The 139,587-nt window shown below is 40.8% G+C and overlaps 1 protein-coding gene and 1 pseudogene across 3 annotated transcripts; one reads left to right on the forward strand and one right to left on the reverse strand.

The window, feature by feature from the left end:
* Positions 1 to 8,024: 8,024 nt before the first annotated feature.
* On the reverse strand, positions 8,025 to 120,728 carry ILRUN (inflammation and lipid regulator with UBA-like and NBR1-like domains). 3 transcript variants are annotated; one of them, XM_059076450.2, is made up of 5 exons: positions 120,297 to 120,728; positions 83,132 to 83,286; positions 76,743 to 76,940; positions 32,301 to 32,629; positions 8,025 to 11,343 (listed from the first exon to the last, which is right to left on the reverse strand). In XM_059076450.2, the coding sequence occupies exons 1-5, from the start codon at positions 120,452 to 120,454 to the stop codon at positions 11,308 to 11,310; spliced, it is 876 nt and encodes a 291-aa protein (XP_058932433.1). In that variant the 5' UTR covers positions 120,455 to 120,728; the 3' UTR covers positions 8,025 to 11,307. The 3 variants fall into 3 exon arrangements, with proteins under 3 accessions (XP_058932433.1, XP_058932434.1, XP_066862154.1); XM_059076451.2 differs by having other exon boundaries at positions 32,526 to 32,629; positions 120,297 to 120,708; XM_067006053.1 differs by lacking the exon at positions 32,301 to 32,629 and having other exon boundaries at positions 120,297 to 120,646.
* LOC131763828 (small ribosomal subunit protein uS14-like) lies at positions 44,890 to 45,060 on the forward strand (annotated as a pseudogene).
* Positions 120,729 to 139,587: the final 18,859 nt, after the last annotated feature.

Raw genomic sequence — 139,587 nt, forward strand, 5'->3', positions numbered from 1 at the left:
CCCTGGGAGGAGGTCAGGGGGTCCCCAGGAGAGAGGTCCTTCAGAGATAAGCCAGGCCTGGAGTGTCCAGGGAAGGTGGAATCTGAAGGGACCTTAGACTCATCCACTGTTCCCCTCAACAGTAAATATGCAGATAAACACATGACACCCAAAGCACCTACAAATCCCCAGTAATGCCATCCCATTTTCCCAAATACACATAGTCAATACTGGAAAATGCTCTAATATCCAGGAACTATCCCAGGGCCTCCCCTACTGCCACCCCTGGCCACTGCATCTAGAGGAGTCAGTGCCCTGGACTGAATCTATGGCCAGCCCTGGAGTGAGGGTGGCCAGGCCAGAGGCACTGCTGTGGAACTCTGCCAGGCTCCATGACCATAATGTGGGTGACCACAGATGCTCCTCCACTGGTTAGTGCAGGTCCTTGAGGACAAGAGTGCTCAGGTGGACAGGAAAGCTCATTATCTTCCTCTCTTCCCAGAGGGGAAGAGTGAATCCACCGAAGTCACACAGCACGAGTCGGGGAGAGGAGCAGATGCCAGAGTCTGCAATTCAGATAACCCACAATTGCATCTAAACACAATGGGTGCTGTCTTTTTGCTTTGTTTGTCCATTCTCTTTGCCTGGAATGCTCTTTCAGATATCCACAATGATCACTCCCTCAGCTGCTTTACATCCTTCTTCAAACATCACCTTCTCAGTGGGGACTGCCCTGACCTATTTGAAGTTGCACTCCCCCTTCTCTGCCCTATCTTCTTGTGTTTCTCCCTTTTCGTTACCCAAAATACCATGTATTTCACTGTACGTCAGCTCCATGATGCAGGGATATTTTGTGTCTGTTTCACTGCTGCATCCTCAGCACCTAGGACAGGGCTGGGCACAACAAGGTAGGTAAGTGCTCACTATGTATCTATTAACAGAATGAATGAATGAATGAATGCCAAGTTTTGCCAAGAGTGCTTCTGCTGATGGAGGGCATGAAGAAAATGACTTGAATAGCTTCTTCTAGTGCAGAAGTGTCCTCAAATGCATCCCCTGCCCCATGGATACACTGTGCCCCAGGGTAGAAGCTGCAGCCCTTGAGCTCACCAAATTCACGGATCCTTCGATCCTTCATGAGCCAAGTCATGCCCTTTTAAGGGCAGATCGAAAACAAAGCTTAAATTTTCTCTGCTGCTTTCCACATGGAAAAAACAAGACAGGCCCTTCCACCCCTTTTGTGATCATGGCCTTCTATTAGTGGAGGGTGTGTACGTGGATAAGAACGGCTATCTAAGTGGTGTGGTAGTCTAGAGTCAGAGAGCCTGCCGTCTGGCCACTGCTTAGTATGTGACTGTGGGTCTGAGCCTCAGTTTTCTCATCTCTTAAATGGGAATAACAATGGTGCTTGCCTTAACAGGGCATCGGCTCCTCTTGTGTGGGCTGTTGATGGACAAGGCCTGCTGGGGCAGTGGACATGTTCTAGATCTTGACCTGGATGATGGTTATGCATCATGTGCTTAAGAAAGAGTTCATCGGGCTTCCCTGGTGGTGCACTGGTTAAGAACCCGCCTGCCAATGCAGGGGACATGGGTAAGAGCCCTGGTCCAGTAAGATCCCACATGCCGCGGAGCAACTAAGCCCGTGCACCACAACTACCGAGCCTGCACTCTAGGGCTCGTGAGTCACAACCACTGAGCCTGCGTGCCACAACTACTGAAGCCTGTGTGCCTAGAGCCCATGCTCCGCAATGAGAAGCCACTGCAATGAGAAGCCCGCACACCGCAATGAAGTGCAGCCCCTGCTCGACACAACTAAAGAAAGCCCGCGTGCAGCAACGAAGACCCAACGCAGCCAAAAATAAACAAATAAACAAAAAATACATAAATTTATTTTTAAAAAGAGTTCATCAAGTGAACCTGTAAGTTTTGTGTTCCTCACTGTGTGTAAAGTATACATTAGTAACAAAGAAAAAATAGTACTTACTTCAGAAAGTTGTTGTGAGGACGGAATAGAATTTCAAATATGCCTGACTTACAGGGAAAACTAGTAAAAAAAATACCAACTATTATTGAGTATGAACGTGGGAAATGGGTGTGAACTTTTGTGTGGGCACATGCTGGTATGAGATTACGTGACTCCCAGGGTGTGCTGGTGCGTCTGTGTATGAACTAGGGTCATGAGTGGGCACCTGTGTAGTATGTGGATGCACGTGTGTTTTGTGAACATGTTCCTGCGTGTGAGTAGTGCACAGCACTGCACATGTATGTTGGATCACATGCTGTGTGTGCATGCATATGCAGCTATGGAGACGCCTCTGTTTCTCTGAAGCTGTGTGTTCTACACGGGACAGAGCCTGAAGGCTGAGCCAAGGGCACTGAGACAGCTGTGCTCCTCACACCAGGTAAGTGGGGGCTGGCTGGCACAGGGCCTGATGCTGACCCCCTCCAGAGGGAGGCAGGAGATGGAAGGCAGCCTAATAGCTCCCACCACCCAGTCCCTTCCCACAGCTGTAACTTCTCAAAGATGCAAATTCAACTTCACTCCATTCAAACAAGTCCCCAGAGCCAAGCTGCCTCCCCTAGGGCCCAACCACCACCACTATGATTGGACCCTACTGGACCCCCGCAAGCCTGGCTGCCTGGCTTGGGGATCAGAGCCAGCTGGAGTTGTTTCTTGTTTCTCAACCACTGATTCTTTCTCTTCTCTGGGGGACCTTGGATCTCCATGCTGTTGGCTCTGGCATCCTGGAAAGAGCCTGGGATGGGTGCGGCCCACACTGGCTGTGGGACTCTGGGGAAGGCAGTGTCCTTTCTGGCTGGGCTCTAAGGCCCTTTCTGGTCTCGTGTTTGGGGATTCACTGAATGGTCACTGTCCCCAACCCAAGGCACTGGAGGGAAGCCCGGCTTTCTCAGACCCTCCTGCATGGGCCCCACTCACAGGACGCTCAGCCTACCCAGTTCCCCACCAGTGCTCACTTTTCCTGTCTCCTAGGTCCTATCTCCAGCACAGGGACGTGTGTTTTCATCAGCCCTGGATGACCCACATCAGGGGGCTTGGCAGGGGCTCAACACACACACAGATAGCCTTTCTGACCCATCTTGGTAACAACTGCCCTAAACCCACCAGCTCTCTGTGGGACCCCCAGCCCACACCCTCTTGGCTCCTGGTTAAAGTATGCTCAACTACCAGGAAGCCAGGATGTGGGGGAAGAGAGAGGTAAGTGAAGACAATAGCATGAAGGCAAGAGCTGGAGATGCTCAGAGGATCCGGGTGCCGTTGACGTCAGTAAATGCCGTGAGGATGGGATGCAAATGCCACCTTGGTGCCCACCTGTGGCCTGGCCTGCGTCCCTGGCTCTGGTACTGATACGGGTCCCTGCAGGCACCTGGAAGCAAATGTATCAGCCCCAGTGCTCCGCCCTCGGAAGTGGTAAACCACAGCGGCCAAACCAGTTCCTAGGAATAGGTTTCTGGGCTGTCATTCTCAACCTCCAGCACACCTGTGACTCACCAACCCCTCTCCAGGAGCCCCTGCACTGTCTGGGGTCTGGGCTGGGTGGTGTCCGTCTCCAGAAACAAGGCAGTTTCTCCTACACATTTTCATTTCTTCCCTCAACAAATGTGTATTGAGAGCCTACTGCACAGTCACGGAGGACAGCCTCCTCCCCCTAGAGCCTCTTCTTAGAGGAAACTAGACTCTCTTCCAGAATGGTCCTTTCCTGCACCCCAACTCCTATACCAGACCAAGAAATACCCTCAGGGCAAGGATTTGCTGGAAATAAGGGCTGTGGTCCAGGGACAGACTCCTGAGCAGGCTATGGATTTCCTGGACTCTGCCTCACAAATGCCCAGTGCCCCAGTTCCCTCTCCTCAGGAGCGCAGACTTCCCACATCTGGAGGGTCACAAAAATATAACAATGGTCACCACATACTGGACACTTACCTGTGACGGGTATACGATGCTAAACTTTTTTTTTTTTTTTTGTGGTAGGCGGGCCTCTCAGTGTTGTGGCCTCTCCCTTTGCGGAGCACAGGCTCTGGACTAGCAGGCTCAGCGGCCATGGCCCACGGGCCCAGCCGCTCCGCGGCATGTGGGATCTTCCCGGACCGGGGCACGAACCCGTGTCCCCTGCATCGGCAGGCGGACTCTCAACCACCGCGCCACCAGGGAAGCCCCGATGCTAAACTTTTATGAAGGGTTTTAATTCTCATGACCATCTCCGGAAAAAAGAACTGTCCTCATTTACAGATTGGGACACTGAGGTTCTGAGGGTTGACAGAAATTGAACAGTCACAAACAGTCAGCAAACATCAAGGCCTAGGTTCAAACCCAAGCTCACCTACCTGGAGCAGAGAGGAGAGGCAACACTCGCCCTGGAGCCATGGGGATTTGGAAAACATACTGGCAGGGGAGCCGGCCAGGGCAGTGTCCATCCTTTCCAGACAAGGCCTGGGCCACATGGTGCCCTCTGCTGGCCACGGGCCCATCTGCACCAGCTCTCAGGTGGCCACACTCCCAGCACCCCTAAGGGACTGCTCCTGCCCTCCACACTTCCCCCTTCCCACCTACAGCGCAGGTCAGGGCAGCCATACCCTGAGAAGACATCCTTCACAGCTTGGCCACAGTCCCCCCTTGGCCCTTGCTGTCCCACTGCCCTCTATGTGTGGGGGTCCTGGTTGCTCAGAGGCCTCAAGCAATGACAGCCCAGCCTGTCAGGGATCTGGGGTGTCTTGGTTGCTGACCAGCGCTGGGGGATAGGTGCAGGTAAGCATGGCACCACAGGGCCTTGCTCCTTGGGCCCCCAACCAGATACAGCACCCCCTCTTCCTTCAGACTTTTCCCTTTCCCACAGCCCAGCAGGAGGAACTCCTAGAACTTGGCTCCAGGGGTGTGGACTGTCCTTGGGAGGACAGGGCCACAGGAACTAAGCTACAAGCTACCGGGGCTCTGGCCTCACTCCTCCAGGACCCCGCCACCTGGTTTCCAGGTGGGGGCCATCCCTGGGTGCATCTAGTCCCTCGTCTACTCTATAACCATCTGCAGGAGTGCCCTGCAGAGAGACAGTTGGGACACAAGGGTACAGGGACAGGATGGCGATTGGACAGGATGAGAGGTGCACTGCAGCCATGAGAACGCTGAGTCTGAGGCGGGGGTCTTCTTGATCACAGATCATCGCAGAGGGAGCTGGGGCAACCAGCAGAATTTGAGGGAGCGTGTGACACGTGGGGTCAAGCCCGCTGTCCCTCCTTTGATGATCTCATCTAGTTCTGAGGCTTTAAATTCCATCTGATCTCTGATGACTCACACCGTGTCTCCTGCCCCAAGCTCCCCACTGAACTGTAGACTGTGTATCCACCAGCCACCTCTCCATCCTTCAGGAGAGAAGCTTGCTCAGAGAAGCCCCCCATACAGCCCTGGACTAAGTCAAGGTTGCTTACTACATATTCCCGGCCTGCACTTCCATTTCCATGGGAGTCCTGACACTTCAGAGTTACTTGTTCACAAACTGAACACCAGGTCAGCCTGCTCTCAACTTTGGATGGTTGTGAGGATTAAATAAAGTCATTCATATAAACAGTTTAATAGAAGTTGGTCAGCCAATATTACCATAAGTATAGTGGACACTCAGACATTTGTTGTTTGTGATGGAAAAGCAGCACACTAGAAATAATATTTAAGCCAGAAATCACAGGCTTGGATAAACCCTGGGAAATGCTGGGGAACCATAGCCCAGTTGGAACATTATTGTTCTAAATGACTTTAGTTCCCTCAAATTCTAGTGGGCCTGGCCAACACAGCCCTGGATAGATATGGCTCAGTCTCATAGACCGGGTGGCTGGGGGGGCAGTGAACCCCTTCAGACCAACCCCTACTATCCTCAGGCAAAGTGTGGTCTGAGGACCAGCAGCCGTCCACTCACTTGGGAGTTTGTTAGAAATGCAGAATCTTGCCCTCTTTCCCAGGATCTACTAAATCAGAATTTGCATTTTAACACATTCAAGTTTGAGAAGCACTGCCCCAGATCACAGACAGCATCTTAGAACAAAGGGTTAAAAAGGATACTTTAAAAAAATCTGAGTTCCACCCAAGTCCTGGTTTCTAAACCAGTGCATCTCCATTTTATAGAGGAGGCATCTGAGACCCATCAGGCAGTCATGCTAGCCTGTCAGAATCCATTCTGTGGACACCCTGACTCCCAAACTCACACACCCTCTCATGTCTCAAGCAGCCTCACCTGCTCCATTCCCATTTTTGAAATAAAGGGCTGCCACGAGTGCCCTTGGTGCCTGTTCTCTTGGCCGCCAGACAGTGCTGGACACCAGGTGGCATCTGGGAAAGTGGCCAGGTCACAGCAAGCAGGCGAGGGAGAGCCCTTCCCAAGAACAGGGTGGGAGGCACCCAGTACAACCTGAGCTGGGGCAGGGAGGTGGCCGAGATGCCCTGTTTGCTCTGCCTGGAGGGCTGGGCCCAGACCACTGCAACTGTCTCCCCACCCCCACACCCAGACAAAAGCTCAGCTGAGAGCCCCCTCCCTGTCACCAAGCCCCCGTGGGAATGGCTCAGGCCAGGAGCTACCATCAAACCTGCTCCTTTCTCCCAGGGCCTGGTGACTTCTTGACAGGTTACAGCCCCAAAGACAAACACATTATGCCAAGCAAATAACTGTCCAACAGTGGGAGCCTTGGGGAGGCCTGGGAGTGGGTCTGAGCTGCCAGAAGACCCAGGTGACAGGGTGGGGGCCCCTCTTCTGCAGAAAACAAATAGCCATGGGCATCTGGAAGGACGCAGGATGCAAGTGCACTGTCACAGCACTGGGGGCAGAGGCAAGGGTGCTCACCCCAGGGGTCTCTGGGCCAATCTCCCAGGCTCCCTTGTGCTGGGCTCTGTGTCAGGCTATATAGAGACCCTGGGGCCTTGAGGCAGAGACCAGTTCTTCTGCGGTGCTTCTGTCTTGTGCAATCTGTGGCCACAGGTTCCCTCACTGAGCTGCCTGCAGAGAGATGGCCGGGGAATCCCCTCTCTCCAGTTCCCGCACCTTAGACCCCCTGGTTCAGTGCCAGGGCCACTGTCATTTAGAACACACAGCTCTGCCAGTCAGGGTGAAGACCCAATTTGGGAGGCTGCAATTACGTGAAAACAATACCAGCATCTGGAAACCGATGCCATGGGTCCAAGCCTGTAAGACAAGCAACTCCCTTCTCCCTGTGATCTCACTCTCCCTTCAACACAGAAAGGGTGATGATGTGACTGAGGACACAGTTGAGTTCTGAGTTCCTACAGACATGAAGGGATGAATACAGTGAACCCACAATCTGATGTATTTGTCAATTAAGTTTCTTTCATGCTACGGACCACCGTGTAAGCCACCTCCCCATCTCCGGAGGCCAAGGTCATAGGCCTGTCTCACATAAGTATGTGGGGGTAGGATCCAAGTTAGCTTGTCAACTGTCTGGAGTGTGGTCCCTATCTGGCTCTCAGGCTCCCAGACCAATCTGCAAAAAGGTACCTAATCTGTAATCCACCAGAACCACTAAAGAAAGATGTATTTCCTCTTCTAAATCTAGTCCCAGCTGGCTCTGAGGACTCCCCAACTCGGCCTTGTCTGTTTCCCCAGTAGGAAGATGCCCATGGTGCTCTGCATTCTTCCTGTGCAATTCCTGCATTCACACCTGTGCGCCGTGCCTGACACACAGTAAGCGCCCATACAATGCCTGCTGGCTGATACACACTAACTTGGCCAGTACATCTTATGTGCTGGGGATAGAGTAGTGCTCAACAGACGCATGGTAGGTATCCTGGGGAGGCCACTGGAAAGAGTTTCACCTTTCTGGTCACTGGAAACCAGGAACGGCAGCAGATTTAATGATAATCCCAGGACTGATTTCACAAACATATAATGAACTGCAGGGTCTCAGTTTTCCCATATACAAGAAGGAGAGACACAGAGACCAAAAAGCGCATATCACAGAGCCACTGGGGGCCAAGCAGGTACACAGGGGCTTCAGGGAGCAATAAACTCACTGACACACATGAAAACAGGGTTTTTTTTGGTGTGTGTTAATTTAATCATACAAATATTCATTTATACAGTAAGGAAAAACCTCCTCATCTTCATCTCCTCCCAGGCACCATAAGGCCCCACCACCAACACCCACCCAGCTTGCTTGCTGCACACCACTGTCCAGGTGGAGGAGGCAGCTACTGCTTCTCCAGCATTCACACGAGGAAACAAAGAAAAGGCGAGGCAGGGTGGGGTGGGGAAATCAGCTTGCAGTTCTGGGCCCTGGCAACCCCACCACCCTCTCCCGCTGGGGCTCACATTGAATTTGGGGAGGTGTTTATTCTTATGCCCACTTCCCACCTTGGCCACCCTTGGGCCACACCAGCTGTCTTGGTGAGGTTCTCTCTTGGCTAGAAGTGCCTTTGATGGACTTTAGGTAACAGCCAGTCCTTGCTGGGGGAAGAGAAGGCTGTTTCTTGTAGAAAAATGCCCCAAATTCAACTGTCCCCATGGGAAAAAAAAAAAAAAAAGCATGCACGCGTGCACACACATCCACACACACCTCACTCCGTGCACACAGACAGGTTCCTCCCAAGCCTGAGCCCCTCTGCCTCCCCCACTGGGCTCAGGTCCTTAAGGATGGTGCCTGTCTCACCTCGCGGGTGCCAGACACTGATGGTCCTGCCCAGAGGCAGCCTGTCATTTGGTAGAGTCCAAGAGGAACTGAGCCTACTGGGGCTGAGAGGGTAGCCTTTGCCGCCCCACCAGGCAGTGGAAAAGAGGGGCTCTACGGTCTTGCTCAGAACCCAAACCAGCGAGAAGAGGCAGGATGAATGGTACGAACAGCCGCCAGGTCTTGGGGGAACCATGGACTCCTTCCGCCCCTACTCCATGGCTTGTGCTCGCTCTGTCCTCTGCAAGGAGCTCACCTCTTCAAAGATGTGTACAGAAATGGTCTGTTCTTGGGAGGGAAGCCAATGTGCTTGGAACAACTACCTTGCCAGGTGAGACTGCCTAAAAGCAAGAGGAGGAGCAGGATCCCTCTGGCAGGGCCAGACCCCCTGATGGTGATCTATGAAGCCACTGCTGAATAACGGCAGGCACCCCCTCCTGAGAAAAGGGGAAGGGGCACCTAGCGTGGGGTAGATGAGGAAGCCAGGAAACCAGAGGACGTAAAGCCTCCCGTGATCCTGCAGGGGCAGCTGGAGATGTGATGCTTTGAGGGCTATCAAGTGAGCAGAACGGCTGGGCATGTGTGGGCTCCAGGGTGGCGGTGTCCCAGGAGGTTGGCACCAACAGTGGCGGCAGTCTGGGCCCAATAGGACCCTCAAACAAAAAGCCATCGTGAGCCCCTGGCTTGGACCTGTGGTGGCCTGGGCACCTCTGCTCTGCTGGGAATGGGGTGCTCTTTGTGTGCATAGAAAGTAGGTGCTCCAGTGTGAGCTCTAGTCCAGCCCCAGACCCAGCTGCACTGCCCTTTCAGCAGGCAGTCTCCAACCTCCCCTGGGGCTTCTCCAGTGGACCAATATTTACTCCCCCCTTTATTTGGGGGGAGGTGGGGAGGCAAAGGCGGAATTTCATACAAGCTTTTCTCTCACAATCAAGCTTGGAAAACACAACAGTCTCAGAAGAGGATGAGGAGGAACAAAACACGTTTTCGGAACTCAGACACCCACACAGAGACAGACAGGCAGGCAGACCCTCATCCACACCCAGGCTATGTGACCCCTTGCAGCCAATCATCAACCTGGACACCCTGCTGTCTCACACCCCCGGGGTGGGTGGGGGTGTGGTAACAGGCAGGTGACCCAGCAACCGCACCCTAGATCCATATCCCTGGCTATCAAATGAACCAAGACTCGAGGGAAGGAGGGGGTGAGAAGAGAAGAGGGACTTTGCATATTCTTGTATCTTTGGCAGACAGCTGTTCTGGCCTGGTTTAAGCTTCCCATGGAGATATCCACATCTCAACCTGCTCGGAATCCACAGGATGCCAGTGGGGCCACCTGTCCCAGTGAGCAGCCAGCCAAGCAACCTGTGCTCCGGCTGGGCTGTCCCTTGCCCGCCACCTCCCAATAAATAAGCATCCTGCTCAGGGCGGGGGTCCTTTCATTCCCAGCAAAATGTGGTCTCCAAGATCACTCAATCAGTAAGTGTGGCCCTTTCCCATGGCAAATTCCCCATCTGGGGCTACATTTTCATACCTTAACAGCTCAGCCTCCACTAACAGGCTGCAAAAACACCACAAAGGACAACTGGAGAGAAACACAGGGAAGGGAGTTGTGTGACAACAGAGAAGCAGGGGACACCTTCACATTCGCCTGCTGCACACTCGCTGGTGAGCTGCACCAGCACCCGTGTGTGTGTGCGCACACAGCACACACATATACGCAGCACAGAGACAGCGTTCCCAGAGTGAATGGGGAGCTGCTGTGTACCAAGAATCCAAGAGAGCAGTAAGCGTGATGGCATTTCTCTCTGCCAAGAGAAACATGGAAGGAAAGCAATTCGAATTGTTACAAGTGTGTGCAGGAGGACACCTCTCAGCCTCACAAACTCCCACGTCACCCGAGATCTGTCCTCAAGGCTTCCTCTGCTGGCCACACAGGGAAGTTTGGTCTTCAGAGAGGTTCTGACGGTAACAAGCCACAGGGTCGACAAATACAAATGTCAAAGGTGTAAATCAACAGAAGATTAAAGAGAAAAGAAGAGGAAAAGCGTGATAACTCATGGGCTGATGCCATTAAAAACAAATGGGGTTGGACTCATGGAGTCAGGTGGCACGGCAGGTGTCCTCCTACAGCACTGACCCGCAGAGTCCCCAAGCAGGCCATGCCAGTTTTGAACCTGAATTGCTTCCAGAGCAAGCATTCTATAAACAGCATGTTATCCCTTATCTAAAAAAAAAAAAAAAAAAAAAAAGTGGGGAAAGGGGAAAAAATTAACATGTGCTCAAAACTACAACCTGTCTGTAGGCAAAATAATTTTTGTTTAAAAAGATGGCTTTTTTCCCCCATTTTAAACATTTTTTTCCTTCCCGAGCGACCTAATGACTTGTTAGACTGACGCCTAATAAACAAAACCCAAACTGGCTGCATGGATTTCTTCTCGGTAGCCTCAACACCACTCCTGCAATTCGGCATTCACACACGCACACTGAGTTTACTCAAAACTAGTCTTTCTGATTCTTCCTCTTCTTCCAGGATGGGGGTCAGAGCCAGGGGTCCGTGCGATGTGGTCTGCAATCCAGAGGAACCCCTTGCCCTCCCCCCCAGAGTCAAGCCTTCTGTCTTTTGTTAATTTTTCTTCTTGCTGACACCCGTTTAAGACTGGCCGAAGGGGTAAGGCCCGTGGAGCCCCTGGAAGAGAGTGAACACAGTCAGTGGTGGCAGACACAACAGGTACAATGTGACAACCAAACCAAGTAAAAGAATCTACGGTTCCCAGTGAGCCAGAAGGAAGCTCCAAGGCACAAACAAGGCTTGAGGGTTGTCCTTGCCATGCAAATCTTCAGGAGGCCACATATCAGCACATTTCAAGTTTTTGCTAAGTGTTCTCCTGCAAACACACCATCCAAGAGAGGGGAGGCTGGTGGAGAGATTCTTCATCTTTCAAATTCTAGATCAACTGGTGCCAACTTTCCTCCACCCAGGTCACAGAGCCTTCCCTCCTTCTTGACAACATCTTAACCTCTCTGTTAAAGATCCTTGGACACCACTTTTTGCACCTTAACCTCAGGTGCAGGCTACTGCTGGCTGATGGCACTTATATCAACAACACACACACTGGAGCAGAAAAAGCAATTGTCCATCGGGCACTTAGTGCACACATGGCAGCAGGGGGTTTGCATACACTGTCTTTAGATGTATTATTACACTCATTTGACTGATGCCCATCTGACTGCAGACATTAGGAGACTTGTTCAAAGTCACATGGGTAGTAAAAGGCAGAGCCAAGATTCAAACCCGAGTCTCATCTTTGCTCTCTTCACATTGCCTCTCCCTTGCCACATGATGATAAGGTTTACTCCAAATTCCCAAAGGCGTTTTCTATGCTGCTTGGCTGGTGGAAAAGGCATCATAGTCTCACTTTTCCTTTATGTTAAGAATGAGACACCAAGATGTGCCAACACCAAAAGTGGCCACACAAACTTGCTGGAGGATGTCTTGTGCCTCCCTCCACCTTCACACCTCTGTGGAGTGTGCTCCTTGAAAAGACCCAGTCAATGCCAAGACCTGGGAGGGCAAAGGTAACTGGTAACCAGCCTCACTAAAGGTCCTACACCCCAAACTGGCCCAGAAGCAGAGGGCCCTTGGACCAAGGGGACCAAATGGGTACGGAGAGCAGGTGGCACAGCCATAATCATGACAAATGACCAGAGGGGTTTCCCGATGCTTGACAACTACGTTAAGTAAGAATCCTGAATCTAGGCACAACTGGGGTGAGGAGGCACAAGAATGATTGAGATGACATTTTCCATTAGCTTGGTAAGATGTGGTCAGAATTTGATTATCTTTTAAAAATGACACTTTTAAAAGAAATGTAAGTGCTTGCTTGCAGGGTTGCCAATGATTAGAATCCCTTTCCAGTATGACTTTGTTTGCTGCCATCTCTCTAGCACTTAGCATGGCACCTGTCCCTCAGCAGGCACCCGGTAAGTATTGTTGAATTAATAATTGAAGGAGAACAGGTATTTCTCAGACTACTACCTGGAGTGCCAGACCCTTCGAAGTCACAAGAATATTGGCCCTTCCAAACCAAGTTTTTAAACAGCCACTTAGGCCTGGGAACACAAGTGTCTACGTCATGCCATCCATCTGGTCACAGCCTCCCAGGTCCCAGGAGAGGCTGGGCTCCCTGGGAGTGGTCAGCTAGAGATGCACAAACTTCACAGTTTTCACTGCAATGGGCTGAGGGTCACGTGGAAGTGGGAGAAGGAGATCTGAGTTCTGATCCCGGCTTTGCACTAGCACACCAAATGACCACGAATAAAGTCCCTTCCCCTCATAGGATCTCAGATTCCTCCTTAAAACTTCCAGATTTAAGGTTTTAGGAGCTGACATAAAGTACCTAGCTCAGGAGGTTGAAAAACAGTGTTCTAAGAAAAGAATGCCCTTTGGTCACGCTTATTTAGGCCAGAGGTCAAAGCTGCCAAAAACAGGGAACATGAGATTAAAGTTCTGTTTTTTTTCAGTGGAAAGCACTGAAATTGCTTTTGTCTTTTTTTTTCTCCCTCCATAAAAAGCCTCAAGAGACCAGAAATAGGTCTCAAGCTGCTTGGTGGTATCGCTGAAGAGGTGAATATGGGAGACAGGCAGGCCGACACTGAAACAGCATCAACTACATGCTGCCGGAGCACTTGAACATGTTCTCTTTAATTCTCACGAAGATAAACTGAGACAAGTATGCTCTCCAAGCTCAGAGAGGTGAGGTAACCTGATCAAGAGCACAGAGCTGGTAAGCAAAGCAGTGGTGGTTAAAATGTCACGTCTGCCAGCCCCGAGTCAACCATGCCTCCAGCAGGTGAGTTGAGACTGTAACCATGTCAATAGTCACAGACCCACCCACTCAAACAAGTGTGGGCCAGACCAGCTAAGGGCTCTCAGACTCCATTTTGTGGGGCCTGGTTGGAGGGTCACAGGCCCCAGAGATGGAAATTAAAGAAGCTTAAAACAAGCTGCTCTCAGTACTTCCCAACCAACATTCATTCATCCCAACAATCCAAGGAGAGCAACAAAGGCTCAGATTCCCATACGATTTAGAACCAATACAACGCTCAAAAGTCTCTGAGCAGGAAAACATGCACAGAGCTCAAAAGTCTCTGAGCAGGAAAACATGCACAGAGAAAAGAAAAGAGAAAAACAAACAGCATTTGTTTTCTACGAATTTTTTTCCCCTTTACCCTAAATTTAACTGCTTTTCAGACCAAAGCTCCACACACTTCACACAGGCCTTTATAAAGCAAGCACTAGCCTTGTGACTTGTCTGGAATGCTTGGAGAAGGGAGTTCATGACTTTGCCAAGGAGCTGTCGTGCATTCCCATTTTACAGATAAATGGATTCCATGCAATTGGCAGAGAGAGCAATACAGACATGGGCATTTTCAGATTTCCACCTGAATGCCCTGGCCCTTAGACCATTCAGTGTAGTATTTAACTAGCTTAGATTAAGAATTAATGTTGATCCTCTATTTATTGACTGAGGTGCTGTACCTTTTCGAAAGAAAAATGCTATCTAATTCCCTTTCATCCAGAGAATGGCATATTGGAGTTGTTGATGTTTAACTGGCGCAGAAACATGGCTTGAGGAACAAGCTCTATTTTCCTTTCCCCCCCAAATAAATTACTATCACTTCAAGGAAGAGAGAGGGAGCCAATTCTATCTCAGAATTACTTTATCATCTAGACTCCCCACATGCAGGATTACAGGTGTCACAAGTGGATCATACAACACAGGCAATGCAACACCAGTTACAGAGGAAAAGCCTGGCAGAGATTCCAAGAACAGCTTGTCCAGGGCATCCAATGGCAGGAGGCCAAGCAGGAAGTGCCTTTCCTAAGAGTGGGATGAAGGTATATTTGAAACGAGACGCCCATCCACATTTCAGGTTCCACTGGAGTTCCAAGACCCCGTGTAACAGGTTCTGGTGGCTAATGTCTCCAACCCCAGCCCAAAAGTAGGGTTTGGCAATACAGATGGTGTTCACTCTCTTCTGGGGCCTAACAACTCTTCAACTTTTACCCACAGGAAAAGCAAATGCCAAACATTTTCATTAACCTGGCATCCCTGATATCTCTCCCATAACAGGTGTGCCACTAATAAGGAAAACAGATCAAGGGATGGATGCATCAGATGGTACCACACAAAGGCCTGAATTAAACTCTGACAAGCAGAAATGGAGGCCATCGCAGCGTGATTACAAAACTTAGTTTGATGCAGAAGACCACCCTCTTCCCTATGAGGATTCACCTCTCACCACATAGGGACTAGCAGCAAGCCCGGATTTATGCATATTAATAGAGGATGTAAATGACCAAGCCAAGAAAAGAACTTCCCTGACTCCAGGTCTAAAGAGCAGCTCCCCAGGGTCAACTTGCACAGAAATGGCTTTTCAAAGGCTACATTTCTTGGGAGTGGCCCCACATCTGCTAGGGGACAAGAAAGTGTTCCTGGAGAAGGAGAGACAGCCTTTAGGTCCACAGGGGTTGAGGTGTTGCCTGTTTGCCTCAGTCTTCCCTAAGCTTTCACTGAACAGCTGTCATGGCTGTGAGCCCTGGGACCTAAATTCTACTTGGCTACAGGGCAGGCAAGCCCTCTTAAAGCATGGGAGCTCCATACCTGCAGCTAAGACAGAGGGGCCTCCCTACTCGTGGGTGTCTGGGAAGAGACCTTGGCCTCAAGCCAGCTGAATGATTACGGTAGTTGGGCCAGGCCCTAGCTGAACTTTCGCAATGGAATAACTACTGTGAGTCATAATTTGGCTAATTTTCTAAAATATTTTTAAAAGAGAACACTTATAGACATAAAAGATAAGCAAGCTCAGTTTCACTCATCACAATCTCCTGAAAGGACAATTTAAGATCCAGTACTTGTGGGCCTGTCCTCAAAGCAAAATGAAAAATAAGATTTGTTTTTCACAATAGTTTATAGTTGCCCCTGGGGAATAGCAGAGTCACTCCCAGCCGGTGATTTGGTTATCACTGATCTTATGTGAGTGGGTACCTACAATAACTTAAAAGTTCTTCCTAAAATTATACAAAAATCAAAATAACTTTTCCAAAAAGGAGTACTAAAAACAACAGGAAACTATTTTGTTTCAGATAGAATGTATTTTTTAAAAAAACTTAAAAAAAATTATTTAGGCTGTGCTGGGTCTTAATTGCAGCACACGGGATCTTCGCTGCAGCATGTTTAGCTGCAGCATGAGGATTTCTTAGTTTTGGCATGCAAACTCTTTAGTTGTGGCATGCATGTGGGATCTAGTTTCCTGACCAGGGATCGAACCCGGGCCCCCTGCACTGGGAGCGTGGAGTCTTACCCACTGGACCAGCAGGGAAGTCCCTCAGCTAGAATATTTTTAGACGTTTACTCATCAATGTTCAGCAGTAAGGAGTAGAGTGCTATCAGAAGAGAAAGCTGCCCTTTCACAACAGTGGAACCTGTTTCTTTTTTTCTTTTCTTTTCTTTTTTTGGCCGTACCACGCACGTGGCACATGGGATCCTAGTTCCTCGACCAGGGATCGAACCCGCACCCCCTGCACTGGAAGTGCAGAGTCTTAACCACTGGACTGACCGTCAGGAAAGTCCAGTGGAACTTGTTTCTGCCAGTTATTTGTACCTTGCACATAGTAAGACACAAGTGTCAGTAAAATGAATGAATGAACTGTGAAATACTTTGCACTGCTAAGCCATCTCTGTTTAACCTTCCAGGAGAAAAAAAGTCTAAAATTCCTAATGAAACAACAATACCTTATGAGGGCTTTTGAGGGTACTCTTTCTATATGAAAGCCTGTTTAGATAAAGCACCACAACACGAAAACTTTCACACACCTGTCTTATTTTGCTTTTATTTGTGATTTGATTTTAATAAATAAACAGGTTCACACTGGTTAATAAAAAGAGAGGAGAGTTTACTGCATGACTGTGAAATAATACGCTCTCAAGGTGTATACTGATGGCAGCATCAGATAACACCACCAGGGCCCTCCTCCTCCTTTCTCATTTCCTAGTAGGCCAGTCCCAGTTGGCGCTTCGCCCACCTAGCACTCCTTTTGTATCATTTATGTACACTGAATGCAAACACAGAAGAATACAGGGTTTAGTACTAAGTTCTGTCCTGATCCTGTACTGCAAACTTGGTGTGGTGAGGCCCTGGCTCATGGGGCTGGCTTCGCTGGCAAGGGCCAGAGACTAACCAAGCCCTGATCGAACCCATTCGTCTCTCATTAATTAGAAATCAAGTCTGTACTGGAGTAACGGGCAGGGCAATGAGGATTCTTCTCTCAGGAGCACTCAAAGCAGCACCCTTCCCTCTATGGATGCTGACCGCACAAGGAGGCTTGCTGGTAGAATATCAGGGCCAGATCATCATGATGGGAACTTCTGCAGATGCTTTAACACTAGTGTTCAAGCCACTTTCATGTGACAGTCCTCAAAATTTCAAAGATGCAGTGGCTGAAGACAAGTATGAGAACAAGCCAAAGAAAAGAAAATAAACGTACTTTTATGCATGAAGGCTGTTCATGGGGCAGGCTCAGTTCACAGCCTTCTGATTGTGCCAAAGTTGTGCTTAAAAGCTTAACTCAGTTATAAGTGTGGTGAACTGTTGTTTTAAAAGCCCTGTAAAAGCATTTTTAATACTTACCTCTGTAACACAGTTTTTCTGTTGCTCTTAACTAACTTCTACAGTCCTGCTGGGGACCTTCGCATCTATCCATCCATCCTCCCTCTAACCACCCATCCAATCCTTTGCCATGCATCCATCCTCTGTTCTTCCTCCCTCCATCATCCACCTTTCCATCCTCCCTCCAGACAGACATCCTCCATCCTCCTTCCATTCTTCCTCTGTCATTCATCCTCCCATCCCCGCCAAGCTCCCCATGGCCAAAGGCAACTCCCAGAGCCTTCACCTACCCCCTGACAAATCAAGAAAATCACCAGGAAGAATAAAACTCAAACATAATTGTGAATGAAAAAATATTTAAAGTCCTACAAGAAGATGAAGGATGTTGGTTGAGTTTGACTTCCCTTTCATTAAAGACTTCAGAAAAGGCTATTCGCTACTTCAAATTCTAGTCCCCAAGATCTCATGTAATAGCAAGTGCGTTCCAGGTGAGGTGCAGGCTCTCTCATGGCCATCTCCTAGGGCAGAGGAGATTACTAGAAAGGAAGAAAGAAGTGAGTCTCACTGGGGAGAACACCTAAAAGGAGAGAAAACTTATCCAAGTTCCCAGCCATGTGGCCATTGGTGCTGTACTATGGGAGTCCTGAGGCACAGGGAGAGGCTGCTGGTCCCAATTCCTCTCAGAATTTCCATTCAAGCTCCTGTACACTTGCCTTACATGCCACTTTCTCCCCCACCTCTCTTACAATTAATTCACAGCATCACCTCCCCACACCCCCACCCCAGCCAATGGCTGGCTGATTTAGAGAGAATAAATTGTCTTTCCTTCAGCCATATTTGGTTTCATCTTGCCACCCCCCTGCTCAAAAGCATTGTTAGCACTCTTACTCCTCTCACATTAAAGGTGAACTCTTTGCTTGGCTTTCAAAGGTCTTCCTCCAAAATTCACGCCACCCTCTTTAAGCATACCTCACTCACCACAATCAGGCTGGCCAGTGTCCCTGAACACACCCTGCCTGTGAATGCCTCTGGGCCTTCCTGCATGTGACTCCTTTTCCCTCCAATTCGGTTTGAATCTATCATTTCTTTCTTTTTTGCTTTTTCTTGGCTGCACTGCATGTCATGTGGGATTTTAGTTCACTGACCAGGGATTGAACCTGTGCCCCCTGCAGTGGAAGTGCAGAGTTCTAACCATTGGACTGCCAGCGAAGTCCCAGTTTGAATCTATCATTCACCAAGGTATCATTTTCCTGGCTACTCCAAACCTCACTGTTTTCTCCTTCCTCCAAACTCAAGAGCACTTAAAACTCAACTGGAACTCAATATACTCTATCTTTACTGGTCTCATTCTTTCCTAAGAGCTAGTTGCATCTAAGTAATCAGACAGTAAATTCTTTGAAGATAAGGAAGGATTAGCACAGGCTGGGGAACCTAGGAGGCCTCCCTTATTGACTAAACAATATCAAACCTTTCTCTGTTAAAGTAGTTTTGATGAATGTCCACAGCTTTGAAAAGAGTCTCGCTTTCAGTCGAGCTCTAAGGAAGCCCATACTTTCCCCCAATGTACAGCAGCCTTTAATCTTATATTGTGCACCTCCTGCTGGAAAACAATCAGAGCAGACTTAGCTAAGAACAAGTCACTGAAACCTGAGCATCTATACCAGACACAAATCCTCACACTTTAAAAAAAAATTAGTCATCAATTTTATACACATCAGTGTATACATGTCAATCCTAATTGCCCAACTCATCACACCCCCATCCCCACCCCCCGGCCACTTTCCCCCCTTGGTGTCCATACGTTTGTTCTCTACATCTGTGTCTCAATTTCTGCCCTGCAAACCAGTTCATCTGTACCATTTTTCTAGGTTCCATATATATGCGTTAATATACGATATTTGTTTTTCTCTTTCTGACTTACTTCACTCTGTATGACAGTCTAGATCCATCCACGTCTCAACAAATGACCCAATTTCGTTCCTTTTTATGGCTGAGTAATATTCCATCATATATATATGTGCCACATCTTCTTCATCCATTTGTCTGTTCATGGGCATTTAGGCTGCTTCTATAAATAGTGCTGCAATGAACATTGGGGTGCATGTGTCTTTTTAAATTGTGGATTTCTCTGGGTATATGCCCAGTAGTGGGATTGCTGGGTCATATGGTAATTCTATTTTTAGTTTAAGGAATGTCCATACTGTTCTCTATAGTGGTTTATTAGTTTACATTCCCACCAAAAGTGCAAGAGAGTTCCCTTCTTTCCACACCCTCTCCAGCATTTGTTGTTTGTAAATTTTCTGATGATGCCCATTCTAACTGGTGTGAGGTGATACCTCATTGTAGTTTTCATTTGCATTTCTCTAATAATTAGTGATGCTGAGCAGCTTTTCATGTGCTTCTTGCCATCTGTATGTCTTCTTTGGAGAAATGTCTAGTCTTCTGCCCATTTTTGGATTGGGTTTTTTTTTAATATTGAGCTGCATGAGCTGTTTATATATTTCAGAGATTAATCCTTTGTCTACTGATTTGTATGCAAATATTTTCTCCCATTCTGAGGGTTGTTTTTTTGTCTTGTTTATGGTTTCCTTTGCTGTGCAAAACCTGTTAAGTTTCATTAGGTCCCATTTGTTTTTTTTTTTGGTTTTATTTCCATTACTCTAGGAGGTGGATCAAAAAAGATCTTGCTGTGATTTATGTCAAAGAGTGTTCTTCCAATGTTTTCCTCTAAGAGTTTTATAGTGTCCGGTCTTACATTTAGATCTCTAATCCATTTTGAGTTTATTTTTGTGTATGGTGTTAGGGAGTGTTCTAATTGCATTCTTTTACATGGTGCTGTCCAGTGTTTCCAGCACCACTTATTGAAGAGACTGTCTTTTCTCCATTGTATATCCTTGCCTCCTTAGTCATAGATTAGTTGACCATAGGTGCGTGGGTTTACCTCTGGACTTTCTATCTTGTTCCATTGATCTATGTTTCTGTTTTTGTGCCAGTACAATATTGTCTTGATTACTGTAGCTTTGTAGTATAGTCTGAAGTCAGGGAGTCTGATTCCTCCAGCTCCGTTGATTTCCCTCAGGACGGCTTTGGTTACTCGGGGTCTTTTGTGTCTCCATACAAATTTTACGATTTTTTGTTCTAGTTCTGTAAAAAATGCCATTGGTAATTTGATAGGGATTGCATTGAATCTGTAGATTGCTTTGGGTAGTATAGTCATTTTCACAATATTGATTCTTCCAATCCAAGAACATGGTATCTCTCTCCATCTGTTTGGATCATCTTTCATCAGTGTCTTGTAGTTTTCTGCATACAGGTCTTCTGTCTCCTTAGGTAGGATTATTCCTAGGTATTTTATTCTCTTTGTTGCAGTGGTAAATGGGAGTGTTTCCTTAATTTCTCTTTCAGATTTTTCATCATTAGTGTATAGGAATGCAAGAGATTTCTGTGCATTAGTTTTGTATCCTGCAACTTTACAAAATTCATTGATTAGCTCTAGTAGCTTTCTGGTGGCATCTTTAGGATTCTCTATGTATAATATCACATCATCTGCAAACAGTGACAGTTTTACTTCTTCTTTTTCAATTTGTATTCCTTTTATTTCTTTTTCTTCTCTGACTGCCGAGGCTAGGACTTCCAAAAGTATGTTGAATAATAGAGGTAAGAGTGTACCTCCTTGTCTTGTTCCTGATCTTAGAGGAAATGCTTTCAGTTTTTCACCATTGAGAATGTTTGCTGTGGGTTTGTCATACATGGCCTTTACTATGTTGAGGTAGGTTCCCTCTATGCCCACTTTCTGGAGAGTTTTTATCATATATGGGTTTTGAATTTTGTCAAAAGCTTCTTCTTCATCTATTGAGATGATATGGTTTTTATTCTTCAATTTGTTAATATGGTGTATCACATTGATTGATTGGTGTATATTGAAGAATCCTTGTATCCCTGGGACAAATCCCACTTGATCATGGTGTATGATACTTTTAATGTGTTGTTGGATTCTGTTTGCTAGTATTTTGTTGAGGATTTTTGCATCTATATTCATCAGTGATATTGATCTGTAATTTTCTTTTTTTGCAGTATCTTTGTCTGGTTTTGGTATCAGGGTGATGGTGGCCTCATAGAATGAGTTTGGGAGTTTTCCTTTCTCTGCAATTTTTTGGAAGAGTTTGAGAAGCATGGGTGTTAGCTCTTCTCTAAATGTTTGATAGAATTCACCTGTGAAGCCATCTGCTCCTGGACTTTTGTTTGTTGGAAGATTTTTAATCACAGTTTCAATTTCATTACTTGTGATTGATCTGTTCATATTTTCTATTTCTTCCTGGTTCAGTCTTGGAAGGTTATACCTTTCTAAGAATTTGTCCATTTCTTCCAGGTGGTCCATTTTATTGCCATAGAGTTGCTTGTAGTAGTCTCTTAGGATGCTTTGTATTTCTGCGGTGTCTGTTGTAACTTCTCCTTTTTCATTTCTAATTTTATTGATTTGAGTCCTCTCCCTCTTTTTCTTGATGAGTCTGGCTAATGGTTTATCAATTTTGTTTATCTTCTCAAAGAACCAGCTTTTAGTTTTATTGATCTTTGCTACTGTTTTCGTTTCTATTTCAGTTATTTCTGCTCTGATCTTTATGATTTCTTTCCTTTGGCTAACTTTGGGTTTTGTTTGTTCTTTTTTCTCTATTTCTTTAGGTGTAAGGTTAGATTATTTATTTGAGATTTTTCTTGTTTCTTGAGGTAGGCCTGTATAACTATAAATTTCCCTCTTAGAACTGCTGTTGCTGCATCCCATAGGTTTTGGATTGTCGTGTTTTCATTGTCATTTGTCTCTAGGTATTTTTTGATTTCCTCTTTGATTTCTTCAGTGATCTCTTGGTTATTTAGTAACATGTTGTTTAGCCTCCATGTGTTTGTGTTTTTTACGTTTTTTTTCCCTGTAATTGATTTCTAATCTCATAGCGTTGTGGTCAGAAAAGAAGATGCTTGATATGATTTCAATTTTCTTAAATTTACTGAGGCTTGATTTGTGACCCAAGATGTGATCTATCCTGGAGCATGTTCCGTGCGCACTTGAGAAGAAAGTGTAATCTGCTGTTTTTGGATGGAATGTCCTATAAATATCAATTAAATGTATCTGGTCTATTGTGTCATTTAAAGCTTGTGTTTTCTTATTTATTTTCATTTTGGATGATCTGTCCATTAGTGTAAGTGAGGTGTTACAAGTCCCCCACTATTACTGTGTTACTGTTTTTTTTGTGTGTGTGTGGTATGCGGGCCTCTCACTGCTGTGGCCTCTCCCGTTGCGGAGCACAGGCTCCGGACGCGCAGACCTAGCGGCCATGGCTCACGGGCTTAGTTGCTCCGCGGCATGTGGGATCTTCCCGGACCAGGGCACGAACCCGTGACCCCTGCATCGGCAGGCGGATTCTCAACCACTGCGCCACCAGGGAAGCCCTGTGTTACTGTTGATTTCCTCTTTTACAGCTGTTAGCAGTTGCCTTATGTATTGAGTTGATCCTATGTTGGGTGCATATATATTTATAATTGTTATATCTTCTTCTTGGATTGATCCCTTTAGTGTCCTTCCTTGTCTCTTGTAACATTCTTTATTTTAAAGTCTATTTTACCTGATGTGAGTATTGCTACTCCAGCTTTCTTTTGATTTCCATTTGCATGGAATATCTTTTTCCATCCCCTCACTTTCAGTCTGTATGTGTCCCTACGTCTGAAGTGGGTCTCTTGCAGACAGCATATATATGGGTCTTGTTTTTGTATCCATTCAGCAAGCCTGTGTCTTTTGGTTGGAGCATTTAATCCATTCACATTTAAGGTAATTATCGATATGTATGTTCCTATGACCATTTTCTTAATCGTTTTGGTTTTGTTTTTGTAGGTCCTTTTCTTCTCTTGTATTTCCCACTTAGAGAAGTTCCTTTAGCATTTGTTGTAGAGCTGAATTCTCTTAGCTTTTGCTTCTCTGTAAAGCTTTTGATTTCTCCATCGAATCTGAATGAGATCCTTGCCGGGTAGAGTAATATTGGTTGTAGGTTCTTCCCTTTCATCACTTTAAATATGTCATGCCACTCCCTTCTGGCTTGTAGAGTTTCTGCTGAGAAATCAGCTGTTAACCTTATGGGAGGTTCCCTTGTATGTTATTTGTCATTTTTCCCTTACTGCTTTCAATAATTTTTGTTTGTCTTTAATTTTGCCAATTGATTACTATGTGTCTCGGCGTGTTTCTCCTTGGGTTTATCCTATATGGGAATAGCTGCGTTTCCTGGACTTGGGTGGCTCTTTCCTTTCCCATGTTAGAGAAGTTTTCGACTATAATCTCTTCAAATATTTTCTTGTGTCCCTTCTCTCTCTCTTCTCCTCTGGGACCCCTACAGTGCGAATGTTGTTGTGTTTAATATTGTCCCAGAGGTCTCTTAGGCTGTCTTCATTTCTTTTCATTCTTTTTTCTTTATTCTGTTCTGCAGCAATGAATTCCACCATTCTGTCTTCCAGGTCAGTTATCTGTTCTTCTGCCTCAGTTATTCTGCTATTGATTCCTTCTAGTGTAGTTTTCATTTCAGTTACCGTATTGTTCATCTCTGTTTGTTCTTTAATTCTTCTAGGTCTTTGTTAAACATTTCTTGCATCTTCTCAGTCTTTGCCTCCATTGTTTTTCCGAGGTCCTGGATCATCTTCACTCTTATTGTACTGAATTCTTTTTCTGGAAGGTTGCCTATCTCCACTTCATTGAGTTGTTTTTCTGGGGTTTTATCTTGTTCCTTCATCTGGTACATAGCCCTCTGCCTTTTCATCTTGTCTATCTTCCTGTGAATGTGGTTTTTGTTCCACAGGCTGCAGGACTGTAGTTCTTCTTGCTTCTGCTGTCTGCCCTCTGCTGGATAAGGCTATGTAACCTCATACTTTTGAATTATACTTATCTGTCTGAATTTCACCCGTCCCACTTTGAGAATTTTCAGCAGAAATTAAAATGCTAAATTCAGAGTACAGGGAAAAGAATACGTCCTTAAAACTGAAGTAAAATATGCTATCTTGGGAACACTAGCTCTGTTTCAGGTACAAGACTGCCCAGTATCAGCTCAGCCTAAAACAATGCTCAGAGTCCCAAAGTAAAGAAGACAGAGCTGAATGTTCCACTTTGAAGCTGTTGAGGTACAGAAGAGAGAGTTCCTGGAGATACTTTTTATTCTCAGTCAGACAGTAATGTTACAAACAACAAAAGACATTTTCTAAGGCTCACAGTGTTTGCTTAATTTATTTTTAAAATGCACACATGACCCATGCCAATGCAAACACCAACAAGGCTGGGAGGACTTTGCTGGTTCCTCAAAAGAGAGACATCTTAATATCATTAAACCAGAGTCTACTGGCAAACCCCTTCTGTACAGAACATGCTAATTTGCCAGTGAACAGGGGCAGGTTCCTCAGTTGCCGGGCACTGCTTCCTTCTTGGTCACAAATTCTTTTGTAGCTCCCGAAGATGAAAAAGGTCTCTACAACCTGACACTAAGTGTATAAACTACCTTCAGAGAACAGCAAACAAACTTTGCTTCTGCCAGCAAGCCTCAGCATAGTGTGGTGTAAAAGAACACTAGACTCCAACTGGGTTCCCTGGGTTCCAGCCCATGGCCCACCCCCAATTTGCTGTGTGAATGTGAGCAAGTCACTTACAACTTCCTTATTGTTTTGTCAAATGAAGAGTACAACTAACTACAAAAGTCACAAGAGTGTCGTGAATTAAGAATAAGAATAAATGCAGTAGAGGTGCTTTGAGTAACAGCAGTTTCACATGTTAGACAGATAGCATTAAGCTCAGTCCTTGGACCTCTTCTCCATCTATACCAGTGGTTTCCAAGTAGGGAAGTTTTGCCCCTGCCCCAGGGGGCATTTGGCAATGTCTGGAGATGTTTTGGGCTCTTACACTTGGGGCTAGGGAGGTACTACTGGCATCCAGTGGGTAAAGGCCAGGGATGCTGCTGAACATCTTACAATGCATAAGATCCATACCCCACTGCCCCCTGCAGCAAAAGAAGACTCATCCGGCCTAAAATGTCAATAGGCTTACTCTGCTGGTTGAGAAAACCCTGCTTTACATAGACTCATCAATTTGTGGATTGCAGCCAGGCTTATAGCGTTAGATACCATCCACATTAAATGACTCCCAAATTTTTTATCTCCACCCAAACCCTCTCTCCTAAACTCTATATCCAATCTGGATATACAACACCCTACTTGATACCTCCATTTGGATGCCAATGCACCCAAAATGAATTCCTGATCTCTCCCCACCTCTACCATAGCCTTTCCTCTCTCCGTGGATGGCAATTTTACCCTTTTAGTTGCTCAGGCCAAAAACCTTGGTGTCATCATTTATTCCCTCTTACACCCCGCTTCCAACCCATTAGAAAATCCTGTTAGTTCTAGCTAACAAACAAGATCCAGACACAGACCTCTCCTACCTCTGCTGCTACCAATCTGGTCCAAAGCACCCATTCTCTTTATCTAGATGATTGCACTAACTTCCCTACTGGTCCCCTGCTTCTATCCTTGCCCTGTACTCTCCACAGAGAGGCAGAGAGTGTTCCTTTTACTCTCTGGCATGAAGTCAGACCACATCACCCCTCTGCTCAAAATACTTCAGTGGTTCCCTCTGTCCCTCAGTGCAAAAGCCCAAAGCTTCACAAAGGCCCACAAACCCTTCCATGATCTGGTTTTCATCCCCTGACTTCATTTCCCTCTACCCTGTTCCTACCCACTCTGGTCTTGAACAAACCAGGTGAACTTCTACCTCAGGACTTGTACTGACTGTAAAATATTCTTTCTCCAGATAGCCTTTGCAGAAACTAAATCTGGCTTTAAAGGAAGTGAGATCGCCCCTAAGTATGTTCTAGTTTTAAAATACTAAGTATGTTCAAAGGGAAATGTTAAATTCATTACAGAAAAATGAAAAACTCCAGAGACTGTACCTTTTGGCCACAATCAGGAATAGACAGGTGACTTCAAGAGGTATAGGTGCTGTTGTCACAAAAGTGAGTTAATGGAAATTTCAATGTCACCAAAAATCTAAACCCAAGTGATCACGGAGGTTCTAGGGAATCTTTTCCATTCATAGAGGCTGGAGAGAAAGGCTGATTTCTGTAGCTTCCATAGATGATAGCTTGTGGAGAGAAGGGGTTTAGCAGTAGAGAAGTCACGTAATAGCTGGCCAATAATTGGCTTGATCCTCATTTGAAATGTAGCAGTGTACTACAGAAAGCATGCATGCTCTCCCTAGCCCACAGCTGTCAGCTCAGCTGATAAAAATATGTACCTGAACACTATGTGTAACTAGGAAGCAATGTAGTGGATCGTTAAGAGAGCAGGCTCAGGAGTCAAAAACAACTGGTTTTGTTCATATCCTTGTTTTACCACTTTCTAGCTGCATGACCTTGGGCAGGTCATGGAACCTGTATACCTCAAGTCTCAGCAGCTGTAAATAGGGATAATGACAGTGCCTGTATCATGGTTCTGTTGTGTGTACTAAATGAAGTAATGCATGTCAAACTGCTGCCTCTGCCTCTGCCTCTGGGGAACAAATACTGGGGGCTGGGAGGCAGGGAGGGGACTAGCGTTTTTTGTAATAAAGTTTGTAGATCTACTTGACTCCTTAAAATTATGTACATTGACAATTTTAACAATAAAAATTAAATTTAAAAAATCCTCAGCATCCTCAGCACAGTGCCTGGCACATAGTAAGTGCTTAATGAACGGTAGCTTTACAGCTCTGATTATTGCAATCCCGTGGCCCCCACCTGGGAGTAATGTGCATTTGCTACCTGTCCCTTGCCAGAGGAGAACACAAGTTGGATAGAATATCAAGTGACACGAGTTTTCCTTCCAGCTTCTCTTTGAGCCATCTTTAAACCTTTCAGGGAAAGGGTCTGTGCCTGAGAACGAAGACTCAGGTTTCATGGCAGTGGGAAGGTTATACTGCCCTCTATTGCCATTAGCTCAGCTAAGGACACCAACCACCTGCCTTTGGGTCAAATTCAGTGTGCTCTGAACTGAGCAGATGTTGGGCCCATCCTTATTAAACGCATCCCTTATAATTATGTTAAACTGACTGGCTACTTCAAAGTAGATAATAAGATCCACAGCCATTACATCCTCAGGCCCATATAGCAAAATATTTGCCTTTTCCAAACCTCTCCCTGTAACCTCTACTACATTTCTAAACCTTCACCTAAACAGAGAGAAATTAACTCTTCCATGCCTTAGTCAACACAGACAGAAGCAGGTTAGAAGAGAGTTGATTTCTGATATAATAAAAGCAGACTAACTTCTCTAGCTCCAGATCCAAAACACACTAAAGGGTGATTGTCAGAGAGAGAGAGGAGGAGCAGGTGCAGGCAGGGCAGATGGCACTCGGCAGTGGCTGACGCTTGACAAGCATGAGGAACCTCTTCCGAAGATAATAACACGTTTCTCCTTCTGAACCAGCACTTGGTGGAAGTAATAACAGTGGCTCTGGCTGTAATCAGTTTAAAGGAGGAGTATATGACAAACACCAGCTCCAAACATTAAAAAAAATATATATAAGAGCAAACACAAAATAAGACACATAGTCCAAGTAACAAAATAAGTGAATTTGGGATTCTTTTCAGCTCCCGCAGTGTAAATCATTACTCTTTAGAGAAAGGAAGCAAAGCATTTGGGTTGTCCTGAAGAACACTCTGGTGTCACACTCTTATTCCCAGTTGTCCTGAATAAGACCATTTCGTTGGTGTCTTACTCCTCTGTAAGGCCTTCTTTAGAAAACATTGAGAAATTTTGAAAATTACTGGCAAGTAGGAAAAAGAACTACCTAATTTCAATACAACTTATTTTCTCCTTCCACACCTCTACAGATTGTTTTTTGCTACTGTACCACTGTCCAAACAGAAGCTGTCCCAGCCTCCAGAGATGAGTCACAGTTAGAAATTCATGGCAAGACTAGCCTTGAGTCCACCGAGTGAACACCTACCCTACTGTGACTGTTTGTCTTCAGAGGTTCTTGGGCTAATCACATAAAAAGCATTCATTAAAACAGCACCTAACCTTCACCAATACTTGGTCTGATTGTTCACCTGGGACAGGTCAGCCACAACCGAGCTGACAATGAGGCCAGCCAATCTTTAACAAAAGCATGGAGTCAGATTTATGAATCCTTGGAGCAGGTCATCATATACTTGCTCACCTTTCTGACTCCCTCTGACAGCTCTCACACAGGGAGGGCCCAGGCCCTCTGGATGTTGTGGGATGGAGCTGGGGCAGGCATTCCCACCCAGAGCTCCCCCATTCTCTCCCCCCCCACCCCTGCCTGTGGCACAGAGCACTGGGTCCAGAGAGCTTATGGGTTACTCAAGGGTAGCTGGGGAAGGGCTCCAGGGGTGTCTAGTTCCTGGCACTGACAGATGGGCCATTATGTTGACATTCACCCAGCCCTCACATAAGGTGCATGAAGCAATCTTTTCATTTCATCCTACCAATCTTAGCAAGTTAAACTGTAACTATGGAGGCAGCAGCCTACTAAAACTGTGGTCATGGGCTTCCAAGAGCATCATGTTCTTTCCCAGCCTTCAGTGCAGACAGGGAATTTCTTTAGACTAAATCAAATCTATTGCCAACTCAGTGATCCCTGATACCATGGCATCAGGTACTCCTCCAACCCATCCAATAAAGATGGCACCTGGTGTGAACTGAACACACTTGCCCCAACTCTAGCGCTCTAGGGGGCTCTCATCCTTTCCACTCACTCATAAATAAAAAGGGCTATTTATTATTAACCCCACATGGTTGGTACACCCTGAGAGTTTTAAAAGTTTTATTTTTATCAACCAGAAAAAGAAATCACTACTTTAAAGACTCAACAAACAGGGGAACTCTTCAGAAAAAAAAGATGCCACAGGCAATCCTCAGTTTACATTAGAGACACTTATCTTATTTCAACTCTGCTTCTTTCACACCTTGATGACACTGGTCATCAACCCAGTTAATGCTTTCGCTCAACACAGCCTCCATCCCAACAGGAAGATCTAAGGAAAGCCCAGGTTCACCTACTAATACCTTTAGTAACGTGGTGCCTGGATGTGAATCCCAGCTCTGCCTCTTGCTAGCTGTGTGAGACTGGGGTAAGTTACTTAGCCCCTCGGAGCTTTTATTTTCTTATCAAAATATGAAGACGATACATGTAAAGTACTTGGCACTTACCTGGCACATAGGAACGGTTAAAAAATAACTCTAGTATATACCTGATCTCACCACTTATAGCTCTTCAGAACTTCAATTACCCTTGCCTTTAAAAATAAATAAATCTACATTCTCAAGCCAAACACAAATGCGTAGAATCATGAATTATCTCTGCTTTAAGGTATTCATTTAAGTATAGTCCCAATTCTTTTCGAAGCCATTTGTAATTATTTCACCCAAATTTTTTCATCAAATTACTTCACCCAAAGGAACACACTGCAACCAACTGAATGTATCTCCCACTGTCCGTCACCCATATCTCCTGACCACACATCCCTTACTCAGTATTCTGCCCTCAGCACTTCAACTGTTCTCCTACCATCATCCTTCCTGTCTTTCCAAATCTGTCCATTCTTTGAAAAGCCCTTTCCATCAACTCCACCTCTACTTCATCTCTGCCTTCCGTAACTATAACCTCCAGCCATGAACACAAATTATACATTTTGACTGTGCTGTGCTCTACTGACCAAATTCATACTTCACCTTGACTCTGACTGAATTGTATGCATGTTTCATCTCCCCTACTGTACTATGAGCTGCTGGTTGGTAGGGATAACTTCTTTTACTCTTCAAGTTTCCTTCCTCAATAATCTACACTGCTCTGTACATCACTGCAAAAATGTGTTAATAAACACTTACTGATAACTGTCTATACCCTATCCCATTTCTAAGGAGCCCTAAGAGGTGGAGCTGACTCAACTTTAGCCAGAAATTCTTTCAGAGGACTTGCTTTAAGAGGACTGCTTAACTTAAGAAGAAAAGGAGTCTCTGATTTCTCTTTGGGGTCCAAGTGTCACATTCTCAATGCACTATAGGCAACAGTCTTGTACATCGTCTCCAATGAGAACCTTTTCTCTGTGGTTCTTGCAAATGCTATTTCTAAATGATTCTACAGAGTTCATGAAAAGAATTACATAACACACCATGAGTTCATCAACCTCAAGAAATATCTCAATAGCCTCACCATAGCCCAGCCCTTCCAAAAAAGAGCAGCATGGCAGGACCTCAATTAAGGCTGGTAGGTAATCCATTCCGACAACCCCCACCCCACCCCGGCCCAGGGCAATGACAGACTTAAAAGGCTTCAGTCCCTAAAGCCCTAAAGGAGCGAAAAACAACTACCAGGCTCACAACTCAGGAAAACGAGTGCAGTGCACTGGCGAGGAACACCAGCCCTCTCCTAAGACTACAGTGATAGCTGAGCCAGGGAGTTCACAGTTGGGTGAAGGGCCTTCCACTATAGAAAGCACTGGAGCAACTGGTTTTGCGTCCTCCAACTCTCATCTTCCCATTACACTCAACTGCCCTAAAGTTCTCCTTCTAACAGGGCATGCTTAGCCTAGGGCCTATACCACCCAGAACAGTCATACCCTGGAGGGTTAAATTTAAGGAAGAGAAATCTGGAGCAATAGGAACTTAGTGGAAAATCTTTTGTTAGAGTGTTAAGATGTGAAGTCCTTCCTCAAATATAAGCCATTTATTGCCTTGCTAATTTACTTCTCTTATATCCTGTACGACTAACGTGATTGCACACAATACTTTATAATGACCATCCAACCAATAAATCAATCCTGTTGCACTACTGTTGAATGAAGTCCCTCTTACTAGACCCTGTGGAGAAAGAGAATTCACATCACCAAGTTTCTTTTCTTAATTTGCCTCTGGATCTAGACCACATATAAAGCACTGGTCAGAAAAATGCCATTCTTACAACAGAGCGAGTTGTCCCTCAAATAAACATTATTTTTAAAAATTTGAGGGTGAATGCCAACACGAAGCAAGGAAAGACTTAACAGTTATACAATTATATACGTGGGAGGCTGGGCCTAATACACCATATTATTAATCAGAGAAGAATGAACACGAATGTTCACAGGCCCTGCCACACAAATCACCTACAACGGTTAGTGCTTAGCATCAGGGCTTTATTCAACCTACCAAAACCAACAACCAGGAACCACAGTCACCTTGGTGGAGTATGGAAGGTGCTGTTTAATCAGCAAGCATAGCGAAACAGATCAAGAAATCAAACACCTAGAAGACTGTCTTAGAACAATCAGAATATTTAAAATCATGATTAACTCAACAAACAATTCTCTCACTTATTCCTCACACGTGAAAAGTCAAAATATCACTTGGGCCACTCCAGGTTGTAGGTGAGGAGGTAGATAGGCCATAAGAGAATGGAAAGACATCAACAAGAAGACACACAAACTAGGTAAATAAAGTGGAAGCCCAACAACATTTGGATAGGGTACAACAACATTAGGATAAATAATTGAGCTTGTCTATTCCCTCAGGAAAAACACCCCACCCAAAACCAAATAAACACAGTAGGAACAAATTCCAAAGGTGTGCTGTTGCTCTACACTTGGTATACATTTACAGTGGAAGAATGGCTGGTGATATTTTGACTTTCTTTTACTTTTTTTTTTCTAATGCTAAAGGTAAAGAACTCTGTTCTTTCAGCACCCAAACCAGAGCAGAGAGACAGCAGTAAATTATAAATGTGGATGGAGTAACATCCACAGGACATGGAGATGGGGGAGGGGGGAGGGGAGAAGGGGTAGGTTTTGTGCTGTTGCATTGGCAGGAGAGCTAAGCAGTCTTAAAGAACATTCTAGGCTTCTAGGTTTGCCATGAAGGAGTATCACAAATCCCAAGGCCCACCACCTACCCCTTCTCCTCTTCTCCGAGGGCACCTACCTTACTGTAAGTCACTACTGATAAGTTGTTTGCGTGACTGCTGGGGGACAGATTTACAGAGTTCTGTGAGAGTCTATTCTCATCTTGCTCGGTTTGGTCAGGAGCAGGAGCCCATGTGTTTTTGCTGATCGAGTCGAACCCGGAACCCCCAGGGTCTTTTAAGTTGTTTTCATCTGATTGTCGGTTCTTTTGGGGAGAGGCAAACGGGTTGAAGTTTCCTTCTACCTTGCGATGTGGCTGTGTGTTGAACTCCGTTTCAAAAGATGACAGCTGCTGCGTTACTCCTAAAAGTCCACCCACCTCCACACTGAGAATGACCCAGATGACATCTGAAACAAAAAGGCAATTCATGTCAATGCCAGGCATACCCTCAAGGCTCAAAGCAGCCACCACAGAGAACCCCAAACACCACCCAAACCATAAGAAGAAATGTTCCTCTACATGCTAGTTTAGAAGCTTACTGACAAAGTTATCCAGTACATTTGCATTGCATGCAGTTCTACGTTTTTGGTAATGTCAAATTCATACTCTGGTACAAATTCAGCAGAGGTCTGTGGTGAGACCCATGAAATTATCTGTAAAAAGGTTACTAGTTGATTTTGATGTATAACCATATTTTGGAAATCATTACTCCAGAGAACAATGATCAATATATAGAAACCCAAAAGCTAGTTTTCCAGAATTACAAGGTCTTTGTGGTTTTTGCTTTATTTTGTACATGGTTAACTCAGAAAACTCAGGGCAGGCATAACTCGAGTCAAAAAAAATGCTTATAATTACTAAACTGCAACTTATCAACCACCCCCAACTTTGGGGCAATTCAGAGTGACCTGCCCAAACTAGGACAACTGAGAGTAAAAGAGGGAGTTATTAATTACACCAGGACACAGGTGTAAGCCAGCACTAATCCTGACGTATTAGAACAGATGTCACCCTGGCTATTTTCACCATCTATGTGTTCAAAAGATACCAAAATTTAGTATGCCTGACACTTTCTATTGATAAAATAATCCAATTTAATACCAACTTTGCCCTTCTGTCAGATAGGGAAACCCTACCATCAACATTGAAACCATAAGAGATTTGTTTTGAAAGATGCACCATAGGACTTTTAGTCATAATTCAGTTCTTTATTTCCTCAACTGTCAAAGCCATGGGTTCAAAAAGAAATGAATAAAGTAAGCGGCACTTCAATTTGATGTTCAGCACCTCAATTCAGAGAACAGTGGCACCTACTTTCCTGATGGAAGGTTTTCAAAAAGCAAGCTATAGAAAGGCCAAGAAGCTTTTAAGTGTGAACCTTGTTGAAAACAAATATGAAAAATTGTTCAAGCTCCTAAATAAGTAGTATAAGGTTGATAGGAAAAGGCAGATAAAACTTCATCAGTTAGCTACATGGAAATACAGTAGTCTCCTTTACCCATGATTCACTTTTCATGGTTTCAGTTACCCATGTCAATGGTGGTCCAAAAATATTAAATGGAAAGTGCCAGAAGTAAACAATTCTTAAGTTTTACATTGCACACTGTTCTGAATAGTTTGATGAAATCTCTCACTGTCCTGCTCCATCCTATCTAGATGTGAAACATCCCTTTGTCCATCTTATCCACGTGATACTCGTTAGTCACTTAGTAGCCATCTAGGTTATCAGATCGACAATCACAATCGCGTATGGCACTGCCCGTATTCAAGTAACCCTTATGGTACTTAATAATGGCCCCAAAGCGCAAGAGTACCGATGCTGGCACTTCAGATACGCCAAAGAGAAGCTGTAAAGGGCTTCAAGTGAAAAGGTGAAAGTTCTCAACTGAATAAGGAAAGAAAAAAATCATATGCTAAATAAGGCTGCTAAAACCTATGGTAACAAATCTTCTATCCATCAAGTTGTGAAGAAGGAAAAAGGAAACTTGTGCCAGTTTTGCTGTCGCACTTCAAACTGCAAAAGTGAGAGCCACAGTGAGTGATAAGTGCTTAGTTAAGATGGAAAAGGCATTAAATTTGGACAATAAGATATTTTCAGAGAGAGAGACCACATTCACATAACTTTGATTACAGTATATTGTTATATAACTGTTCAACTGAATTATTAGTTATTGTTGTTAATCTCTTACTGTGCCTAATTTGTAAATTAGGCTTTATCATCATAGGTAGGTATGTATAGGAAAAAACACAGTATATATAGAGTTCAGTACTGTCTGTGGTTTCAACATCCATACAACGGGTCTCGGAGCATATGCCCCACAGATAAGTGGGGGACTACTGTATAATATATGTCTAGAACAAATACACTAAAAAGGAAATTGAAGGAAACTAAGGAAAACTCTCGTGGGCTGTGTTTGTTCTCAATTTTCAATCTGGGTTCTACAGCTGAGGAAGGGGATCTTAAGTGTCAGATAGCCATAAATACTCGATTTAAGGTTAGTGATTTGGAAGCTGTATTAAGAACTTGGTTGTATCCAAACAGCTATGAGCCAAAAACTTAGTAAGTAGAGATGCAGTGACATCTACTGTTCACTTCTATAATGAGCAACTCTTTCTACCTCCTGTGGAGAGGAAGAAAGCCACTAGCAACACAAGTATGGATCACAGGAATGGGCATCCATCCCAGCCAGACACACTTACCATTAAAGCAAATGTGAAGCTTTACGTAAACTAGTATCATAAAAGTAGTATCATAAAAGTTCAACCTGGGCTTCCCTGGTGGCACAGTGGTTAAGAATCTGCCTGCCAATGCAGGGGACACGGGTTCAAGCTCTGGTCCAGGAAGATACTACATGCCACGGAGCAACTAACCCTGTGCGCCACAACTACTGAGCCTGAGCTCTAGAGCCTGCGAGCCACAACTACTGAAGCCCATGCACCTAGAGCTCACGCTCCACAACAAGAGAAGCCACCGCGGTGAGAAGCCCGTGCACCGCAACAAAGAAGAGCCCCCCCCTCGCCACAAATAGAGAAAGCCCACGCAGAGCAACCCAATGCAGCCAAAAATAAATAAAAATTTAAAAATTTATTAGAAAAAAAAATAAAGTTCAACCTGATGATTTAACACTGTAAACAAAGACAGGCAGAGTACCATTTCACTTAGAAATCTGTAACAGTGCCAGTAATGGTGGGTCAGGTGATTTCCTTTCAAGACTTGCTCACCAATTTCATAACCCAATATGATATGGGCCTTAAAAAACAATTCAATAGGGGGCTTCCCTGGTGGCGCAGTGGTTGAGAGTCTGCCTGCCGATGCAGGGCACACGGGTTCATGCCTTGGTCCGGAGGATCCCACATGCCGCGGAGCGGCTGGGCCCGTAAGCCATGGCCACTGAGCCTGCACGTCAGGAGCCTGTGCTCCGCATCGGGAGATGCGCACGTACCGCAAAAACAAAAACAAAAACAGAACAATTAAATGGCAGGCAGCCTGAGGGACACTCATTCTGTGCTCTCTTATTCTAGGCTTTCTAACCAAAGGTAACATTCCTTCACTCTACTATTCATTTCTTCCAAGCGGATATGCCTTGTCTTACAGTACATTAATTCCTACTTTTGTCTTCCACTCATCTGTTTTCCAAAGTCCTTTTGTAAATACATGGTATGTTTAGCATACTCAGCTATAGGTAATAGGCTTTGCTCTCTTAGCTCAGGAAACTAAATGCTTATGAGAAAGGACAGACTGTTCTGAAGGCTGTTAGCAGTATGAGACTAATGACATTTCCCCCCTGGCTTTGAGAACTAAAGCTTCTTTAATAGAACTCACTGGGCCTTATCATACTTAAAGCCACCACACTCTCTTCACCTTGGCTATTTTTCTGTACTGTTCACAGATTCTACGTAGTAGCTGTACAAGGAATGTCACTTAAGAAGTCACTGATTTATAAACACCAATAATTAAAATTCCAGTTCTGATCCTCCAAAGTTACTATCATGATGGGCCATTATGAACAGTACACCATGCCTTCTACATGGTACTATCTGAGCCCTCCAGGTACTACCTATAGACCTCACATTTCGGAATGTGTTCATCCCACACATAGTGTGTGTGGGTTTCTTTTAATCAAACAATAAGAAGGATGAAGATGAGCCCAATAAGCTTATTTCAGAGGTTGACCATTTCCAGTTCTTGCCAGAACACCTTAATTACTGAGATTAAAACTGGCAGCCAGATATTTCACTATTGCTGATGATAAAATCACAGCTGTAAGGAATCTTAGGGGTCATCTAACGAAACTGCTTCACTTTCTAGATGAAGGATCTGAGGTCTGGAGGTAGAAGTGATGGGCCTAAGATCAGACTTCAAGTTAGAAGTTGACCATGATGATGACCAAGAACTTCCAGCTCTTAGTATAGCTTTTTAAACCCATACTTGTTTCCTCCCAACAGGAATTTGGGAAGCCAAGTGGCCCAGGGAATGAAACCTATAGTTAAGTCAGTCCCATTTTAGTATCTTTACTGACAGACATATGAAACAAGAATGGTGTCCTAGAAAAGTAGCCAAGAAAGTAAAACCAAGTGCCAAGCCTACACAGTCAGGGCTTAGTAAGCCAATGGAGAAACCAATTTTAGAATGTCTTGCCTTAAAGTAATTTTTTAAAAGCACCTGAGCCAGAACTTTAGAGCTAGAAGGTACTGTAAATACTATTTCATTCAACTTGTCCTTTTTACATATGATAAAACCTTTAATAATAAGTACAAACCTTATTAATAATAAGTATACATTTCCTTTTGTAGAAATGTGTAATAAATTACTGAAGAGAGAACATAACCTTTTATTTCTTAAGTTTAGACTATGAGAAGTGTAGAATAAAGGAAAATATTTCACTTTGAGCCCAAGTCCATAATCTTAATCAAACATGCTGACATACAAAGACATCTCAGATTATGGTAAGAATATTAAAAACATTTGCATATATCTAAAAGCTAGCATCATGGGTCAAATCACATCATAATAAATGTAAACAAGCACCTATGATTTGTCCACTAAAATAGAATTGTTAAAAACAGTACAATATTAGAACCGGTAAATTTGTTTCTTGTGGGAATATAGGTTACAATATATGTACAGTACGGCTACAGGTATACTGGGTTGAACAAATAAGTAAATGGATGGTGGGAGCAAGGTTTTTCGTTATCAAAGAAGGATATTAAAGGAAAGCAAGCAAAGAAGAAATTCTAAAATAAACCCTGTGGTACTGGATTAAAGCCAGAGATATCAATATAAACGAAAACACAGAAACAATTATAGATATGTCTGTATACAAAGGTTAGTATGTATACATATATTATCTAGCTCTATCTGCTAAGATGGCCTAGAAGTAATGATACCCCCATAGCAATGAACATACCTAGTGCTCAGTAGTAGTTTCTAAATACTACTCTCCAATAAAAACAAGGGCTTCTTGGAGAAATGGCTGATTCTAGGGCTGGAGCATGGAAATATAAGAAAAGCCTGGAACATCTTGTTGTACCAGAAAGTAAGGAAGTGGTCAAAACACAAAAGGATAGGGGCAGGTTACAGGGATACAGGAGCCACCTGAAAGAGCTCCCTCTGGAGCTGGAACAATCTGGGCAACAAAATAAATAATGTAGCACTGGACTGTAACTCCAACTATAAAATAAATATACATGAGTATATTTATTAACTATGAGTCCACAGTTATATAAATAAATGAAGGAGAAGTGACAAACTTCCTTACAAAGAATTCCAAAAAATATATAAAGATACTCTCCCTTCCAAGAGGTGGAGCTTAATTCTATACACCCCCCAGGGACTTCCCTGGTGGTTCAGTGGGTAACACTCTGCACTCCCAATGCAGGGGGCCTGGGTTCAATCCCTGGTTGGGGAACTAGATCCCACATGCATGCCGAGACTAAGAGTTAACATGCTGCAACTAAAAAGAGCTCGCTCACATGTTGCAAGACCCAGTAGGGCATAAATAAATAAATATTTCAAGAAGTAACAAAATTTGGGATTCCCTGGTGGCACAGTGGTTGGGAGTCTGCCTGCCAATGCAGGGGATGCAGGTTCATGCCACAGAGCGGCTGGGCCCGTGAGCCATGGCTGCTGGGCCTGCACATCCGGAGCCTGTGTTCCGTGACAGGAGAGGCCATAGCAGTGAGAGGCCCGCGTACCGCGCAAAAAAAAAAAAAAAGTAACAAAATTCTACACACCCTCCAACCCACTCTATCTTAGTGATAGCAGGAAAAGTGAAAAGGAGTAACTTTACAGTGGAGAAACTGGCAAACAAACTACTCAAACTAATGACCAAGGTTAATATCAGCAGTGATGTTATGCAAATATCAAGTACCCTCCACCCCAACAGGGCACTTCACCTTCACAGTATTCTTCCCCAAACCCATAACATCAGTCTAACCATGTGGAAAACATTAGATAAGCTCAGATTGAGGGACATTATAAAGCAGGGGTCCCCAACCCCCAGGCCACAGACCAGTACCTGTCCATGGCCTATTAGGAACTGGGCTGCACAGCAGGAGGTGACTGGCAGGTGAGCAAAGCTTCATCTGTATTTACAGCCACTCCTCACTGCTCGCATTACAACCTGAGCTCCAACTCCTGTCAGATCAGAGGCAGCATTAGATTCTCATAGGAGCATGAAACCTACTGTGAACTGTGCATGCGAGGGATCTAGGTTGTGTGCTCCTTATGAGAATCTAATGCCTGATGATGTGAGGTGGAGCTGACGCTGTGATGCTAGCGCTGGGGATAGGCTGAAAATACAGACTATCAACAGCAGAGAGGTCTGACTGCAGAGACCATAATAAATCAACTGCTTGCAGACTCATATCAAAACCTTATCAGCGAGTGGCAAGTGAAAACGAGCTCAGGGCTCCCACTGATCCTGCATTATGGTGAGTTGTATAATTATTTCATTATATATTACAATGTAATAATAACAGAAATAAAGTGCACAATAAATGTAATGTGCTTGAATCATCCCAAAACCACAGCCCCCCACCCTGTCCGTGGAAAAATTGTCTTCCACAAAACTGGTCCCTCGTGCCAAAAAGGTTGAGGTCCGCTGTTATAAAGGATACTTTATATAAAGGATACTTGCCAGTATTCCTCAAAACTATCAAGGGTCATGAAAAACACAGAAAAGACTGAGAAATTGTCACAGACCAGAGGAGACTGGGAGACATGACAACTAAGTGCAATATGGGACCCTAGACTGGTTTCTGGAACAGAAGAGTCCTGAGTGGAAAAACTGATGAAATCTAAATAAAGTTTGCAGTTGAGTTCATAGTAATGTACAAATGTTGATGTCTTCATTCTAGCAAGTGTGCCACGTTTATGTAGGATGCTAACAATGGGGGAAACTGTGTATATGGGAACTCTGTATCAACTCTGAAACTTTACTGTAAATATAAAATTGTTCCAAAGTAAAGTTTACTAAAAGAAATTGGTATAGCATCAAAAACGTATACTTTCAAACACTAAGAGGTAAAGTTGTAACGGAGCCAACACAAACAATTCTCTCTGTAGTGAAGTGACTATAAAGGAGAGTGCTTTGATCTAGCAGGGGGTAGAACAAGGTTGTAGCAGGGCAGGCAGGAGGGGCTGTCACGTGCTCAATTCTTCAGAGGCCTCAAAAAAACCACATCATCAACTGGACACACGAGTCATTCCCATCTGCAGGGAGATCTTGCCCTTCCAGTGCAACCCCTTCTCAGCAGTGCAGTAAGGACATTATCAGTCTTCGAACAGGGGGAACAGCAATGATTGCGCAAATGAACCATCTTGATGTGGATGTTCGGCTGAAGCTGCCTGACTAGTTCCAGAGCCTGCCTCTGGCCCACAGAAGATGCAAATGGAAGCCGCAAAAAGCAAGCAATAAATTGCCACATTAATAGGTTCCGCTTGGTCTGGGTTTCCGAAGGGGAAAGGGTAGGGGACTCGGGAAAGCACCACCTTCAAAAATCCAGTTTACAAGGACCCCTCAAAGTAATTCCAACTGTGGTTAGGACTGAAATCTTATAGGCTTCTGATCTCTAGAGCAACTACCTTGGGCTTGTCCCTAAGAGCTGTAAGAGTACCAGGAGACACAGGCTAGCTTTAGCCTGCATGTACCTACAAGATTACCAGGGAGGCCACTTCTAGATTTGGAGGGTGCGAATTCAAATCCTTCCTAAAGCTCAACTCATCTTCATAGCACAACAGGAACCCCACATTTCCCCTGAGAATTAAGAAACAACTTGGGTCTGTAGAGGTAAACAGGCTCTAGTCAGCTTTTGGGCTACAAGCTACAGGCTCACATTTCACTTCTAGAGTAGGAAGGCTGGATATGTGCTGCCTAGCTTCAGTGAGAGAGGCTTGAAAGGAGAGAGTCTAAGCACTGGTAAACTAGTGGCCTGAAACATGCCCCGACAGTAAGTAGTGCAAAGATCAACATTATGAGTATCTCATTTTTGTGTCTGTCTCTTCCCAGTCTCAACTTCCAGTCTGTTTTTCTACACTGTTTACTCAACACATGCCTGGCTCTCATGACACCTGCCCAGGCACTCAGATACTTTCACTATCTATGAACACAGCACCTACCTCAGCATCTATGGGGGAAGATGGGATAGCCAGACTCCACCCAGTTCATTAGCTCCTCAGAGGACAACTCCTGGTTTCTGGGGCCCAGGCCCCATCTACAGCAGAGTGACTGTTGAAGGGCTGCCTCTACTCAGCTCTGCTTCCCTACCCATTCTCACTCCCCACCCCATCTTGCCACAGTGTGCATTAAAGACTTATTCCTTAGTTTCATATTATTCTCAGGAATTTCATTTTCAAATGCAAATGCCCCCTAAAGGAACATATTAAGCTACGTTAACTCCATTATCAGATTAACGGGCACAAGTTCACAAAGGGGAGAAGATAAAGAGAAACCCAGGAAAGAGCACTGGAAGCCTGGATGAGACAATATAGTGAAGAGTCCCCAGTGCCCATAATAGGAAGAGGGGCCCAGAAAGAAAAGCAGAAATGGCAACAAAAAAGAGACTACTCCTCTTCACAATTTTTTCAAATCATGCCCTATTTAATAATCATGAGGGACTTCCCTGGTGGCGTAGTGGTTAAGAATCCGCCTGCCAATGCAGGGGACAGGGGTTCAATCCCTGGTCCAGGAAGATCCCACATGCCGTGGAGCAACTAAGCCCTTGTGCCACAACTACTGAGCCTGTGCTCTAGAGCCCGTGAGTCACAACTACTGAGCCTGCGTGCCTAGAGCCCATGCTCCGCAACAAGAGAAGCACCCACACCGCAATGAAGACCCAATGCAGACAAAAATAAAAATTAAAAAAAAAACAAACATGAGCTTTTGCCTTAACTTGTGTATGTGGTGGGTGTGGGGGTGCAGGTAATTGCGATCATTGAATCACTTAGTTATTTACTTCAGGTCTGAGGAAATAAGGATCCCTACTTCCCAAACCCAGTAAAATCAGTGCCATGAAACAAACAGTGAAAACATGTCTGAGACAAAAGATGAAATCAGCTCAGAATGGAGAAAAAAAACAAAATTGCCATTAATTGGGCTGGGAGGACAGACACAGATAAAGGCAGGTACAAAGATAATAGGAAACACTATTTCTCCCAAGGTCATACAGCAGTTGTAAAATGTTATGACCCTCTCTTTGAGTGGCTACCGCTTTCTTACCAACGACGCCCCCAGACCAGCTTTGTTACAGTCATCTATTACTAACGATACTCAACGGCCACCCACGATAGCACCCAAGCCCTAATTAATCCTCACTTCTAGTCCTGCCTCAGAAACAGCAGCCAATCCAAAATTGATCCCACTTCCCTAGAACTTCCTCAGAATCCTTCAGCAGGAACCCAACCTTACAGAAGCTGCTTCCCTCCTCCCTCTTACCACACGGCATCCCACAGATCACCTGGAGTGCCTTCCCTCACCACGTAGGTCTATCTGATTTTGTCAGACTACAGGCTTCTTTCAGGTGATCTCTGAACCCAGATGCCTTCCTCTCTTCCTCCTCCCAGCCTCAACTCCTAGAAGCAGAGACTCCACCCCTTCCTACCAGTCTTCCCTTCCTGTACAACTGCCCTCCCCACCAGCTGATAACAGAAGGAAAGAGGAGTGAATTCAATGATAAGGAGGTCAAAAAAAGAAAGAGGAGGAGCAGCCCCAAGAACAAAGAAAAACCAGGAGTATACAGTATTCTAGAAGCCTAATGACAAAAGAGTTTCAAGGAAAACAGAGTTATTAAGTGGGACCAATGCAGCTAATAAATCAAGTAAGCTGAAAACTCGGAACAAAGCACTGGATGTAGTATCATGCAGGTCACTGGTGATTTTGAAAAGAGCAGCAGTTTTAGTGGAGTGATAGGGACAGAAGCCTGAACATAAAAAATTCGTGAGACTAGGAAACAGGAGGTAGAGATAGCCATTACTGATACTAAATGTTCAAAGGACTTCTGCTATGAAAGAGAGCAGAGAAACGGGGAAGAAGCTGGAGGAGGAAAATTAATATTACATTATATGTAAAAGCAAGAAATTTTTTTTAATCAATCCAATCTATAGTTATTGTTTCAAGGCATGTAAAACAATAATGTGTGCCAATATTACATCTCCAAAGGATTTAAAAAAATTTTTTTATTTTATATTGGAAGAAGTTTAAAATAACTCAAATGTCCATCAGTGGGGAATAAGCTAGAAAAATGAAGACATATCTACCTGAGGGGATACGCCACAGCCATAAAAAGGAATATTTCTACAATGATCTCTAGAATATAATTATGAACTGAAAAAAAGTAAGATGCAGATCAATATCTATAGTTATGACACTTCTTTGTAAGAAAAAGGACACATTTATATACATTTGCTGGTGTCTGCAAAACAAAACAAAATGCAACACTGAATGGATAATCTATAAATGAATAAATAAAAGTGAGCACCTATAGGAGGAAGAAGGCACATTCTGAAGGGGACAGAATGGGAGGGAGACCTTTCTAAATATATCATTCCTAAATTGAGACTTAGGATCATAGCAATGTTCTACATACTCAAGAAAAAAAAAAACCCAACACACTAGGTCAAAGGGGGACAAAGTAAGAATTGGAGATTAAAAATAATTTTCCTAGGATGGTGATAGACACAGGATAGGTGCTCAATAAATAGAAATTATTTTTTAAAAACAGAAAATTATTTATTCAGAAGTACTTAGCAGTGCGACATTAAAAAAATAATGTTTAGGGCTTCCCTGGTGGAGCAGTGGTTGAGAGTCCGCCTGCAGATGCAGGAGACATGGGTTTGTGCCCCAGTCTGGGAAGATCCCACATGCCGCAGAACGGCTGGGCCCGTGAGCCATGGCCACTGAGCCTGCGCATCCGGAGCCTGTGCTCCGCAAAGGGAGAGGCCACAACAGTGAGAGGCCCGAGTACCGCACAAAAAAAAAAAAAAAAAAAAAAAGTTTACTGTGTTGCACTGTTGGAAGTCAGATTCAATGCTAAGAGTAATGTCTGATGATTGCCTATGTCTAACTGTCGCTGGAGGACTCTACCAATGACAGTAAAACAAGTTTCCTATATAAAATCTAAGAGTTTATGAAACCTATAAAAAGGGAATATAATCTTTAATCCTCCTCTTCATTCACTAGTTTCACTGAAAGTAAGTAAAGCACCAAACCCTTACCCTAAAACACTGGCAATTAAAGGTAAAGAATTAAGCATTTAATCTAGCCTTATTTGTAAAACTGAATTTCAGGAAAATAAGTCATTGTTGATAAATAAAAGTTTCCTCCACCCAAAACTACTCTAGCTAATATATGTGGGAAAAAATTGCCACTTTGTAATCCCTAATTGAAATGATTCAGGCAATAATCAATGAAGAAAACCATGAGACAAAAGGTTGGTTGATAGGGAAGACCTTTGGAGGGATCAGGCTGTCACCACTTGAACCCTTTGACTGATCTCAGCATCATTAAGAGCCAAATAATTTTGAAAAAGAAGTACAAAGTTAGAGGTCTCATACTTCTTGATTTCAAAACTTACTACAAAACTACAGTAATCAAAATAGTGTGGTATTGGCAGAAAGACAGACATATAGACCATGGAATAGAATGGAGAGCTCAAAAATAAACCCTCACATTTATGATCAAATGATTTTTGACAAGAATACTAAGAGCATTCAATGGGGAAGGGAAGACTTTTCAACAAATGGTATTGAGAAAACTGGATATCCACATGCAAAAGAATGAATGTGGATCCTTACCTTACACCATATACAAAAACTAACTCAAAATGGATCAAAGATCTAAACGTATGATCTAAACCTCTGAGAAGAAAACAGAAGGAAAGTTTCACAACACTGGATTTGGAAATGATTTCTTGGATTTGACTCCAAAAGCACAAGCAACCAAAGAAAAAAGATAAACTAGACTACATCAAAATTAAAACTTTTGTGCTTCAAAGGACACAATCAACAGAGCGCAAAGGCAAACACCAGAATGGAAAAAATATTTACAAATCAGTATCTGATAATGGGCAAATATCCAAAATATATAAAGAACTCCTACAAAATAAAACGAATAGCCTGATTTTAAAATGGGCAAAGGGCCTTTTGCCTCGCTGAATACGAGAAAGCAAGATGGGTCGCCAGCAGCTCTAATGGAGCCATCCAAGAAAATCAGGCCAGGGTTCTTGCTCTTGCTGCATCTGCTCAAATCTGCACAGTCTGATCCAAAAGTACAGTCTCAATATGTACCACCAGTGTTTCCAACAGTACATGAAGGATATAGGCTTCATTAAGTTGGACTAAGCCAACTTCTTGAATGGGTCATCCAGGACATCTACCAGAGAAACAATGCTAGCTCTTTGTACATTAAAACAAAAACAAAAACCTTTTTCAATTTTCAGAGTTTTAATGTGAATGGAATAGTCAACTGACTATAGAAATCTCCTTTTAAAAATTTACTATTACCTTCTCAATGGATTCATCTTCAAAATTATGTGGCTTATTTGCCCTCAGTTATATAAATGTATTCACGATGGAGGGAAAAATGGGCAAAGGACTTGAACAAATTGAAGGACCTAAAAGCACAGGTAAAGATGCTCGATATCATTCATCATTAGGGAACTACAAATCAAAACCATAAATGAGATACTACCTCACACTCATTAGGATGGCTACTGTCAAAAAAAACAGAAAATAACAAGTCTGGGCAAGGATGTGGAGAAACTGGAACCCTTGCACACTGGTGGGAGGGTAAAATGGTACAGCCACTATGGAAACCAGTATGGCATTTCCTTAAAAAATTAAAAATAGAATTGCCATATGGTCCAGCAATCCCATTTCTAGGTATATACTCAAAAGAACTAAAAGCAGAGTTTCAGGGATTCCCTGGTGGTTCAGTGGTTGAGAGTCCTCCTGCCGATGCAGGGGACATGGGTTCGTGCCCTGGTCCGGGAGGATCCCACGTGCCGCGGAGAGGCTGGGCCCGTGAGCCATGGCCGCTAAGCCTGCGCGTCTGGAGCCTGTGCTCCGCAACAGGAGGCCACAGCAGTGAGAGGCCTGTGTACCGCAAAAAAAATAAATAAATAAAAAATAAAAGCAGAGTTTCAAAGAGATATTTGTATATTCATTTTCATAACAGCATTATTCATAATACAAAAGGTAGAAGCAATCGAAGTGTACATTGATAGATAAATTATTTTAAAACTGTGATATACATACAATGGATTATTCAGTCTTGTAAAGTTGGAAAATTCTCAGCCATGTTACAACTTGGATGAACCTTTAACATGAACTGAAATAAAAGCCAGTCACAAAAGCACAAAAACTGTGTGATACCACTTATATGAGGTACCCAGATAGTCAAATTCAGAGACAGGAAGTAGAATGGTGGCTGTCAGGGGCTGGAGGGAGATGGAGAAGAGTCATTATTTAATAGGTACAGAGTTTCAGTTTTGCAAGCATTCTGGAGATAGATGGTGATGATGGCTGTATAACAATGTGAACAAGCTTAATGCCACTGACCTGTATACTTAAAAATGGTTAAGATGGTAAATTGTTATGTGTATTTCACCACAATTCAAACAAACAAACAAAACCCTGAGGCCCAGTAACTTTAAATTAGCTGCTCGAGGTCGATCACTAATATATTATGTGGCCGAATCAAAACCAGAGGTCATATCTATTAACTCCTGGACTAGTACTTATCTATAACATCAGGCAGCACTTTCCTCCAACCCCTGGTCAGTTTTGAGTGTTCCACCAACCAGGAAAAAGAGTGTACTTATGCAGACAACTATTCCTGGCAGAAAAGATGGAAATATTAACATCTTAATAATTTGAAATTTTATAGCCTACTAATAAAGTATAACTGAGTGGATGATAGCACAATTGCAGAAAATATAGCATGAAAGTACGTTTAAGCAACTTAAATTGCTAATTTAAATCTCAAAGTATAATTATGTTTTAAGGGTAACACAGGGAATCAAAACTATGGCACATTAAGAGCCAAACATATGTAAGTGGCAAAAAATATACAGATTAAAACTGGCATTTAACAATCGTTTTGCATTAACTTTGAAAAGCACTTAAAAGTAACACTGGATAAAAGGGCTTAACATTTAAATATTGTCCATTTTACATGCAAATAGGGAGAAAAATGGCTGGAATTCTCATTCCTTCACTACTTCTGCTGCATTTCTCAACCAATCTGATTGTGACACACTTGGTGTGTCAAGATATGAAGATCTTCTTCATATCTATAGTATTTTTACCAAAGGGTAATTTAAAATAGAATATTTGAATAGAAGAAGTACTTCCAAGTATTTAGTTCAAGAACCAGAAAGTCAAATTTTAGACTAGCAACTGATTTCCTTAATTCAACCTTAAGTAGTTCCATTAAAAAAAGAGAGAAAAAAGTCTGTTCTTCTTGGTACATGTGCTTTAAAGTAAGGTTTAACTTAGGACTCTGATATCTTTCTGCAGAGGTACTATGTATGTTTTGAATACTAAAAAGCATAATAACAAGACATAAGCCCCGTCTGTCTTTTTTAAGAAACTCAAACGCTACCTTTGACATAATTATGGACAAAAAGGGTAAAACAGCATTACTGATGGTAATTAGTTATCCTTGGTGAGATCTCTGATAATGTACTACATCAACTCTCCCTTCCCCCTCCTCCTAAAAGAGGATGGGCTTTGTTTCTGGCTTCAGGGAAACTGCTCCCAGTCAACATCATCATCCTAGCTGGACCAATGTGAGAACTAGCAAAACAAAGAAAATAGATACCCCTCCCCCTCAACATTCTCTCCAAAGAGAACTACATTACAGACATCACATTCACTGACAAGTCAGAGTCAGACAGAGACAAAGCAGAACTTCTTAAATGTTTCTTCATTCTCCTTTCATTTTTCTCATTTTTCACTTTCTTCATCTTTTTCGTCCTACCCAATCTTCCTAAGTACGCCTTCCTCTTCATTTCCACTGCAGGCCCTTATTAACAGGCCAAAAATTTTCCTGGCTTGAATCTGGGCACAGAGCTTTGAGGGAACGAATGACTATTCATCTCTAGACTGAAGTAGCAGCATCCACACACATGGGGTCTTGGGACTCACTCATGGCCATTGGGACTTCCCAATCCTACAAAGGGCACCACCCTCGCCACCCTCTCACAGCAGAGGTACAGTGCATTGGGCCTTTTAGTCTGGGCCATGACACTCTGCTACTCATCTCTCTTCCAGATGACCTGTGGGTGTAAATATTCTTCAGAGTACCATCACCTTCAATCTACCTCCCACTCTTTTGTACACGGAACCCTCAACTCATGCCAAACTGCATTAGTCATGCTCAACCAGAGTTTATGCTTATTTACTGCCATCTGGAAATGTGATACCCTGTCACCAATCTGAATCTTTTTAGTTAAAATACTGCATATCTCGGAAAGCCCCTTCAGACACCATTTGACCTAGAAAGTTATTATTTCCTAGTGTTTACTATTTTTTATTATTGAAAATAAGTTTTAATAGACTTCATTTTTTTTTTTACTTCATTATTTTTCAGACTTTATTTTTAGAAGATGTAGGTTCACAGCAAAATTGAGAATATACTCTCTGCCTCCACATACATGAAATCTCCTTTACTATCAATATCCCACATTAAAATGGTGTTTTTGTTACAACTGATGAATCTACACAGACACATCAGTATCACCCAAAGTCCATAGTTTGTCAGAGTTCACTCCTGTGTTGCACATTCTATGGGTTTTAATAAATGTACAATGACATCTTTCCACCACTATAGTATCACAGAATAGTTTCACTGCCCTAAAAATCCTCTGTGCTCTGCCTATTCATCCCTCCCTCCCCTAGCCCCTGGCAACCACTGTTTCCACAGTTTTGCCTTTTCCAAAATGTTATATAGTTGGAATCATATAGTATGTAGCCTTTCCAGATTGGTTTCTTTCACATAGAAATATGCACTCAAGGGTGTTCTGTATCTTTTCATGAAGTGAAAGCTCATTTCTTTTTTGTGCTGGATAGTATTCCACTGTCTAGATGTACCAAAGTTTATTTATCCATTCACCTACTGAAGGATGTTTTGATTGCTTCCAAGTTTTGACAATTATGAATATAACTGCTATAAATATGGTAAGAATACTTTAGTTTTGTAAGAAACTGCCAAACTGCCTAACAAAGTGACTGTACCACTTTGCATTCTCACCAGCAATAAATGAGTTTCTGTTGCTCCACATCCTTGCCAGCATTTGGCATTGTCAGTGTTCCAGATTTTAGCCATTCTAACAGGTAGGTAGTGGTAACTTATTTTAATTTGCAACTCTCTAATGACATAATGTTGAACATCTTTTTATATGCTTATTTGCACCTGTATATCTTCTTCAGTGAGATGTCAGTTCAACTCTTTTTTGCTTGTTTTTTGAGTTGTTTCCTTATTATTGAGTTTTAAGAGCTTTCTGTATATTTTGGATAATAGTCCTTTATCTGATGTGTCTTTTACAAATGTTTTCTCCCAGTCTGTGGCCTGTCTTCTCATTCTCTTGACACTGTCTTTCACAGAGCATAAGTTTTTAATTTTAATGAACTCCAGCTTATCAATTCTTTCTTTAGATCATGCCCCTTTGGTGTTGCATTTAAAAAGCCATTGCCTGGTTTCCCTGGTGGCGCAATGGTTGAGAGTCCACCTGCCGATGCAGGGGACACAGGTTCGTGCCCCGGTGCGGGAGGATCCCACATGCCGCAGAGCGGCTGGGCCTGTGAGCCATGGCCGCTGAGTCTGCGCATCCGGAGCCTGTGCTCCGCGATGGGAGAGGCCACAGCAGTGAGAGGCCCGCGTACCGCAAAAAAAAAAAAAAAAAAAAAAAAAAAAAAAAGTCATTGCCTATAATCAATTCACTCTGCTGCACACCTGAAACACAATATTGTAAATCAACTATACTTCAGTTAAAAAAAAAAAGTCATGGGAAATTCCCTGGCAGTCCGATGGCTAGGACTCCATACTTTCACTGCCAAGAGCTCCAGTTTGATGAGCTGTGAGGCACAACCAAAAGAAGTCATGGCCGTACCCAAGATCATCTAGGTTTTTGCCTACGTTATCTTCTAGGAGTTTTACAGTTTTGCATTTTACGTTTAGATTTATAATCCATTTTGAGTTAAATTTGTGAACGATGTAAGACCTGTGTGTATATTTTTTTACATGTAGATGTCTACTTGATCTGGCACCATTTGTTGAAAAGAATATTTTTTCTCCAGTGTATTGTCTTTGCTCCTTTGTCAAAGATCAGTTGACTATATTTGTGTCGGTCCATTTCTGAGCTCTCTCTTCTGTTCCAATTATCTATTCGTTTATTCTTTCACCATTACCACAATATCTTGGTTACTTTATAGGAAGTCTTGAAGTCAGAGAGTGTCCATTCTCTTTCTTCTTCTCCATTGCTGAATTGGCTACTCTGGGTCTTTTGCCTTTCTGTATATAATTTAGAATCAGTTTGTTGATTTACACACAATAACTTGCTGGGATTTTGTTTGGGACTGTGTTCAATCTGCACATCAAGCTGGGAAGAACTAATATCTTGAAAATACTGAGTCTTCCTATCCATGAACATGAAATATCTCTTCACTTACTTAGTTCTTCTCAGATTCTTTTCATCAGAATTTTGTTGTTTTCCTCATATAGATCTTGTTCACACTTGGATAGCTTTACACTTAAGTACTTTATTTTGGGGGGATAAAAACATAAATGGTAATGTGTTTTTAATTTCAAATTCAACTTGTTCATGCTGGTTTATAGGAAAGCGTTTAATTTTTGTAAATCAATCTTGTATCCTGTAACCTTGTTATAGTTGCTTATTAGTTCCAGGACTTTTTTTGTTGTTGATTCATTCAAATTTTGCCATCTGCAAAAAACAAGACGGTTTTATTTCCTCCTTCCCAATCTGAATATTTTTTATTTCCTTTAATTGTCTTATTGTACTAGCCAGAACTTCCAGTACGATGTTGAAAAGCAGTGGATTTTCCTTTGCCTCACTTCTGATCTGAGCAGAAAACTTCTAATTTCTCATCATTAAATATGATATTAGCTGAAGATTTTTTGTAAATAGTCTTTATCAAGTAGAGAGAGATCCCCTCCTTTCTTCCTAGTTTCCTGAGAGTTTAATCACAAATAGGTGTTGGATTTTAACAAATGGTTTTTCTGTATCTATTGATATGAACATGTGACTTTTCTTCTTAGCCTGTTGATATAATGGGTTATATTAATTGATTTTCAAATGCTGAACCAGCCTTGCATGTCTGGGATAAATCTCATTTGGTCATAGCGTATGTTATTCTTTTTACACATTGTTGGATTTGATCTGCTAATATTTTGTTGATGATTTTTGCATTTATGTTCATGAGAGAAAATGGTCTATGATTTTCTTTCCTTGTACTGTCTGTCTGGTTTTGGCATTAGGGTAATGCTGGCCTCATAGAATGAGTCAGAAAGTATTCTTTCTGCTTCACTCTTCTGGAAGAGATCCCAGAGTAGTGGTAAAATTTCTTCCTTAAATGTCCGGTAGAATGCACCAGTGAATGCATCTGAGCCTGGCACTTTCTGTTTTGTAAGGTTATTAATTGTTGGTTCAATTTCTTTAATAGATATGGCCTATACAGATTGTTTATTTCTTTTTGGGTGAGATCTGGCAGATTGCACCTTTCAAGAAACTGGTCCATTACACCTAAGTTATCAAATTTATGGGCATTACATCTGTCTGTTACCAACATGACTTGCTCATAATATTCCTTTATCATCCGTTCAATGTGCATGGGATCTGTAGTGATGTTCTCTCTTTCATTTCTGACTTTAGTAATTTGTATCTTCTCCCTTTTTTTCTTAGCCTGGCCAGAGGTTACTGACTTAAATCAATCTTTTCAAAACACCAGTTTTAGGTTTTATTGATTTTCTCTATTGATTTTCTATTTGCAATTTCACTGCCTTCTGCTCTAATCTATATTTTTCTTCTGATTTAATTTGCTCTTATTTTTCTAGTTTCCTAAAGTGGAGGCTTATAGATTTTAAGTTTTTCTTTTTTTCTAACATATGTATTCAATGCTATAAATTCCCCTATGAGCACTGCTTTAGCTGCATTTCACAATTCTGATAGGTGTTATTCTCATTTTCATTTAGTTCAAAGTATTTCTAGATTTCTTTTGAGATTTCTTCTTTGATTCATATGTTATTCAGAAGTGTGGGGATTTTTCCGCATCTTTCTGTTGTTGCTTTCTAGTTTAATTCCATTGTGGTGTGAGAGGATACATTGTATAATTTCTATTCTTTTAAATTTGTTAAGGTGTTTTATGGCCCCGAATCTGGTTTACCTTGGTGAAAAGTTTCATGTGAGCTTCAGAAGAATGTGTATTCTGCTACTGTTGGATGAAGTAGTCTGCAGACGTCAATTATATCCAGCATAATGATGGTGCTGTTGAGCTCAACTATGTCCTTATGGTTTTCTGCCTGCTGGGTCTGTCCATTTCTGATAACGAAGTGTTGAAGTATCCAACTAAAACAGTGGAGACTTTGTCTATTTCTCCTTTCAGTTCTATCAGTTTTGCCTCACAGTTTGATATCCTGTTGTTAGACGCATATACATTAAGAATTCTTGCGTCTTCCTGGAGTACTAACCCCTTTATCATTATATACTATCCCTCTTTATCCCTGATAATTTTCTTTGGTCTGAAGTCTGCTCTGACTGAATATAGCTACTTCTGCTTTCTTTGGATTAGTGTTAGCACAGTACATCTTTCTCCATCCCTTTATTCTTAATGTATATGTACATTTATATTAGATTTTTCTTGAAAACAATGTAGAATTGGGTCTTGTTTTGTGATCCATTCTGACAATCTCTTTCATTTGTACATTTAGACTACTGAGGTTTAAAAGTGGTTATTGATATAGCGGGATTAATATCTACCATATTTGTTACTGTTTTCTATTTGTTGCTCTTGTTCTTTGTTCTGATTTTTCTCTTCTACTGTTTTTCTGCCTTTTAGATTTTAATTGAGCATTTTACATGATTCCATTTTCTCTCCTTTCTTAGCATAATTAGTATTTTTTTCTTTTAATGAGGTTGTCAGTTTGCAATGTACATTTACGACTAATCCAAGTGAAATCATAAATGACACTACCCACTTCACGGATAGTGCAGGTATAATAGCAAAATACTCCTAATCTCTCCCTCTTGTCCCTTGTATCACTACTGTCATTCATTTCACTTACTCATATATGTACACACACACACATATATATATGTATGCATACACACACAGATACACATATAATTGAACACAAGCATACATAATTGATTACACTGTTGTCATTATTTTGAACAAATTGTTATATTAGATCAATTAAGAAAAAGAAAAATAGGGACTTCCCTGGTGGTCCAGTGGTTAAGACTCCACACTCCCAGTGCAGGGGACCCAGGTTCCATCCCTGATCAGGGAACTTGATTCTGCATGACGCAACTAAAGATCCCACATGATGCAATAAAAATCTTGCATGCGGCAACGAAGATCCCATGTGCCGCAACTAAGACCCAGTGCAGCCATATTAAATAAATAAATAATAAAGTATTTTTAAACAAGAATAAGAAACTTTTAAAAGAATAAGACTTTTAATCCTACCTTCACTTACTCATTCTCCAATGTGTTTTCATTGCACAGATCTGAGTTTGTGACCTACAGTATCCCTTCTCTCTGAAGAACTTTCTTTCACATTTCATGCAAGGGAAGACTACTGGCAACAAATTCCCTTAATTTTGGTTTGTCTGAGAAATTATTTCTCCTCAACTTTTGAAGGATAACTTTGCAAAGTACCAAATCCTAGGCTGGGAGGTTTTTTTTTTCCCTCAGTATTTTAAATACTTCACTTCACTCTGCTTCCTTACATGATTGCTGAGAAGAAGTCATATATAACTTTTATTTTTGTTTCTCTATCAGTAAACTGTTTTTCTCCTCTGGCTTCTTTAAAGATTTTTTCTTTATCATTGATTTTCTGCATTATGAATATGATTTACCTATGTGTAGTTTTTTTGGCATTTATTTTCCTTGGTGTTCTCTTAGCTTCCTACATCTCTGGTTTGGTGTCTGGTGTTAATTTAGGAAAATTTTCAGTCATTATTACTTTAAATATTTCTTCTGTTCCTTTCTTTCTTCTCCTTCTGGTATTCCAATTATGCATATGCTACATCTTTTGTAATTGTCCCACAGTTCTTCAGTAGTCTTTTCCATTTATTTTCCCAGTCTTTTTTCTCTTTGCTTTTTAGTTTTGAAAGTTTCTACTGACATATCCTCAAGCTCAGAAATTCTTTTCTCAGCTGGGTCCAGTCTACTAATGAGCCCATCAAAGGCATTCTTCATTTCTGTTACAGTTTTTGATCTCTGGATTTTTTGTTTTGTTTTGTTTTCTTAGAATTTCTACCTTTCTGCTTACATTATCCATCTGTTCTTGCATGTTGTCTACTTTTTCCATTAAAATCTTTAGCATATTAACCACAGATTTTAAAAATCCCTGGTCTGATAATTCTAACACTCCTGTCATGTCTGACTCTGGTTCTGATGCTTGTTCAGTCTCTTCAAACTGTGTTTTTTTGTCTTTTTCTTTTCTGTTGAAAGGTGTACATGAACATACTGTGTAAAAGGAACTGCAGGGCTTCCCTGGTGGCGCAGTGGTTGAGAGTCCGCCTGCTGATGCAGGGGACACGGGTTCGTGCCCCAGTATGGGAGGATCCCACATTCCGCGGAGCGGTTGGGCCCATGAGCCATGGTCGCTGAGCCTGTGCATCCAGAGCCTGTGCTCCGCAATGGGAGAGGCCACAACAATGAGAGGCCCGTGTACCGCAAACAAACAAAAAAAAAAAGGAACTGCAGAAAATGCAGAGAAGAGCCTTTTAGGTGTAGGGGGAGGGGAAGCATTCTGCAGTCCTATGATTAGGCCTACGTCTTTTGGTGAGTCTGTGCCCCTGGACTATGAACTTCTTCAGTGCTTCTCAGTTTTCTTCCCCATTTATGGGACAGGATGGCCAAGGGGACTGGAGCTGGATATTTCCCTTCCTCTAGGTCAGTTAGGCTCTAATAAACCCAAAGCAGGTAAGGCTCTGGTAAAATAATTTCTCCTGAGGGCAGGCCTTAAGAAAAACACAATATTCTGGGTAATTTCAAAACAGTTACTTTCCCCCTTCCCTGCCAGGAGAATTAGGAGATTTTTTTTCTCCAATATTCACTGGGAAAACCTGGTAGAGATTCTTGAGGTAAAACTCACAAAAGTGTGGGGACACTCCTAGAGTCTTCATCTCTCAGGCTTGCCCACACTAAGCCTCCAGCAATTTGTCAATTACAGTTCTGGTTTTTCTACCCCAGTACTGGTTCCCACAGGTTTCCACTGGTGGTTTCTGCTCTGGTAAATTTTAAATCTCTGCATAATTTTCCATACACATTTAGCTGCATATTCTTCTGCCTTGGGTATTCCATACGTTTAACACCTTTCTCGTTTTATGACCTGGAATCATTTACTCCACCCTGAAGATGCCACCAGGTCAAGAGATCACTGAAATATCTGACATGGAAAAACCTTAAGGAATCTCTACTAAGAGAGTCCTTACAAGACAAGTTAACAGTTGAGGAAGGATTACCACATAAGGTTTCACAATATAGTCGTATCTTTTAATAGCAAGAAGGGGCTTCCCTGGTGGTGCAGTGGTTGAGAATCCACCAGCCAATGCAGGGGATGTGGGTTCAAGCCCTGGTCCGGGAAAATCCCGCATGCCGTGAGGCATGCCACAAATACTGAGCCTGCATTCTAGAGCCCACGAGCCACAACTACTAATGCCCACATGCCTAGAGCCCATGCTCCGCAACAAGAGAAGCCACCACAATGAGAAGCCCCTGCTCACTGCAACTAGAGAAAGCCCGTGTGCAGCAATGAAGACCCAATGCAGCCAAAAATAAATAAATTTTTATATAAAAAGAAAAAAAAAAACAACAAGAAGAAGCAGAAGCAGCTGGAGCATCTAACACCTATTCATTGCTTACCATGCCAGGTGCTGTTCTAAAAGCTTTTACATGCATTAAGTCCTCAAATTCCCTCAAAACCCTATGAGGTGAGTACTGTTTTCCTTATTTTACAGGCAAAGAAACTGAGTCATTGAAAGATAAAATAATTTCCTAAAGGTCACACTGCTACTGCACTGTTGAACTAGAAGTCAAATCCAGATGGTATGACTTCAAGGTTCACGCTGCTACTCTACTGTCCTTCTTTAATACAGAAGAATATTTAAGAATTTAACTGTAAGTGAGCCAAGTAAATTATGGTTTGTTCATTCTTAGTAAGCAGCCCAGATTCTGTTTTTGAGATGGCTGTCTAATATATTTTATTTTTTGATCACTATTTATATACCTTGCCCCAACACAGCAAAAAGAATTATCAATCCATAGAGACAAAAAGTACATTCGTGGTCACCAGGGGCTCTATGAATGAGGAGTGACTGCTTAATGGTTATGTAGTTTCCTTTTGGGGTAATAAAAATGTGTTGGAACTAAACAGATGATGGCTGCACAATTCTGTGAATGTATTAAATGCCAATGAATTGTACGCTTTAAGTGGTTAACTTGTTATGTGAATTTTATCTCAACTGAAAAAGAAAGAATCTACAACATTTTGGTTAATAGTAGGGGGAAGGTTCTAAAATATTAGTGAGTAGGAAAAAAGTAGGTTACACAATTATATGTAGCACAATACCAAATTTGAAAAAAATTTTTTACACTTTTAATATATGGATACATACACTAACAGTGTCTATATCTGTATTTCAGAATAAATGTTTTTTTCTTTATATTTTCTGTATCTTCTAGGTCATATATTTCTTTTATTATCAGGACAAATACATTTTTTAAAGAATTTAATCACAAATAAGTTTAGTGATGTAATTGATTTAAAAGTCCTCAAATAATAAAATGGTTGAACTAAATTCAAATATATCAATACCTACAGTAAATGTGAATAGTTTAAACACACCAATTAGAAGAGGCTGTCAGAAAGGAAAAAAAAATAGCCTAACTATATGCTGTCTATAAAAAACTCCAAATATAATAATATAGGTAGGCTGAAAGTTAAAAGGCTAGGAAAAGATACAGCATGCAAACACTAATCAAAGAAAGCCAGAGTGGCTATATTAATATCAGACTTCAGAGTGAAGAAAATTCAGTGACAATGAGGGACATTACACAATAATAAATGGGTCACGCATCTTGAAGACATAATCCTAAGTGTGTATGCACTTAATGACAAAGCTTCAAAATACATGAACCCAAAACTGACAGAACTGAAAGGAGAAACAGACAAGTCCAAAACTGAAGTTGGAGACTTCAACACTCTTTTCTCAGCAATAGATAGAACTAGTTGATCTCCTCAATAAAAACCTATAAAGATATAGAGAAATTCAACAACAGCATCAACCAGCTACATCTAACTGACATTTATACAACACTCCACCCAACAACAGCAAAATACACATCCTTTCGAGGTACACATGAAATACTCACCAAGATAGACAATATCTCTTGGGTGTATCTCCTGGGTCATAAACACCTTAACAAATTTAAAAGAATTGAAATCATACAAAGTATGCTCTCTTAACATAAAAGAATTAAACTAGAAATGATCAAACAAGATAACAGATAAATTACCAAACATTTGGAAACTTAACTACATACTTCAATAAAATCCATCGGTCAAACAGGAAGTCTCAAGGGAAATTAGGAAATACTTTGAACTGAATGAAAATGAAAATACAGTATTTCAAAAGTTATGGTAGGCAGCTAAAAGCAGTACTCTGAGGGAAATTTACAGTTGTTATAGACTAAACATTTGTATCCTCCCCCCACCAAATTTTTATTTTGAAACTTAATCCCCAATGTGAGTGTATGTCGAAGTTGGGCCTCTGAGAGGTGATTAGGTCCTGAGGGTAGAGCCCTCATGAATGGCATTAGCATCCTTATTAAAAAACATCCCAGAAAGGATACAGCAAGAAGGCCACCTTATGAGTAGAAGACTAGCCCTCAACAGACACTGAATCTGCCAGCATCTCTATTTTAGACTTCCCAGCCTCCAGAAATGTAAGAAATAAATTTCTGTTGTTTATAAGCCACCCAGTCTATAGTAGTTTATTACGGCAGCCCAAACAGACTAAGAGAATAACATTAAATACCTACATTATAAAAGAAAGGTCTCAAATCAATGACCCCAAGCTTCCATCTTAAGACACTAGAAAAAGAAAAAAATAAACCCAAGTCAAGCAGAAGGAGGGAAATAATAAAATTAAGAACAGAAATCCAGGGACTTCCCTGGTGGTGCAGTGGTTAAGAATCCACCTGCCAATTCAGCGACATGGGTTCGAGCCATGGTCTGGGAAGATCCCACATGCCACAGAGCAACTAAGCCTGTACACCACAACTACTGAGCCTGTGATCTAGAGCCCGTGCTCTGCAACAAGAAGCCACCACACCGCAACAAACAGTAGCCCCGCTCGCCGCAACTAGAGAAAGCGCACGCACAGCAATGAAGACCCAACGCAGCCAAAAAATAATAATAATAAATAAAAAGAGCAGAAATCCATGTAACTGAAAACAGAAAAACAGAGGAAAATCAATGAAACTAATGAAGCCCAAAGCTGGTTTTCTTAAAGTTAAGAAATCTATCAAGATTATTAAAGAAAAAAGGAGAGGAGACACAAAATATCAAGAATAAGAGAAGGTTATCACTACAGACACAGAAACATTAGAATGATAATAAAGTATAGTACAAACGATTCTACACACATAAATTCAATGATTTAGTGAAAAGGAACAATTCCTTGAAATTACGCAAAGTCACCCAAGATGAAACATAACCTGAACAGATCTATAACTATAAAAATAAACTGAAGGGCTTCCCTAGTGGCACAGTGGTAAGAATCTGCCTGCCAATGCAGGGGACATGGGTTCAAGCCCTGGTTCGGGAAGATTCCACATGCCGCTGAGCAACTAAGCCCGTGAGCCTGGGCTCGAGCCCATGAGCCACAACTACTGAGCCCGCATACTGAAAGCCCGTGCTCCGCAACAAGAGACGCCACCACAATGAGAAGCCCACACACCGCAACAAAGAGCAGCCCATGCTCGCCACAACTAGAGAAAGCTCACATGCAACAACAAAGACCCAATGCAGCCCAAAATAAATTTTAAAAAAAAGAAGAACCCTCCAGGCCCAGGTTTCACTAGCAAATTCTTTAGAAGAAGATGGCCACCAATTCTATACAATTTGTTACAGAAAACAAAAAAAATTGGTACAACATACCAGAGTTTATAAAGCTGCAGGCCACTAGCCACATGTAGCTACTGAGTGCTTGAAGTGGAACTACAGCCACACATTGAAATGATACTATTTGGGCTATACCAAGTTAAATAAAATGTATTATTAAATGCTCTTTAAAGTCTTAGTAAGACTTAGGTCAGATAAGGTCTGCTTTCCTATTCACTTCTGATTTCTAAATACAAAAGACAATTGTAGAACTAAAAAAGGAAAAAATGACTTTGAAGTGTCTACTAAGCCAAAGCCTGACCCACTGTAGAATTCAATTACTTTCAAGACCATCTCAAAACAAAGTACAAGCAAAACTCTTAGAAATCATAAGAGGAAACTGGAAGGACACTGATCACTACCAAGTAAAATCCAGAGGCTCAAAGCATTCCTACCTGGAGCCAAATGTCTGACACTGATGTTCTCATTGTAAAGAAAGGAAACCATAAGCTCTTTAAAGGTAAAAGGAGAAAAATTAAGATGGTTTTTTAAAAAGGGATTTTTTTTCACGATAAAGATTACAGAAAGAACTAATTTCTAAGTGATAAATATCTTTGCCATTCCAAGGAAAAACTCATTAGAGCACTGTGTGGCTAATGTCAAAGCATCATTACAGGAAGAGAATGGAATTTGCTTTTCAGTAAAAAGATACCCTCTTCAAAGATTTCTACAGTTAACTGCAAGACTAACAGGAGGGTTTTTTTGTTGTTGTTTTAAATTTTATTTATTTATTTATTTATGGCTGTGTTGGGTCTTCGTTTCTGTGCGAGGAGCTTTCTCTAGTTGCGGCAAGTGGGGGCCACCCTTCTTCACGATGCGCGGGCCTCTCACTATCGCGGCCTCTCTTGTTGAGGAGCACAGGCTCCAGACGCACAGCCTCCAGACGTGCAGGCTCAGTAATTGTGGCTCACGGGCCTAGATGCTCCACGGCATGTGGAATCTTCCCAGACCAGGGCTCGAACCCATGTCCCCTGCATTGGCAGGCATATTCTCAACCCTGTGCCACCAAGGAAGCCCCGAATAGGAGGTTTTTAAAAATAAAATAACAGCTACATTTCAAGCTGTTAATTAAGGAATATAAACTGCATCATAAAAATTATGATATCAGATAAAGCTTAAAAGTCCTATACTTCAATTATTTTAGACACTAATCACCATTGTTAAAAAAAATAACCACGTATTTTTCAGTAGTTATATAGCCCCCACACCCAGTTTTGCTTTCTGTGGTTTGTTACCCAAGACCAACCTCAATCTGAAAATACTAAATGGAAAATTCCAGAAATACACAATTCATAAGTTTTAAGCTGCACACCATTCTAAGTGGCGTGATGAAATCTCATGCCTTCCCACTCCATCCCACCCAGAACCCCCAACCATCGACATCATATGCTCCTGACATCCAACCACTCACATTGTCATGGCTTGATGATCCAGGATCACCCAAAGCAAATGACCCTCCTTGTAGGTATTTTATCATCTCACATCATCACAAGAAGGGTGAATACAAACAATAAAATAATTTGAGAGAGAGAGACAGAAGAAGAGAGGGAGGGAGAGAGACCACATTCACATAACTCTTATTACAGCATATTGTTATAACTGTTCTATTTTATTATTAGTTATTGTTAATCTCTTATTGTGCCTCTTTTATAAATTAAACTTTATCATAGGTATGTATGCACAGAAAAAACCACAGTATATATGGGGTTCAGCACTACCTGTGGTTTCAGGCATCCACTGGGGGTCTTGAAATGTTCCCCCAAGGACAAGAGGGGAACTACTGTACTGATAAATTATATATTCACCATGATTTGAATAGGAAGCAATTATGCTTGCTTCCTGATTTATAAGAGACATGCTGTGGTCTGATTCAGTGGCAAGGGTACACAACGGCACTTATTAAAAATTCCCATCACATAACATTTCAGTAAAACCTTAAGAATTACTCATCTGAAACAATTTCAGCATGTATGTAAACATTTTTGTGACGGGGAAATGGATATATCTCTTCCATCGTCTTACTTTTCACCTCATTTTTAATGTTTCTGAAATCAAAATGCATCATATGATCAAATATGTTCATTTAATATGATAATGCTCTTCCCTTCTCCTCACAAGTAGTCATTAAACCAATGACTGTCATTGGTGCATATTGATGCATATTAAAATTACTGTCACATAAGAATCAAAGAAACTCAGGAAGTTTTGTGTTTATGTTTTACTATGATAGGGATATACTCTCTACGTAATGAAACACTTTTAAACTAGATTCTATCTAAGCTATAGCCCTTACCAATGCATACACACAAAAAAGAATTATATATATATATTTTTTTCTTGGATGTGGACAAATCTCACTTTAATCCAAATGGCTTCATTTACAGCACATTCACTAATGAACAAATAGGAGAGGTGTGACTTTAGAACATATGAATATATAAAAGTCCCTTGAAATTCAGGTAGTCAAGATAAGGGCATTTCACAAGGAAAGCACCCCCGCCACCTCCCATTTTTCTGAAGACTGTTTTACACTCATTTTAAAAGATGATGAGACATACTCAGAAGTTCAGAGTAGTAGGATGTGCCTTGCAGGGAGAGAAGAAAACCTTTTTTCAGATTGTTGGGTAAATACATATCAGCAATCCCACTTGACAAAGGCTGATGGATATCCTCCCTGAGTCAGGCTAGGGCAGAACACTTAGTGAAAGGGGGCTCTGAGCAGGGATGGGAAACTGGGAGAAAGAGAGAACCTGATACCACACAATACCAACCAGTTCCCCTCTAACACACCACGCCGTGACCCCAGACATGGGTGTACAAGAGCAGCCACCAGAGTGGCGACTGACTGTCCTCACTGCCAGGAATCAACAAAGGGTTTCAATTTGGCCCATGGACAGAATCCTTGACCAGCAAACTCAAATTGTCACTGAATTTAAATCATAAAGGATCTAAGGAAATTCTTGTTTTATGTATATGTATACATGGACTCTTTACACGATTAACATTCCTATTCTCCTAAGGTTTGTTCTATAAACTGGAATGGCGTAAGCATCATATAATTTTGATTTTATTTTACGTGTTCAAAAGATAAGGGAGGGAACTGAGAGAAGAGTGTCACAAATTCTTCAACTCTGGGGCTCAGCATGTACAACAGCCTCCTCGGACAAAAGGTTCATCCGGATTGTTGGGTAGCTTCAATGCTAAGTGAAGACTAGGGGAGCCCACTGCACCCCCCACAGAAAGAATTCTACAGTTACTCTATCACGGTGCTCTAGCTAAAGCATAGGTTTCAAACTACAGAGAGTTTCAACTTAACATCTAAAATTTTAAATTATAGCATTTCAGCAACAAATAAGCTCAGAAGCTCATCTCAGAAGTAAAATTAAAGACCTATTGCCCTGATGTATGAAAGTCAAGCTGTCACTCTCAGCTACACCCTACTTCCAGGCTTAGGCAGACACGTAAGGTGGTGGCAGCTCCTTGGTGGCACCATTCACAGTGGCATCATCTTACGGGGGTGCATAGCACCATAGAGTCATTGCTGGTAACAGAGGCCAGGACATCGGAGGAGTTCCTTCCACTGATGAATCGGTAGCAGTTCCAAACACAGCTAATCAAGTAACTCTTAAAAGTAAAGATAATGCTGATAAACAGAATAATAATAAAGACCAAACAAGGTAGGATTCACTGACATGATATCATCTTTGTAAGGAAAATCAGAAGGCAGCTGTCATATGTATTCCTGGATGGAGTTTGGATAAACAAGCACAGTGACTGCAACCAAGGTGTTCAGGGCAAAATCAAAGATCTGGTAAAAGAAGAATGGGATGATCCAGGCTGCCGCGTGGCTGTTGCCGCCTCCTCAGCCACTCCTGCTCGCGCTCCCAGCCCCACTCGCTGCCCTCCAGCCCCTGCTCCACACCTCCCCTGAGAGCTCCAAGCAGCTGCCTCCAAGAATTATATATTTTTAAAAAGCAATTATGCCTAAGTATTTATTTTTAAAATGGTCAATGATTTTACAACTATTTATTTTCTTTTTAACAATAAGTACATGGATATTAATAAAGAATTAAATTAATAAAGAATTTGGTTAAAAATTTTTAAGGAACTGTCAATCCTGAAATTCAGAATCCTTGGAACCTAACATTCCAGATCAAAGACATTTCCGTTATCAAAATGGTTCTGGCTACCATAAGAAAAAAGATGCTGCTTTGAAATTATATTTTTGCATTTCTACCAAACCCTTAGATATATATTTGGTCTACTGAGAAATAATACAACTAATTATAAAGGAAACAGTGTTAGCACGAACAGTTCACAATAAAACTACTCACATTACAAATTCCAAGTAGTTAAAGCATTTGACGCTTCACACCTAAACATGCAAACATTTACTACACTTTAAAAATCTATCATTGTTTTACCTGATCTCTTGATTTCCATGCTTCACAGAGGTTCAGGACCCACATGACTGCATTTTAGAGATTAATCTGAATAGTAGAGCCACTTCACACTGACTGTGACTCCTGAGGAACTACCTGGACACGACCACCAAACAAATGACCACTTGGTGTCAGTACAACCAACTAGCTTGTACAAACCTGCAGGCTTCCTTCTCTGAAGCCAAAATAGCCCATCGCCTTTTAAACTTAATGTAGACCTTATAATGTAAAGATATTTAAGGATTTCGGATCTCATTCACATATTAAAATGTCCCTTCTAAAAACACTTCCTACAAATCACAATCAGCTTAGGCTAGCATTTTATCCAAAAAGAAATCTGTTACTTTCAAGCGGTACTCCTATTTCTGATACTGGAGGGATCCAGAGATCAGAACTGAAACAGAGTACCTTTATTTTTTTTTTAAGAGATAAAGAATTTTTTTAAATTTTTTTACACAGCAGGTTCTTATTAGTTACCCATTTTATACATTATCAGTGTATACATATCAATCCCAATCTCCCAATTCATCCCACCACCCACCCCACCACCACCACCACTTTTCCCCCTTGGTATCCATGTTTCTTCTCTACATCTGTGTCTCAATTTCTGCCCGGCAAACTGGTTCATCTGTACCATTTTTCTAAGTTCCACATCAATGCGTTAATAAACGATAATTTGTTTTTCTCTTTCTGACTTCACTCTGTATGACAGTCTCTAGATTCATCCACGTCTCTATAAATGACCCAAGTTTGGTTCTTTTATGGCTGAGTAATATTCCATTGTATATATGTACCATATCTTCTTTATCAATTTGTCTGTTGAGGGGCATTTACGTTGCTTCCATGACCTGGCTATTGTAAATACTGCTGTATGTGTATTTTTTGAATTATAGTTTTCTCTAGGTATATGCCCAGTAGTGGGATTGCTGAGTCATATGATAACTCTATTTTTAGTTTTTTAAGGAACCTCCATACTGTTCTCCATAGTGGCTGTATCAATTTACATTCCCGCCAACAGTGTGAGAGGGTTCCCTTTTCTACACACCCTCTCCAGCATGTTGTTTGTAGATCTTCTGATGATGCCCATTCTAACTGGTGTGAGGTGATACCTCATTGTAGTTTTGATTTGCATTTCTCTAACAATTAGTAATGTTTAGCAGCTTTTCATGTGCTTCTTCGCCATCTGTATGTCTTCTTGGAGAAATGTCTATTTAGGTCTTCTGCCCATTTTTGGATTGGCTGGTTTGTTTTTTTAATATTGAGCTGCACGAGCTGTTTATATATTTTGGAGATTAATCCTTTGTCTGTTCATTCGTTTGCAAATATTTTCTCCCATTCTCAGGGTTGTCTTTTCATCTTGTTTGTAGTTTCCTTTGCTTTGCAAAAGCTTTTAAGTTTCATTAGGTCCCATTTGTTTATTTTTATTTCCATTAATCTAGGAGGTGGCTCAAAAAAGACTTTGCTGTGATTTATGTCAGACAGTGTTCTTCCTATGTTTTCCTCTAAGAATTTTATAGTGTCCAGTCTTACACTTAGGTCTATAATCCATTTTGAGTTTACTTTTGTGTATGGTGTTAAGGAGTGTTCTAACTTCATTTTACATGTAGCTGTCCAGTTTCCCCAGCACCGCTTATTGAAGAGACTGTCTTTTCTCCACTGTATATCCTTGCCTCCTTTGTCATAGATTAGTTGACCACAGGTGCGTGGGTTTATCTCTGGGCTTCCTATCCTGTTCCACTGATCTATGTTTCTGTTTCTGCGCCAGTACCATATTGTCTTGATTACTGTAGCTTTGTAGTATAGTCTGAAGTCAGGGAGTTTGATTACTCCAGCTCTATTTTTCTCCCTCAAGACTGCTTTGGCTATTCAGGGTCTTTTGTGTCTCCATACAAATTTTAAGATTTTTTTGTTTTAGCTCTGTAAAATATGCCATTGGTAATTTGACAGGGATTGCACTGAATCTGTAGACTGCTTTGGGTAGTATAGTCATTTTCACGATATTGATCCTTCCACTCCAAGAACATGGTATCTCTCTCCATCTGTTGGTATCATCTTTAATTTCTTTCATCACTGTCTTATAGTTTTCTGCATACAGGTCTTTTGTCTCCCTAGGTAGGATTATTCCTGTTATTTTATGCTTTTTGTTGCAATGGTAAATGGGAGTGTTTCCTTAACTTCTCTTTCAGATTTTTCATCATTAGTGTATAGGAATGCAAGAGATTTCTGTGCATTAGTTTTGTATCCTGCAACTTTACAAAATTCATTGATTAGCTCTAGTAGTTTTCTGGTGGCATCTTTAGGATTCTCTATCTATAGTATCATGTCATCTGCAAACAGTGACAGTTTTACTTCTTCTTTTCCAATTTGCATCTCTTTTATTTCTTTTTCTCCCTTGATCGCAGAGGCTAGGACTTCCAAAAGTATGTTGAATAATAGCAGTAAGAGTGGACATCCTTGTCTTGTTCCTGATCTTAGAGGAAATGCTTTCAGTTTTTCACCATTGAGAATGATATTTGCTGTGAGTTTGTCATATATGGCCTTTATTATGTTGAGGTAGGTTCCCTCTATGCCCACTTTCTGTAGAGTTTTTATCATAAATCGGTGTTGAATTTTGTCAAAAGCTTTTTCTGCATCTATTCAGATGCTCATATGGTTTTTATTCTTCAATTTGTTAATATGGTGTATCACACTGATTGATTGGTGTATATTGAAGAATCCCTGCATTCCTGGGATAAATCCCACTTGATCATGGTGTATGATCCTTTTAATGTGTTGTTGGATTCTATTTGCTAGTATTTTGTTGAGGATTTTTGCATCTATATTCGTCAGTGATATTGGTCTGTAATTTTCTTTTTTTGCAGTATCTTTGTCTGGTTTTGGTATCAGGGTGATGGTGGCCTCATAGAATGAGTTTGGGAGTGTTCCTTCCTCTGCCATTTTTTGGAAGAGTTTGAGGATAGGTGTTAGCTCTTCTCTAAATGTTTGATAAAATTCAACTGTGGAGCCATCTGGTCCTGGACTTTTGTTTGTTGGAAGATTTTCTTTCCTTGCGGTACGCGGGCCTCTCACTGTTGTGACCTCTCCCGTTGCAAACCACAGGCTCCGGATGCGCAGGCTCAGTGGCCATGGCTCACGGGCCTAGCCGCTCCGCGGCATGTGGGATATTCCCAGACCGGGGCATGAACCCGCATCCCCTGCATTGCCAGGCGAACTCTCAACCACTGCGCCACCAGGGAAGCCCCTTTTGTAAGACTTTTAATCACAGTTTCAATATCAATACTTGTGACTGGTCTGTTCATATTTTCTATTTCTTCCTGGTTCAGTCTTGGAAGGTTACACCTTTCTAAGAATTTGTCCATTTCTTCCAGGTGGTCCATTTTATTGCCATAGAGTTGCTTGTAGTAGTCTCTTAGGATGCTTTGTATTTCTCCAGTGTCTGTTGTAACTTCTCCCTTTTCATTTCTAATTTTATTTGAGTCCTCTCCCTCTTTTTCTTGATGAGTCTGGCTAATGGTTTATCAATATTGTTAATCTTCTCAAAGAACCAGCTTTTAGTTTTATTGATCTTTGCTACTGTTTTGTTTCTATTTCAGTTATTTCTGCTCTTATCTTTATGATTTCTTTCCTTCTGCTAACTTTGGGTTTTGTTTGTTCTTCCTCTAGTTCCTTTAGGTGTAAGGTTAGATTGTTTATCTGAGATTTTTTTTGTTTCTTCAGGTAGGCTTGTATTGCTATAAACTTCCCTCTTAGAACTGCTTTTGCTGCATCCCATAGGTTATGGATCGTCATGTTTTCATTGTTGTTTGTCTCTAGTTATTTTTTTATTTCCTCTTTGATTTCTTCAGTGATCTCTTGGTTATTTAGTAACGTATTGTTTAGCCTCCATGTGTTTGTGTTTTTTACAGTTTTTCCCTGTAATTGCTTTCTAATCTCATAGCGTTGTGGTCAGAAAAGAAGATGCTTGATATGATTTCAATTTTCTTAAATTTACTGAGACTTGATTTGTGACCCAAGATGTGATCTATGCTGGAGAATGTTCCATGCGCACTTGAGAAGAAAGTGTAATCTGCTGTTTTTGGATGGAATCTCCTATAAATATGAATTAAGTCTATCTGGTCTATTGTGTCAGTTAAAGCTTGTGTTTCCTTATTTTCTGTTTGGATGATCTGTGCATTGGTGTAAGTGAGGTGTTAAAGTCTCCCACTATTATTGTGTTACTGTCCATTTCTTCTTTTATAGCTGTTAGCAGTTGCCTTATGTATTGAGTTGCTCCTATGTTGGGTGCGTATATATTTATAATTGTTATATCTTCTTCTTGGATTGATGCCTTGATCATTATGTAGTGTCCTTCTTTGTCTCTTGTAACATTCTTTATTTTAAAGTCTATTTTACCCGATATGAGTATTGCTACTCCAGCTTTCTTTTGATTTACATCGGCATGGAATATCTTCTTCCATCCCCTCATTTTCAGTGTGTATGTGTCCCTACATCTGAAGTGGGTCTCTTGTAGACAGCATATATATGGGTCCTTTTTTGTATCCATTCAGCAAGCCTGTGTCTTTTGGTTGGAGCATTTAATCCACTCACGTTTAAGGTAATCATCGATATGTATGTTCCTATGACCATTTTCTTAATTGTTCTGGGTTTGTTTTTGTAGGTCCTTTCCTTGTGTTTCCCACTTAGAGAAGTTCCTTTAGCATTTGTTGTAGAGCTGGTTTGGTGGTGGTGAATTCTCTTAGCTTTGCTTGTCTGTAAAGCTTTTGACTTCTCTGTCAAATCTGAATGAGATCCTTGCCGGGAAGGGTAATCTTGGTTGTAGGCTCTTCCCTTTCATCACTTTAAATATGTCATGCCACTCCCTTCTGGCTTGTAGAGTTTCTGCTGAGAAATCAGCTGTTTACCTCATGGGAATTCCCTTCTATGTTATTTGTCATTTTTCCCTTTCTGCTTTCAATAATTTTTCTTTGTCTTTCATTTTTGCCCATTTGATTACTATGTGTCTCGGAGTGTTTCCCCTTGGGTTTATTATGTATGGAACTTTCTGTGCTTCCTGGACTTGGGTGGCTCTTTCCTTTCCCATGTTAGATAAGTTTTTGACTATAATCTCTTCAAATATTTTCTCAGGTCTTTCTCTCTTCTCCTTCTGGGACCCCTATAATGCGAATGTTGTTGCATTTAATGTTGTCCCAGAGGTCTCTTAGGCTGTCTTCATTTCTTTTCATTCTTTTTTCTTTATTCTGTTCCACAGCAGTGAATTCCACCATTCTGTCTTCCAGATGATTTATCTGTTCTTCTGCCTCAGTTATTCTGCTATTGATTCCTTCTAGTGTAGTTTTCATTTCAGTTATTGTATTGTTCATTTCTGTTTGTTTGTTCTTTAATTCTTCTAGGTCTTTGTTAAACATTTCTTGCATAGTCTCGATCTTTGCCTCCATTCTTTTTCTGAGGTACTGGATCATCTTCACTATCATTATTCTGAATTCTTTTTCTGGAAGGTTGCCTATCTCCACTTCACTGAGTTGTTTTTCTGGGGTTTTATCTTGTTCCTTCATCTGGTACATAGCCCTCTGCCTTTTCATCTTGTCTATCTTCCTGTGAATGTGTTTTTTGTTCCACAGGCTGTTGGTAGATGATACACATGTCTAAGGGGGTAGAATGGCACCATTTTGGCTGACTGCTCCAGGAGCTCTAATCTGGCAAGATCCTTCTTGACGCTGCTGCTGCTGCTGGTTTTCGTTCCTTCCTTCCTCCTCCCTTCTTTTTCAGAGAGTATCTTATTGAGGATCTTCTAGAAGCAAATGAAGCAGGTTTTTTGAGTGCAACATAAAAGAGAGACATTCTAAAGGTGGGCTCAATAGGCAAAAGGGCAAGAGAGCTGGTAGAAATGCCAAGTAGAACAGCATTTAAATAGAAGACACCTGTGTAGAGTCTCGAGGACATCTATGAAACCAGAGCTTCTTTTACAACATCATCATTTAAAACACTGGAGAAGAATGAGGAAGAGCAGTCCCACACTACCTGGTTAAGGTGGACATTCCATCAACTGGAGAAGCTGAAAGAAGAACTTACAAAGGTTTAAAGAAATAAACAGTGTGGTTTACATAGAGCACCCATTAAGCTTTCTAACCTGTGGGACTATATTATATATTATGATTTGGGAGCTTAATAAGAGAGGTTCATTTCTAACCTCTGAGAAAACTAAATGAATATAAGTATTTAATCTACATGTGAATTGTCCCTAAGGAACCACGTGAAGCCATTTAACAAGAAGAGCTATTTCAAGTGGAGGAAACCCTCATCAGCATATTCTGATAACCAGAGCATCATGTGACCTCAGTGCCTACTTCACAACTAGAACCCCTATGCTTTAGAAGGAACCACCAACTGCAGGGGTAGGGCTCTCCTGTGGAACTTTGGGGTTTTTTTGTTTTTTTCTCTTTTGGGTGGGTTTTTTTTGGCTGTATGGTGCAGCATGTGGGACCTTAGTTCCCCAACCAGGGACTGAACCAGCACCCCTTGCATTGGGAGCATGGAGTCTTAACCACTGGACCGCTAGGGAAGTCTGTCTCCTGTGGAACTTTGAAAGACGGTACTCTACTAGGAAGAGGGGAGGAATGTTTGTACCAAGGCTAAAATGGTGACAAGCACTCATGCTGCTTACTCCTTTCCAAGAGTCAAGTGTCCTACAGGCACTGTATATCTCCTGGAAAGCAGGAACTTCTTGGGGAACACCGATATTTACTCAACTACCTAAGAGTCACCTTGCCAATCTCAGCCTGACCCTCATTCCCACTCACTCCGGAAATGGACAGGACTTGTACCATATACCCCAGTCTCCCTAAACTCTGCCAAGTACCAACAACCTGGAGCCAAAGTTTCCCTATGAACCCAATATAGCAGTGTCCAATGGCAAAGATCATAAAACTACTTTTGTTAATTTATAACTATAATTTATAGCTAATTTATAACTTTCACTGAAACTTAGATAAGTCATTAATTATCTCTGGTCTTCAGATTCCCCACCCATAAAGTGCAGCTAATACTTCCCTTATAATTTATAGGAAATTATTTATATGAAAAAGCCCAGTACAATGCCTGACATAAAGTAGGCATTAGATAACATGTTGTTTTTATCTAAGAAGCAAAAGTCTGTAGAAAGAAGATAAAATAAAATGTTTGGGCTTGAAAATATCTCTGCCAAGAATCAAATACTTAGTGGTACTCAACCAAGGGAGTTAGAAATGTGTGTGGTGGGAGAGGAGGGGTGGCTCTAAAGATGCACATGGTATTTAGTGAGAGGGCCAAGGGTCTTATAAATATGCCCCACATAAAGAAGAACTGTCTACACAATATGCCAATAGCACACTCCTGTTGAGAAACTGAAAGAGTACAACCAATCTAAAATGAGGGAAGAAGACTCAGTTTGTAAATTATTAAATATAGCAAAAATTCCTTTTAGGAAGAGAAATGAGCTCAAACAACATAAGTATTATTATAAAAATAAGGAGAATGGATTCTTTCTAGAAAAGACCATTGAAGACTAAAGAAGAGACCACCCAAACAAAACCAAAACCAAACAAACAAACAAAACAAACTTTTTGTTAAAAGAGAAAGATGACGGACCTCCCTGGCAGTCCAGTGGTTAAGACGTCGCCTTCCAATGCAGGGGATGCAGGTTCAATCCCTCATCAGCGAGCTAAGATCCCACATGCCTCTCGGCCAAAAATCCAAGACATAAAACAGAAGCAATATTGTAACAAATTCAATAAAGACTTAAAAAAAAAAAAAAGGTCCACATCAAAGAAAAAAAACCTTTAAAAAAAAAAACACAGAAAGATAAGGCACAGAGAAGTTACCTAACTTCTCCAAGTTTGTGCCCAGGCAATGTAGTCCTACATTCCAAACGCCTACCACTACACTATACTCAATGCACTAGCAAGCTAAGAGTGAGCAGAAAAACTGAAAGAGCCATTCATGCCAAGGTTAACATAGCAGCTTATTTTTTTCACATGTTCACAGGTGTGGTTTTATGTATATTATGTATATTTTACTTTCTGCCAGTCATTTAACAGTTCTGCTATCATGACATGTTTTATAATCAACATTAAACTGAATTCAATGGAATACGGTAGCTTGTAAACGGAATTAAATTCTTTATTAGAGTAAATGAAGGGTTTGCAAACTATATTCCACACAGCCCTGGAGGTCACCTCAGACAGAAAGCAGGGAAACACAGGTCAAGGAGGCTCTCAATTCAACAAAGCCACTTTCAGTTTTATCTTTTCTCTTTTTTGGAGGAGGCATTCACATATACTTTTATCAACGAAAGGATTCCACTGATTAAGAAAAATGCTTGAAAACCATGGAATCAGATGAATTATTAAGATCCCTTGTAGGTGTAACATTTCAAAGTCCTGTAAAACAACTCACAGACTATATAACCAAGAAAAGTTTTGAAGTTTTTACTGCCTTCGGAGCTAGCTATACTCTACCTACTTATAGAATTTGAGAGGGATGTTACAAGTATAAATTTTAATGTCACATATAGTGATAATTATTTTTAATTTAACACTAAAACACACATGCACAAAATAAGACTAGAGCTCTCAAGCATGGGAGAACACTATGAAGCAATATCTTTGCATCAAATAAATTTTTTTTAAAGTCATGTATGTTGTCTTCCTCCTCCTTCAAAAACACTGATGTATTTAAAAATTTGAGTAGCCACTCTCCACTCTGCACTTGGCTCAGCTTTTTCAAGAGTTACAAAGATAAATGAGACATGTATCACCTTAAGTTTTAAAAGCAATACTAGACATTCATCAAATTAACTGGGCAGAAAGAGGTAAAGTGCCAAAGAGAGGCAAAGGAGAGGGAAAGAGATTATGAAATGGAGCTCAGCAATGGGAGAAACTATTTCCAACTTTGCAAGTAAGAAGATTCTCAGGAGTGGTGGCCTGAGAAGAGGGGAGAAATAATCTCTCTGCATTCTGATAGATGATTATTACATGATGTTGATTCTTTATTCAACAAATAGTTCACTGTCTAGTAGGAGAAAAGGATAAGTAAACAAACACCTAAAACACAATGTGTTAACTATAATAACAAGCGTGTGCATAATGTAAGTGAAAAGGGAAGTAGGTATTTCCTTGGGGTAGAGGGGAGAGTAAGAAGTGGGGAGGAGGGAAGGAAGAAACGTGACTTCACCAGGGTGCTGAGGATGAGCAAGGGTTTGTTGTAAAGAAAAAGGTATTTCAGGCAATGGGAACAACATGAACAAGGGCATGAAGAAGTGAAATCATGTGGTGTCTTTGGGGACTGGCTGTGGGGAGTAAAGAGGTGACTAAGGGTGAAAGTGAAAATGAGGTCAAACCAGATCATGAGGAGCTTTAAGCCCTGTGCCAAGGAGTTTGGCTCCATTACAGGAGGCACAAAGGTTTTCGGCAAAGAATGACATTACAAAGGATGACACTAACATTATAATTTTTTCAGTCAGAGAAATACTTCAAGTTTCCACTGGCTGCAAAAACATATATGAGAAAATTAATTCCAGGACTCCTTGAAATAACTCCAAAGGTCCCACTGGCCATGAGTCCATTTAAGAGCTCCCTGAGGACAGGAACTCTTTTTATTTATTTTTCTCTGGATCTCTAGGACATAGGATATAGAGAAATGAATAGGAATTGGTCTGTGATTAAGGATGATAAGACAGAACAAAAGATGACTCAAGCTTCTGGCCTGATCATCTCAGTGGGATGATAATTACAAAATATAAGTTTTGTCTACGAGATACTAAAATTCAAAACTCTACAGAATATCCAGGGGTTCTGTCCACAAGCACTTAAATACAGGTTTGAAACTCCAAAGAGTCTGCACCACAGATATGACTTTGAGTACCACCATGAATGCCGGACTGGGAACAGATGAAGCCAGGTGGGTGGATGAGGTTCATGCTCTGCTCACAGAGCATGAACAGGGCCCAGCTCACAATCCAGGACAGGCATACCTTGGAGATACAGCTGGTTCGGTTCCAGATCAATGCAATACAGTGAATACTGCCATAACGTGAATCACATGAAATTTTTGGTTTCCCAGTGTGTTCCGTTTACTGTACACTGTAGTCTACTAAGTGTGCAATAGCATTATGTCTAAGAAAATTATGTACATATCTTAATTTAAAAATCCTTTATTGGCAAAAACCGCTAACCATCAGCTGAGCCTTTAGCAAGTTGTAATCTTCTTTGCTGGTGGAAGGTCTTGCCTCCATGTTGATGGCTACAGACTGATCAGCTTGGGAGTTGCTGAAGGCTGGGGAAGCTAAAAGTAAGAGAACAATGAAGTTTGCTGCACTGACTGACTCTTCTCTGTAGCATGCAATGCTGTTTGATAGCATTTTGCCCACAGTAGAACTTCTTTCAAAATTGGGAAGTCAGTCCTTTCAAACCCTGCCGTTGCTTTATCAACTAAGTTTATGTAATATTCTAAGTCCTTTGTTGTTATTTCAACAATCTTCACAGCATCTTCACCAGGAGAAGATACCATCTCAAGGAGCCACTTTCTTTGCTCATCGTAAAAAGTAAGTCCTCACCGGTTAAAATTTTATCCTGAGATTGCAGCCATTCAGTCACATCTTCAGGCTCCTCTTCTAGTTCTCTCGCTACATCCACCACATCTGCAGTTACTTCCTCCGCTGTAGTCTCGAACCCCTCCAAAGTCATCCACGAGGGCTGCAGTCAGCTTCTTCCAAACTCCTCTTAATGCTGATATTTTGACCTCCTCCCATGAATCACAAATGTTCTTAATGGCATCTAGAACAGTGAATCCTTTCCAGAAGGACTTACTTTGCCCAGATGCATCAGAGGATTCACTATAGCCTCACAAAATGTATTTCTTAAAGAACAAGACTTGAAAGTAGAACTGACTCTCTGATCTATGGCTACAGAACGGATGTGTTGGCAGACATGAAAATCTTGTTGCATATCTCCATCAGAGCTCTTGGGTGACCAGGAGCACCGTCGATGAATAGTAATATTTTGAAAGGAATCTTTTTTTCTGAGCAGTAAGTCTCAACAGTGGGCTTGAAATGGTCAGTGAACCATGTTGCAAACAGATGTACAGTCATCCAGGCTTTGTTGTTTCATTTACAGAGCACAGGCAGAGCAGATTGAGCATAATTTTTAAGGGCCCTAGAGTTTTCAGAATGGTAAATGATCACTGGCTTCAAGGTAAAGCCACCAGCTGCATTAGCCCCTAACAAGAAAGCCTGTCCTTTGAAGCCAGGCACGACTTCTCCTCCTTAACTATGAAAGTCCTAGATGGCATCTTCTCCCAATATAAGGCTGTCTTGTCTACATTGAAAATCTCTTGCTTAGTGTAGCCCACCTTCATGAATTATCTTAGCTGGATCTTCTGGATAACTTGCTGCAGCTTCTACATCAGCACTTGCTCCTTCACCTTGCACTTTTATGTTATGGAGAGGGCTTCTTTCCTTAAACTGCAAGAACCAACCTCTGCTAGCTTTAAACTTTTCTTCTGCAGCTTCTTCACCTCTCTCAGCCCTCACAGAGTTGAAGAGAGTCAGGGCCTTGCTCTGGATTAGGCTTTGGCTTAAGAGAATGTTGTGGCTGATTTGATCTTCTATCCAGACCACTCAAACTTTCTCCGTATCAGCAATAAGGCTGTTTCACTTTTCTTATGATTTGTGTGTTCACTGGAGTAGCACTTTTCATTTCCTTGAAGAACTTTTCCTTTGCTTTCACAACTTAGCTGTTTGGTACAAGCGACCTAGCTTCTGGCCCATCTTGGTTTCTGACATGCCTTCCTCACTAAGCTTAATCATTTCTAGTTTTTAAAGTGAGAGATCTGTGACTCTTCCTTTCACTTGAACACTTAGAGGCCACTGTAGAGTTATCAACCGACCTAATTTCAATATTGTTGTGTCTCGGGGAATAGGGAGGTCCAAGGAGAGGAAACGAGATGGAGGAATGGCTAATTGGTGGAATAGTTAGAACACACACATTTACCAATTAAGTTCACAGTCTTATGCGGGCACAGTTTGTGGCATCCCCAAACAATTACAATAGAAACATCAGAGATTGCTGATCACAGGTCACCATAACAAATATAATAATAATGAAAAAGTCTGAAATATTGTGAGAATTACCAAAATGTGACACAGAGACACAAAGTGAGCAAATGCTGTTGGAAAAATGGTGTCAGCAGACTTGTTCAATGAAAGGTTGTCACGAATCTTCAATTTGTAAAAAAAAAAAAAAAATTATCTTAAAGCACAATAAAGCGAACGTCAATAAATCAAGGTATGGGGCTTCCCTGGTGGCGCAGTGGTTGAGAGTCTGCCTGCCGATGCAGGAGACACAGGTTCGTGCCCCAGTCCGGGAAGATCCCACATGCCGCGGAGCGGCTGGGCCCGTGAGCCATGGCCGCTGAGCCTGCGCTTCCGGAGCCTGTGCTCCGCAACAGGAGAGGCCACAACAGTGAGAGGCCTGCGTACCGAAAAAAAAAACAAAACAACAACAACAAAAAAAACATTTAGAGTTTGGTGCCAAATGAAAGAGTGTCAGTTAGTATGAAGACTGGAAAGTGGCTACTGGATTTGGAAACTGGGTAGTTGCTGATAAACATCACTGGAGAGGGTAAAGGACTGACTGGTTTGAAAAATAAAAGTAAATTGGAAGAAGAGACAATGAGTGTAAATCACTCTGTCCAAAAAGTATGGCAGTAAAAAGAAGTGAGAGGTACTAGCATCTTGACAGGTCATCAGGTGGAGAGAAGTATGCACATTTTGTGCATTATCTTTTTTTATACAACTTCTGTCTAGAGACTGTGAGAACAAGGACTGCCTTCAGTATTCTTACAGCACCTACTAGATTATATAATAAAAATAGCAGCACTACTAAATCATTGTTTAGAATGCAAATATATCTCATTACACTTCACTAAATTTTAACTAAATTCCTAGTATAAAAAGGAGACCGCTAGACTGAACCAATTAGTCATTAAATTCAAGTCATTTAACTGCCTGAGGTCGCTGTTTAAAAGGGACCACACCATGCTACATAATTTGACAGGCTCCGTGAACAACACTGGGCATGCTGTAAGATGTTACCTTAATTCCTTCACTCTGGGCTGCACAGGGACATACTCACCTCCATAGTAGAGTCCTGTAGCAGTGCACATCCGCCACTGTCCCTGATACATTCCTGCTCTGCTGGGGCTGCACATCTGGACGCTGACATCTGCAATCTCTTGGGGCTCTAGCGATCTCACCATCACCATGTTCACATGTCCAAACTGGTCTCCCCCGACATATTTAAGACAAACCCCTGGAGGCCAGGCCTCTGCCCCTGAGTTCAAGCAAAAGAAAAAAATGTTAGGCAATCAATGGTCCTACGCTGAGTGCAGTTCATTACAAAACTGTAGAAGAGGTCTCTGTCTCTCACACATACGTAAACCTATCCACATATCTTTGAGCTATGTAACACCTCACTGGTCAGAAAGAATCAGAGTCAGCAACCTCTGACCAGCTGTCTATCCCTAAGAGAAAGCACACACAGCAAAAGCAAGGCAGTTCCTCAAGAAAATGTGTTTTGGGTGACCCAGGGAAGGCCACACATCACACTGAATCTGTAGAACCTAAGAATGATGTCAGAAAAGAGTCATGGAAATGAAGCTCAGGCCCACATCTTTGGAAGACTGCTTTCTCTACTAAGAACATGTGCCCATTTGCACTTGACCTTTTAAACTGACATTCAAAGTAAAAATATGTCTGACTGTCGTCAGTTTTTCCATCGAGGAAAGAGGATGAAACTTTCCATTGAGGAAAGAGGAATAGTTTCTGTATTATTTTCATTTTAGAACTGCTTTTTCCCTGATGTATGACTTTTCTTCTGGAGTCCGTAACAATGAAAAGATCGAGGGTCAAAAGACTGCAAACAAGACAAAGGAGTCAAGTGAAAGTTTCATTTTCAGGTTCAAACAGTAGTGGGGAAAATATGAACAGTGGGCCCTGATAACAGTACAATGACCCGTTGTCTCAGGGGTGATGACACCAGCAAGAGGTGCTTGTAGAAAGAATAGGAATGGCAAGACAGAGAAATGGCTTTGGCAAGAATGTATTTCCCTCCTTTGGAAGTGGCAACAGTCTTATTTGGTTCCCACTCCTGTACACCTATTTTCATGTAAACTGACTCAAATGAGAAATCAATATATTGACTTCTGACCAGTCATAGGTAGCCACACAGTGACTAGATGTGATCTCTCCTGTGAAGTCTCTCCAACAGACTCCTTTTTACTATATACAGAAACCTCTATATATCTTTTTGTTGAGATACATACATTCATTATAAAAGCAAATCACCATGAAAAGCTGAACATGGAAGGACTTTCAGCATGCTTGAAACTCATCTCCTAACAGCACTCTAGGATTCCTCAGTACCTTGTTCGTGAAGTGCCAGGCCAGTTTTGATATACTTGATGGTTTACTACTGAAAAAGAGAACTGGAGAGAAAAGCAACCAACGTTCTACTGCTGAGCTCTCAGCCCCATAATGAATGGCACCTGCTGTGGCTCTTGGATTTTTAGGGGTAGCAGATGGAGGAGTGGTCGCTATGTCTGTCAGACCCTCTTTAAAAAAAATCCTGCCAACAAAGTGCCCTCTTAAGTTAACACTATAAAGGGCAACTGCTGCTGTTGAAAAGGTTGTGGATGATACACTGGCAATACATGAAAATTCTTTTTTTTTTTCATTGCTGGGGCCTATGGCCCGGCAAAAGCATATTTGTCTTAGTCAAGAATAGTAGCAGTTGACGTGAAGTACCTTGGAAAATGTCAGTCTCTTTAAAGACCAAGATCCAAAAGGAAAATTAAACTGCTATTATAGGGCTGAATTCATAATTATTCTTTAAAAGACACACATACACATGCATACACACACACACAGACACACACATCTATAACAAGACAATGTTTATATGAAAATCCAAGAATGTGTCTGTTTTTGAACTTTAAAGAAAAAAAGGGGAACTAAGACAGTCTGGATGTGGAAAATATGTGGCTGTCCTAGGCAGACAAGCACAAGCAGCTGAGACAGTTGGATCTCTCATCTGTGCAAAAGAGGGAGTACTGCTGTATTCCCAGGATACTGAGTTAGTTGGTAAAATGTTAAATGATTAACAATTATGAGGCTACGGGCCTGATCTTTTCAGTACGTCAGACCCTATTGATGTGGTACTTGGAGAGCCTCTTGAAAAAACTGGAGGAGTTATACACCATCAACTCTAAAGTGTTAATCTGCTACAAAATGAAGAACCAATCATCTGCCTTCTGAGAGTTACCAACAGTTTATTATGACATATAGTTCTTACAGCCCCCAACTGGTCAGGTCAGGTAGTTCTGAAAAGGTCACTGATACTGACTCTTGATACAGAAGGAAGGGAAATATTGATGAGCTACTTGGCCTACCAGGCTAAGTATACCGGAAAAATCTGGATTTGAGAAGTATAACACAATAGCACTTCAAATTAAGTCTGTTACAACTGGCTTAATGGGGGGGGTATATATAAGAAGAAAAGAAAGACTAATCTGTGTTTTATGACTTTCCAAGTTAAGTACCACAAGCACACATATGACTAAGGCTGTGATTCTCCAGTTATCATGAAATATAATTTTATTAAAAACCATAAAAAGTCAAAACAAAACAAGACAAGAAACTTGTCATGTGGCAATTCTGAGATGATAGAGAGCATGGCAAAAACGAAATAAAAGTCCATCAGTTCCAGAAAGTCTGAGACTTACTAAGGTATAAGTGATTATAGAAATAGTTTGGAGACAACAAGGAACATCCAAAGAGCAAGACAGAAGACAAACACCTCAGTGAAGACCCCCTCCCTCTTTTTAACCCCTGTAGCTTTAGAGACTGCATTTCAAATTAAGCTATATGCAAACAGGGACCTTCACTGATCTTGTTGCCATTTTCTTCCTGTACCTGATAAAGTGACTGGAACATAAAAAACTTAACTATTTTAAGGAGTCAAAAGAAAAATGGGGGCTTCCCTGGTGGCGCAATGGTTGAGAGTCCGCCTGCCGATGCAGGGGACACGGGTTCGTGCCCCGGTCTGGGAAGATCCCACATGCCGCGGAGCAGCTGGGCCCGTGAGCCATGGTCGCTGAGCCTGTGCGTCCGGAGCCTGTGCTCCGCAATGGGAGAGGCCACAACAGTGAGTGGCCCGCGTACCACAAAAAAAAAAAAAAAGGAGGGAACAGTTGTTCTTTCTCAAGTTTCTTTTTTTCCCTCAACTGTTGTTTCATATTCACTTCTATGTAGTTTAGAAAATAAAGATGACTCTGAAGTCACTCTCTCATATAACAATCATAACTACTTCATTAAAGTCAGAGAAACACCAGAGTTATAATATGCTTAGTTTAACACTCACCACAGATGGACAGCAGAGCATGGCTGTAACAACTGAGAAGCTGTAAGTGTTGGTAAAGAGAATTGTCTCCTTTCATCTTCAGAGGGACAGTTTCAAATTTTCATTTTAAACTCCAACTGTAAAGTTTCCTGGTCATGTTACCCAAACTTCTAAAACTTACACAGTACCAAAAGTTTGGATCCTGGGATTCTGCATCTATGTCATTAAATGTCTCACTTCAGTTTCTCTATGATCTGAATATAAGGACTTAAACAATATTAGGTGTTGAATTTTAAACAATGTGTGACATTTATCTTCTTTGGGGAAGGTGCTGGGACAGCTATATGCAGTTCCTATCAATCTCATCTGTTGTAAATTTGAATTCCTGGTATGCCTGAAACATGACAGTGGAGAAGCACCATGAAAAATTATTTATGAAACTCTTTCAGTGAGCACTTATCTCTTAGGGAAGGTTATGAATGACAGTAAGAGAGCCTGAGGAGAAACAGCTAAGCCCTACCCTACTTCTTTTTTTGGCCACTCCATGCGGCATGCAGGATCTTAGTTCCCCGACCAAGGATTGATCCCGTGCCCCTTGCATTGGGAGCGCAGAGCCTTAACCACTGGACTGCCAGGGGAGTCCCAGCCTACCCTACTTCTGTGTGTTACCACTCTATTTCCAGAAAGAACCCAGGACAGATTAGGATGATGCCAAAGAACCAGTGCCTGTGCATGCTTTCCTTATCTCTCTCTCTAATAACATACCTGTCACTTAATTATGTGAGGCCAGTTTCTTCTTAATCAAATGGAAAGCATTTAGTTTACAGACACAAAACTATTTTACAACTGATGGAACGATTTCCAGAAGCATAAAAAACCTACCTGTTCCAAGTACCTCGAAAGGTAAAATCTCTAGCAACTGTTGCCCAGTTTTTCAAGAGGTGTACAGGAACAAAAATGTCCTTTTACAGGAAGAAAGGCTGCAGACCCAGAGACTGTTTTAAACTGGAGTTACTATGCAAAAGCAGGAGGAAAAAGAGCTAGCCCCACCAAAACAAATTTTCTCCAAGTCAAGGTGAAAGGCAGGCTCTTTGGGGTTCTGATTTGACATTCTCGCCATTTTATATCAAACCCTTACAATCTCCCATTAACCCAAGGAACTGTCTAGTGAGTGAATAGATATTTCAAGAGGCTTTCTGAAATATAAAATGGTTATTTTGCAGCAAGATGGTATTTAAAACATTTCAACAGTACTCTAACAACTTTCAATATTTACAAATACTATAAAGAACCCATGGAAAGCCAGACCACTTCCAGTGTTTTCACCATTAAGTAAACAAGGTCTTGGATTAATTCTTTTAAATAAACAAAACTTTTAATAAGCTATACTTTCTAAACAAACGTTACTAATTTCAAAAATTCATGGCTAGGTTTCAAAAGCATTTTGGGGGCTTCCCTGGTGGCGCAGTGGTTGGGAGTCCGCCTGCCGATGCGGGGGACATGGGTTCATGCCCCGGTCTGGGAGGATCCCACACGCCGCAGAGCGGCTGGGCCCGTGAGCCATGGCCGCTAAGCCTGCGCGTCCGGAGCCTGTGCTCCGCAACGGGAGAGGCCACAACAGTGAGAGGCCCGCGTACCGCCAAAAAAAAAAAAAAAGCATTTTTGACCAGTAACACAGATTTTAGTAATTCAGATAAGAAATATGATGAATAAAAGTTGATCTAAAAAAAAAAAAAAGTTGACCTAAAGAGATTGTTTTAATATTTTTAAAAGCACACAACACTAAGAAAGGTGAGAAAGAAATTAGACAACATAAAGATAATCAAACTTGGAATAAGAACTTCAAGAAAAATAGAAAAATGGCTGTTTTCCTGTATTATCATGTGCCTCTCAAACTAACAATGCACCACACTGTTATAACCAAAAGAGAAAAGAAGCTAATGAAAATTTACAAAGCCACTGATGTCCCCAGTCATCTACAAACTGGGTCAATCCAGATTACATGCTTTTGCTCAGTGACTCACCAAACCTTCATCCAAGGTAAAGTTATTTCCAAATTAGCCAGAAAAACTAAGAATAATAATTTGGTACATTAATTATTATATAAAAGGCTAGCTTGGCCAGTCTCTCCCCATCATAAAAGAACTGAAGTATAAAGAACTGAAAAGTAAACAGGGTCCAATAAAAGGTCACTTTTATAGGTTTGAGTCCCCAGAGTTTTATATCATTTCACATCAGATTATCTTACTAGACACAGTTCCCTGACACCAACAAACTTTTAACTAAATATTCCTTTTGCCTAGTTTTCCATCTCGTAGAATTTCTTTTGTAAATCCTCATTAATAAGGAAGTTAACGCATCCTCACCTAGTCAGCATAAATTGTTACTTGATGAGACAAGAAATACTAAACTCACTCAAATTTAAAAAGTCATTAGAAAAGAATTTAACAAGTAAAAGGTGATAATGAACAGTTATAAGATACATATTCAGATACTATTTTCAAAGAACTACGGTTAACTTATGTTACATTTTTCTTAAGTCAACAGTACGTCAAAACAATTTTTTTAAAAAAAGCAATTTCTCAATCTTTCCATTTTTTCTATTCTGAGCAAATCCCTACACTTCTTACCCAATTTTTCAAAGTGATGTTAACATCTCAAATAGATAGCTCAATGAAAATTTCAGATACAAACATCCTTGTGGTTGCAAAGAAATGAGCTTTCAAAAGAGTAGATGCTCACAACTCTAACTACCTTGTTCCATTCAAGGATGCACCTCTTCTAGCTTGTGGATATAACTGGAAGATTAATTCGAGCAGAAATAAAATGATGGAGTAGAACTGTACAGGTGGAGACAATACCACCACCACACACAGGCCTAGTTCCTGGTATCAAAAGAATATTGAATTGTGTTTAAATGTCATCAAGACCTAAATTCTTCCTAATCTAGGGAGTATTTTATTGGTGTTTGGGTCATCATACCAGTACAAGAAAATTCTACATCACGTATAAGGAAAAGCTCAGAATTACACAATCACATAATTTAAGCTAAAACACTTCTTTATTTCTTTTAACTACTAAGAAAAAGAAAACTGGGCAAGGAAGATTGCTCGTTATACATTTACCAGAATTTTGGATTCGCCATGTTTTTATAAACTGAGTATCAGGAGGTATCGACTCCCCTTCTCCTATGGTGACATCTTCAACAAAGGACATAGAGGGCACACTGATGTTTGGGCTCTCAAAGTCATAATAGGCGCCAATTGCTGCTTGTAGGTTCCTATAAATAAAGAGAAAAGGCAAAAGACTTCAGTCCTCTCCAGAGCATATTATCCTAATTGTCAAACAAAAGGAACCTACAGAACCCATATATAGAAGGTATATAGGTGGCTCCTGGTATGTTAATCTTCAGAGTCGTTGATTCTGGCTGAGGAACAACAGGAAAAACACCAGGACCAAAAACTTGTGCATCACTTTCTTCCCAAGGCACCCACATAGAAAGTAACAAACATTATTAGAACCAGCAACAATGTGAGGAAATCCCCCTCTTACCCACAAGGACAGCAAGTGTGGGTAAGGAAGTCAATTAAAAGAGAGCTCCGGGGCTTCCCTGGTGGCACAATGGTTGAGAGTCCGCCTGCTGATGCGGGGGACGTGGGTTCATGCCCCTGTCCAGGAGGATCCCACGTGCCGCGGAGCGGCTGGGCCGGTGAGCCATGGCCGCTGAGCCTGCGCGTCCAGAGCCTGTGCTCTGCAACGGGAGAGGCCACAACAGTGAGAGGCCCATGTACTGCAAAAAAAAAAAAAAAAAAAAAAAGAGAGAGAGAGAGCTCCTCTGTAGCTGTGACTAAAATCCAAAGACGCTCCATTTAAAAAAAAATCTATTTTTTTAAAAACAATACATGCACATGATTCAAAGTTTCATACAATGAAAAATACCCATCTTATCTCTTCCTTCCTACACACACACACACACACACATACACACACAGGTAATCATTTGTTCATATTACTTTCTTAAATACCCTTCCAGAATTTCCTTATGCACATCCAAGCAAATGATATACTCTTATTTCCCCACTTCTTATACAATTGGTAGCATATTACACAGTGCCCTTTGCTTTATTCTGTATCATGGAGACATTTCTTAACACTGTATCATGAAGACATTTCTAAGTCAGTACACAATGAATATCCTCATTGTTTTTTACAGCTGTATCCACTGTATAGATATGTCATTTAGGTAACCAATCCACTTTTGAGTTTGCTTCCAATCTTTAATTCTTCCATATATAAGCTTAAGCACACATAGTTTAACATACAATTGCATCTGTAGGATAAAGTCCTACAAGTGATACCGTTGGGTCAAAGGGCATATATTTGTGGCTTTAATCGATATATCTAAACTTCCCTCAATAAAAAAGTTACATACTTAATGAATGCTCCCAACAAGAATGTATGAGAGTGTCTATTTCCCCACCTGCTCATCAATGATGTTTCGCCAACATTTTGGATTTTTGTCGATCTGGTAGATTAAAAATAAGATATTGGTGAGGTCTTAACACCATTTTGTAAATAGTGGTGTTCTTTATTTTGTTTTTTAAGATTTATTAATTTAATTTATTTTTGGCTGCATCAGGTCTTAGTTGCAGCACACAGGATCTTCGTTGAGGCATGTGGGATCTTTCGTTGTGGCCCGTGGGCTCTTCATTGTGGTGCGCTGGCTTCTCTCTAGTTGTGGCATGTGGTTTTTCTCTTCTCTAGTTGTGGCGTGCAGGCTCCAGGGCGCATGGGCTCTGTAGTTGTGGCGTGCGGGTTCCAGAGCACGCGGGCTCTAGTTGAGGTGTGCAAGTGCTGTAGTTGTGGTGCAAGTGCTGTAGTTGTGGTGCAAGGGCTTAGTTGCCCCGCAGCATGTGGGATCTTAGCTCCCTGATCAGGGATGGAAGCCACGTCCCCTGCACTGTAAGGTCAATTCTTTACCACTGGACCACCAGGGAAGTCCCTGGTGTTCTTTTCAATTACTTATAAACCCCCTTAAGTCAGAAGGAACTACCAAGCACACAAACTAGAGTCTCTAACTGAAGAGAATCACACGACTGACAGCTTGGTTCTTCAGTGCCAGAGACTAAAGGCCACTAAGGGGTTTAAGTTCTGTGTTCATTAAAGATCAAAGAAATTGTTGGTAATTACATTAACCATTTCTCTTATGGTTTTCCTCAAACTAGTGACATCATCCCCAGTCCTCACAGAATAACAACACAAATAGCATTTTTCTAAACATAACCCAACCATAAGCCAATGGATCCAGTGGGTTGTTTTTAATTATGTATAAACATAGCATGAAATAAGCTCTGACAGTACACAACTGTTCAACAGACATACTATTAACAGCAAATACTTTTCTGCTGGGGGCCTGCCTGCTCTTCCAGGTGTTTGCAGCTGCCAGAAAGGAAGGCTATACTTAGAGCAGCTACCTCAGGTCAAGCCTCATGCAATGGCGGCCTGCAGTATTAGTGAGTCATGACTGGAATTATAACACCACCAACTGCTGGCCCGTCATGTGTGTGCTAGATAAAATTTACATGGAGCAGAGCTGGGCCAGGGTCCAAACTGTGCCTGTTTACTTGACCATTCAATAGGAAGGCTTAGACTTCAGTTTTTCCGGCAACTTCCTTATCTAGCTGACACTGATCTCAAGTGAAGAATATGTGACCGGTTGAACTTGGGGATGCCCAGACACTACCACCCGCAAACAGACTTAGAAGTACATCTGGAATCAGCCTTACACTTAGGGATCAGAGATAAAACAAGGGAGAGAGAAATAAGCCTAGGTTGCATTTTGTTCTTCTGAAACTTTTTATAAAAACCAAGTGGCCACTTTTTTATAAAGATAATTTTTCTGCCGAAGGTCTCAGGCAAACAGCCTGAATTGTCTTCTGTTCACTTGGCTGTAAAATATGCTTGGGAGGGAAGAGACTATTTGTGCACTCAGGACAATTGCCAATGCTCATCCTCAGCCTGTGTCATATTTCGCCACTTGGCTCTGACTGATATCAAACAGGACTTCGAGACCAGCACAGGAGAAACACTAGCAAGTGGAAAAGTCCAGCTACCCTACTTAGGCAGATCCATCCCCCTCCCAAATCTCCTTTCACACATTCCAACTTATCCCACAGCCAAGCCAACAAAACTGCTTACTTGTACCTGCATTTTACAGAAAATTCAACCAGAGAAAGATTAAGGAATACTTTTAAAGCCCAAAGTGAAACTGAAAGTAGTGAACTGGACTGGCAGGAAGAAGAAGTGAAGGATGACAAAGCACAATCATTTCCCAAGTACAAGGCGGAGAGAAGACATTAACCCGGTGGTGCTCTAACCCATCAGGCAGGTACACAGCTCCTCAGCACTTGGACCATTTAGATCACTGCCTCACAGTGCCAAGGAACGGCAGGAAGAGACTAAACAGCTCCTATTTAGTGTGAGAACAAGCAGACATGATAGCATATATTCCTGTTCAAAACAACATACCCAGCTATTATTAGCCAATAAAAAACTCTACATGAAACAGAGCTGGCTGAGGAGATGGGAAAGGGAGGACACTGACTCAGTATTCAGCCCAGCCTGAAAGTTTAAACTTCCAGGTTCCTTCAGTGTTTTTGCTCAAGAAAAGTTTTTACTCTGATTTTAAATAGTTAAAAGTGCCGTAAAGAACAAAGGGAGGCAGTGTTAATAGGGGAGGAAAAAGGCACAGGCAAAGATGGATGATAGTGATAGTTACATAACATTGTGAATATACTTTATGCCACAGAACTGTGCACTTAAAAATGGTTAAAATAGTAAAAATTTATTTTACTTTTTTACTGACAGAGTTGATTTACAATGTTATGTTAGTTTCTGATGTACAGCAAAGTGATTCAGATATATATGTATTATTTATCATATTCTTTTCCATTATGGTTTATTACGGGATATTGAATATAGTTCCCTGTGCTATACAGTAGGACCTTGCTGTTTATCAAGTGGTTTGTATCTGCTAATCTCAAACTCCTAATTTATCCCTCCCCCACCCCCTTTCCCCTTTGGTAACCATAAGTTTGTTTTCTATGTATGTGAGTCTGTTTCTGTTTTGTAAATAAATTCATTTGGATCATATGTTAGATTCCACATATCGGTGATACCACATGGTATTTGCCTTTCTGACTTACTTCATTCACTTAGTATGATAATCTCTAGGTCCATGCATGTTGCTGCAAATGGCATTATTTCACTTTTTTATGGCTGAGTAGTATTCCATTGTATATATTTACCACATCTTCATTAACCATTCATCTGCTGATGGACATTTAGGTTGCTTCCACGTCTTGGCTATTGTGAATAGTGCTGCTATGAACATGGGGGTGCATGTACCTTTTCGAATTAGAGTTTTCTCCTGATATATGCACAGAAGTGGAATTGCTGGATCATATGGCAACTCTATTTTTAGTTTTTTAAGGAACCTCCAAACTGTTTTCCATAGTGGCTGCACCAATTTACATTCCCACCAACAGGGTAGGAGGGTTCCCTTTTCTCCACACTCTATCCAGCATTTGTTATTTGTAGACTTTTTAATGATGGCCATTCTGACCAGTGTGAGGTGATAACTCACTGCAGTTTTGATTTTCATTTCTCTAATAATCAGCGATACCGAGCATCTTTTCATGTGCCTATTGGCCATCTGTATGTCTTCTTTGAAGAAATGTCTATTTAGGTCATCTGCCCATTTTTTCATTGGGTTGTTTGTTTCTCTGTCATTGAGTTGTATGAGCTGTTAGTATATTTTGGAAATTAAGCCCTTGTCAGTTGCATTGTTTGCAAATATTTTCTCCCAGTCCATAGGTTGTCTTTTCATTTTGCTTATGGTTTTCGTGCTGTGCAAAAGCTTTTAAGTTTTTGATTAGGTCCCATTTGATTATAAAATGGTAAAATTTTAAATGGCTTTGTTTGGAGGCAGCTCCTAACCCCTGGCTGTGGGGCTTTGAACAAGTGGTTAAGCATCTGTGTCAGTTTACTCATGTGTAAAATTGAGTTTTTTTATTGTAAGGTTGCTTATATTTTTTATTACAAAGTTGGGTGTTATAAAGTTGGCTGTGAAGACTGCATAAGGCAATGTGTGTAAATGCCAATGCCCTAGGTTGGCAGTCATTCATTCAACAAATATTTAATTAATGAGCATTTATCCATGTGCTAGGCACTCAGCCTGGGTCTAGGGATAGAACAGACAGCAAAACAGACAAGGGCCCTATCCGTTACAAAGCCTAGCAGACTGCAGCAAACCAGGGACACTCAGAGAAGGGTAAATGCAACTACCTCTCACACTGAGGCTTATCAGCCCAAAGCAGCTTTTCCATCTTGGGGTAAAAAAAAAAAAAAAAAAAAAAAAAATGGGCTTGGTGCACAATACAGTTTCAACTGCACTGATAATCAGGTTAACCTGATTTGGAGTAGAAGAATCTGGTGATGCTGATATCTGTTTCCTGATGAAATGCAGTTTTATAACTAAGAAGCAATATTGTCCAACCTTCATTTTATAGATGAGGCCACAGATGCACTGACAGGTAAATAACTTGCCCCAGGCTAGACAGTCAATTATTAGTACAACTCAGAACCACATCTATTCAAAGGCATAAAACTTTTACCTTACCCAGAATTTTCCAATTTTCTACTAATGCTCTGAACATCTGATTTTCTTAAGAACATATTAAGTACCATCATGAATTCTATAAATGAATTAATTATAACTTCTCATTAAACTGAATTCCTGAAAGTGGTCAAATGCCTAATCTTGCATATATTCACAAACATAAAACATTTATTTTTGTACTATTTATACAAATGTAAGTCAGATTGACAGTCTTATGAAGAAAAATCATCTATATACTGAATATATAGTCAGGAACATAATCCCAAAAATACAGGGGTAGAAGAAAACAGTTCAGAAAACTAGGAAATCAGAATTAAAGAGGGAATGCCGGAAGTCTTAGCTCAGATTCTCAGCAAAATAAAATTAGACACCTTCTCTTTCCACTCTCTGAACAAGTAAGAAACTCAAAAGGATCCAAATTGTTCATAAGAAAAAAAAAAACTATCCATCTAATTTGGACATAAATTAAAATGGGAGATCAGAATAATGAATCAATCTAGTTAAACATGAACAGTAGCATCTTCAGGCTTCAAGCAGTCCCTATCCCGAACTTCAAGAAGTTTCCCTCACCTGTGGAGCACCAATGATACTGCTCCTAAGGCACAAGCTCATCAGGAATCAGAAAGACCTCACTATCTTTGAATGACTGAAAAAAACTGATTAGAAAAAGGATCAGCAAAACAGATGTCAATTCTTACCCGCGCTTTCCAACATCAACTCAGCAGACATGTAACATGGAAGACCAAAAAAAGGGGCCAAAAAACGTGTACTTGTGATACTTGTGGATTTTAAGGCCTGAGAAGAAACTGAGAATTTCATTAAAACAAAGATGAACGCAGGTAGGGAATAGAAGTTGGGCTAAAGAAGACTTAAAATACTTTCAAAACCTAAAAATTAACTAATAGATGATATTATTTAATACATGAAGACAGTAATAAGAAAGGAAGAACTTGTGAAAGATTTCATTAAGAGGAGCAACAAAGTTCACACCAATATTTACTCACTTCTCAGAGCCCTAGCAAGTCCAAGATTGTTTCTTCCTCTTCTTTTCCTGGCTACTTACTGATCCATTAATTTTAATACTTTTTAGAACTGGCCCCTCTAACTAACATCAGCAGTTATTACCTTTTCCAAAGAAAAAGTAAAAAACTAGCATTCTGCCATGAAAACCCAAGGTGGTGGCACTGTTCTAGATTTAAAGAGAGGGTCCAGGGGTTAGGCGCTTTCACTGCCGTGGCCCGGGTTCAATCCCTGGTCAGGGAACTAAGATCCCTTAAGCTTTGTTGAGCAACCCCAAACACAAAAAAATTCAAAGAGACATAACAACCAAATGCAATATATGATCCTTGAGGTCCTTGAATGGATTCTGATTCTATAAAAAAAAGGGGGGGTTATAAATGATACATTTGGGAACAACTGAGCAAACTTACAATATGTATTGGATATTTTTTTAGTACTAAAGAATTTTTGTAAATTATCTTAGTGTCTTACTATGTAGTTATGTAAAGGAATGTCCTTTTTTTTTAGAAGCATGCTGAAATATTTAAGGATGAAGGGTCGTGATGTCAACAACTTTCAAATGAGTCAAAAAATTTTTATATAGAGAAAACAAATTATGGCAAAAATGTTAACCACTGTTGTTGAATTAGGTGGCAAGTATAAGGGTATATACTCTGATTCTTTTAAAATTTTCTGTAGGTTTGAATAGTTTATAAAAAAGGTAAATGAAAACAAAAACAGAAGAAAGAAAAGGTATCTTTTTTCCCACCACTGGAAGGATACAAAAAAAAAAATTAGGTGCAAAGAATTACTTCAGCCATCTAGGGAACATTAAGGCACCTATTGGGAACCTCAGGAGACCTAATGAGGATGAGGCTGACATGCTTACAATGACTGATCAGAAAGGGAAATAAAATTGCTGTGTCCTTGATGATATAGTTGAACCACTAAATTAGGCAACCCCAGAGCCATCTTACATTGGGTATCACTGTCATCTGAGAAAATACAATTGGCTCACTGTTTAAAAAGTGGGCAGGGGAAGGGGCAAATTTTGAGCCTACACCAATTTGACACTGGCATTATAGAGTTTAATTTCTGAGTGCCTTTGGCTGTGTCAAGATCAAACTATTTTTCCTCTTTTAAAAAAACTGAGGTGAAAGTCACATAACATACAATTATAACTACATACTTTAAAGTATACAATTCAATGGTGTTTACTGCATCCACAATGTTGTGCAACCACCACCTCTACTTTCAAAACTTTAAAATCATCTCATACCCATTAAGAACACCACATATCCATTAAGTAATCATTCCTCATTATTCCTTCCCCCCCATCCCCTGGCAACTACATATGTTTTTTCTGTCTCTATGAATTTGTCTATTTTGGATAATTTATATAAAAGGAATGACACCATATGCAACCTCTGTGTCTGGTTTCTTCTACTTAGCAGAATATTTTTGAGATTTATCCCAAATGATAGCATGCTGATCAGTATTTCATTCCTTTATATGGCTAAGTAATATTCCATTATATGTACATACCACATTTTGACTATCCATTCATCTGCTGATGGGCATTTGGATTGTTTCTACCTTTTGACTATTGAGTAATACTGCTATAAACATTCATATACAAGTGTCTGTGTGGGCATATGTGTTCATTTCTTTAGATATATACCTAGGAGTAGAACTTCTGGATCACATGTAATACCATGTCTAACTTTTCGAAAAACCACAAACTGTTTTCCACATCAGCTGAACCATTTTACATTTCTACAAACAATGTACAAGTCAAGTGTTCCTATTTCTCGACATCCTCACCAACACTTCTTTTCTTTTTCTTTTTTATTATAGCCATCCTAGTGGGTGTGAAATGATATCTGACTGTGGTTTTGATTTCCATTTCCTTAATGACCAATGATCTTAAACAACTTTTCATGTACTTGGCTATCTGTATATCCTCTTTGGAGATATGTCTATTCAAATCCTTTGTTCATTTTTGTGACTGAGTTGCTTGTCTTCCTATTGTGCAGCTGTAAGAGTTCTTCATATATTCTAGATACTAGACCCTTATCAGATATATGATTTACAAATATTTTCTCCCATTATACTGACTGTCTTTTCACTTCCTTGATAATGTCTTTGGATGCATAACAAGTTTTTAATTTTGTTGCAGTCTACTTTATCTAGTTTTTTTTGTTGTTGCTTTGACTGACATCAAATCTAAGAATCAGTAGCCCAATCCAAGATCATGAAGATTTATCCCTATGTTTCTTCTAACAGTTTTATTGTTTTACTTTTATTCAGGTCACTGATTTTCAGTTAATTTTTGTATAAAGAGTGAGGTAGGGGGTCTGACTTCATTCTTTTGCCTGTGGTTATCCAGTTGTACCAGCACCATGTGTTAAAGAAGATGAAACATTTTTAAGAGAAAAAGAAGTTGGACAGACTCTTGGGTATGAGTAGGATTCTGCCCTATGGGTGATCCTAGCTAGCCTTTGGGGACACTTCCATGGCAAGTGCAATAAACGGCAAAGCTCAGACATGGGAAACTGAGTGGGAGAACAAATTGAGACATGCACTGTACCTCACCATAACTCAAGTATGGTATGCTTATGCTCTGATCACCCTAAAAAATATATTTCCTATTCCCAAACACAGTTTCTAGGACTGAAAGAACCAACAACATTTATGCTCAGAATCAAACTAAATTATCAGCACAAAAACGTTTTCCCTATCTGCCAATCAGTAAGTATATAATATTTACTTCTTTTATATTTCTTTTCTTTACGTTTTCACTCATTCACGTTCTAGGTAACAGAAACGTAAAGATAAATAAGACAAAGTCTTTGTTACCAAGGAACACAAAGTCTATTAAAGAAAGATTTAGAAACAAGTAATCACAATTCAACGAGGTAAATTTCAGGGAAGAAATATAACCAAGGACTACAAAAGTACAGAAATGAAAATACCTTACTCAAACTTAGGAATTCAGGAAAAGCTTCATCAACCAGGTAACATCAAAACTGTACCCTAATGAACTGGTTAACCACCTAGAGAAGGGGGTGAAGAGGCATTTCAAACAGAGGGAGATTATATGCAAAGGCACACAGATGTATGAGAGTCACAAGAATACCACAAACTCACCAACAGCCAGAAAAATACAGGCCTGACAACATTCAGGTCCCTGGTTCTGGTTGCTTCTGAAGCCCAAATAAATTGCTAACTTAAGTTCTAAGATATTCCTGTATCCTTATTAATTCTCATTTTTATTCAGGCTAGTTTAAGACAGGGTTGTGTTCACCTCCAGTACACTCCTAACTGATACAAGACTAAAGTATTGCAAAATTTAAAAATCCACAACGCATAACAAAGTCAAGGGGAATTCCCTGGTGGAGCAGTGGTTAAGAATCCGCCTGCCAATGCAGGGGACACGGGTTTGAGCCCTGGTCCGGGAAGATCCCACATGCCGCAGAGCAACTAAGCCCGTGCGCCACAACTACTGAGCCTGCGAGCCACAACTACTGAATCCCGAGCGCCTAGAGCCCGTGCTCTGCAACAAGAGAAGCCACCACAATGAGAAGCGCGCACACCGCAATCAAGAGTAGCCTCCACTCGCCGGAACTAGAGGAAGCCCGCAAGCAGCAAGGAAGACCCAACACAGCCAAAAATAAGTAAGTAAGTAAATAAATATTTTTAAAAAACAAACAAAAAGTCAAGGTGAGCTGGAGGAAATGGGCTCCCCTCCATCTGGGCTTAGCAAGGTAGCAGTCCTTGTACATAGCAAAGCAACTGGTTACACTCCATATGCACTCCAAAGCTAGATGGAGCTTTTGGACCTTGGACCATAAAAGGAAATTGCCCACAGAACACTGTGCAAACTTCAGTACAGTTTTTCAAGACAATCCAATCTGCAAAACACAACAGAACCCAATCTGGCTTTCCAGAAAGAAGATATGATATACAAGATAAGAATATAACTTTCTGTCTAAACCTCTAATGGTTAGATAATAAAGAGACTTGCTGAATTTCAGCACCTGAACTCTCTGTATCACTTAAACTGTGCGACACTGATGAATACAATGTAGATAGACCCTTTCAAACACTTCTCCCAGGATCCCCCAAACTGCCATCTCCTCCCCTCTTCGTTATAAATCATATCTAAAAGAAACATAGCTGGGAGAGGGAAAATTTAGGGGGTGACATTCCACAGAATATTTGAGAAAACTCTAAATCCAGAATTATCCATCCATGCCCTGAGTAGAGACCTTTAACCTGGAATGATAAGTAAAGCTAAGGGGCCTAACCCAGTCCTAGCAATCCTCTTCAGCAATCTTGGAGACTAAAATCTAATTATAATATTACTGGAGTTGGTTATTTATCAAAGGGAATGTCCAATTATGAAGTGGATAAGCAATGAACTTAAGTTTTAAAGGAGTTCTATTATTGGGAGCCTATAATTATTATACCCCTGGTCAAGCTCCAGGTCCCAAAAGTAGCATCGTATTGGAAGGGAAAGCTAAAGTATCATGGCCCTCATAAAGGAACTCTCCCACCCTGCCCCTAAATCTCCTGTGCTCCCCTCAAGGATGGTCATGAAGAATATCAGACACAGGAAATCATTTTGGGGGAAGCTAGGCCAAGGCCTTCAGTTCTCCGCTGATGAAATGAGTTAACAGGTGACCAGGAGACTTGCTGACTGTATTTTACTGCTCCTGCCCTACAGAAGACAGTGTACACTCGTAATTCTTTCTGCTTTTATCCCCCAGGCTGAGAACAGTGCCTGGCATATAGAAGGTGCTTAATATATATTTGTTGACTGGAATATGCTACTGACCAAAATATAGTACAGCTGCCCTTGACCAACATGAGGTAAATTGGGCAGGTCCACTATACTCAGATTTTTTTCAATGGTAAATACTACAGTACTACACAATCCAAGATTGGTTGAATCCACGGATTGGGAACTGCTGATATGGAGGGCCAAATTATAAATTATACACAGATTTTTCCACTGCACGGAGGGTTTGCACCCTTAATCCCCACATTGTTAAAAGGTCAACTATATTTTTCCTTTCATCACATTTTCCCCTCACAATTTTATATTGGGACTATAGGCATACCTTGTTTTAATGGACTTGGCTTTACTGTGCCTTACAGATAATTGCTTTTTTACAAATTGAAAGTCTGTGGCAATCCTGCTGCAGGCAAGTCTATCAGTGCATTTTTCCAACAGCATTTGCTCACCTGTGTCTCTGTGTCACATTTTGGTAATTCTCACAATATTTCAACTTTTTCATTATTATTATATTTGTTATGGTGATCTGTGATCAGCAATCTATGATGTTTCTATTGTAATTGTTTTGGGGTACCACAAACAGTGCCCACATAAGACTGTGAACTTAATTGGTAAGTGTGTGTGTTCTGACCACTCCACCAGCCATTCTCCCATCTCTCTCCCTTCTCCTTGGGTCTCCCTTCTCCTTGGGTCTCCCTATTCCCTGAGATATAATATTGAAATTCGGACAACTGATAACCCTTCAATGGCCTCTAGGTGTTCAAGTGAAAGGAAGAGCCACACATCTCTCTCTTTAAATCAAAAACTAGAAATGATTAAGCTTAGTGAGGAAGGCTTGTCAAAAAACAAGATATGGGCTTCCCTGGTGGCGCAGTGGTTGAGAGTCTGCCTGCCAACGCAGGGGACACGGGTTCGTGCACCAGTCCGGGAAGATCCCACAGGCCACGGAGCAGCTAGGCCCGTTGAGCCATGGCCGCTGAGCCTGTGCGTTCGGAGCCAGTGCTCCACGACAGGAGAGGCCACAACAGTGAGAGGCCCGCGTACCGCAAAAAAACAAAACAAAACAAAAAATCAAGATAGGCCAGAAGCTAGGTCACTTGTACCAAACAGCTAAGTTGTGAAAGCAAAGGAAAAGTTCTTCAAGGAAATGAAAAGTGCTACTCCAGTGAACACACAAATCATAAGAAAAGTGAAACAGCCTTATTGCTGATACGGAGAAAGTTTGAGTGGTCTGGATAGAAGATCAAATCAGCCACAACATTCTCTTAAGCCAAAGCCTAATCCAGAGCAAGGCCCTGACTCTCTTCAACTCTGTGAAGGCTGAGAGAGGTGAAGAAGCTGCAGAAGAAAAGTTTAAAGCTAGCAGAGGTTGGTTCTTGCAGTTTAAGGAAAGAAGCCCTCTCCATAACATAAAAGTGCAAGGTGAAGGAGCAAGTGCTGATGTAGAAGCTGCAGCAAGTTATCCAGAAGATCCAGCTAAGATAATTCATGAAGGTGGGCTACACTAAGCAAGAGATTTTCAATGTAGACAAGACAGCCTTATATTGGGAGAAGATGCCATCTAGGACTTTCATAGTTAAGGAGGAGAAGTCGTGCCTGGCTTCAAAGGACAGGCTTTCTTGTTAGGGGCTAATGCAGCTGGTGGCTTTACCTTGAAGCCAGTGATCATTTACCATTCTGAAAACTCTAGGGCCCTTAAAAATTATGCTCAATCTGCTCTGCCTGTGCTCTGTAAATGAAACAACAAAGCCTGGATGACTGTACATCTGTTTGCAACATGGTTCACTGACCATTTCAAGCCCACTGTTGAGACTTACTGCTCAGAAAAAAAGATTCCTTTCAAAATATTACTATTCATCGACGGTGCTCCTGGTCACCCAAGAGCTCTGATGGAGATATGCAACAAGATTTTCATGTCTGCCAACACATCCGTTCTGTAGCCATAGATCAGAGAGTCAGTTCTACTTTCAAGTCTTGTTCTTTAAGAAATACATTTTGTGAGGCTATAGTGAATCCTCTGATGCATCTGGGCAAAGTAAGTCCTTCTGGAAAGGATTCACTGTTCTAGATGCCATTAAGAACATTTGTGATTCATGGGAGGAGGTCAAAATATCAGCATTAAGAGGAGTTTGGAAGAAGCTGACTGCAGCCCTCGTGGATGACTTTGGAGGGGTTCGAGACTACAGCGGAGGAAGTAACTGCAGATGTGGTGGATGTAGCGAGAGAACTAGAAGAGGAGCCTGAAGATGTGACTGAATGGCTGCAATCTCAGGATAAAATTTTAACCGATGAGGACTTACTTTTTACGATGAGCAAAGAAAGTGGCTCCTTGAGATGGTATCTTCTCCTGGTGAAGATGCTGTGAAGATTGTTGAAATAACAACAAAGGACTTAGAATATTACATAAACTTAGTTGATAAAGCAACGGCAGGGTTTGAAAGGACTGACTTCCCAATTTTGAAAGAAGTTCTACTGTGGGCAAAATGCTATCAAACAGCATTGCATGCTACAGAGAAGAGTCAGTCAGTGCAGCAAACTTCATTGTTCTCTTACTTTTAGCTGCCCCAGCCTTCAGCAACTCCCAAGCTGATCAGTCTGTAGCCATCAACATGGAGGCAAAACCCTCCACCAGCAAAAAAGATTACAACTCGCTTAAGACTCAGCTGATGGTTAGCGGTTTTTGCCAATAAAGGATTTTTAAATTAAGATATGTACATTGTTTTCTTAGACATAATGCTATTGCACACTTGACAGACTACAATATAGTCTAAACATAACTTTTACATGCACCGGGATACCAAAAAATTCGTGTGACTCGCTTTATGGCAATATTCAGTTTATTATGGTGGTCTGGAACCAAACCAGCTGTATGTCCAATGTATGCCTATATATCAATATAACAGAGGGCAGAGGAATGCCAACAACAAAAAAATGTATCATTTAGCCTATATAGTGCAGGATCATGCAAATGTATACCTGGACCAATCAAGACCAAATTAGGGAAAGCACAGCTATCACCCAAAGACCTTCAGTTGGTGGGATAGGGCACCTGGGACAACAAAAGTCATAATTATGATAGCTGGACCTAACTAGGGGTCATCTCCCACGGGAGAGGGGGGATGAGAGCATTTGTAGTTGTTACTTGTTTGGCAATGCCCCCACTTGCACACAGAACTCCTTAATACAGAGTGAGGTCATTCCAGAGTTGACGTGGGGGTGGGGACACCCAGAAATTTGGAACTGAAATTTAGAAAGAGTTTTTCTCATAGTATCTGGGCTATACACTACACATTTGGGGGCTTTTGACAGTCACAGTTCTCTTCAGCAGAGATAGGAAACCACTGCAAATACCTAGATACAACATACATAGAAAGGAATCTGAGGGTTTTTTAGTCCCTGGTTCCAGTTGTTATTCCTGCCTTTGGGTTCTGTGTAACATAGAAACATCCTTAAAATACCCCCACCCCTTTAGCATTATCTAGTTGGAAGTAAGTTTGTTACCTGCAACATAATAATCCCAGATTAATTCAAAATTGTAGAGTGCGGTCCAGAGATAGAGTCTGCAAGTCGGGTGCAAAGTCTGTCACAAGAGACAGAAGAGGAACTGGAAAGGTAAATTAAAACTTAACTCAGATCCAGCAATCTACTTTTGAGTATATATCCAAAAGAACAGAAAGCAGAGTCACAAAAAGAAATGTGCACATCATGTTCATAGCAGCATTATTCACAATAGCCAAAAGATGAAAGCACATGTCTATCAACGGATGAAATGGATTAAAATACACATACAGTGAAATATTACTCAAACTTAGAAAGGAAAAACTGTCACATGCTGGAACATGGATAAACCTTGAGAACATTATGCTAAGAGAAATAAGCTGTCACAAAAAAGACAAATACTGTATTACTGTATTCACTTATATGAGGTATCTAGAGCAGTAATTCATAGAAACAGAAAGTAGAATGATGACTGACAGGGGCTAAGGAAAGGGGGTAATGAGGAGTTATTGTTTACGGGTAGAGAGTTTCAGTTTTGCAGAATGAAAAAGTTCTGGAGATTAACTGCACAACATGCTTAACACTACTAAATGGTTAAGATGATAAATTCTATGTTATGTGTATTTAACCATAATTTTTAAAAATTTTAATTAGGATGAGACCAATATGCTTCATTAAGAAATTTGGACTTAACTCCTAAAAGCAAAGGAGAGCATCTAAAGGTTAAAAAAAAAAAAACTTTACTGAAATACGACTTATGCAGCATAAAACTCACCCATTTCAATTGCACAATTCAATGATTTTTAGTAAAGTTACTGAATTGTAACACAATCACCATGTTTCAGAACATTTTCATCATCCCCACAATGTGTGTATATATGTTATGTTAATGGCACAGGGGAATTAAGGATATTAATCAGGTGACCTGGACATAGCAACATTATCCTGGATTATCCAGGTGAACTCAATGTAATCACTTCCTTAAGTGTGAAAGAGGGAATTGGAAGACAGAACCAGAGAGAGAGCAGTGTGAGAAGAACCCATACAACATGCTGGCTTTGAAGATGGAGAAAAGAGGCCATAAGCCAAGGTACGGTATGTGGCCCCTGGAAGTGGGAAAAGGCAAAGAAACGAACTCTCCAGCAAGAACACAGCCCTGATACACCTTTATTTTAGCCCAGTGAGACTCATTTTGGATTTCTGAACTCCATAACTGTAAAATCATAAATTGGTGTTTTTATAAACCACTAAGTTTGTGGTAATTTATTAACAACAGCAAAAAATTAATACAATGGCTATTCATTATATTATTCTTTCTACTTTACTATATGTTTGAAAATGTTCATCATACAAGGAAACTATTAATATAAAAAACTAAAAGGTTACAAATAAAAAGGTGCTATTTTCTGCTGAGTCATTTCCTTCATCATAACTCGGCTCTCAAGAACTCAATTATCCATTAAAGATGCACACTTTGAAGTTAACTCCTATTCTTCTTGCCTCCCGCCACCCCACCCCCGCCCCCGACATGTAACTGCCATGGATAGTTCCTAAAAAGGTAAGTAATCACTAGGTTCAGTGCTAACTGAAATTTTTGAAGATACCAGAACAGAGCAGAAATGCGCAGAGTAGCCATGAAAATGTAAAATACCCCAAAAGTCCCAGAATGACAAACAGAAAACGTGACTCAAACAAAACTAACTTCGTAAACAAAACATTTGTGGTTTACTGTTGTTCATGAAACTTTCGTTGGGACATAATTTAAAGCAGCAGTTATGAAATGATCAAGTAAATCTATAATTAAGTATGGTTTTTAAAAGTGTGTTTACCTCACAAGGAACTTAGAATAAGCCAGCAATGGTTAAAATGCGTCTTATCCTACAGCCTAGTCAGAGATCTGTTTTCTAAAAATTACTAGGAACTTTTTTTTTATTTTTAAAAAAGGGAAAAGTGCCAAAAAGCTAAATTGTAAGCCAGCATTACTCTCTCAAATCTAGCTGTTGTTTCTGCATACACAGAAAAAAAAATGCAGGGGCTTCAAAAAGAAATCACATACCTTTTACATATACCTTTGATTAAAATGCTCCACACCTGTCTTATATGTCTTGCCTAGAGATTTCCTGATGGTGTGCTACAGGGGACAGCTTCAAAGCCTCTTCAGTTTCATCTCCCCTAAAGAACCACGCTGACCGCACCATCTTTGGAGAACACAACAGTAAGCCTCAGCACACTTCACCTCCAAAAATGCATACTAAGGTACGTGTCTAAGACCCTATGTTATAAATCTTATTCTGTCCTCTAAAAACAAAAAGGTAAATAAAACTTGGCCAAGTTCTATGCAATATGATGAACAATGCAACATTATCATCACCACCAAATAATGTCACATGGCCTCAATGCCTACTCTGCTCATTCTGCAGCCAACCCATCTCCAAATACTCTGCGGCTATATTTGGCTGTTCTCTAGTACATGTGAGATAGGTAACTTAAAAAGCTACATACTTACAGCTGGAAGACTAAATTAAATTGGACAGAACTTGAAAAAAGACTAGGATAAAGGCAGATTTTATCACAGCTCATAAACCTGAAAGGACCAGCCCCCCTTTTCTTTTACAAACTAATAAAACGACAGTATAAAAGATGTCAGATGCCATTTTTAGTAATAACTAATCCCTGAGAACAAACAAGGAAGACAACATGTAAAGAATATTTCCTGTAAAAGTCCTATGACACTTGCAGACAGTCTCACATACTCTGTTAATGTTTTCATGTGTGGGCAACCAACTGCACATGAGAAGCAGTTAGGTTTGGACAGCTCATCCAACTATGGCATTTCTTTTACATTACAGAAGAAAAGGATTTTTTAAAATAGCTACTTTGCATGATACTGCATAATTACCACCAGTTAAATTACTATCAAAAAAAAATCACAAAACCATCCAAATAATCATGGGGAAAAAAACACTAATTTGGTTTACAAAGAAAAACTAATAAAAGCTTAAGAAAAACCATTTCTGTATCTTTTTCTTACTCCTTAAAAAGAGTGGTCTCTCAAAGAGAGAAAAGCAGCAAACATCCCCAAATAATGTAAACATAGTCAAAAAGTTTATGTATTTCAAGCTTTGCAAAGGTCAAGGAGATCTCTCTCTCTCTCTCCAGTACCGTTTCTTTGGATCCTCTGTGGCTGAGGGTAAGGTAAATATGCTTAGCTCAACACTATTAAGACAAGCAACCAAAATCTGCTTCATTCTCCATAAACTCCTTCATGACTCTGACAAGTTCCATTTAAAAATTAGCAGTATCTTTACAAAAGACTGCTAACTAATAAACACAGAAGGAACAACAGAATTAGAAAATTATCTTTTTGCAACCACTAGGCAATAAACAACTCAAGCAAGGATGATCAATGGATACTAAAACAGGAGAAAGATTGGGGGGGGGATATTCTCACAGTCTATCACAGATTACTTACTAATTACAAAGGAGAATAACAGGTGGACACTGTCTTAACTAAATACTCAAATTTAGCATAATAATGGGACAAAAGCAGATGCCTCCTGATGTGATGCAACAGAAGACACACATTTCTAACAACAAAACGTTTAACCTGAATTTAACCATGAGGAAACAGACTAGTCAACAATATAGGACACTCCAGAGGACAACTGGCCTGGACTTTTAAAAAATGTCAATGTCATAAAACAAACAAATGGCAAAGGTCAGTGACTGTTCTAGATTAAAGACATGACAACCTACTATAGCATGAGATGCTTGAGAAGACTCTGGATTTTTTTTTTTTAAGTCATAAAGGGCATCTGGGGAACAAATAGGAAAATCTAGATATGAACTGTATATTAGATAACACTATTATTTCCAGGGTAAATTCCTTGGGAGTGACAATGACATTGCAGATATGTAGGATGACGCCCTTGTTCTTAGAAGATATCTGCTGAAGGACTAAGAGGTGAAATGTCATGATGTCTACAATTTATCTCAAATGGTTCAGGGAAGAAAAATGAAATAAAATCCAGAGAGAGAACTTTCACACATTGCTGTTGGGAATGTAAAATGGTAGTTACTTTGGAAAAGAGTTTGGCAGTTTCTTAAAAAGACATAATTTTACAATATAAAATAGCAATCAATTCCTAGGTATCTACCCAGAAGAAATTAAAACACACATCCAAAGTCTTGCAAATGGATGTTCATAGCAGTTTTATTCATAATAGCCAAGTAGAAAAAAATCCAAATGTCCATCGACGGGTAAATGGATAAACAAAATGTGGTATATCCATGCAATGGAAAATTATTCAGCAACAAAAATAATGATACACGCTAAAACATGGATAAACCTCATAAACAAAATACTAACTGAAAGAAGCCAGATACAAAAGACCACTTATGGGACTTTCCTAGTGGTCCAGTGGGTTAAGAATCCACGCTCCCAATGCAGGGGGCCCGGGTTCAACCCCTGGTCTGGGAACTAGATCCCACATGCATGCCGCAACTACAAGTTTGCATGCCACAACTAAGAGTCCACATGCTGCAACTAACAGTCCGCGTGCCACAACTAAAACATGCTGCAACTAATATCCTGCATGCCACGACTAAAACTCGGCACAGCCTAAATAAATAAATAATTTTTTTAAAAAAAGACCCTTTATTATATGATTCCATTGATATTAAAAGTAAAAGAAAAGGCAATTATTTAGAGACAGAAAAAAAATTAGTGTTTGCCTGAGGCTGGAAGTAGGAATGGTGATTAACTATAAACGGGCAGGCAAAGTCATCTTGAAATGATGAAAATATTATACAACTGGATTGTACTGATGGTTGCTCAGTTCTGTAAACTTACTAAAAATCATTCAATTATCTATTTTAAATGGGTTAATTTATGATATGTAAATTATACTTCAATAAAGATACTTTAAAGATACCCAAAATTAGTGTTTCTAACTGTAGATTACCTAAAAGAAGTAAAGGACAGAGCACAACTGATAGATTTAGGATTAAATAAAAGAAGAATATATTGGAACCTATGGCAAATTTTTATCTAAGAATGTGATTAACAATTTTTTCTCTACTTAGGTATTATTTTTTCCTAATTACACAAGTAATACATATTCATTATAGAAAATGTGAGAATTAAAGTGAAAAAGAAAGTACAAAAAAGAAAATAAAAAATAACTTCATAATCTCATAGCCAGAGATAAGTATTTGTAGTTTGTTTTTTATTTTTCAGGTAAATGCAGATCCATTTTGGCGAAGGAAAGCTATCTAAATACAACATCATCACAACTTGATCAATTATTCAATTGGTATACTAAAATTTTACATCATATCCAAACAACCACATAAATCATAAGAATAAAAAGGCAGAATAAAAAATTTTAGATGCAAATCCAATAATTCCTTTCAGCTTCCAATTAAAAATTTCAGGGACTTCCCTGTGGCTCAGAATCCGTCTGCCAATGCAGGGGACACGGGTTCGAGCCCTGGTCCAGGAAGATCCCACATGCCTCAGAGCAACTAAGCCTGTGTGCCACAATTACTGAACCTGTGCTCTAGAGCCCATGAGCCACAACTACTACTGAAGCTCACGCACCTAGAGCCTGTGCTGTGCAACAAGAGAAGCCACCGCAATAAGAAGCCTGAATACCGCAACGAAGAGTAGCCCCTGCTTGCCACAACTAGAGAAAGCCTGCGCACAGCAACGAAGACCCTGTGCAGCCAAAACTAAATTAATTAACTAGTTAAAAAAAAATTTCACACACTAGCCTCAGCTCTCTCCCAAAACCCTCCCAAAATATAGGTATAGTGCTACAGATTGAATGAACATTTGTGTCCCCCAAAACTCATTGTGAAACCCTAACTCGCAATGTCATGGTATTAGGAGGTGGAGCCTTTCAGAGGTGATTAGGTCACAAGGGTAAAGCCCTCACGAATGGAATTAGTGTCCTTATAAAAGCCATCCCAGAGAGTTCCCTTGCCCCTTCCACCACATGGGGTTACAGTGAAAGTCAGTCATCTGTAAACCAGGAATCGGACCCTCACCAGACATTGAATCTGCTAGCACCCTGACCTTGGACTTCCCAGCCTCCAGATATGTGAGAAATAAATCTGTTGTTTATCAAGCCACACAATCTATGGTATTTTTGTTATAGCAGCCTGAATGAAGAAAAATGCGGGAAAAAGTCAGAAATTCACAAGGACCAAATGAACAAGTGAGGAGGCAATATTTGGGTGGCTAGAAAGCAGATAGACAAGTGGTAAAAACTTAGCCGACCTGAGAAAGATGACTACTCCTCGGCCAGCAGTGGGGACAAGTAGAAAAGCAATCCAACTTAAAATGAGGATTCCCCAAAAGGTTCAGAAATTAAGAGCACCAGGTACCCTACAAGTGAAGGTAAAGACATGGATAAAAACAGAAGTTATGCATTTGCCTAAACTATGCATCAGACCTCAGATCCTCAATACAGTCTAAACACTGCACAGCTGGTGACTGCCCCACCCTGGAGGAAATGGGTGGAGCTGTTAAACCCTCATTTAACAAACCCTACAGTCAGGCCCACAACTTTCAAACCACTTTTTGTGTCCTACTCTTAAATAAGAGTAGATAGCTAATAAACAGCAAGTACATAAGGTAAAGTATCTAATATGATAGAAAAAAACTAAAGCAAGCAAACAGAGAAGGCAACCTGAAGAAAACAACACAGAGGAGATCTCAGAAAAGAGAGCAAAAATTTTGTCAAAAGATTAAAAGAGGGGGAAAAAAAGATAACACAGAGGACCAGAACAGAAAATCCAGTGTCTGAAAAATAGGAAATCTAAGAAAAGAGAACAGAGAAAATGAAGAGGAGGAAATCAAAGAATTAATTCAAGAAAATTTCTAAGATCTAAACAAAACAAAACAAATGAACAAACATAACAAAAGAGAAACAGAGGTATAGACAGAGAGAACAAACAGGTGGTGGCAAGGGGGGGGGTAGGGGGAGGAAAGAAATAGGTGAGGGAGATAAGAGGAACAAACTTCCAGCTGCAAAAAAATGAGCCACAGTTATGAAATGTAGTGTGAGGAACATAATCAATAACTATGTAATATCTTTGTATGGTGACATATCATAACTAGACTTATCAGGCTTGTTGTGGTGATCATTTTGAAATATATAAAAATACCAAATCATTATACTGTGTAACAGGAACATAGTGTTACTGTAGGTCAATTATACTTCAAAAACAAACAAACTCATTGAAAAAGAGATCAGATTTGTGGTTACCAGAGGCAGAGGGGGTAACTGCAGGAAGGCAGTCAAAAGGTACAAAATCCCAGATATAAGATAAATAAGCACTAGGGATGTAATGTACAACATGATAAATATAATTATCATTGCTATATGTTATATATGAAGGTTAGTAAGAGACTAAATTCTAAGAGCTTGCTCACAAGAAAAAATTTTTTTCTATTTCTTTAATTTTGTATCTATATGACATGATGGATGTTTACTAAACTTACTGTGATAATCATTTCATGAGGTATGTAAGTGGAATCATTATGCTGTACACCTTAAAGTTATACGGTGGTGTAGTATCTCAATAAAACTGGAAGAAAAAAATAAGAAACATTCCAAGAACAGAGGACAGTTTCCAGTCTAAAAGGGCTCCCCAAGGCTAAGCACAATGTATGAGAACTCAGGCTGAAATGCATCACTGTCAAATTTCAGGACACTGGGGACACAGCAAAGTTACCAAAAGCTTCCAGAAAGGGAAAAAACAGAATTCATTCAAAGAACAAAGAATCAGAACAGCATCACATTTCAACATTTCCACTGAAAAACACAAAACAAAAGGAACAGTGCCTTCAAAATTCTGAGAAAAATACTTCCAGTCTTCAAACTGCTACCTAACCAAACCTGGGATTATCAACTAAACATCAGAGTAAAATAGTTTCAGAAAACGAAAGTCTCAAATTTGATCTCTTCTGCACTCTTAGGAAGTTTTAAAAATTGGGGTCCAGGAAACAGGGGTTCTAACAAAGTGGGGAAAGTATGAAAGAAGTCCCCGGGGTACCAGGGGAGCTGTGCAGCAAACCTAGAGTTCTACCAGTCCAGTCATAGTGGGTCAAACACTGTGGAAGACTTCTTCACAAAGATAAAACCAATAGAACACCTGAAGTATAAACCTACTGAGAAGAGATTCATAGATAGTAAGGAGTTTGAGGATAACTTAGTTTAAAAAATCTGATCCCGGACTTCCCTGGTGGAACAGTGGTTAAGAATCCGCCTGCCAATGCGGGGGACATGGGTTCGAGCCCTGGTCCGGGAAGATCCTACATGCCACGGAGCAACTAAGCCCGTGCGCCACAACTACTGAGCCCATGCACCTAGAGCCCGTGCTCCACAACAAGAGAAGCCACTGCAATGAGAAGCCTGCGCACCGCAATGAAGATTAGCCCCCACTTGCCACTACTAGAGAAAGCCTGCGTACAGCAACAAAGACCCAACAATAAATAAATAAATAAATTGTTTTTTTTAGAAAAAATCTGATCCCTATACAGAAAACACAGAATTTTCTGTATATCCTGTATACAGACGTTGTCTACAGATGTTGAACTATAATGCTGTATACCTGAAACTTAATAAATAAAGCATTTTAAAACTAAGAAACTGAGCAAACCAAAAAATCAAGACAATGATTCCCCCTAGGACAGCAAAAGATTGTGCAGAAAAGGAAAATGAATCCCAGTACACGAATGACTCAACTGTCAATAAGGATTTAAATAGTTAAAACAACATAAACACTGAAAACTGATTTAACCAAATCACAAATAATTAAAATGGGAGCATTAGAGAAAGGGTGAGTGTAACTGAAAATTACCATGTGCTGGGTACAGCTCTAAATCTTTACACATATTAATTTATCCAATCCTCAGGTCAAAACTGATATTCTCCTTATATATAAGGAACCAAGGCACAGAGAGAGTGCCTTGCCGAAGGTCACACAGATAGTAAATAGCAGAAGCTTTGAACTTTGCTCTTTACCACCACATTGGCTCTCACAGAATAACATCCTCATCTCCCTGTGGGAAGTCAACAGATATGGTCAAAACAGACAAACAAAAAAAAAAATCAATGGAGGTAAAAACCCAAAAAATCAGCTGAAAGAATTTTAAAAGACTGCCTTTGGAAATGAGTAAGAAAAAAGGACTCTAGAATCCCTGGTTCCTTTTTTTTTTTCCTGGTTCCTTTTAACAAGCCTGTAGAACTACCTTACCCTTTAAACTATGTGCCTTTATAATGCAGATAAAATGAAAATTATAAGAAAAAAATGTACTTCCCTTTAAAAATATTTTTTAAGTGAACATTAAAATTCTTATTAAACCTTAGAAAACCGGACATACACACCAGTACAAAAGAGGAAGAATCTCAAAACCAAGCCCAAATATATACATAAGCATTTGATACATGATAAAGATAGCATTTCAAATCATTGGAGGGAAATGTGAATTTCACAATAAATGGGAAAACTGACTAATCATCTGAAAAACATGTTAGATATCAACCCCAGCACACTGCCAAACAAGTTTCATCTGTATAAAAAATTTATATGTAAATTTTGCAATCATAAAGAAAACAGAGGTGAATAATTATATAATGATTAGGTGGGAGAAGGATTTCTAAGCATGAAACCAAAAGTAGAAATCAAAAAGGAAAAGACTGCTGGATTCAACTTCACAAAAATTCACCAAAAAACTGCTATACAGTTAAAACAAAAATCATAAACCATGTTAAAAGACAAACTGGAGGAAAACTAAGTATTTAATAAGCTATTTTCCTTAATATACAAATAGCTCACACAAATCAAGGAAAAAAAGAAAACAATCCAATAGAGGTAGAGAGAAAAACACACAAAAAAGTCACAGAAAAATATAAATGGCCTCAACAAAGCTGGGGGGGAGGGGGGATACAAATGGCCAATAAGGATAAGGAAAGATGCCCTTCCTCACTCATAATTAAAGCAATACAAATTAAAATGAATATATATTTAACCTATCAGACCAGCAACAATGTAAAGACCATTCCTCCATGGCTCAGAGGGTGGCAAAACAAGCACTCTTGTATACTGACAGTAAAAATGAAAACTGGTACAATAAAATTGGTACAATACATTTGAAGTGAATTTGATACTACCTATCAAAATTTATACTGGCCATACACCTTGCCCCAGCAATCCCACTTCTAGGACTGTATCCACAAGTTTGTATAAAGACACCTATACCAGAGCAGCTTTATAAAAGCAAATATCTAGAAACTAACTTTCCATCAGTAAGGAAGTGGTTAAACAAAATGTGGTCAGCCACAATGGAATACCATGTATCCATTAAAAAAAAAAGAAAAATAATGTCCACATTGTAAAGTTAAACAAAAAGCTAACTTAAGAACAGTATGTATAGTATGATTCCATTTGTGTGTGTGTTTTAAAGTAAGAAGGGGATAAGACCTCTAAATGTGAGACGATGCACCTACATAACCTGCTCTCCCAGTTAAAAAAATCTTGACAACTTGAGGTGGATGACTGACCTGAAATGGCTTGGCCTAAAGTCCATACTCAACAACATATCAAAGTTTGTTTTAAAGCATTGAGGAGGGGAACATTTCTATATCCATGTAAAGGAATATTATGAAACCTTTAAAATAAAAGTGCAGAATCATATTTATTAAGAATGGAGAAATGGGGACTTCCCTGGTTGTCCAGTGGTAAAGAATCTGCCTTACAATGCAGGGGACACGGGTTCAATCCCTGGTCAGGGAACTAAGATTCCACATGCTGCAGGACAACTAAGCCCACATGTCACAACTAATGAACTCATGTGCCTCAACTAGAGAGCCTGCATGCCACAAACTACAGAGTCCACACTCTCTGGAACCCGTGCACCACAACTATAGAGCCCACACGTCCTGGAGCCTGCGGGCCACAACTAGAGAGAGAAAACATGCCTCCACAACTAGCGAGAAGCCCATGTGCCACTACAAAAGACCCCGCATGCCTCAATGAAGATCCCACGTGCTGCAACTAAGAGCTGACACAACCAAAAATAAGTAAGTAAATAAATAAATAAATCTTAAAAAAAAAAAAGGAGAAATGGTCATATTTTTAAGTGAAAACAGACTACAAATAGTGTGTATATTGGTTGAAGGGTATCCCCCTAAATTCATGTCCTCCCAGAACCTCAGAACCATGATCTTATTTGGAAACAGAGTCTGTGCAGACATAATCAGTTAAGATTTGGTCATACTAGATTAGGGTGGGTCCTAAATCCAACTGGCTGGTTTCCTTCTAAGGAGACACATACCCCCACCTACCCACCCTACCCCCCACAACACACACACACACACACACACACACACACACACACACACACACACACACACGGAAGAAGGTCATGTGACTTCTGAGACAAACTGGAGTGATGCATCTACAAGCCAAGGAACACCAAGAAGCTCCAGGAGCTATCAGAAGCTAAGAGGAGGTAAGGAAGAATTCTTCCCTAAGAATCTTCAGAGAGAGCATAGCCCTGCCCATGCCCTGAATTCAGACTTCCAACCTCCAGAACTGTAAGAGAATAAATTTGTTTTAAGCCATCCAGCTTGTGTTAATTTGTTATGGCAGTCCTAGAAACCCATTCAGTGTGTAAAACACATCAGGAGCACAGACTCTGGTACCAGGCTGCTTATACCTGAATCCTATTTCTACCATGTATTACCCACATAACTTTAGGTAAGTTATTTAACCTCACTGAGTCTCTAATCCTTTTCTGTAAAATGAAGATAACAGTATTTACTTCCCAGAATTATTATGAACATTAAATTATATATTAAACTTAATCACTTAAAACAATACCCAGAATACAGTAAATACTCCACTTTTGTAAAGCAAACACAGGTACACACACACACAGTAGTATTAAAAGGATATAGATCAAAAGGTTAAAACTGCTTATTTCTGGGTCCCATGAGTATGGCTTATTTTTTTCTTTTTTCTTTTTGGTATTTTCTAGCTTACACGCAGTAAGATCTATGTCATAATACAATTGTTACTATTTTTTAATTTTAAAATATTTTAAAGGCAGTAGTTCCCAGTTACAGGTGTATGCAAACCCCATCCCTCGGCTAATGATTTCCACTACTCAAAGCCTGTTATCGAAGTATTTTTTAAATTAAAAAGCAAAATTTACTTTAGAAGATAAATGCTGACCACAAAGCATTTTAGAAGCACATCGTGTATCATTCAATCAATCATTAGTAACCTATTGCTACATAATAGGCTATGAATCACTGACCTCAAGCACAATAATTCAAGTTCAAACTCCTGGAAACACTGTACAGACCCGAGGCTCAAACATTTTAAGAAAATGTAACCATTCATTTTTAAAAGTGAGTCTTTTCAAACCCAATACATAGTAAATTCAATGAGGCTGAGTTCCATATTTGGAATAAACTGCTGCTACCCCTCCCAAGACGTACATTAACTTTGGCAAATCATTAGATAATCACTTACAAAATCAATTACCCTTCCATAGAGTGAAAAATATACTAGTGTTATCTGTACAAGGTGATTTAATAAAGAGTTAAAGTGAGTTTCAGTTTTGTGTTTTGGGTCCCTAAAAAGTTCAAATTATGAAATGTATTCTCTGACAGTATCTCATAAGTAAATTCAGATAAGCTCTCTGCTAGACAGTTTACTTAACACATTTTGCTCTTAACACAGAGAAACAAAGGTTTAATAAGTATATGTAATCACTAGATGAGAGTCTGTTAATACAGTGAAGAAATTTTACTATATTTGAAGAGACCAAATCCACCACTGCACGGGTTTTTTGTTGCTTTTCGTTGGTTTTTATTATGTGTTTTTTTATTGAAGTACAGTTGATTTACAATATATTAGTTTCACCACTGCATTGTCAATTTAAAAAGTGTATCTATTTGATCATCCTACCCAAGTACCTTGACAGCTAATTCACTGCTCACTGAAGCAAAGAAGGTGCAAGAGATATGGTACCCACTAGTCTGGATAGGAAGAATAATTATTCAAATAGCAATACCACTGCTATTAAAAGTTTTTATATACATTTAATTTTTTATATACACATACACACATGCAAAAAAATTACCTGTGTATATGTACAAAAGTCTATAGACATGAACATTTTCTAAAAGGTACAGAAGAAATAGTAGTGGCTATATCTAGAAAGGAGAGGGGATTTTTGCTTTTCACTATTCATCCACAGGTTGCAAATTAGCGGCCCAAGGACCACATCCCACCTACAGATGTAGTTTATTTGGCCCACACAATGTTTTAAAAGTATTTAAAATAGTTGCCAAAGTTTGAAAATCAGGAAATTTCCCATAAAAATATGAATTTCTGGCTTCTCTTGAAAAAATGGAAAAATCTAAGAACGCTGGGCCCCCATTCCAGCGTGGCAATATTTGACTTAAGGCAAGTATCAGACATCCTCTTTATAAAAGGCAAGTGCTTTCGAGCTCACGCATACTTCAACTGTTCATGTCCCCCACCTGGCATCTATAAGCATTTTAGTTTGCAATTCCTGCTTAGATCCTTCTAAACTATTTAAACTTACTATGTGCTTATGCTGCTTTTTACAGTTTTTCCTCAATAAAAAATACTGGCAAAGATCCAGGAGAACTTCAGAGATTTTACAAAATATTTTTCTCCATTCATATCTAAATAACTGTTACCTAACTTTGACTAATACATTCTCTCATAAACTGATTACAAAAAACATTTAGTATAAGGAGACATGCCTGGAAAGGCAGGTATATAACAAGGTGGGGCCAACCTGCAGAGGGCTCAGATTGCTTCCAGAAACAATATTCTTGTTGTTACTTAAATTTTAATTTGCTTTCATGTCATGTATGCCCAAATTAAACCTACAAACAAAAGAGCCTGAAAAGAAGCTTACTTTATAGAACTTGTTTCTTCTAACAGCACTAGACTTCAAGACTTCCATAAAAACAAAATCTTTATTCCCACCTACCTTCAGGTACTACTTCAACAAATATTTATTGAGCACGTACTACATACAAAGTGTTGCATCAGACGCCTAGGAAGAAACAAAGGCCGTTAGGGGACATTTTCCTCTCCAGGCTGTGTATCGTATATGATAACCGATATTAAAAAGGTAAGAGTGCAGTTCAGAGAAGACAGCACTACCAAGAATTCGTGTCCCAATTACCAAAAAAAAAAAAAAAGGATTTCGTGAGGTATAAAGAAAGGAAATAACAGTATTCGAGGTAGAAGAAAAAAGTTAAAAATTGGAAAAGCAAAAGTATGCGTGGGAAATGAGCAGCGGCCAGCTTGAATGGGGCAGAAAGGAGCAGGATATCCATCACAAAAGATATGCTGGATCAATCTATGGAAGGTCCTGAATGTCAAGCTAAAAGCTCTCTGCTCTTTACCTGGTCCTCAACAAGGCACAAAGGTTTCTGAGAAAAGAAGGGCCCTGATCAAAGCTGTGATTCAGAAAGACTGACCTGGTAGGGGTATGTCCACAAAATGGACTGGAAGGAGGAGAACCTGGTGCAGAAAACCAATTTGGAGACTATTCCTATGTTACCCTGTTAAAGTGGTAACATAATCTATATAAGCTAAGGTGATGGCAAGGAGAATGGAAAAAAGAGACAGTTGGGAGGTGCACTGCAGAGTGGAAATGAGCTGGGTTTGGCAAATGATCTGGGGTATCCAGGAAAGAGAGGGCACTGGAAATAACGCAGCTCAAGCCTTATGTCTGGAAGACCACTGTAGCTATTAATGAAACAGGAAAAAGTCAGAAAGAAAAGCTGAAGGACTGGGGGCAGGGAGGATTGACCTTTTGAACATACATTTAGTTTTTGGTGCCAACAGAACATGCATAAGTTTTTTCCCCCATCAGAAAAACTTGCACACTTTTCTGACCCAATTTTCAGTGGTGGGCAAAGCAAGTACAGTACATATTTAATACAAGTAAAGCATATATTTAATGGAGAGTCAATGAGAAGCCAATTCCAGAGCATATAATATGATCAAAATTAAACTCTACAGAATGAAGATGGACTCCCACCTCAACCATATGCAAAAATTAACTCAAAATGGATCAGTGACCTAAATATAAGAACTGAAACCATAACACTCTTAGAAGAAAACATAGAGGTAAATCTTCATGATGTTGGATTGGCATAAATTATTAGCTATAACACCAAAAGCACAAGCAACGGCAACAAAAAATTAAATAAATTGGACCTCACCAAAATTAAAAACATTTATGCATCAAAGGACATTAACAAGAAAATTTTAGAAACAATCCATAGGGGACTTCCCTGGTGGCGCAATGGTTAAGAATCCTCCTGCCAATGCAGAGGACATGGGTTCAAGCCCTGGTCTGGGAAGATCCCACATGCCGCGGAGCAACTAAGCCTGTGAGCCACAACTACCGAAGCCCGCGCGCCTAGAGCCCATGCTCCGCAACACGTGAAGACACTGCAATGAGAAGCCCATGCACCGCAACAAAGAGTAGCCCCTGCTCATCGCAACTAGAGAAAGCCCATGCACAGCAACGAAGACCCAACACAACCAAAAATAAATAAAATTTTTTTAATTATAAAAAAAATCCACAGAATTGGAGAAAATATTTGCAAATCAAATATCTGATAAGGGTCTAGTATCCAAAATATATAAAGAACCCTTATAACTGAACAACAAAAAGACAAACAGTCCAGTTAAAAAACCAGCAAAGGATTTTCACAGACATTTCTCAAAAAAAGATATACAAATAGCCAACAAGCATATGAAAAGACATTCAACACGATTAGTAATCAGAGAAATGCAAATCAATCTCACAATGAGGTACCACTGCAGACTCACTATAATTTAAAAAAGGAAAATAAGTGTTGTCAAGTTTGTAGGAAAATTGGTACATACCCTCAAACATTGCTAGGGGAATATAAATGATTCAGCCACTGTGGAAAATAGTATGGTGGCTCCTCAAAAAGTTAAATATAGAATTACCATATGATCCAGCAATTCAACTCCTACATATATATCCAAAGAAATGAAAACAGGTTACTCAAACAAGTATACCTAAACGCATGTTCACAGCAGCGCTATTCACAATAGCCAAAAGGCAGAAATGGCTCAAATGTCCACCAATCGATGAATGGACAAACTGTGGTATACACATACACTGGAATATGAAACAGCCATTAAGAGGAATGAAGTACTGATACATGCTATACACAACATGATGAAGCTTGAAAGAAGCCACACACAAAAGGAAAAATATTTATGATTCCATTTATATGAAATATCCAGGATAGATACATCCAAAGAGAAAGAATTCATATTGGTGGTTGCCAGGGGCTGGGGGGAGAAGGGAATGGGGAGCAACTTCTTGATGGGTGTTGGGTTTCCTTTTGCAATGAAGAAAGTGTTTTAGCTAGAGAGAAGTGTGGTTGCACAACAATGTGAATGCACTAAATACCACTGAATTGTTCACTTTACTGTGGTTCAATTTTATGTCAATTTCACCCCAATTTTTAAAAAACCAACAATATTCCAAAGCAAAAATAAAAATAAGCTCCATCTCTCATCACTTCTGATCCAATTAACCACATTCTTGCTAAGCCAATCTTCCAGACAGCTCTGCTCCAATTGCTCCTTCCTGGTTTCACTCAGGAAATATCCTCCACCTAACATTACACAACTTTTCCATCAATTCAAATCCCAACCATTTCAAACCTTCTAAGAAAGCAACCTACCCATAGCAAGCACTCAATATTTGTGAATCACCAGTTCTGTTTGATTCAGTCCATTCCTACCTGTTGTGAAATTTTACTCAGTTAATCCAGCATTAACATATAAATGCTGCTTCCTTATTATCCCCAAACTTTTTCTCTCATAGTTTCAGGCATATTCTTTTCCTGTTAGAGAGCAAATTATGATAGAGGCTGTCTTCTGCTTTTGTATTACACTATCTGCCAGGGGGCTATCCAAAATACATTTCTTTAAATACTGTCTGGTTGAGGGAATTCCCCGGTGGTCCAGTTGTTACGACTAGGTGCTTTCAAGGACTCAGTGCTTTCAAGGCCGGGGGCCCAGATTCAATCCCTGGTGGGGAACTAAGTAAGATCCAGTAAGCCTTGTGACCAATAAATAAATAACTAAATAACTAAATAAATAAATAAATACTGTTTGGTTGAGTTTTTGCTGTTATGTGCTAGACAAATTGGGGTGGGGGAGTCAGAAGACAAGAGATGGTAAAGAAACACCTCCACCCACCCTGGCGATAATGGAGATTAGTTCTGACTTGATATATAATCAGAAATGCAAGTCCCACAGCACTTGAACAGTAAAAAGACTTCCTGCAGGACAACAATGTACTTTTTACCGTGTTCCTTTTAAAACTAAAATGAATCTTGATGCTCTATTTGTAAACTATTTTATTTTATACCCAGAGTCCCAACCTGTGTGTGCCACTCAAAAAAGGCCCAAAAAAGTGGGAAAGAAGAAGGTCCAAACCAAGAACTCCCAACCTTCCTAAAAATGCAATAGCGTGCACAACACTCTGTCATTGTTACACAACCCTTCCTACTCTCTTCCTAAAGCTGCTGCTTGGCACACATTTTTAAAGGAGACCATTATTAATATCATGTTTTATCTGTCATAAAGAGACTTTTCCTAGATGCATACATATAAACCACAGAGTGGATCGGAAACTCATTTAGCATGCAGGTGACTGAGAAATGGATTAAGATCAGGCAGGGGAGGCATTGTGAGATCAGATAGGATGTACAACGGATTTTCACATCGAGATTCTGATTTCACTTCATTGCATAGTGGTTATACCTTCATTTTATCCAGAAGGGTGCTTCTGACAATACTGAGAAAGTCAATAGGACATAATTTTACAAAAATGTTTTTCCTGAATTATTTTTCTAGAAAACATCTGTTGTATCCATGATGGGCGTTGTGTAGTGTTCCAAAAAATACATGCTGCTTCCTGAAGATACCTGAAGTCAACCTAGGATGTTGCAAAACTTTTGCAGTTTTGCACCAAAACTGCAAAGCACTAGCTTAATGAATAGGAGGGACAGAAACAACCAACACTGTCTATATGCTGGTCAAAGATAATTTACTTATCCCTATAATGAGAAATAACTCCTACGTTAACATTCTCTAAAAAATCTACAAGTGTTATTTGCTTCTTGTCACAAACACTAAAGAATAACTCACTCTGAAAACATAACAGAGACAAATGACTTCGAGGGCCACAACTGAATTTAAAATCTCATGTAACACTGAACTGTACATTTAAAATGGACTAAAAATGGTAAATTTTACGTTATGTATATTTCATCACTATTAAGTTCTCCTCTCAATCCTGTTCGTTTCCACTTAAAAATATATATAAATCTATCAGACTACATTAAAGAGTGAGAAACCATTAAACTGAATGTTAAAATGACACATGGTTGAAAATTTCTAGTGATCTGTATTAATAGAAGCTTTCTGACCTCTTAAGGAACGTGTTTATTAGATATTCTTCATCTCCAAGGAGGACACAAGCAAATGAAAAAAGCTTAATTACAGTAAGAAAGATTCAGTTTTGACGTAATTCTAACTAGAAAGGTAATTAAACACTGCCATAAGGTATCATGCAAATCTCTGCCCTCAGGGATGCAAGAATAAGCTATCTTGGAAGGGTTATATGCAATTTTGCAGGAAAAACTGGAATGAACTAGAGAATCTTAAGCCAGCTTCCAGTTTTAGAATTCCAAGTTCTATACTCATAGCCCAAAAGTGTCTTTGCAAGACATTCCACCTATAGAAAGTTATTCTAATCTACAAGTCATTTCAGTTTAGCTTCAGATATTGGATTCCTTCACCACACCATTTATGCACTTTATGTACTTACTTAGGAACTAAAAATTAACTACTTTTGTTAAGAGTCAGTTCCACCAATCTCCAGCAGCATAGCTGCCAGCTCAGGTATAAACAGTACAAAACTGAAATAATACTGGGTTCTAAATTATATAGAAATATCTATATAATGCATAGCCAACCTAAGACTAAAAACAAAAATCTATGTTTACACGGTAGGTAACTTATAAGGCCAAAACACTCAATTCAGCCAATTTTCAACAGCTTCTTAAAAAGTTGTTTGTTACCAACAACAAAAATAAATTCTTACTTTTGAAATCAAACCTTTCCAAGTAGGGTCTCATTTTAGAAGACTCGTGGCCTTCATTTTAAAATTATCATTTTTATTTTACCACATTATGTTTTAAAAATCACTAGACAACTGAATGGTGGTTATTTATTACAACCCAAAGCAGGCACTTATAAAGTCACAGGAGGGTTAATCATCTCAAATTCAACAGGTTAACCGCAGCAATTTGAGAGAAATTTTGGCAACCTGTACCGGGACTGTCTTGACAGTTTCCAAAGTCAGACATTAAATGACACTTAAAAACAATACATTTCTATGTAAAATCGATAGCTAGTGGGAAGCAGCCGCATTGCACAGGGAGATCAGCTCAGTGCTTTGTGACCACCTAGAGGGGTGGGATAGTGAGGGTGGGAGGGAGACCCAAGAAGGAGAAGATGTGGGGATATATGTATATGTATAGCTGATTCACTTTGTTATACAGCAGAAACTAACACACCACTGTAAAGCAATTATACTCCAATAAAGATGTTAAAAAAATACATTTCTAGACTTTAGATATTTATTTAACACACAAATATTCTGACCAGGTATGCATTCATGTATGTATTTTAACTAGGTTTTATTAATTATGATGAGTATTTGTTTAAAACAAAGATAAATTTAGCCAGGTCAACACAGGAATCAAAACACAATATTGGATTATGAAACTAACTGCTTTCATTAGAAAGAAAAGCATAACAAGCCTTACTTCTTTCAGTTCACAAATTTTTCATTTTATAATCAAAGAAAAGAAAGAACATGACTTCTACAGTCAAAAAATAAGATAATGTACTTAAAGCTGAGTTATCACTTAATTGTCTGGATTCCTAAGAAGCTACTGACTTCTGTTTTAAAACCAGAATATATTTTTTAATGGCTCACTCCTTTGTTCAGGAATGCTGATATTACCTTGTTTTATACAGTACAGAGATAACATCTCATCAGAACACATGCTACTCAGTGTCACTGAGCTTAATAATTTTCATATAAAATTCAAATAAAATTTTTATAACGCGACCATATTTTTTTTTCTCATCCACACTGGGCCTCACCTTTCACAACACTTAAAAACAAACAATCTTAGATGTTAAAATACACTCACACCTCAAGCATATAAAATTCATTACATTGTTCCTGTAGCCATTAATAATTGTACTAATAAATACTGACTCTAAAAACCTAAAAACTTATTAGGGCAGGATTTAAATGATACAACTCACAAGAGGGTGGGGAGAAATAATGATCCTCCCCTACCAAACTGGCAGCGACAATATGCCAAGTCTCTTATGCTGAACTAGTGTAAACAAGGAAGAAAAGGAGCTGGGGGTGGGAAGCAGGCAGGCAAGGGTACAACCCTCCTCAAGATATAGCTTTACTTCTAAATCTCACCAGTGTAATACCTCTTCCTGGTGTTTTCAATAACCCCTGTCACTCTCTATTAAACACATAGGCTGGTGTTTCAGAAAACTACTGCAGGCTGTAGTCCCTGTCTGAGGTCCTCCCGGACATAAAAGATACAAGTGGGGATCACAAATACTTCTTTAATTATAAAGACTATCTCCTGCATTCAAAGAGTTTTCTAAACAACTAGAAACTCAATCCCACTCTTACTATAACAATCAACTTTAAAGATAAACAACAGGACCTACCAATGATGCTGCACAGAAAAAAATTCACACGTCACCACAGCTATAAGGCTCTCATTAATAATAAGATGGGCATCATTCAGGATAGGGCTCGATGAGTAACTGGATAAAGACTAGGCTTACAACCTCTTTTTCTGGCATTGCTTGAGGCATCCAGTGGACAGGGAATAAAGGGGAGGCTGGTTGTATAAGTGATGCCAAGAGAAACAAGATTCCACATGCCCAACACAGAGAGCAAAGGGCAATCATCTCATGGCTTTCCGACCAAAAAAAGATGAGTTGTTTCACCTGAAATCCTTTCAAAGGCAGTCTAATGGTCTCCACTTGATCACTCACCCTGAGTGAACTCAACAACCCCTCAGAGAACAAAGGGAAGCCTTGCTTATCAAAAATAGCAAGTGCTCCACCCAAAGCCAAGAAATACTCCTTTAGTCTAAGTTGTCATGGTCTTCTGTCCCAATTCAGTCTTCTACAAGGAAACTCCAAGAGAAAAATACTTGGTTCCCAGCCTAAGTCAAGTTCTCCATTTACCCAAGCATCTACCAACCAGCTTTCTTTCCGGTAAGCCCCTCTGGATAAGCCCCTCTCCATTCCCGCATCCTGGAGCCCACGGCTCCAATCGCCTCAGAAAGTTCCCTCCCCCAAGATAATCTCTCTCCTTCACTTTTCCTAAGGTTTTTCCCACACTGTGCCCCAGGTCTAGTACTCGCGGTCCTCCATTAGCAGATCCCACTAGTAGATCCCACCGATCCCTGGCACAGCTCTTGGGAAAGTCATCTTTCTTACCATACTCACTTGTCCTCCCCCATAAAGTTTTTCCCTTTTCTTTATCTGTCCTTGAATGGACGGACGGACAGACAGACACACTCACTCACTGTTCTTCTCAGCTCTTAACTCCCAAGTCTCACACGCGCGCCAGCTTCTTGCATAGTACCTAATTCTCTCCCTCAGTTTCCCCTCATCCCTGTCATCCTCAGCCCCTAACTCCATACCCCAAGCTTTTGCCCGCTCCCCAAATTCAGATTTTCTGTGCTTTTTACTCTTAGCCAACACCACAGCGCTCTTCCTCACAGGTAGACCCCGTGCCTCGATCCTCAAGTCTTTCCCCCTCTTCCCGCGTTCCTCGGCCGCTAATACCCCGCAGAACCTCAGGAGTAACCCCCGCCCATCTCCCTTCCGCCTCTCCTGCCCTCCACGAACACCAACTCTCCTCATACATCCCCCTCCAGCCCTGCTCGGCCCCCAAATTTCTTCCAGGCCCCTAGTGTTCCCCACACTCCCTCCCCGCCCCGGAAAAGGGGTACCCCTCAGTGCCCGACCGTCCCGCCCGGCCGCCGAGCTTGGGTGTCCCTTCCCTTCCCCTCGGGGCCCCGAGGCCGCTGCCAACGCTGGCGCGGCGGGGCCGGCTCACCAGTTGGTCATGTCCAGGAAGAAGGCGCAGCCGGCCGGGTTGAGCTGGAAGCCGAGCAACCGCTGGAACTCGGAGATGAGCACGTCCTTGTCGGTGGTGCCCAGGCAGCTGAACTTCTGCATCAGCTCGGGGTCCAGGTCCACGTCCATGCCCTCCATAGCTGGGGCCGGACACTCGCTTCCCCGCCTCCTCACAACTGAGCCGCCGCCGCGCCGCCGGGCCCGGGGACCGGGAGGGGGCCCGCTGCTAGCTGGCGCCGCGACCCCGCTCCTCTGAGGTAGGCCCCGGGCCTCTCACCGCCTCATAGGGGTAAACTCACTCAGCCACTCACTCACTCTCGCGCTCCCCCCCCTCCCACCCCCCCCAGTGCCGCCGCCTCCGCCGACGCCGCCGCCGCCGCCGCCTCTGGCTTCTATGCCGCCTCCGCCTCCTCCCGCGCCGCGCCCACTGCGCAAGCGTCGCCCGCCTAGCCCCGCCCCTTCCTCTCCCGGAGGCCCGCCCCTCTGTGGCGTCAGAAACCCGTGACGTCCCCCGCGTGACCTCACCGCGGTGGAGCGAGGGGGCGGGTAGTGGGAAGGAGGAAGGGGACTGCCGGGCGGCGCGGGGAGGTGACTCCTGGCCTGACCTTTTCCTCGCCCCGCCCCCACGCTGAGGGGGAGGAGTTAAAGACCGGAGTTGGCGGGGAAAAGCTCCGGGATCTTCTTGCACTACAACTGCAGCGTTTGGGAGGTGAGGAAGCCGAAGTCGGGGAAGAACAGAGGCCAGGGCAAGGTCAAGTACCAGATGGCACACAAGACCCAGTCCTCCCAGCCAGGGCTTTGCCCCTCGCTCTGGAAGGACTTGTTTGCATAAGTTTCTAGAGCTGCTTTCCCAGAGGGATAATACCCTAAAATCCTAGGCTCCCGGCCACCCTCGGTGATGATTACTCCAGTTTACCCGTGCTGTTTCTGTTATGCAACGGTAGTCTCCAGTTTCCGGAAGGTAAGGGAGGCCTCGATGCAAACGTCAATCACAGGTCCAGACGAACACCGCATATAATCTTACACCCACTCCGTCAAGACCAACCCTCTCAAAATAAAGGTTAAGTCCCGAGAATTTGACATTGCCTTGTTAAGTTTTTAGAAGGCAAAGTGTTCCGGTACATATAGTACACCTAACTGGTCAAGGCCCCTTTTCAAGATCAAAGAATGAGAAAGGACGCATAGGGACCATCTTGTCTACCTTCATTCATTCTTTCACCACAATTTGCCTAACACATCCACACGGGGAAAAGACGAATAAGAAACGGTCTCCTGCCTTCGAGTGGCTCTTTGTCTGTCTTTCAAATAAGGAAAGTGAGATCCAGAAAGTTTGTATGCCTTGTCCAAAAATACAGAGCAGCAAAACTAGAACCCATCTTTCATTCCTAATGGAGTATGTTTTCCATAACAATTTCAACAAGCAGACAACTAGAATAAGTGACCAGTGGTATCCGGGGTGCCATGAGATTTTGGAAAGGGAAAACATTCTACCTCCTTCTGTCCCACTACCAAATAAGACTAAAACAATGGCTTTAAAAGCCTAGGTTCTGGGGTCACACATATTGGAGATTCAAATTCTCATTCTGCCAGTTATTGGTAATCATAGTGCTTGCCCAGATAAGATTGTTGTGAGGATTAAATGATGTAACAATATATAAGCTCAGTACCCTGCCTGCTCCATAAGAAGCACTTAAGAAATGGTAACTAGTATTCTGGCCATAAACTTGAGATGACTGTGGGGTTAGACAATGATACAAGTAGGCAGGGATTACTTCTTCACCTGGTCCCTCTTCTACTTCACTTCCCTTACTGGTCCTCCGTTAAAATATGGAATATGTGCCCTTTCTCTTTTCTTAATAAGGGACCATCCTTTCTCTCTCCAATAATTTTCTTCCTCCAACAGGAGTATTTTATGGGAAACAGACACTTTAACAGCATACTTACAAGTTCGTATTAGACACTAGTTACAAGCATTTTATAAGAAACTGTTCTTGGGTCTCTGAGATCTCTGTGGAAGCTTAGATCATTGCCAGCGCCTAATTTTTGGATGGCCATAATGTTGGAGTATTTCACTACTATTAAGGAAAATTTAGTCTCCCTCAGAGGTGAGCACATACTGTCCCAATCTTTTGGGACGGAATGGGAACACAGAAAGATTATAAAAATCCCAACATTAGAGCTGAAAGGAACTGAGACTGTCTAATCTAACCTCCTCGTTTTACAGATGAAGGAATTGAAACCAAGAGAGGAGAATTGATTAACCCAAAATCACACAGCTAGTAATCACAGAAACTCCCAGTCTAGTGCTCTATCCACTATATCCTGCTACAATTCCCTTTATACTTTGAGTTCAATGTGGCCTTACATACAAAATAATTTGAAATGCAGATCCAAGACCTGATTTGATGTTAGACTATACACTCTCTGGAAGTGTTTAACTTGCAACATTCGTGGATTAAAGTTGTGTTGACCAAGGGTCTAAAAGAAAAAAATGTTATTGGAATCTGATGATTCTATTAGAATGCTGACCCAAAGGAAATTAAAAGCTCTTGGCCAACCCCATGCAGTACTAGGGTCTTAGCTCTCACCTAAACAGCCCACATAATACAAAAAGATTCTTGCAAATAAGAGACCCAAATGGCTCAGAATGTCAGTTCATGATGGGAGTTATCTCAAAGGAGTATAACTACTCCTCAAATGAATTCTGAAACTTTCTGGGGACATTTTTGATTCTCAGGACATTGGTGGTGGTATTAATCCCTGGCCATTAATTCCCTGAGGACCAGAAATGCTAATCATCTACAATTCTTGGGACAATCATGCCCAATAAAAAACTGTCCCATCCCTTGGTACTTCCCTGGAGGTCCAGTGGTTAGGACTTTGCGCTTCCATTGCAGGGGGCACGGGTTCGATCTCTGGTGGGAGAACTAGGATCCTGAAAGTTGCACAGTGCAGCCAAAAAAAAAAACCTGTCCCATCCCTAACCACTGTGTACACTGACCAAGGTGGCTGGCACATTAGATATGAAGAACCAGCCCACCCCCACTCCCCCATGGAAAAATTCTTTTGTAGGGGTGGGATATGAAATGGAGAAAACTCAGGTGTTACCCAGTCAGGAGAGTCTCAGAAATGTGACTCTCCACTTGAGTCTGAAGGGTTATATAACAACACCTGTGGTCCTGCCCTGATGGCTCTGCAGCTTTGTTTTGTTTTGTTGGGAAGAGGGCCTGGAGAAGGACTGGTTGAGAGGCAAAAGGATAAGTTGCTGAGCACCACCCTAAGGAAGGAAAGCTGACAAGCAGTATTCCAAAAGGGCTTCTAGGCACCATCTCATGTCAGGCAATATGCTTGAATATGCCACTGCCTGGAATATGCCCAAGACCTGCCACTTTCTTTCCAAATTTCTTGAGCTGGTGATCTTGTGTAAAAAATTTGGACTAATCCCAGATCCCCAGACCAGATCAATTTCAGGGTTTCTTAAGGAAGTTAAGGCATTCTGTCATTCAGAAGTTGAAAGTCTAGGAGAAAAGTGATTCATTTCACCAGAGCAGCCTAGATTGCCTCCGTATCTCCAAGTCCTTAAGATTCAGACTTGCCAAGGCCAGCTAGTACGAAGATTATGCCACAGCATAACTGATTCAGAGAATAAACAGAGTCCAAATTGATGTTAGGATATATTATATGATAATAGCAACTTGTAGTAGAAAACTTTTGGGTATTCATCCAAACTATGATGACCTCCTTTCTCTTCAGACCTTTAACAACCCTCTAACTGGCCCTCAGCAGCCATCTCTGGCCCACATAACCATGTCCCTTAGCCTTCATTGATTGGACAAGAGGGAGACACCTGACCCAGGATAAGCCAATCAGATTCTCTCTCTCTCAGGAGTTTGGAATTGGAACTCAGTGCGTTGGTGGAATAGGCTGCCAACTACAAATTAGCACTTGCCATCTACCTCTACAAGGATTAAATCATGAGCCACTGCAGCTGCTGACCTACAACAGCCCCTGAAAGGAGTTCAGGGTGGAGATCAGGAATGAGGCACTCTGTGCTCTGGGAAAAACTGGCAGAACAGATCTTCAGACAGGTACTTTCAGGAGATTTTATGAGCCCAATTCTTGCATCTCCTCGTATCTAGAAAAGCACTAAAATCATTAACAGTGACATCTGCTCCTTGTGACTAGCAGCAAGCCTCTGCCAAAACGTGTACTTGAGTTTGCACACACCCCCTTCACTAAAATCATATATAACACTGACCTTCCGCCTACCTCTTTGGAGCAGTTTCTCAGAGCTGTCCGAAATGCTGTCTCTTGGGCTATTGTCTTCATTTTGCCCCAAATAAAACTTAACTCACAACTCTCACGTTGTGCATTTTTTTCAGTCGACAAGGCCTAGGCTGTTTACTTAAAAGTGAATGACAGAAATACACGAAATGAGATGATCTTTGTGGGGCACCCATGAAAAAGAGATGATGCCCACCTGCAGTAAGAGAGCCATAAAGCAGAAGCAAAGATAAGAAACCTGAAGGCGTGGGAGAAAGACGTTCCTGTCATCCTGAGTCCTGGTTGTTCAGCTTCCCTAGGTTCCATGAGATTCTCCAGGCTCCATTCAAAATACATTATCAGGACTTCCCTGGTGGTGCAGTGGATAAGACTCCACCCTACCAATGTAGGGGGCCTGGGTTTGATCCTTGGTCAGGGAAGTAGATCCCACATGCATGCCACAAGTAAGAGTTCGCATGCCACAACCAAGACCCAGTGCAACCAAAGTAAAAAATTATAATAATAATAATAAATTTTAGAAATACATTATCTCTTGGATGAAGTCAAAGAAAGAATCAAGTCATTTAAAAAAGAAGAAAATAAAGTGATTATTTGATTTCTAGATAGAAATGGACATCTTACTCTTAAATATAATGGAAACCCCTATAGGAAAAAAGAAAAGAAAAAGAAAAATTAGGACATAGTTCACAAAAGAAGAAATACAAATAACCAATAAACATATTGAAAGATGTATGCCACTCATAGATAAAGAAATGTATTAAAACAAGCATAAAGTATGATGTTTGCCTAATCAGAGTGGCAAAGCTTTGAAAAATGTATAACAGCTTTTGTTTGGCAAGAGTGTGGGGAAACAGGTAGTCTCAAACACCACTGCTTCTGGGAATGTAAATTGATATAATTTTTCCTAAAGGTGAGTAGATGTGAATTTAGATGAATTGGTATGAAGAACCTTTAATATGTTCATATACTCTAGCCCCAAAATCCCAGGTTTATAAATAAGCTTTTCATAGAAGTATTATAATACGTATAATAATGAAAAGTTAAAAAGGTGGAAATAGCACCAATGTCCACCAGTAGGAAAACTGTTCCCCCCCAAAAAAATGCGGGCAGGGATGGACAAAATCCTTACTTTTTTTTTTTCACTAATATAGTTCAATATGAGTTTTTTAAAAATTTATGTGTTTTATTTATTTATTTTTGGCTGCATTGGATCTTCGTTGCTGCACGCGGACTTTCTCTGGTAGCAGCGAGCAGGGGCTACTCTTTGTTGTAGTGCACAGGCTTCTCATTGTGGTGGCTTGTTGCAGAGCACGTACTCTAGGTGCGCAGGCTTCAGTAGTTGTGGCGCACGGGCTCAGCTGTTGTGACTCACGGGCTCTAGAGCGCAGGCTCAGTAGTTGTGGTATGCGGGCTTAGTTGCTCCGTGGCATGTGGGATCTTCCCAGACAAGGGTCGAACCTGTGTCCCCTGCATCGGCAGGAGGATTCTTAACCACTGCGCCACCAGGGAAGCCCCAATATGAGTTTATTTTACTTCTTCACATTCTCACTCCCCATGTCAGCTGCCTTAAACCTTGTAAGCTGCAAAACGTAGGAAGCAGATAACAGTCAAATGACCTATTCAGTTGAGCAAGCAAATGTCTGCTGGCTTACTATGAGCAAGGCTGAGTTAGGGACATTTGCTCCGAAAGAGAACCTTCATCCTTGTGCTGTGTGAATGTGGACAAACTATCAATACTTACTTTTAGACCTCAGTTTCTTCATCTCTGTATAGAGAACGCTGCAAAAAATCACCAAAGCGGAGTAAAGAATAAATCAAACATAAGAAAGAAAAAAATACTTGGAATTGAACCTACAGGTACAATTACATAAACCTAACCACAAGCCAAAACTTCCATGTTGTGCTTATTTCCCAAGATTGGAAGTTTAAAGGAGATGGGCATAAGTGATTGTAAATGTGACACGTTAAGGTATTACAGGGCAATGGGAGAGACAAAGACATACATTTCTGTAAATAACTACATAAATATAGCCAATAGTGCAAAGCAGCATATGTTCAAGTGCCAAATGAGCAGTAGACAAAGCTGTGGTAGGACTTGGGAGGAGGTCAGAGTGGAGGGTGGGCTGGGGTGCTCAGGGAGGACTTCAAGCCTACCTTCCCCAGGCCATGGGTGATTCTCCACATGGTTTGAGGAACAGGCTGGTGAGGGGACACATTATGACAAAGTCATTTAGGAATTTGTTGTTTTAATTAATATGTGTAATTAATAAAAAACATAACAAAATTTACCATCTTAATCATTTTTAAGTGTACAGTTCAGTAGCTAAGCATTTCCACATTATTGTGCAACCAATCTCCAGAGCTGTTTCATCTTGCAAAACTGCAACTCTGTACCTATTAAACAACAATTCCCCTTTACTCTCCCCACCCAGTTCCTGGCAACCATCATTCTCCTTTCTCTTTCTATGAATGTGAGTCCTGTAGTAATCATACAGTATTTGTCTTTTTTGTGATTGGCTTATTTTACTTAGCATAATGTCCTCAAGTTTCACTCATGCTGTAGCGCACGTCAGGATTTCCTTCCTTTGTAAGGCTGAATGATATTTCATTGTATATATATATCACTTTTTACTTATCCATTCATCCATTGATGGACATTTAGGTTGCTTCTACCTCTTGGCTACTGTGAATAGTGCTGCAGTGAACATGAATGTGCAAATATCTCTTCAAGACCCTCCTTTCAGTTCTTTTGGGTATATACCCAGAAGTGAGATTTCTGGATCATATGGCAGTTCTATTTTTAACATTTTAAGGATGCTCCATACTGTTTTCCGTAGCACTTGAACTATTTTCAATTCCACCAACTGTGCACAGGTGTTCCAATTTCTCCACATTCTTGCTGACACTGTTTATTTTCTGGTGTTTTGTTTTGTTTTGGGGGGTTTTTTGGCCGTGCCATGCACCATGCGGGATCTTAGTTCCCCAACGAGGGATCAAACCCATGCCCCTGCATTGGGAGCATGGAGTCTTAAAACCTGGATGGCCAGGGAAGTCCCTATTTTCTGTTTTTTGATAGTAGCCATCTAATGGGTATGGAATGATACCTCACTGCAGTTTTGATTTGCATTTCTGTGTGTACTGGAGGGAGCATTCTCTCTGGGAAATGAATGGGTATGGTTGAAGAGCAGCCTCCTGCAGTGAGGAGTACCTCTACTTTCAACATCCATCCAGAGCATGATGGGAAAGGACCAGATCCCTCATATTTGGGGTTTTTCCAGTTCCTCTACCCTATTATTCTACTCAAGAGATACAAAAACCGAAGGCACCAACCTGTTGTACTATTGTACTATTTTTTCTTCTGGACAGAGCATCTGATGCCCTGGGTCTCTTTTTTCCTACTGTGGTGAATGGGACAATGGAAAAGAAAACCTGTCTTTATCTCATGTCCCTCGGTCCCTTGACCTAGATACATCCAGAAATAGTCCATTCTTTTCTTCTTCTTCTTTTCTTGGTCCCTTTAGTTTACCCGAGCCAAAATATCTTCTAAGAACACACCAACTCCTTACCTCTCCCTCATGTAGAAAAAACACTCACAACTCTTCTTGTTCATTATAATCACTCTTTTCAGTCTTTCTCCAACTGGGTCACAATGTGTAAAGCATCTTGCTGCCTGCATCCTAAGTAGAGGTAAGAAGGAAAAGGAGGAAAAGGGGAACAGAACCCTTACAATGTGCCAAATGTCCATCACTGTTAAGAACTTTGACTCATTTAGTCCTCACAACAAAATGAGATCAATATTATTGTTACTGCCATTTTGAAGATAAGGAAATGGAGAGTGAGGGTTTAAATAATGTGTCCAAGGAGACACAGATATTGAGAAAACCAGGATTTAAGCCCAAAGCTCAGAAAGAAACCTGTGCCCTCCTCATTACTCCGGATTTCTTTCAATTCTAAGGAGTTTACCTCTTCCCCATGTTCAACTTGATTGTGTTTCTATGGAACTGTCATTGCTTCCTTTTCTCTTACTTTGATAATTTGATAAATACTAATATTAATACTAATATCTTACATTTATGTAATAACACCTTATAGTTTTTCAACATATCCATCCATTCTTTCATCTCATTCTCAGGAAAAACACAATGTATTTGTTTATATTTTTAATAGCTTTATTATTTTGCAAGGACTCATACATGCTTGTTGCAAGTAAAATTAAGCAATATAGAAAATTATAAAGAAGTAAAAAAAACACCCTAAGTCCCACTACCCATAGATAACCACTATTAATATTTTAGTAAATATGCATTTCATATATCTCTACATTTGTATAATTCGCCTAAATGGTATCATACTATACCTGCTTCTCTAACCTGCTTTTTTTCATTCAGAGTATGTTGAAAAGAGATTTCCACATCAATTAATATAATTTACATCATCATTTTTAATGGCTACATAGTATTCTTTTCTAAATTTATTTTTTATTAAAGTATAGTTGAATTACAATGTTGCATTAATTACTGCTGTGCAGCAAAGTGACTCACACATATATACATTCTTTTTTAATATTCTTTTCCATTATGGTTTATCACAGGATATTGAATATAGTTCCCTGTACTATACAGTAGGACTTTGTTGTTTATCCATTCTATATAGACCAGTTTGCATCTGCTAATTGCAAACTCCAATCCATCCCTTCCCCACCCCCCTGGCTACATAGTTTTCTAATTTAGGAATGTATTTTACTTGACCAGTCTCCAGTTAATGGACTCTGAGACTACTTCCAATTTTTTATTGTTATAGAAATTATTGGGAATTCCCTGGCTCCCGCGGAATTAGGACTCCGTGCTCTCATTGCCGTGGGCCCGGGTTCTATCCCCGGTTGGAGAACTAAAATCCCACAAGCTGCACCGTGAGGCCAAAAAAAAAAAAAAAGAAAAGAAAAGAAAAGAAAAGAAAAATTATTAACCCCAACTTAAAGATTAGGGAACTGAAGCTCTGAGAAGCTAAATGACCCCTTTTTCAATATCCAAGACTAGAACTAAGCTGCTCAGGCCAAGCCCCAGACTTCTGACTCTCAAAACAGTATTCTTTCCAACTAGACCACAGGAACAGGAAGCTGGAATTACTGACATAAAATATGGACTTGACAACTAAAAAAGAGGTATTTTTTTTAACTGCCCCATTTCTTAAAAAGTTAAGCATATACTTGCCATAAAACCAGCCATTCCACTCCTGTGTGATTTACCCAAAAGAAATGAACACATACATCCATACAAATACTTGTACATGAATGTTCATAGCAGCTTTATTTGTAGTATTCAAATAATGAAAACAACCTAAATGTTCATCAACAGGAAACTGAGTAAACAAATTGTGATTTAGCCATTCAATGGAATACTACTCAGCAACCAAAAGGAAGGAAGTATTGATACATACAACAACATGGATGAGTCTTAAAAATAATATACTGAGCAAAAGAAGCCAGACACAAAGGAATGCGGACTGCATAATACCACTCATATGAAGTTCAACAGGCAAACTAGGCTATACTATTGGAAAGTGACCAGTGAGGCCCTCCCCTCTGCACACATTTCTCAAAGCCCGACCTGCCTGTGAGGACCACATGTCTGAAGCCCTCACCATGCCACCACACATGTAAAAGCTGAATGGTCCCATGAGAAAGAAGACTTTGTGTCAAAAATAGACTTTCAAGGAGAAAAATAAAAGCTGTTTCCTGAAGCTAGGCATAGGGGAGCAATTCCTGGAAAGGTAAATGCTGGAAAACCTAATTCAAATTTTGAAGGGTTGAGAAGGACTCTAGGTGATAACAATTCCAGGGCCCCCTCTGCCTCAGAGGTCCAATAAAATTCAACTGCCTCATTCGCCTTCGGTCTACCTCCTCCCATCACAGAACCTCCAAGACCACTTTAAAGACCATCTCACTTTCTTCAGACAAGTGACTTTCAGATGCTCAGCTGATTAGGAAAGTCAGAGGTGGTTGCTTGCAAAAGAGAACAACACAAAACAAAACTGAAAGCCCTAAAGAAGAAAGAATCTCTATAAATCAAATATTTGTTTTTAACTGATCATGGCAGCCTGCAATAAAGGCATCTCCAAAACCAAACTGTTTGTTTTGTCTACAGAAATTGTGTGTGTGTGTGTGTGTGTGTGTGAGAGAGAGAGAGAGAGAGAGAGAGAAAGCTGAGAGAATGATATGAATGAGGCCAAGATAAGAGAGAGCAGGGGAATTTTCCATTTCTTACCAGACTTCCCACGACCAAAAGGTAATAAGGTCCATAATCAGTAAACTCTCAACTTACACCTGTGTGTATTCTTAAACCAGTGTTTTTCTTTTTTTTTAAGTTTTTTTTCTTTGATGTGGACCATTTTAAAAGTCTTTATTAAATTTGTTATGATATTGCTTCTGTTTTGTGTTTTGTTTTTTTGGTCGCAAGGCATGTGGGATCTTAGCTCCCTGACCAGGGATCAAACCTGTACCCCCTGCATTGGAAGGCGAAGTCTTAACCGCTAGATCACCAGGGAAGTCCCAAACCAGTGTTTCTCTGAGTCTAATTACCTAGAGTACCTACATCAGAGGCACTTGAAGGAAGGGTGCTCTTGTTAAAAGTGCTGGTTCCTGGACTCCAGACCTCTGGAATTTAAGTCACTGTGTCTGGGATGGAGCCCAGGAATCACCAGGTGATTCTTACACACTAAAGATTGAAGACCATTACTTTAAACAAACACAGTGAGTTGTTTGCTAATGGTTTGCTCAATAGTTTAACTTGATTATAAGTTAACAAATTAAACTCTATATTTTCACTGGTATATTTGAATTACATCTGTCTCAAGAAAAGCAATCATGAACTGGTGAAGAAACCAACGAACAAACAAAAACACTGGATGGTTGAGAATGTAAATCCATACAACATTTCTGGAATTGTTAGCAATGTGTAAAAAAATCCTTCTAAATGCTTTGATTCATATTTTCCACTTCTAGTCATGTATCTAAAGGAAATAATGAGTAAGCCAAGAACTATGTTATAAAAATGTTTATTTTGCCATTGTTCATAATAATGAAAAATTGAAACCATCTAAATGTCTAACAACATGAGATTGTTAAATAAGTTATAACAGTGCCATGTGATAAATGGAGATTGATATTTATTGATATAGAAACATGTTTACAGTACATCACTGAGAAAGATTACAAAACATTTTACCATATTTCATTAAAAAAAAGATTTGGAAGGATAAAATACAAAATGTTAACACTAATTATCTCTGGTTGTTATGGTTACAGGTCACATACATTTTTCTTTGTAATTTTTCTAAATTCTTTAAAAATAATGCACATTATTTTTATAATCAGAAAAAAGCAATAAGGCTGTATTCCTTTTGCTGTTTTTAATTGAAGTACATTCGATTTGCAATATTAGTTTCAGGTGTACAACATAGTGATTCAATATTTTTATAGATTATACTCTATTTAAAATTATTATAAAATAATGGTTATATTTCCCTGTGTGGTACAATATATCCTTGTTGCTTATTTATTTGTTACAGAGTATTTTGTATCTTTTAACCCCCTACTCCTAAGGCTGTATTCATTTTGAATAGAAGGAGACAGGCCACTGAATTCTATGTCTGAGGAGTGGGGTGAAGTCCCAGATCTACTCCTTTGAACCTCACTTTTCTTTTCTCTCAAATAGGGGTGGTAATATCTTCCTTGTCTACCTCAGAGGGTAAGTGTGAGATAAAATATGGAAAATGTTTTGTAAACTATAAAATGTTTTATGAAGTTAGTGTATTATTAAGTCTTGATTTTCATATCAGAGACATAAATTCAGGTATGCAAAGATTAGTTATTAAAGCATAAAGCTAGGGCTTCCCTGGCGGCGCAGCGGTGGAGAGTCCGCCTGCCGATGCAGGGGACGCGGGTTCGTGCCCCGGTCCGGGAAGATCCCACATCCGGGAACCCGTGAGCCACGGCCGCTGCGCCTGCGCGTCCGGAGCCTGTGCTCCGCGACGGGAGAGGCCACAGCGGTGAGAGGCCCGCGTACAGCAAAAAAAAAAAAAAAAAAAAAAAAGCATAAAGCCAGACCTTTTTAAAAAAAAAACTGTTTTTTTTTTACTTTTTATTATGGAAGTTTTTAACATATAACCAAAGGAGATAGAATAATATAATTACCTACCATGTATACATCACCTGGCTTCCATATTATCAACTTAACAGCCAAATTGTTTTAGTTATACCTGCCTACCCACTCCTACTGTTAACATAGTACCAGCCATGAAACTGGCATTGGGACTCTGTGATTTTCATAGACACAAAAAGATATTTCAATTCTTAATTCCTCATCTAAAAAGAAAGAATTGTACACTTTAAAAGGGTGAATTTTATGGCATTCGAATTGCATTTCAATTTTAAAAAAGACAGGAATTAACATATGTACAACACTTACCATAAGTGTCTGGCATTTAGACATGGCTCATTATGGGTAAATTCTCATCTGTGGTGTTGCCATGACTTCAAGCTCTAAGGTGACTACAAACTCTCCTTAAAACAAAATACTCACTCGGAAACAACTACAGGGTTAACAGTGACAATAGTGTATAAAGTTTAGTCATTGGAATGTGGGTGACATTTTCCCTCTCAATTTACATGAAAACTTTACATGATTCTATACATTAAAAATTTACATGAGGGACTTCCCTGGTGGTCCAGTGGTTAAGACTCCATGCTTCCAGTGCAGGGGGTGAGGGTTCAATCCCTGGTCGGGGAACTAAGATCCCACATGCTGCACGGCGCGGCCAAAAACCGAAAAATTTACATGAAAATCTTCTATGATTCATAATATATACCACTTAAAATTAAACAAACAAACAAAAAAACCCCAGTATCCACACATATTATATCTCCAGATTGTTCACCCTCAGAAGGCATTCTAGGGACTTTCCTGGTGGTCCAGGGGGTAAGACTCTGTGCTCCCAATGCAGTGGGCCCGGGTTCCATCCCTGTCTGGGAACTAGATCCTGCATGCATGCCACAACTAAGAGCCAGCGCAGCCAAAATAAATAAATAAATGCTTTAAAAAAAAAAAGAACGCATTCTACCAGAAACTCAACACCACAACCAAGAGTTGATTTAATGTTATTCCTGAAGATTATGCATGCAGCTCAGCACTGGGGCAATCATAGGCGCCCTGAAGTCTGACAGACTTGAGTTCAAATCCCAGCCCTGTAACCTACCAGATATGTGACATCAGACAAATTCAAATTAATTACTCCTTCTAAAACTTGTACGCTAGCATCTCCCTCCTATAGTCAGTAGGAGACCTAAATAAGACAAGGTAAATAAAGCACTTGGCATGGTGGCCAACACGTCGTGGGTTAGCAATAACATCTCACAAGATATTTCTTCATTTATAGAAGACGTTTTGGTTTTTTTTGTTTGTTTTTTGTTTTGTTTTACCGCACAGCTTGCTGGATCTTAGTTCCCCAACCAGGGATTGAACCTGGGACCATGGCAGTGAAAGCACAGAGTCCTAAACACTGGACAGCCAGGGAATTCCCTATAGAAGACCTTTTGGATGCATTATCATAGATATGGTTTTCTCTCTTATGGATGAAGAAACTGACAAGCTTCGTGAGTATTGCTGAGGGTGTGGAGGCAGAGGACTTCTCATTCTCTCCCAGGAAAGTGAAACTTGGGACAACCACTTGGCATAGCCATGATTTGCTATGTCTAGGGAAGTTCAAGAGGTGGTTTTCCCTACATTCCAGCAAGTCCATTTCTAGGTATGTGCCCTAGAAAATTCTCACATGTGTGGCAAGGAGACACAAGAATGTTCATTGCAACAACGCTTCTGAGAGCAAAAACTTGGAAGCAATCTCAGTGTCCATTAACAGGAAAATGGATAGATCAATTGTGATACAGTCATGAAGTCAAACACCTACAGCAATTAAACTGACTGAACTATCCATATGAAGCAACATGGGTAAATCTCAAAACCACGAGTCTGAATGGAAAAAGTAGTGGCAGAAAGATTCATACAATATGATACCATTTTTATAAGGTTTACAAACATGTGAAACAATAGGATATCCTTTCTATGGATTCATATATATCAACTTTAAAAATAATAAATAGTAAATTCAGGATAATGGTTATCTCAAGAAAGAAAAGAAGGGAATATAATAAGGGAGGGATACCTGGGGGTGTGTGTGTAATTGTTTCTGTAATATTTGACTTCTTTAAAAATATAAAATACATGGTGTAGTGTTAGGATGTGTGTAAGGACTTGGATGTTTGTTATATTATTCGTTTTTTAAAAACTTTTTTTAACATACATTTATTTATTTATTTTTGGCTGCATTGGGTCTTCATTGCTGCGCATGGGCTATCTCTAGTTGTGGCAAGCAGGAGACACTGTTTATTGTGGTGTGTGGACTTCTCATTGCTGTGGCTTCTCTTGTTGCATAGCACAGGCTCTAGGCACGCGGGCTTCAGTAGTTGTGGCATGTGGGCTCAGTAGTTGTGACTCGCAGGCTCTAGAGCGTAGGACCAGTAGTTGTGGTACACGGGCTTAGTTGCTCTGCGGCATGTGGAGTCTTCCCGGACCAGGGCTCAAACCCGTGTCCCCTGCTTTGGCAGGTGGATTCCCACCCACTGCACCACCAGGGAAGTCCTGTTATATTATTCTTTATACATATATGTATATATGTATATAAGTGGGAAACATTTATATAGTGCTTACTATGTCATTTGTACTATTAGGTTCTTGTATTAACTAACTTAATCATTTCAACAACCCTATAAGGTAATTACAATGATTACCCCCATTTTACAACTGAGAAAACTAACTTACAGAGATTGGAAACTTGCCCAACGTCACATATTTGGTGACAATATGGTGATCCTGGGATTTGAAGGCAGTCTGGTTTCCGAGTCTCATCTCTTAACAACCAATCCCTACTGCCTCTTTTTTTTTTTTTTTTCTTGGCTGCGTTGGGTCTTCGTTGCCACGCATGGGCTTTCTCTAGTTGCAGTGAGTGGGGGCTACTCTTTGTTGCGGCACGCGGGCTTCTCATTGTGGTGGCTTGTCTTGTTGCAGATCACGGGCTCTAGGCACGCAGGCTTCAGTAGTTGTGGCACATAGGCTCAGCAGTTGTGGCTCGCGGGCTCTAGAGCACAGGCTCAGTAGTTGTGGCACACGGGCTTAGTTGCTCTGTGGCATGTGGGATCTTCCTGAACCAGGGATCGAACCCGTGTCCCCTGCATTGGCAGGCGGATTCTTAACCACTGTACCACCAGGGGAGTCCCCCTACTACCTGTTGAAACACGTCAAATTTTTTTTAAATAAAAGGGAGACGGGACCAAGCAGGAAGGTAAATCCTCTAGCATCACAAAGGTCAGTGAAAAAAGCAGTTCAACACTCTTTCCTAAGCTTCTTTTGTTATTGGGAGGAAATGCTTAAATTTCCCACCAGACCACGTGGCAAAATCCAGAGAGCCCTGCCCAGACCTAGAGACCATCCACCATCACCACACAGTGGTAACACTAGGCCAAGTTAGCTGTCACTTGGAATGAGGAGGATAAATTAAATAGTAAACTCTGAAAAGACTTCTGAGGCCTCAAGTCTTCAAGAAATTCTCTGGAAGGCAATGCAAAGAAGAATAATTAGTTCTATGAGTGAAGAGTCATTTAGAGTCTGAGCTAATAATCTCAAGAGTTTTGATTGTTGCTAAATTATCTGCATTTCAGCAGGACCATTTGAACGGGCAAATTGCTGAATGAGTCATAATCTACACAAACGAAATAAAAAATGACTCCAAGCTTCTCCCGTACTACAAACGGAATATCTGCCTTCACATCTGTTGGTGGCCTCCACCAATCCTTTTGGGTGGGTCAAAGGCCATTGTAATAGCTGGGCTTGTGAGCGATGGCTGACAGCTGCCTCTTAAGATCCTCCCAAGCCCTGCCTCCGTGTTCTACATTCAGGCATAACTTGGCTCAAAGGATTGGGGAAACTGATGACTTGGCCTAGTCGTAGCAGGCTTTGCTTACCCGAGCAAGCAAAAAGTTTTAGGAGAAAAGTCTGCTGAACATTTTTCGAATGGGTAATTTATTTTTTAATAATAGAGAATGTTTTCAGTCCTATCATGTTTCTGAATTCTACAATTTTATTTTCCTTCTAACAAGTTCCTGTGGGCACCTCACCATTCCCACAAAAGGGTGAATACCCCAATGGATACATCCGTCTTTGTGTTTCCAGATCAATTTCTTCTTCACAAAGAGGTTCCATATCCATTATGTCATTTGATTCTCATGCTATTTGAGTCATAGGAAATAGGAATAATGACAATAACAATAATATCAAGTATTTGATAATACTGAAAGAAACCAGTCACAAAAGATCACACATTGCAGATTTCATGTATATGAAATGTCCAGGATAGGCAAATCCATAAGGATTTAAAGTAGATTAGGGAATTCCCTGGCAGTCCAGTGGTTAAGACTCCATGCTTCCACTGCAGGGGGCACAGGTTCGATCCCTGGTTGGGGAACTAAGATCCCACATGCCATGTGACGTGGACAAAAATAAAAAATAAAAAAACAAATAAAGTAGATTAGTAATTGCCACGGGTTGGGAGAAAGGGGTAATGGAGAGTGAGTGCTAATGTGTAATGGGTTCCTTTTGGGAGTGATGAAAAAGTTCTGGAATTAGATAGTGCTGATGGTTGCACAATCTTAAGAATACATGAAAAACCTTACACTTTCAAATGGTGAACTTTATGGAATGTGAATTTTATCTCGATTTTTTTTTTAATTGCAAAAGGAAAAAACTGAGTGCTTACCACGTGCTAAGACTGGGCAAGGTCTTTGCTTGCTTCAGGCCACTTATCTCTCCTAATCATCTCAACAAGCTTATGAGATACTATCATTTCCTGGAGACAGGCTCAGAGAGATGATGGGTCCACAGTGATGTGGCAAACACATAAGAGCCAACCAAAATTCAGATTTCTGACCCTTACTTTCCAAATCAGACCTTTAACTGTCACTCAGTAATTCAAGAAGATATTTCTGAATGTAACTCAACTGACAGTATTTCCTCTGCTCTACTCTCTTAGTAAAAGATCTTTGCAATGCTTTTTGCTTTTACCTCTTATGGTGCCTTTGTAAAATTTTCAGTTCGTCCTCCCGAGTTTTTGAGAGTTAAAAATAGCAGTGACAAATAGCAGTGACGGGCTTCGCTGGTGGCGCAGCGGTTGAGAGTCTGCCTGCCGATGCAGGGGACACGGGTTTGTGCCCCGGTCTGGGAAGATCCCACATGCCGCGTAGCGGCTGGGCCCGTGAGTCATAGCCGCTGAGCCTGCGCGTCCGGTCCGGAGCCTGTGCTCCGCAACGGGAGAGGCCACAACAGTGAGAAGCCTGCATACCACAAAAAAAAAAAAAAAAAAAAAGCAGTGACTTCCCCCTGAAAGTCCTTAACTCTTTAAACCACCTTTCTTCTGATAAAAAGCGAAGTTTCATTTCTTAGCTCCAGGGAAGTCCCTGAGGGTCACACAACTACAGATGATTTTAAGCAAAGCTGTGATGTCTAGCCACTACACTCATTCTGCTTCAAGGACATGATTACCTTACCACACAGTTCCCCAAGGGTTTTTGTTGATTCTGGCCTAAGAGGTCATTTGGATGACAAATGAGTCAGTCAAATCCCTAGAGAACAAAAAAATAAAATAAAATAAAACACTAGAGAAGAAAAAGACACATAGCAACAGTCTCTGTTATGGGTGAATCCTCAGACATTCAGAATTCCAGGGTGGAGACACTGGGAGTGACTTTCCTATGGCCTTGAGCTAGAAGCAGACCTGAGCCTAAAACTGTAACACTATGGTAGATTTCTCAAATGAATCTCAATCAAAAGAAATTGATATTTATATAAAATATAAGTTTTAAAATCTAGCTAAAAAATGAGTACAGTATCATCCCACTTTTCTGAAAAAAACTATATATGTAAACATTTATAAGTGCTAAAATAGGTACCAAAATATTAATAGAGGTTATATCTCTGGATGGGGGCATCATAAGTGATCATTTTTCTCCTTTTATTTTATTTATTTATTTATTTATTTTTAAATTAATTTATTATTTATTTTTGGCTGCATTGGGTCTTGGTTGCTGCATGTGGCTTTCTCTAGTTGAGGCGAGCGGGGGCTACTCTTCCTTGCGGTGTGGGCTTCTCACTGCGGTGGCTTCTCTTGTTGTGGAGCATGGGCTCTAGGCACATGGGCTTCAGTAGTTGTGGTATGTGGGTTCAGTAGTTGTGGCTCACAGGCTCTAGAGCGCAGGCTCAGTAGTTGTGGCGCAAGGGCTTAGTTGCTCCGTGGCATGAAGAATCTTCCCGGACCAGGGCTCAAACCTGTGTCCCCTGCATTGGCAGGTGGATTCTTAACCACTGCGCCACCAGGGAAGCCCTATTTATTTGTTTTTGACAATGCCACTCGGCTTGCAGGATCTTAGTTCCTCAACCAGGGACTGAACCTGGGCTCAGGGCAGTGAAAGCAGAGTCCTAACCACTGGACCGCCAGGGAATTCCCTACTTTTCTCCTTTTAGATAACCTATATGTACTCATTTTTTTACAATGGACTTTTGATAATAATAATTTCCTGTTTTTTAAAAAGTGAGAGTAGGCAAAAATTTCCTACATAGGACACAAAAAAGTATCAAGCATAAAATAAACAATTGATAAATTGGACTATATTAAAATTAAGAAATGCAGTTCACTGACCAGAGGGCAGACAGAAGCAAGAAGAACTACAATTCTGCAGCCTGTGTAAGGAAAACCACTTTCACAGAAAGATAGACAAAATGAAAAGGCAGAGGACTTTATATCAGATGAAGGAACAAGATAAAACCCTAGAAAAACAACTAAATGAAGTGGAGATAAGCAACCTTCTGGAAAAAGAATTCAGAATAATG

Source organism: Kogia breviceps, chromosome 10, assembly GCF_026419965.1.
Source record: "Kogia breviceps isolate mKogBre1 chromosome 10, mKogBre1 haplotype 1, whole genome shotgun sequence".
NCBI lineage: Eukaryota > Metazoa > Chordata > Mammalia > Artiodactyla > Physeteridae > Kogia > Kogia breviceps.

Excerpts from the sequence above, each read along its gene's own strand:
- ILRUN (XM_059076450.2), bottom strand. The coding sequence starts at position 120,454 with ATGGAGGGCATGGACGTGGACCTGGACCCCGAGCTGATGCAGAAGTTC. Across the intron at positions 83,287-120,296 it reads TTCCTGGACATGACCAACTG|GAACCTACAAGCAGCAATTG; the intron begins GTGAGCCGGCCC and ends CTTTATTTATAG. Across the intron at positions 11,344-32,300 it reads CAGTAGTGACTTACAGTAAG|GGGCTCCACGGGCCTTACCC; the intron begins GTAGGTGCCCTC and ends ACTCTCTTCCAG.